General features: G+C 41.6%; 3 protein-coding genes and 3 long non-coding RNA genes across 16 annotated transcripts in view; 3 read left to right on the top strand and 3 right to left on the bottom strand.

Annotated features, from left to right (window-relative positions):
* The first annotated feature begins 16,620 nt into the window (after positions 1-16,620).
* Positions 16,621-37,046, top strand: NDUFAF6 (NADH:ubiquinone oxidoreductase complex assembly factor 6). 6 transcript variants are annotated; one of them, XM_064648417.1, is made up of 9 exons: positions 16,621-17,078; positions 20,540-20,639; positions 21,549-21,671; positions 25,990-26,046; positions 27,688-27,790; positions 30,342-30,475; positions 32,314-32,415; positions 36,336-36,392; positions 36,896-37,046. In XM_064648417.1, exons 1-9 carry the CDS (start codon positions 16,909-16,911, stop codon positions 37,022-37,024), a joined length of 975 nt encoding a protein of 324 aa, XP_064504487.1. In that variant the 5' UTR covers positions 16,621-16,908; the 3' UTR covers positions 37,025-37,046. The 6 variants fall into 6 exon arrangements, 5 of the variants coding, with proteins under 5 accessions (XP_064504487.1, XP_064504456.1, XP_064504463.1 ...); XR_010429006.1 differs by having other exon boundaries at positions 16,909-17,078; positions 32,617-36,392; XM_064648393.1 differs by having other exon boundaries at positions 16,927-17,078; positions 20,540-20,643.
* LOC135411164 (uncharacterized) lies at positions 36,865-46,013 on the bottom strand. The gene is made up of 5 exons (XR_010429017.1): positions 45,210-46,013; positions 44,153-44,377; positions 43,366-43,565; positions 41,038-41,137; positions 36,865-39,668 (listed from the first exon to the last, which is right to left on the bottom strand). It is a non-coding gene; the product is annotated as an uncharacterized LOC135411164 (long non-coding RNA).
* Positions 46,014-46,039: 26 nt separating this feature from the next.
* LOC135411138 (uncharacterized) lies at positions 46,040-50,573 on the bottom strand. The gene is made up of 3 exons (XR_010429002.1): positions 47,959-50,573; positions 47,360-47,464; positions 46,040-46,582 (listed from the first exon to the last, which is right to left on the bottom strand). It is a non-coding gene; the product is annotated as an uncharacterized LOC135411138 (long non-coding RNA).
* PLEKHF2 (pleckstrin homology and FYVE domain containing 2) lies at positions 50,550-70,336 on the top strand. Of its 4 annotated transcripts, none has more exons than XM_064648349.1 (2): positions 50,550-50,653; positions 66,975-70,336. In XM_064648349.1, exon 2 carries the CDS (start codon positions 66,989-66,991, stop codon positions 67,736-67,738), a length of 750 nt encoding a protein of 249 aa, XP_064504419.1. In that variant the 5' UTR covers positions 50,550-50,653; positions 66,975-66,988; the 3' UTR covers positions 67,739-70,336. The 4 variants fall into 4 exon arrangements, with proteins under 4 accessions (XP_064504419.1, XP_064504429.1, XP_064504427.1 ...); XM_064648359.1 differs by lacking the exon at positions 50,550-50,653 and adding an exon at positions 50,945-51,048; XM_064648357.1 differs by lacking the exon at positions 50,550-50,653 and adding an exon at positions 51,202-51,304.
* Positions 70,337-97,759: 27,423 nt separating this feature from the next.
* Positions 97,760-100,329, top strand: LOC135411116 (uncharacterized). Its single transcript, XR_010428992.1, has 2 exons — positions 97,760-97,855; positions 98,462-100,329. It is a non-coding gene; the product is annotated as an uncharacterized LOC135411116 (long non-coding RNA).
* The window catches only part of CFAP418 (cilia and flagella associated protein 418), a 9,310-nt gene continuing 521 nt past the window's right edge, over positions 98,705-107,493 (bottom strand). Inside the window, exons 1-6 of one of the 3 annotated variants that reach the window (XM_064648310.1) lie at positions 105,928-106,027; positions 104,340-104,541; positions 103,453-103,523; positions 102,878-102,943; positions 101,982-102,077; positions 98,705-100,033 (exon numbers count right to left, since the gene is read on the bottom strand). In XM_064648310.1, the coding sequence (XP_064504380.1) occupies positions 99,874-100,033; positions 101,982-102,077; positions 102,878-102,943; positions 103,453-103,523; positions 104,340-104,441 (495 nt within the window). In that variant the 5' untranslated portion in view covers positions 104,442-104,541; positions 105,928-106,027 and the 3' untranslated portion in view covers positions 98,705-99,873. Of the gene's footprint in view, positions 100,034-101,981; positions 102,078-102,877; positions 102,944-103,452; positions 103,524-104,339; positions 104,542-105,927; positions 106,028-107,493 lie in introns of those variants that run through there. The other 2 variants (XM_064648319.1, XM_064648329.1) reach the window with 2 other exon arrangements.

The following is a 107,493-nucleotide window of genomic DNA, read 5'->3' as shown; positions in this document are numbered from 1 at the left end:
GAATTTGACTCTTATATTTGTATTACAGAAAAATATTCTGAAAAGATCTCTGGAGCAAGGGAACCATTCATATTTCCAATAATACATGCCCTTGCATGATTCTGAATTTATTGGTAGGAGTTAGCGGAGTGTCCATTGTGCTGTGTGCTCAGTGGCAGCTTAATGGCACAGCCATTGCTGCTCTGTGTGTCCTGGGAACAGTAAACGACTGTGCAGCGGTACTCTCTTATTTGTATTGATTTTTCAAGATCCTACACATTAATGCAAGGCATGACCTATTGTCCAGGTTCCCACTGCGATGAAATACTACAGCAGTATTTAGCAGGCACAATATATGTCTAGCCGTGGAGTACAGAGTGACCTTCCTACCACAAGACTTGCGAGTTACAATGAGTGCATTGAGCTTATAACAAAGCACTGCCATGTGTTGTGCCTCTTGGAGAGGCCCCATTCTGCAGACATGCCTGTTTAAATGGTAGGTGAGAATACAGATCTATCTCTGTATTGGAAACACTGAGTAGCAGGAGGGAGAACCACACCAAATAGAACTTGCACAGATTGAAAAAATAAACTCCCTCTAGACTTTGGACAAGATATATCCTCCAGATAAAGATAAATAAAAATACTTTCCAAACAATATGTAACAAACAGCTTGGTATCACTCTGAGTGATTTGTGCAAACACATCCATCATGCCCACGTGGAAAGCACCTGGCATATTTGTACAGGAACCTCCACACCATTCACCTTTGCTGACATGTGTCATTGGTTTAAGGTCAGTGCAGCACAGCTACCAAAACCAAAGTTTCAGTTTATTGTTCAGTTAAAACCCGATGCCCTGAACCTAACCCTGATTAAGACAAAGTCTAAAGCCTTCGGCTCCATGGCTTCCATCTGGCTGTGGCAGAAAGCCCCGTGCTGTATAGGAAGAGATTCTGTGTGATTCTGAAAGGTCATCGCTGTCAGATAGAGTTTGGTCTGTCCTACTGAATACGTTATGAAGAAATATCTGGGGTTTATAATTTTAAAAATATCTCAAGCTTATGAATAACCACAATGAAATACTGTTGTGTTGGCTTGGTTTTTCTTTTCCTATGGAAAAGACACTAGCCGCTGTTCAAAAAAGCCCAAGCTTTTCTGTCCAAATTTAGGTACAAACACTTCAAACCTGCTGTTTAAAGCATGAATAGCCTGAAGAGATCCAAGCTTAAAAATGCACAGTCTAACATTTATGTCCTTGTACAAATGTCAATCCCATTTTTAAGTGGACTTCTAGATTTAAATATCAATCCCAACTAAAACAGGCACTTCCTTTACTGCTCTTCTTCCCCTGACTTAAGTTAGTGCAAAGATTTCTGCAACATTGGCTTCAAGATGACAGATTGATTGCTTCTGCTGTAAGTCACAAGTTTCTAATGCTATTTTCCCAAACAGCGAGTTACAATTTTGAGTAAGAGCAGGCCTTTCCAGACTTTTATGCAAAACAGGTGTTAGAGACCTGTTTCTTGTATTTCTAGAGCATGAATTCAGCGAATTCAAGAATCCAATTTTGACATGACTAGGAGCCTCATGATTTGGCTGAGCAAGATCCAAGGAGGCAGAAATTACTGGATATGATCCTCTAAACCAGACTGAAAAAGTTGAGGGATTTCATTTTCTGTGGAAGAACTATTACCTTAAAACATCCAACCTGTTGTCCTTTTCAGCAGAGTGCTGGTTAGAAAAAACCTCTTTTTCCTTTGAAACTGTCTAAACGCAAATCCTGCTTTTCGTATTGTTTGAGAGCAAAACCAGGTATAACTCTGTCTTCAAATTGCCATTGGCAGGAAGCCATTGTAAATCACAGCCAGACTGAAAAAATAATGGTAAGTTTTAGCCACACTTTGAGCTCTTTTCCTCCACTTTGTCAAAATAAAAATCCTCTCAGAAGTCAGTATAGATTCTGGTGGTCTGAATAGCTCTGCTTTTTTCTAGAGCAGTGGCAGCATGTGAATTGTTAGCTCGGGCTGGAGCATGCCAGGCATCTCAGCAGGTAGTGCCAGCCAGCAAGGAGCCAGGGACAGATGCCTTGTCTTGTGTCATTATGTGAATGATTTTTCTCCTGAGCCCAGAGGCATTCATCAAACATTTTCCAACAGGATTTTCTGTCCTCTCTCATATTTGTCTCTTGTACTAGGAGAAGTCCAGCATATTTTCACTATTCTAGCCTGAACCTGTCCTCTCCTTCAGTACTCAGTAAGAAAAGACTCTATTGTACCTCTGGGTACAGCCAGGAATCATGATCTTCACTGTTCTCTTCTTTGCCATGTGATTAGAGAGCCTTTCCACAAGCACACCTCCCTCCTACACAGCCAAGCATAGCGTTCTTAACATCTAAAAGGGAAATGACCCATGAGTTTTTTACTATGGCATTGAACGTGCATTTGTTACATTTATGAAATTCCCGCATGCTTCAGATGTTGACAGATTATTACCATGGTTATTAACCCTTCATCTTTTTTGTTCTTCGTTCCAATGGTGATGTTAGGATGATAGGCACCCCACAGCCAACATATAGGCAAGTCTGCTTGATAAGCTACTACAGGTTGAGTTTAGAAGGCACTTACCTTGATGATACAATTTATTTTCCTATGTTGGATTTATCTTTTTAATGATTGTCAGTTAATGTCCACTGAGAGCAATCTCTCTCTGTAGCATATCTATATTTTAAATCACATGGGAAGGACGGACAGTGTGCAAGAGTGCTTCCTCCTTAAATTGTTCGGCCCAAAACATGTTTTGTTCTGTGGCTTGCCAGGCTTAAAACCCTTCCTTGAATTTTTTCTGCAGAACCGCAGAGTCAGCAGACACGCCGTTCACATCTCTGAGGCATTTTTAGTCTCACCAGTGATCCATTTGTTTCCTTTCAGCTCTCCCACTGATTCATATGCTTCCTAAAATAGTGAGCACTATCTTTGTTCTGTTGTGATGAGTTACAAAAGAATTAGAAACATCAGTTTAGCACCAAGTAATATGAATCCCATCATATGCTTAGATGGGCTTGGATTTCAACTGTAAGACTCCATCTAATTGCAAATTACCACTATTTTTGAAAGCAGTCTTTTCAGGGTACAAAGCCACACAGCATACTTCTGCATTGTTATTCTTTTCAGCCACGGATGTTTCTTGCAAATACTGTGCCCAGTGTTTCTCAACATAGCTGACATCAGTCCCAATAGATTAAAAAAAAAAGGCCAAGTACTTCTGAGAGAAGATCAAATAATGTCTATTGCAATGAAGCTTGGGGTGATCATGGTGGATGAAAAAGATGTGACCTTTCCTGCTCCCAGGTCTCAAGTACTGCATTGGTAACAAAACCACTAAATACTTCACAATGTTCTTAGTTTCCATGTTCCAACCTCATTTTAGCATGTTATATATACAAATATATACCTGTGCCTCTGTGTATTTCATAATTTTTGCAGTGTATTAAAGTATATATGAATGTTTATGTAGCTCAGAAATATGAATGCCAGCACTTTGTGCCAGCTGAGCATGGCTGAATGAATAAATAGTGTGGGAGGTCTTGTCAGTGGGGTTAAGCATTTCATGGAAACCAGGTGCGAGCGTCATCATTGCATATGAAATTGCTGCAGCTCAGAATCTGGTATTACAGTCATCTGAGGAGCTCTTTTCAGATAGCATTTTAAAACTGGCTCTGCACAATAACAAATTAATGAGGTCTCAGTCTCAAGATCTGTGCTAATGAAGCCTCCAGGCAAGGGACAGATCGTACCACATGCCCTTCCAGTCTGGAAAAGTCAGTGTTCATAGAAAGGTTTAGCTTCCCTACACAACAATATAACTCCCCAGATGACATCAGGGATTGTAGTAAAACTTGCCAGCAAGGTCATCTTGTCCAGCCATTACAGCAAGAGCCCTGTAGTTCCAGATTTAGTTGTTAATCTGTTGCCTGGCTTTGGGCAGACTACAAAACTCAGCCTAAGTTCCTCATAGGTAGGATGTGGTCAGGTAGTTAGGCACTCCACTGGGATGATGCAAGAGAGTAGTTTGCACTTAACCCTTTTTACTCTAGGCTGTCTATGAACTTTTCAAATGGCAGTAAGGTGTTGTAAAGGTGCTTGGATAAGGTGAAGTAGAGATGCTCCCGGGGTATTCTTCCAGCTGATAGTTCAGCATGTGTGGTCCAAAACACAGAGAAAGTAAGTTAGTATGCTTCAATTCTTAAACATATACACCAAAACAGCACTTTCTTGGCTATGAGTGACAGTGTGACAGAATGTGACAACTTGACAGTGATGCTCTCAATCTCCAAGATCCTGGTATTCCCCAGGGCTCAACCCCAACAGCTGATGTGCTAAGAGCCATTTGCCTCACCTGTGCCAGTGCTTCGACACGTGCTACCTGATGTATTTTAAAGATACATCTTTCATCCTGCTGTGGTGAAAGTGCTCAAGTATTAGAAATGTTTTTTTATGAAAAATTCCTGGCAGAAGCAGGGCCTTACAGAGTCTTCCAGGGTTTTTGGAAAAACATCATGACTGGTTGTGACAGAGTGAGGAATATGCTGTGAGAAAACACACAGTTCAAGAGAACAGCTAAATAAAAGACACTGAAATTGAAAGAACCCTTTTTCTCTGTGCCTAAATTTTGGACATATTATCACTCAAATGTCAGTGTTTGAATTATTAAGGTGGTGTAATGAGATGTAATGGCCAGAGCTGCAAGGACAGTAAACATAACTGCATTATTATCAGGACAAGCTGAGCTTCCAATAGTGCAACAGGTCAAACAGCTATAATCATACCACTGTACCTTGAACAGGATAAGTGAAGGAGCCATGTCCAGGCTGCACATGAACAGACTGTACCTGGGCTCTGGGACTACAATTAGAGCAAAGCTGAAGGTTTATAGATCCCAGGCACAAATCAACGTGATAAAGCTAAAAAAATTTGAAACTAAGTTGGAAGAAATACAAGTATTCGACTCGGTATTCAACTGAGCAATTTCACATTAAACTACAGAGCTGGGATTGCTAGTGAAGAAAAATAGGGGGCTATTTAAGAATATGAAATCCAATATTTTATGTCTGGTTCAGAATAACTCACTGCAAAAAACACAGACTGAGGAGCAAATGAGTAGGGAGCAGCCCTGAAGAAATATTCTGGATGTTGCATACTCTTTCAAAAAAAGCAAACTACATACTGAGAGGCACAAATATAAATAGAGGCAATAAAATATATGAAGTGATTCTTCCACTTTCCTCAGTACTGGCAAAGATCAGCTGAAGCTCAGCAAGCCTGGCTTGGGCCACCATGCTTGAGTAAGATAAAACACTCATCAGGCTACAGAAGAGAGCAACGTGTATGATCAGAGCTCTAGAAAAGCACAATTTACATGAGAAGATTGGAGAAATGGGGTGCTGGCTCTAGTGAAGAGAACAGAAACATGACAGCAGTCTTCAAAAATACAGATACTGCAGATTAATAAGACATTCCATTGCAGCAGAAATAGACTTTGGTTAGACATTGGGAAAAACTTTCTAAAAATAAGGCTAATGATACATTAAGCTAGATTGCCTGGGGATTGTAAATCTTTTGAAAAGAGATCAGATAAAACTTAGTCAGTAATGACAGAGATTAAATTTATCCATCTGTAGAGAGTGGGATGGTATAGATGACTTCTTGAGATTCCTTTTCATCCCTATTTTCCATGATCATCCACAAGATGAGTGTTTGGTTTTTTTCTGACTTGCTTGTTTATTCATGCTATTCATCTGCTTCTTCAGCTTAGAAATGGAAATCCCATTATTCAGTCCCAGTCAGCACTGACTTCAGGTTTTTCTTGTACTCCATAGCAACACAGTGTGTTCAAGGTGAAAAGACATCAAGACAAAGTTTAAAACTGTGTTAAATTAATAACTTTGAAGCAACAATCATACCATACAAAATACTTATAGTTGGCGTCAAATCAAAAGAGTTCATGAAAACAAGTCCTAAGTCATGAGACTCAGGTAATTCATGGGGTCCTTTTGACACTTCAAAGAGACCAGGTTGCTTGGATGAGATGTATAAGTTTACTGGGGCAGGCAAGATGGAGTCAGGAACAAACACATTCGGATCCACTCTGCCAAGCAGCTATTCCCACTCTTGCGACAAGGGAAGCAGGAGATCTATCACCTTTTCACTATGCTTCCAGCACCATCGACACTTCTATACATATCCATATCCACTGCCAACAACAAGGAATCCCTCTAACACAAAGGAAGGGGCAGGTGGATTTAAAGCCTGCCCACAGTGCTCCCACTGGATGACTGGGGCCTTCAGTAGGATAAACGTGAGACAAGCTCAGCAACATAGGCCTCTTCCTGCTTCCATGATGCCTTTGATGTTTTTCTTCCTCCAGTGTTCCTACAGCAGTGGAATCAAAGCATTGAACAGCTAATCCTCCTGCCTGTATTCTGGAAGATTCAGGCAACATTTGACTATGTTTCTGTCTCCATGTAATTTTGGTTATTACTGAAAGAATTTCAGCTTGTTTTCAAACTATTTAACTCCATTACAGTGATCCTTGTTGTGGCACACTAAGGCACTTACATCTCGAGCAAGTGCTTTACAAGGATAAAGTGCTTTTACCTACTATGATTAATATTACTTCTCTAAACATGGAGGGCACTTTGGCTGCCCTCCCCCTAGGTTGCTAGAGCAACACACATCTGCAAGGACTCATTCTTCTAATCATGCCAATTAGGCTTATATAAAGGTATTTCAGTGAGCCAAATGCTGTGGAAAGCACAGTCTGAGGTCTGGCTGAAGACAAACCTCGTGCTCCAAATGCTAACAAAATTATTTTAAACTTCCTTCTGGTGTTACTGTGTTAGTCATGGCGAGCAGGAAGCAGTGCAGTGGCTCGCTGAGCTGGGCAGGTTTGTTTGCCTCTCTGATGGAAAGGAGCACAATGGGGAGCTTCTGAAATGCATTTCTGAAACAGAGAAGAAAGTGAGCTTGCATTTTGTTTGCAAACATTATCTTATGATCAAGCAAATTAAATTAGAATGCAAACCCAGCATGTAAAGGGGTGAGATTAATGATTAATACTTCACATCTAAGTGGTGCCAGATTAATGACTAATACTTTACAGCTATCCATTGCTTTTTGAATAAAGCCAGCCTGTGAAGAACATGTAGATGCACAAGTCATCAACAGTGAAAGTGCAGCAACTGTCTGATTGACACCTTTGACTGGAGCAATGTGAAAGCTGCAGGGCCCATATGGAAACTTTCCAGGCAACAGCAGTGTCTTTCTCATGCAAGAAAACTGCTCCTTTCCACACAATACAATTAAATTAAGAAGTTTGTACTAACTAGCTGTTTATTTTATTAGGTCTATCCTCCAGGGGTATTTTGCAACCAGACCATTATGTGGGAATAACAAACACTTTCTGAAAACTTGGACTACTTGAGACAGTTGTCATTAAAATATTAGCAGAAGACACTGACTTGCTGTTACATGACACTACACCATCACACTTGACATGTTTTGCCAATGGTGTGACTCATCATAGGAGTTCGCTCAAGACCGGCTATTGAAACACCGTCCAATTGCACTAATTGCTGGCTGAAACCTCCTGAAACAAAGAAGATGGTACCTTTAAAATGAGACAACTATGTCTAATTACAGCCTGTAATGGTCATAAAATAACAGTCCGAACATAACAGTATGATTGTTCAAATATGTAAGTCCATGCATCCAAAGAAATTAAAAAGTTTCAAAAATCAACATTCTGACTCCGATTCTAATCTTGTGTTGTGATGGACTTACTGGCCGGGCTGGAATATTATTTATTGTGTAGAATATGGAGTGACAGGTCTTTTCACACATTGTTTTCAGATTATAGAATTACAGATTCATAGAATGCCTTGGGTTGGAAGGGACCTCCCAGATCACCTAGTTACACCCCCCTACTGTGGACAGGGACACCTTTTTATAGGTAAGTATACAAAAATGGCACTTTGAATAAAAGTTCATGTTCCCTTTACTTTTAATGCAGTTACTGGGGGCCACAAATTAACTCACAGTTGTGTATGCACAGAAGATAGAACTTGAAATGTCTTTGTGTTAAAAGATGATAGTGGCTTATATAGGATAAAAGATGGCAAAAGGACCCCTTACACTCATAGATGCCAAATCCCAAATCCCATTTACAGACTTGCTAACTGTAGGCTAAAGTAAGAATTACCACATTGGAGCCATTTATTTTACCCTTGCATCAGGCTGTCTAGTGCTGCAGCCTTTGGTTAGGAATTAGATTGAGGAGCTGACTGTGAAATGACAACACCAAAATGCTTCCCTTTTTCAAAGAGGGCTGGGGTGGAGGCAACATAGCGTAAGAAGGCAACCAGAGAAGTTCCCCAGCTTAGTATTTGCAGTGCAAGAGCTGACCTACATAGACCTGCCTCCCAGAACTGAAGCTTTGCCATACTGGTGCTGAAAGGATTCCTTCCCTATGGTTTTTTGTCGTCAATCTTCCAACCTAATGCTCCTTTCTCCTCAAGGTTCTCAATAATTGTTCTGTTTCAGCAACCAGAGAATCACCATAAATCACCTTTCCACATTGGCACTTTATCCCCTTCTGTGCTCTTTAAGGTTTTGTCATTGATCTCGTCTGCCCTGCAACTCTTTTCACTATTTTACCTACATTTAATTAGCATGACCATTTATAATGCTCAGAACTGAACTCTGGACTGTTTGTGTATTTGAAAAGAGTTGGTTTATAAAAGGTGTTTTAGAAATGCTTTGAGATCGCACATCACCAGAAAAATGTGGGGAAATGAGAAGCAGGGAAGCAGCTAGGCATCACATTTTTTCCAGCAAATGCTACGTTCTTCTAGTTATTATGGTTGGCTGATAAGGAGCGCTTTTGGGGGTGATTGTTTCTACTTACGACTGCAGATTTCTGTAACAAAATTCCTATATATGTTTGTGCCCTGAAGCCCCGTGCAGAAGATCCTCCTGGCTCCTACCCAAGTGTGTCCCCTCTCCTAGGCCCCCTGGATCTGACAAATTGTTTTGTCCAAGCAGAGCTGGGAGGGATTCTCTTTGAGGAGTAAGAACACCATCTGTAAACAAAGAAGGATGCTAACTGCTGAAGGAGGTGTGAAGTTTCCCTATCTCCGATGGCTCTGCTTTTTAGGTTCTTCATGTGCTCAGGGTCAGGGGATGGGGGAAAAAAAATTGGCATTATTTCCTGGCTACATGGATATTTTACTATCTGTCCGCTTCCCTGAAGCACTTTGTAAGTTACTTCAGTGTGATGTCCACAACCAGAATGTCAGCTTCCCTGTTTCCTCTGCAGGTTTCTGCAGTTCTTTCTATTTCTACTACATTGTAAGTACTCTTCCCGAGGATACTCAAATGTTTTCTGTTCATCCAGTGAGGACTGATACTATCATTTACATTTTTCACAGGCACAGAATGACAGAATCAGTGGATTCTGTCAGTCTGGAATGTGCCTCAGGAGATCGTCTAGTTCAGCTCCGCTGCTGCTGCTGCTCAAAGCAGAGCCAACTAGAGCTGTTCTTGGGCTTCCTTTCATCATATAAGGGGAAATGTTCAAAAAGGAATGCTCACATGGACAGCTGAAAGAGCAGGATTCCACTGTGAGATGTAGCAGACCAATGTGACAGGGTGGGAAGCACTCTGTGTGACTTCTGAGGAACCAGGCTGAGTTTCAGAAGGGGACACAGTTGTCTGAGGTAAAGACTAGGCAGAAAGCAGTTTAACTGGACATTCAGGCCCAGTTTGTTGATCTGAAGAGCTGGAAGTACCCAAGTCTTTGTCAGGACAAATACTTAGACACCCAAGATCCTGCTTCTGCGTGTGCCTGGAGGTGCCATTATCTTAGTAGAGCTGGCTTCCACAGCATCTCTGGCACATCAGCATCCCTTACTCACCTCATGAACCAACCCAAGAAAACCTGAGTCCTCTTAACAACCATTTTAAAATAGGTACAAATAGAACAAGTGCAGAATCTCAGGAGCCTACGCAGGTGTCTCTACACTGCAGTATTCTGCAGTCCTGTCCCTACAATTGTTCCCTATGGTCTGCACTGTATAAAACTGACAAATCATTTAAGGGTATTTCAATTGAGTGAGCACCCCTGCACCCTTGCACAATGGGTTTCAAAAAGAAACTTTTTTCAAAAAGAACCTTTTTTCAAAAAGAGACTTGCAGGATTTGGGGAATTCTCCTGCTAAGCAGCTGACTCCACAGCCTGTTCTCACTGAGACTGCCTGGCACCTGCCATGAGGGTCTGGGATGAAGGAAAGAGAGAGCAGAAGAGGCTAGTTGCATACAATGCTAAGGGAAGAAGCCTGATACTGGGAGGCAGAGAGTAAAAGTCAAAGTGAAATGAATCTGTCTGTGTCCTTGCAGCTCTACAACTTTTGGACATGTTGCTGCCAGTCATTGGTTACAGGTGAGCTTCCCAAAGCATTGTCTCATCCCTGGCAACTGGCACACTGCCTGGCCTGCAACACCCTAGGAGTGTCTGTTCTGATGGAAAGTTTTCTCTGAGCCCTTTTACAAGCTGTTATAAGGGCCTTGGAGGCAGCAAAGGTTCCTGGGTTGCTGTAGCACTGCCAGCAAATCTGTAATGTTCTGCCCAGCTGCCTGGCAGCACACTTAACCCTGCAGGAGTTTGGAGTCTGGTTAAAGTACCTGGACAGGTTAGGGATTAGGCTGAATTGACCATAATAAAAAGGGATCCCCTCAGGCCACCAGTTTTTTAAAAAGGAGAAGACAGCAGAAGTTTCTAGCTTGTGTCTGGTGGAACATATTCGAGTGCCAAAAGATGCTGTCATCTTGGACTCTGCCAGGGTAACCAGCTTTTGAATTATCCTCACTGACTGACAAGGCTCGGGCAGATCAGGCGAGGGATCCTTCCTAGCTTCTGCAGATACAGACCTGTGTGGCAGGCAGCAAGAGGAATGCAGGTCCTTAGTCTGTCTCTTGTTGAAATGGTATTGGGTAAACTCCTCTGCAGGGCATTCATGATGCCAAGTTCTGCCCTCTAACACATAAGTTCTACCCTCTAACAAATTCTGCAGTCTAACACACAAAAGTAACAAGCACCAGCATGCCTGCACAGGGAGTGCAAGGCAGAGGATAAATGGCAGAAGAGGGAGATGTCTGTACTCAGCCACAGCGAGTGCTGCTGGTCTCATCCCTTCTGTCTCAGGTAGCAAAGCTGGAAACAGGCCTGTGGAACTTTCCCCAATGGGATAGGTCTCATACCACCCTGTGTCCCTGCTAATGTGCAATAGTGATGTGCCCTGCACACCCAAAAGGCCCTCAGATCTGAACACTAAAGATACGAGTCAGTTAAAACGACCTGGTTCATGAAGTGTAAGCTTCTCTCAGATGTGACTATTGCAGACAGTACACGTGTTGCCACAGGAACTCAGTGACAGGACTTCAGAAGACCAGCTGCCAACCTTGTGCTTTAATTACTCAATAACAGTCCCTCCTGTAAGTTTCTAAAAAAGAAAACATAGAGAAATGTGGAGATCTCAGTAGAACATGATAAGGTTCTGGAACAAATTGTTCTCTCTGCTGTTGCCTCCTTGCCCAAATGCCTGAGGCCTCTCTCACTCTTCTGTATCTGCTGTCACTTCTTTCCAGACTTGTCAGGGACAAGTCCTAGTGATGCAGTTTCTCGTTATTCACCTTTCCTCCTTCTGAGTGTTAGTCTGGTTTGCAGGGGTCCAAGCAAAGACATATAAACAAGAGCAGGGTTTACAACAGATACACCCACCTTCAATACAGCAGACACAACATTTAGCTCAATTTCCGCTCTGGGGAAAAAACATTCACTTGGTGAATTCCAGTAAAATCCTTGTTATATTTGCAGTTGACTTCATCCACATGCCCAAAACCAGTTTGCACACCCCCAGCTTCCTCTCTTTCTCTCTCTCTCTCATCCCCCTCTCAACAACTTCACAACAATTTCAAAGAAAAGATTGGCAAGTGGTTGAAAGAACACAAAGACCTTGTCCTTGTTAGCCAGAGAAAAAGTGCTGGCACCTGTATGTCAAGAACTTGTGGCTTTTCAGTTTGCGTGTTTCTTGCTAATACTGTTTATCCAGGTAGCACAGATGGGGCATGTCATTTGGCAAGCTCACCCCTAAGCTTTTTACAACAAAGATGATAACAGGTGCAAGATAAGGGATACAGATAAACCCAAGAATTCATTACAAAAAATTTGCATCCAAAGCAGCAGCAGGACTTGGTTTTACTTTATCTTAAAAGCACACACTTTGTGAATGCCATTCAAATACTAACTGTATTTGCATCTGATATTGTAAGTGTGTCACACTAGCCAACAACATGGAACTAAACTGTGTCTGTGTGGGCTTCAGCTCCTGTGCAAGGGCAGCCAAGCAAGTCACCTCTCTCATGGCAGCACGAAGGCTTTAGGACGGGTCTTGAAAAACTAGAGACAAAATTCTGAAGAGATTACATTGTCCCCACAGAGCGCAGGATTTTCAAAGGCACTCATTAGATTAATAGAAAAGGTCTCTTAATTCTAAAGGTGTTATTTTGATCTCAGAATGGAAGCTGAGCAGTTAGGATGCACTAAACACTTGAAAACTTGGCCCCAAGTTCTGCTTTTGCCTGCCTGTGTGATCAAAGAATGTGGCACAGCTGTGTAGAGGTTCCTGGTCAGAGATCATCCATAACATACAGCCAGGAGAGAGTTAGTTAGAGGTCAAGGTCAATTAGCATGATCTGAGTGCTGAAGTCTGTATTCTCAATTACTGTCTGTAGAAGTCCTATTTTAATCCACTGTTTAAAAAGAGATAAGAGACTATCCTAACAAAAGATAGGTATCGAAAAGTTGCATGACCTGAACATCCACTGTTTCACTCACAAGTCTGCAGTCTGAATCAGAAGTAATTGGGAGCTGGTAATACCTGGCCTTTACTTGATGGTGTATGTAATGTGTGTTGATAGATCCATTCATTTTATAAGAGTAAACCTCAATCCCAGGTAAAACTACAGGAGGCTTGAGAATGTCAGATGAGCAGCAATTCCTATTAGTGCAGTGGTGTATGCCCATGGTTGGCAAAGGTGCCAGTGGATAAGGAAAAATTGCAATTTCCTTTCACTCTGAAGGACAGTCTCTCCAGCTCAGACCTATAGCACAAAGCCAAGGAAGCATGCAGTGGTCCTCACACTCCATTAAATCCCCAAGACCTTTGTGTCCCTCTGCTTTTAGCATACCATCTTGTACAACCTCATTTGTGCTTGAAACCAGGGAGTGAAAGAGCACAACAGTAACAAGAAATAAACAAAAGTTTACCAGCAATTTATCTATAGACAAACATACAACAAATAAAAAATGCAGCTGCAAACAAAGATGAAACCCTTTTACTGCAACATCCTTTGGGAATTTTTCATCTAGTTTGTAATTAAAGACTGAGATGATTAAACCATGGAAGATGGGAAAAATGCATTTTAAAGTGGCCTAGTGCTTATTAGCACATGTATTAATGTATTATTCTGTGGCCATGACTGAAACAACTGCCATTAAACACATTTTCTTAGTGCACTCCTTTAAACAAAGATTTCTGGTTGAATAATTTTAGTAGTTCAGGTAAAATAACTGCATAGGCCCGTTCACTGTGGCATGGAACTAGGCAGGAAACACTATTGTTAGCCCACACAAATTTTTCCTTAACTCTGATAATCCTGAATCCAGGATTATTCAGATGAGGCAAATGAGAGGGAGAATATATCCTTGCCCATGTAAATGTAGAGAACAGATCTCCCAGATCATTGTGCATATTTCTGCTCTCTTTGCTAGAGATGAGGGATCCCAGTGACCATCCTACATCCCAGTGAACACCCCAGCCTCTGGTCACTGCATATTTTGAGGCAGGTCTCTCTCTCTCCCCCTCTGTTCTCCTCCGCATGAAGAGTTTTTTGGTACAAACACATGACTATATGTAGACTTCCTAAACTTCCACTTGTGTTTGACCATGAGGGTCTTTTTTTCTCATTTCTGTGTTGACAAATAATATCTGGATGTTCTTTTAACAAGAGTCAGCTATAACTGATCAGTGTTTCCATGTTTTCCTTGTCCAGAACTTGTTTGTTTGTTTTTTTTTCCCAGAAATGCCAGGTTAGAGTAATAACTGAATTATCTCTGCCTAAACCAGCTGTTGCTGTCACTAGCACTGCTGCCCAAGGATTTCAGAGTTTTGTCTGAGGAGTCAGAGGGACAAAATACTTCAGTAAGAAGTACAAATCAGAGAGGCAGTCGCTTTTCAGCTTCTGAGGGAAATATTGAAAAAGGTGATGAAATGTGCTCCTTAACACAAGGAGATAATTAAAAAAGGTTTGTGGTTGACTCTTACAATACTTCAATCTTTATATAGTGTTCAAAACTCACTAAAACATTAAGCCAAATCCTTACTTCCACTGAGCTGGCGGCACAAAAAGCTAACTTATTAGAATCTATACAGTCTTGAAGAAGCTTTTCAATAACTACACATGACACATGGAATATTTTCTTAAAGAAAAAAGTAATTTAGTAAGAACAGTAAAGGTACAGAACAATAAGAAACAAATGTCAGCACACTGAGAATGAGGTTGGGATTGTTTTTTATAAACAACTGGTTTATTCTTTTCTTATTACAGGTTTAAATCAGTTTAGCACCATTTCTGCTCATTCAGAGGCTAAAAAAAGTTAATATTTTAAAAGATTTATTTATAATACCCTTGAGGTTTAGAGTATGTTTATGTAACCCTTCTGCCAGGAATTGGCAGCAGCTGAAAGAGCTGGATTCGTTTATCTAGGGGTTCTCTCTGAAAACTTAAACAAGCAGTTTCAGCCTCCACCCAAAGCTAAATGACCTCCTTTGGGTGTCCTGACAAACAATAAATCCTGCTCAAGGCATAGCAAGGGTTTAAAACAAGGTTCAGAGTTTCAAGACAAAGAGAACTTTGGAGATGAGGGAAAGAGAAGAAGAAAGGCTCAGGGTAAACCCACAAGAGCCACTAATCAATAAAATAAATAATGCTTAAGTGATCCCTAACCTCCTGCTCCTCCTTGCCTCTGTGACACAAAATAAGGGCTTGCTCTCATTTCCAAACAGATGCCTTGTCCATTGAACATCACTGCCCACTCAAAACTCTCCCTGTATTTACTGTGTGGCTTCACTTTGCAGCTAAGCTAATGAACATATGTATCAGTGCGCACAAACCAGGAGACCCTACCCTCTCCACAGCCCCTTGCTCATGCTGACACTTAGCTGACCATGCAGTGAACTGATTCAAGGCACCAAACTGGCAGATAAAGAACTTGTGAAAAACAAAAGTGAGCAGTGGAGGGTTTCTGCTGGTTTAACTACCTGAATCAATTCACTGTAGTATAAAATGAAGGTCAAAGGTGGCACCAAGGAAGAGGATGGCATGGCTGGGGATAGAAAGAAGAGCCAGACTGCTGTTGTGTCTCTTCTAGTAGTAACAGCTAGGCTGGGTTAGCTACTAATAGGTTGGGCTGGTGTAGTTTCAAGATGAAACTGCTTTTAAGCATGGTGGCATTATTGTATGAATCTGCTGGCTTATTCCTATATAGGCCAAATTTTGAGGAAGCACAGCTGCTCTATCTGTGACTATGGGGCTAATTCTATCTCTAAATAAAAGTCCAGCCGACCTGTAAGGTGTGAGGATCCCCTCTGCCAGCCAAGAGGAAGAAATAGGGCTTTTGATGCAAACCTTAAAACACCACATTTTACTAAGGACAGAGCCCTAGGGCCAGCTTTGCTGCCCAGTGAGAATTGCTCTGCTCTACTCCCTCACACAGCAGATCAGCCCTGAGACTTTTCCAGGTCCCTCAGCTGCTCCTATGCCACACTGTCCACAGCAAGGAAGCTTTTAGAACTCAGCTTCCTCAAATTTTTGGGGCATCAGATTTAAAAAGCTAATCACAGAATTAATTAGGTTGGAAGAGACCTCCAAGCCCAACCTAAGCCTGATCACCACCATGTCAACTAGACCACGGCAATAAGTGCCGCATCCAGTCTTTCCTTAAATACTTCCAAGGAGGGTGACTCCACCACCTCCCCAGGCAGCCCATTCCAGTGTCTAATTACCCCTTCTGTGAAAAAATTCTTTCTAATGTCCAACCTAAACCTCCCCTGGTGCAGTTTAGGACTATGTCCTCTCATCCTGTCATCCTCTCATCCTGTCATCCTCTCATCCTGTTGCCTGGGAGAAGACACCAAACGCCATCTGGCTACAATCTCCTTTCAGGGAGTTGTAGAGAGTAATAAGGTCACTCCTGAGCCTTCTTTTCTCCAGGCTAAACAACCCCAGCTCTCTTAGCTGTTCCTCATAGGACTTGTGCTCCAGATCCTTCCTCAGCTCCATTGCCCTTCTCTGGACTTGCTCCAGCACCTCAATGTCCTTCCTGTAGGGAGCAGCCCAGAACTGGACATAGCACTCGAGGTGGGGCCTCAGCAGTGCTGAGTACAGGGGGACAATCATTGCCTTGGTCCTGCTGGCCACACTATTCCTGACACAGGCCAGGATGCCAAAAGTCTTCTTGGCCACCCGGGCACACTACTGGCTCATTTTCAGTCGGCTGTCAACCAGCATCTCCAGGTCCTTTTCCGCCGGTTCGCTTTCCAATTACTCCGCCCCCAGCAGCGTGCCCGATTTCCCAGGGAGCGGAGGAATTCTCCCAAGGAGCCTGTGGAAACCCAGGCGAGGGCGGCTCTTCGCCGGGCGCCATTTGCAGCACACAAAGGGCCGCGGGGCTCCCGCAGCGCCCCGGCCGCGGCTCCGCGGGTGCCACCTGCCGGCGGCCGCTGCGCTGCGCGGGGCGGAGCGGGGCCGGGGCCATGGCCATGGCGGGCAGCGTGGCGGGGGCAGCGCTGCGGCGCGGCCGGATCGGCCTCCGCCACCGCCTGGCGCGGCCGCCGGGGCTCGGCGGCGGGAGGGCGGCGGCGGACTGGAGCCGGAGCCGGGCGGCGGCCGGAGGAGCGGTGCAGTACTGCGCCGAGCTGGTGCGGTGAGTGCCCGCGGCCCGGGGGCTGCAGGCGCGGCGGGGCGCGCTCCGCAGGGGGAGGCGCCGAGTCTGTCCCAGGAGGGCTCGACAGCGCTTCCCTCCCGATGGGGAAGCTGGCGAGTTCCCCGAAAGGGTGACTGGGATTCCCCCAGGCCGCCCTTGGCCTCTCCTGGCCCCGAGAACGGTCCCTATGGCCGGCGCCGGCGGGCCGGCGGGACCGCGCCGTGTTGGGAGCGTGGAAAGCAGGCGGATATTTCACCTGCGTGGATGATTTACCCTGCACACAGGATCGCAGAACCGATAGGGTTGGAACGGACCTCTGGAAGGCGTTTCGTCCAGCCCCTTGCCAAGGCAGGGTCACCCAGGGCAGGTTACACAGGAACGCGTCCACGTGGGTTTTGAATGTCCCCGGAGAGACATTTGAATGTCTCCGGGAGATCCCCACGACCTTCCTGGGAAGCCTCCCACGGAAATCCGCACACGCCCCGCCCCTTCATTGCTGCATTTCTTCAGAAGTTTTGAATATTTCGGTTTCTTTGCCTCGGGATTTTGGGAAGAGAAATCACCGAAGTGGATGTTTAAAAATAATGGGTTTTGTCAGATTTTCTTGGCTGCTGGGAAACAGCCAAGCTTCCGGAGTGCTTCTTAGAAAAATGGGCAAAAGCAGACGACATCCGATAGCTGGACAGGCAGCTCAGTACCTTCTCTGTCCTGAATGCAGGAGGGAGGCTATGTTCTAGAAGCATGCATACATTTTTTTGTCAAATCCAAAGTGCTCCAAGAGGAGCAGGAGTACAGCTCAGGCACTTCCAGGCCAAGCCATGTTTCCTGCTGGGCTTCTGGGCTGTAAACAACGTGCAGAGCCCCTTGGCTGTTTTCTAATCCACAGAAGTTCAGTTCTTTTCAAAGTAAAACGTTTAACAAGTCTCTTTTTAAAGACCTAAATAATTTCTCTTTGGATACTGTTGTCCTAGATGGTTGACAAAAGCAGGGAGGCGGCTTCCAAGTGTGTATAGAAAGAGTGGAACAGGATCATCTTTTCCAAACTAATGCTTGTAAAAGACAGAAAGGTGTGTATAGTCAGCAGTAATGCCTGAGGTAGGAAAACTAATGGGAAGAAATGGGACAATCTTAAATGTTCACTGCAGCAAAAACCAGCAGATCTATACAGATGCAGCAGAGCGCACAGCCAGGTTGCAGTTTCCTTGACAAAGCTTCAGAATATAGCTTTCTTTTCCTAGTTACTCTACCCAGGATTTGTTCACCTGATACTCAAGAGCCCAGAGGTTTTTTTGTGCAGTTAATATACAGATAAAGGTAATGTATACAGGTAAAATGTTTTCAGTAACTAACAACTGTGAACAGAATAGTTAGGTTTGAAGGCACAGAAGCTGAGATGGTTGAATTAAAACGTTTTTAATATACATTTTTGTTAAATGATAAAAAGATTAGTTAGAAAAATACATGACCATTCAAAATAGCAAAATGAAAGGTGGTTATGCTTTTGGCTTCATTTAATTGAAGCTGCTGTTCCCAGTAGCTCATATATTGCATGGAAATAATAAACTATAAAAAAAAGAGAAAGGAGTTATTATTCAAACAGAAATAAAACACCTGTGGCTGTGCAAGCATCAGCAATTCCCTAGTCCTGAATTTGATTATCCCACACACTAGGAAGAACAACTGAGTTATGCTTTAAGGATATACATTTCTGCAAGTTTTTGCAATATGCAAGATGTCCTTTCTCTTGGGCTTTCCTTTTTATGTTAAGCAACTCTTTTAAAAGTTGCTTAAAGCTATTTAGTTAAAAATATGTATCCCTAGTAGGTATGTTTTCTGTCTCTTGCTGCTTATGATGTCTGCTCTGGAAGACAACCATGTGGCTTGATGGTATTATGAAGTTTCATAACATGGAGGAAATTCATCATACTGAAAGTCCAATAATGGTCATAGCCAGCTTTTCTTCTGTGTGTGTGTTCATACATAAAATATACTTATGTGAGAGGAAAACTACGAAAAACACTCAATACCTGACTTAAGGTCATTCCCTTCTTTCTTCATTCCTTACACTAATACATGAAGGACGTTGAGATAGAACATGATCTACAGCAATATCAGTTTTATTTTACACACTGTGGCTTAATAGATTTGCTACACTTCATTTTTAAGCTTGGAATAATTGAAAACCAACATGTCAACACCATTACTCTAGGGAAGACAAATTTCTCTATTGTACTGCTGTGTACTTTGTGTAACCTGTTTCTTTCTGAAAGTAGAGGTGTTGTGTGAACAACTCAGGCAAACTGGAACTGGGAAAATGTGGCTGTAAACCTTGCAGCTCTGCGTAGAGTGGGCAAAACTCGGTATTACTACAATCAGTCTTGAAAAAAATACTAGGTTTTGAGGTGATAATACTTTCAGAAACTGACTTAATTGAGGGAAATTTGATGCATCTGTTCTTTAATATGAATGTGACCCTTAAAGCCTGCTAAAATTCACAAATGTACATTTTTTTGTTTATGTTTGTGAATTTGCATCAAGCTCTAAAACAAGTTTCACAACCCTTGTGAAAACTCTGTTTGTTGTCAGCTGCTGTAGGGTTAAGAAACTGTTAAAGCTCACTTCCTTTTTGTTTGCTGCTAAAAGTAGCTACCCTAATAGCCCTTGGTTTTAGTTTGGCTTTGCTATTTTAAGCTCATATTCCAAAGAAATATGAGTACATGGAAGAACAGCAAACTTCATGAAAATGAGCAAATGTGTTTTCCTTGACACCTGTTTCTCCACTTTCCAGGTGAAACTTGGAGTTGTTGGACTTGTTCTAACAAAGAATCAGGTTTTAGGGTTATCAGAAAGTACACAAAAACATTGTTCAAAACGAGCAGTTTAGCTTTTCAGAAGTGGCCAGGTGATTTTATTAGCTGCAGTAATGTCTGATTTTGCAGTTTGTGATTCTGTGCACCGTGTTGTTTTTAATTTCGTGGCACACCCACGTGGCCAAACGATGGCATGTCACTCCAGGGTGACAGTGGGTTGCCTGCAGCGAAACTGCCAGCTCCCACAGTTTTTATGCTTTGAATATAATTGCCAATATAAACAAAAACTTAATGGTTAAGTGAGCACTCTTCTGCCAAGCTCCAAAGCACAATCTTTTAAAGAAATGTGGTTTCATGTTTGGAACAGAAATCTGGAGGTCGGACAAACTGGATTCTTTTTTGCAGTTCTGCCACAGCCTTTCTTCTGCCTTTAGTCAGATATCTGAGATCTGGATTTCAGAGATGCACTGAGAGTTCAGACAACCTCCCCTCTCTTGGAGTTTGTCTTATTTTAAGCTTAAAAGCCGCTACTTTTGCAAAGTTTTGAACTATAACTTATTGCTACTCTTTCAGGAGTTCAGTGCTAAGCAGTAACACACCCAATGTACATAGAGCTATAAGTAACAAATATATTTTTTCATCCTTTTATAGAAAGCGTGACTATGAAGGGTTTCTGTGTTCTCTGCTGTTGCCTGCGGAATCTCGAACCTCTGCTTTTGCCTTGAGAGCCTTCAATGTGGAACTGGCTCAGGCAGGTATTAAAATATATTTGTGAACTCTGGAAATGTAAAATAACAATTTTGATATTCTAAATTACACTAGTAGGTTGTGTTTTGCCAGGATTAACTTTTTATATTGTGAAGGGCAATGAATAACTAGTGCAATACAAACCTCTAGTTTTGAATGGCCCATGGAAAGTAGGCAGCCTCCCCCAATTATTTTGCTGATGTGTATAGATTTTCTGGCTTTCCTCTTTGTCATGCTTTTTAAAATTAAATTATAACAATTATAACAGGCAGTGGTCCTTGATACTGTTATGTGATTGCATCTACATCCTGGCTTCACATGCAGTGACCGAATCAGTCAAGTGCAGCTAAATCCTGTCTGTAGAAGGTCTGTCAAAAACATGGATAACCAGGACCAGGTCTTTGTTGGCAGAAGCAAGGTGAGGGAAAGGCTGCAAGGAGGGAAGTTTGCTGTCAGTGTAGTGGGAGAGGAGTGGCTGCAGTCTCTTCCTTATGCTAGGTGGCCAGAAACTGCCAGTGCAGCCAGGAAACTTGGCAAAGCTTGCCAGAAAGGAATGATCCAGGAAATGAGCTGACCAAGCTAAACCCCTGACCAGCTCCTGTAGGCTGTGCTTCTGGCAACCCATGATGTGCTGTCCTGCACTGCTGGCACCACTGCTTCCTTTCCTTCTGGGAAGAAAGCTAGGGTGATGGTCACCCGAGACTTAATCTCCATGGGTTTCAAAGTTCAGGTTGTGGGGAAGATTTCTTTTTTAGTTTATGTAGTGTTCACAGGCTGTATCAGGAATAAACATCAATTGAAAACTGAGCATTTTCCCTACTGAGTGTGGCTATGTCCTGTGTCTCTTTTCAGCGTAGATAGACCAAGTGTCTTAAAGACACTGTGAGTTTCACTCCAGATGTGTCCTTTCCAGATTAAAGACTCCATAACTCAGAAGACTACGGGTTTGATGCGGATGCAGTTCTGGAGGGAGGCTGTGGAAGACATATACTGCGATAACCCACCACATCAGCCAGTTGCTACAGAACTGTGGAGGGTAAAATATGCCTTTATTGTCCTAAAATTCACTTAACTTTAGTATTACAGTGGGAAATAATGTCAGTGTTTTGCGTGTGCTGTGTTACATAGTTAACAGCATTATTTTATATAAAACAGATAATGTAAATTGTGTTTGTGTTTCTGTGTGTAAGCTACCTACAAGCAAAGAGCTGAGTTGGAGAAGGAGAATATTTATGTGGGACCTGCTTGAAAGGTCAGACTTCTCTGTACCATCTGCTTTTTTCTCTTCTGTTTAGGTGAAGGGCTGAGTAAATTGTGGTAAGCCATAAGTTGATAGTTGAAGTGCAAAAGTGTACTTTTCTAAGTCGGTGCTAGTTACGTCTGAAGAGATTCAGCTGTAGAAAAAGACAGAAAGTTGAGCACAGAAGGTGAACTGGCAAATAGGTATGAGGAAAGGCCCAAGACTTTATGCAGTTACTGGATAATAGGGAAAATCTTAATACAGTCTTCTCCTCACATCAAGAGCTGCATGGTGGCTTCTGTTTATGTATTGCACAGATCTTTTTATGTGCATTGAGTAACAAGGATGTACTTGTGATCTTAGCACTTTATTTTTACCAAGATGCCCAAGTTCTGCAGGGACTAGAACATCACACATGAAGTATTCCTACATATCTATCCCTTTGCTGACCATGGCCAAAGAAACAGAGGCTTTCTTCCAAAATTTTCTGTTTCTACTTAGGACTGTCATTAATATGTTCAATGGGCGATTGAAGGTCTGAAGGCAGTGTAAATGGCAGTGTATATACCCTTGATGCTGATGTAAAACCACAATGATTTCATTGGTAGGTTGTCATCTAGTCCAGCTTGCCATTCAGAGATATCTAACATCAAAGTTAGATCAGGTTATCAGGGTCACACTGAGGTGAATTTTGAATTTTTTTGGGGATGGAAATTCCATATGTTGTTAACTTGGCATCTTAGGGCCACGGGCCACAGCAAGTGTTTGGAGCAGCAAGTCCACAAGTGCTCCAAGAGAACAGCTACTCTTACTCTATAAGATCAGACCTGGATTTAAACTAAAGATCTCTGAGTTCCTGGACAGGAAAAGCTGCAGTTTGTCTAAACCTCAGTAGCTGAATACAGTTGACATAGATCCATAGGTAGTTAGGTTTGTGGACCTGCTGAAAAACAGGCAGTGAAATGTGGAGTCTTTGTCCAAATATTCATCTGCATTGTTCCTGTTAAAATCTTGGGAAAAGCAGGACACTCACTGTAACTCTGGGTTAGAACAATGCAGTTTCTGCAGGATTAGAGCATTTCTCTTGTTGCAGTTTTGATTTCACTCAGCTTCATAAAACGGCCTGGGTTAGAAAGGACCTTGTAGATCATCTAGTCCCAGTGCCCCTCTCATGGACAGGGACACCTTCCACTAGACCAGGTTGCTCAAAGTCCCATCCAACCCGGCTTTAAAGACTTTCAGGGATGGATGCAACTCTGCTGCACCTCTGAGACCACAAAAATTAGTCCTTTACAAAGAACCTTGGCCTCTCCCTGACTCTTCCTCCTTCAAATGTGACATAAAGCATAAGTGAGCATTTGTTCCTGTCTGTCAACACTCGTGTTTAGATTAAAATTGAGATTTAAACTAAGATAGACTTTGTTTAACTAAGAGAAAACATAGGTAATGCCAGGAAATAAAATGTTACAGTCACTTCTGGGGAAGACCAGAGCTTTTCCTAGGTGTCTCCAGCTCAGATAAATCATGTGCCTTAGCTACAGCAAAGTGTTTGTACAGTTAGAATGAAGACTGGCAAATGTTGTGAGCCTTTTTATGGGTTTATGGGAGTTGAAGATGTACTTAGCATTGTACTTTAATGCAGATATTAAAGTGCAGAACCACTTGTTTACCATGTCAATCTGTTTGTGCTTTTGCTTTTTATTTCCTTCTCTCTGTCACTCTTCCAACAAATGGCAAACTTCCCAGGTACAAGATGGCTTTCTCCCAAAATGCTTTTTTCACCTTTCTAAGGAGCAACTTTAGTGTAACCTAAATTATTTTTGCTTCTGAAGATATCCTCTCATTTAGTTGTCTGATTGAGCGGGTCAGGTACGAGTTAGTTGTGGATACGACTGTATCTTTTCTTTCAACCGCTTTTATTTTCAGGCTGCTTATATGTGTGTCAGTGTGGGGTGTGTGCATCAAAGCCCAGCCAGCCTCTTAGCAGAGATGCCCTCTCCCTCCTGCCAACCTCCCCCCTTACTTTACTGCTGAGCTTGATGCCAAATGGTCTAGAATATGTCTTTGGTCAGCTGAGGTCAGCTGTCCTGGCTGTGTCCCCTCCCAACTCCTTGTGCACTCCCAGCCTCCTCCCTGGTGGGATGGTGTGAGCAGCAGAAAATGCCTTGACACTGTGTAATCACTGCTCAGCAGTAACTATAACAGCAGTTCTTAGCAACACCTTTTCCAGCACAAATCCAGAACACAGCCCCATAAAAGCCACTGTGAAGAAAATTAACTCTATCCCAGCCAAAACCAGTACAGCGTTCAGATATAAATCATTCAGATACTGGGATACCAACTGCAACCCTTCCCAGCAGCTAGGGCCCAGTCATGCTCCTTTCTCACAAAACAGAAAATTGATTTTGAAGTGGAAGAAAGGATTGCCTATCTCTCTAGTAAGATTTCACCTCATGTGTGATTTCTCTAAAGGAAGACCAATATAATACAATCCAAACAGAACTGGTTGCGAAATAAGATGTTGAAAAATAACTCAGAAGGTATTTCTAGGAGCTCTGAAAGCTCTGAGCACTGCAGAGCACTGGAATGAACTGACAATTCAACCTTACCTGGTGACCTTTTCAGTCAAGATGTGATTTTTATTTCTGTACTTTGGCAAATACCCCAAGAATGACCTATTTGAAGATCATGGCTTCACAAATGTCCAGGAATGTCATTGCAATTCTTAGAAAGAAGCATTTGGAAAGACACCTGAACTCACAAGTATTGCAGAACTGTTAATAGAATTAGCATGTCTTTGCACAACATAATCAATTTGTACTCTTTTTTTGCTGTTGAGTTTATATGAGGACAGTTTGATTTTCCAGAATAAATTCTAATTTATCATGCTAAATGTGTTCCTGAAGTTTTGTATATCCCAGAATACTCACATTTGGATTCCTAAAGTTTTATGCACTAGTAAAGTAGATAAATAGCCTTTAATAGTATTTCTTGAATTATTAATAGCTCATTTCTTGGTGACTTTAATATAAATTTATACAGTGGCTGTATAAATTGTTCCTACTTGTCTGTCCATTTTGAACACATGAAGAGTGAGGCCTAATTCTCCACTCGTTTCTGGTAGAAGAAGCCAGTTTTTGAAGCTTGAGAAGTGAGGACCTGTGTGTTTGAATGAAGGTAGCTTAAAATGGATGTAATGTTCAAATTGCATAATTTAGCAGAATTCATTTTGGAGCTTTAAGTCTTGACCTGTGACTGTTTTAAAGGATTTAGTTTACAAAATGATACTAGAGGTGAACAAATGAGAATCAAACCTGACATTTGTAGTTATAACTTAAAATTTGTCTTTTCACATACGGAGTACTGTCTCAAGCAGAATTTGTTGAATCAACAAGATCTGGTCTTGTCAAACCTTGAAAAAATATTTACTAATATGATGGATGTAAAGAAGAAATTGAAAATGAGCTATTAAGCTAAATGGTGAGAAATCTGCTCCACAAATCTTGTTTGTAAATGTTTATATGTGTGAATGTAGCCTTTCTGACAATGTGTTCTGGAAAATTCAATGTGTGTAATTAAGAGGATTGAAGGTAAGTTGATAGAATGAAGTGGTACAGGAAGGAAGTTAAGTACAAGCTAAAAGCCAAAAGAATGTATGAATATGAGATGCTGTGGGATACATTTTAAACAAATCCAGAATATTCAGTATAATAATTTGTTAGGTTGCTGTCTTTACAGTATGTATCAGTATGTTGTACTGATGTTTTCTTGAAAATGTATAGGGGAAATGGTTTTTATTGCTTGACTCTGGAGGAAACTGTGTTCTTTTTGGAAAGTGAACATGGTTATCTGCAAATATTTTGTGGGAACGTATGACTCCAAGAATAAATTACTTGCAAAAACATTTTTAAAGAAAAGCTTTTAGTTAGCTGGCTTGATGTCCAGTATTTCATTTTTGTGTGCAGCAACTTGCAGTAAGTGTCATTTAAAAATTTCTGTATTTGAATCTCTGTATTATTGTATTAAATATCTAAAATATATTTCAGCCTTCAGAATGCAGTATTACCATCACTTTGTATACATTAACATGGAGGTTTTATTTGATCATTTTCAGGCTGTCAAGAGGCATAATTTGACTAAAATGTGGTTCATGAAGATCATTGATGAAAGAGTAAGTATTTACCATTCAGAGTCTGATTCTAGTTTTAGTCATATTTGGCTTTTCTTTTCCTTATTTTTATGTGCTTATGTGTAGAACAAAAGCTTATATAATTCATCTTTTCCAGACAGCAGTATTTAATACTGCTGTATTTCTTTTTAATTCTCCCTTGATGCCACTCTTCATAGTTTCTGCTCTTTTCTGGCCAGAATGGCTAATAGAATCCTTTGTTTATTTTTGCTTTAAAATAGGTGTAGTTTGTGAGTCCACATAGATGTAGGATCTCAAAAATTAAATGACTTGTCTGAACCTTTCTGCCACACTTTTCCGCTTCTTATCATGGCTGTGGAGTTTTTCCTAAGCAATGTTGTAAACTGGAGCATTCAAATCACATGAAGTTTAAAATATCCACCCTTTTCTGGGAAAAAATGAGGAAGAATTTCACTGGTACAGTGATGCTGCTACCAGCTCTGACACAAGGGCAAGAATGAAAAGCGGGGGGCAGGAATTTCTTAATTTTTTTTTATTGCTAAAGTTAGTGTCTCATGAAGTTATACATTGAGAAAATTGATGGTCAGTTACTTGCAGAGTGTCATTGCTATGAAAAACTTCAGAGTTTATTAATCTTAAAACTGGTTCTTAATCCTATGGCTAGTATGTTTTAACCACAGAAACCGCTAGGACAGGAAGAATGCTGGAGGATGTTATATTTTTTGATGTATTTTATTAGATACTACATTATTTGGGTGTATTTTATTATTTTTGGCTGTATTATTTATTAGAGGCCCTAAGTTGATCTGGGGGCTGGAACACCTTGCCTATGCAGACAGGCTGAGAAATTTGAGGCTGTTGGTCCCTTAGAAGAGAAGGCTCTGGGGGATAGCACCTTATAGCAGCCTCCTGAAGGGGGCTACAAGAGGCTGCAGAGGGACTTTTCACAAGGGCATGATGTAGTGATAGGACAAGAGGGAATGGCCTTAAGCTGAAGAAAGGTAGGTTTAGATTAGATCTTAGGAAGAAATTCCTTACTATGAGGGTGGTGAGGCAATGGAACAGGTTGCCTAGAGAGTTTGTGGACTGTCCATGAAGTGTTCAAGGCCAGGTTGGACGGGACTCTCTGCAACCTGCTCTATTAGAAGGTGTCCCTGCCCATGGCAGGGGAGTTGGAGTTAGATGGTTCCTTTCAGCCCAAACCATTCCATGATTCTAAGAGGCAATGATTTGCTTATGACTTTGAAACTCGTGTGTATTTGATAGATTTTATGCATGTTTTAAACCATACATTCATATTTATCCAAATTTCTCTGTGCTTCAGTTGCAAAATAACTATTATAATTGAAAACCTCATGGTGTAAGAATACCATATGATGTTTTGTTTTGGCTGTATCTTTTTTTAATGAAGAATTCTGATTTCATATTACTGCAGAAAGTTATATTTGCTCAAGTAAGCAAACATGGCTGCAGTTGCATGTAGTTGATTATGTTAGACTTGCTATAAGCTTTAACGATTGCTTCTATCTGAGTTTATACTTTTCTGTCTCTCAGTTTTTGTCCTCTTTTTGTTTTGTTAGTGAATTAGGTTGACATGACCGTAGTAATAAACTTGTGTAAATAGCAGTTACGTTTTACTGAAGTTCTGTGTTTATATTACAGGAGAAGAATTTGGATGATAGGGCATACCGTAACATCCAGGAGCTCGAAACGTATGCTGAGAACACTCAGAGTGCTCTCTTGTACCTCACCTTGGAAATGCTGGGTAGGTGTTTTGCCCTTTTTATGTTTTGTTGTTGACTCATTAGTGCAGGTACAATATTTATTGATGTTTCAAAAAGCCCATTCTTTTCCCACTGGAGTTTACTTTCATAGAAGTTGCCTTAGGTAATACTTCATATATCTTTTGAATGTGGGATCGTACTACAGCTGTCCTAGACCTATGCTTTCCTTGGAAGCTGCTCAGTGCAGAGCTCATTGAAGTGCAGTTTCTTACTCCTCCATTCTTTGTTGCTTTGTTTTGTCTCTTCTTGCTCTTAAGTTTGGTAAATTCAACTCTTCACTATATTTAGATTGTCCTGCAGAACACAAGGTGCTGTAGATATTCTGCAGCTGTTGTTCTGTATTGCAGTGATGTACACTGATTATCTTGAAACAGCCAACTTCCCAACCTATAAACTTCCCTTGGTGATGTTTTAAATTTGGGTGTGAATCCTCTTAGAAGTAGGTTAACTATCAATAGTTGAATAGCTAGAAAAAATGCAACAAAGATGATCCTTGTGGTCAAGAGCTAGTTTCATGTCTAATATAAGAGTTACAGATTGGGAAAGAACTGTTCATCAATAGTGAAGAAAAGGGTCATTTTCTTTTAGGTGTCTGTTGCACTATGGAAGTATTCCCTGTATGAGCTCAGATGTAGAAAAAAGGTGGAAAAAACTGTTATTTAGTAGTATTTAGTATTGTAGTAGCAATATTTTCTTCTTGTCTATCAGAGTGATCTGATGGAAGGCCAATACTGAGGCTAAAAGACTTAATAAAAATGAAATTAAAAGAATTAAAAAGAGATATGGTGAGCACCTTATTCTTAGGAAGAAATGAGGAACTTATCTCTTAACATCTAATGTTTGCTTCCTCAGTAGAAAATCAGTGAAATGTTGCAAATGTCTTTCTGAACCTCTGATTGAAGAAATGTAGGAGTATGAGAAATGTCAAAATCTTTCATTCTGAGAAATGTTTTTGATCCTGAATAAGTTCAGTCATGCTTGGGTCACTCCTGGTACAAATAGATAAATCTGTTTTTGAAAATGGGTATGGAGGCTCTGGATATTCTAGGTGTTTTATTGTCATGTGTCACTTCTCTTAAATATATGAATGTAATAAAGTATCTAAGCAAAAGTCTCCCTCACTGCATATTAAACAGTTAACTTCTGTAATTTTTTCTCCATAAACAGGGAAACTAATCGAACCCTTTCTTGGTGTTCCCCATCAGCAATCTTTTCCAGACTAGGTGGACCTGGTTTCATTGCAGGTCACATTGGCTAAATTTCTTGTCCTTTTTAGATTCTTTATTCCTAACCAGTCTCCACTGTGTGTGTATCTCTCCCAGTACTAGTGCTGTTTTATTCTTACTGATTTCAGGTTATCTCTCATTTTGACTGGTAATTGTGTCAGCCAAAGTCCTCGTACCTCCTCTCAGCTCCTGTCATTTAAAAATATCAATGGTTGTGCTCTCTGATTAATTGCCTCAGTAATTAGGAGTTTGATACTACTGAATAATTCTGTTAAACCTTTTAAGAATGTCACTTTTGGGATATATTCCCAGGTTGAGCATGAGTCACTGCTAACTCTGAGCTTTTTTTTCCCCCCAAATTCCTAGTTATATGTAAATCCTGAGCTGCCCAGTCAGTATCAGTAAGTTATATCCATTGATTCCTCCAAGACATACTTTGCTTTCTCTGTAGTTAATTTGTAGCCACTGTTTTGCAGAGGCTTTTGAGACCCATTGAAGGCCCATACAGGCTTCTGCTGGGAATCTGGTATGCTTGGTACAATCTTCAGAAGTTAGTTAGGCTCATTGACTGTCATTCCTGTATCCTCATTTCTTTCTTCATGGAATGCTGCTTCTGCTAGAGTTCTAATTTCAATTTTCCTTTAAGTTTCATTTTATCCTGGGTCAGTCCTGTGAAAACATTACAGCTTTGTGATCCCTTTTTCAGTTCTCACAGTTGTGTGACTGTGCAGTAACTAAAGTTACTTTTTTGTTGTTTTGCTGATCTGGTTCAGTTTTCCTCATTGCCGGAAACAGCACAAGGGAGGGGGCAGAAATATGGGTTTGGGGGGTGAAGTGTAGGATCATTCTCTATGTCTTCACTACCATGATGAATCAGCTGCAGTTAATCATGAAACCACACTGTAAGGATTAATGCTTGTCAGGAATCTCACACTTGAATGACTTTTTTTGGCAGGAAAAATAGTTCTTGGGATACTGTTATCCTGGGAGAGGACATATCAATGAAAATGAGTTTGTGTACTGATGTGTTCTATCTGAATAGGTGCTGCTCTGCTAAGTATACCTTTTGCAGAGACTGCAACAAAATAATGGCATCTTACTCCTGAATGTGGAAATCAATGACTTTTCCTGCTGCTTTGCACCTCTGAGATGAGATCGCAAGGCAATTTATGCACAGAATGTTCTGTCATGGACCAATGCACTTAGCTTTCCTGAAGTACGACTGTGATACACAGGGGAGGGGAAGACCATACTCCTCAAAAGGTCTGACTGCATGTTTCTAAACATATTATTTCTGCAATTTTAGGTGTGAGGGACATCCATGCTGACCATGCAGCCAGTCACATTGGGAAAGCACAAGGCATAGTTACCTGTTTAAGAGCAACTCCGTATCATAGTACAAGACAAAAGGTCTTTCTTCCCATGGACATTTGTATGTTGGTGAGAGAAGCAATTTGTCTGGAATTGAACAGTATAATGTTTCTTCTAACTGTGTTTCTCAGTGCTAGATATGAGATCATGATTTATTCTGCCAGAAAGAAACAGGACTTTTTTTCTTTAATTTAACTTTCTGCTGTGGCCTAGTAATATGCCATTGTCATGGTTTTGTATCCTTTGGGAGGTGAGAGGAGTGACCTTCAGGAAACTCTAGGGTTTCTTTTTGGGTTTTTGTTTGTTTGGTTTTGGGTTTTGTGTGTTTGTTTTTTGGGGGAGGGTTGTTTGTTTTATTTGTTTGTTTTTATTAAATGTAATATTTTGATTTTCAGGAATTTTTCCATTAATGTATAAAAATGCAACTACGTAATGGGGCCTCAGTTTTGTGGTTTGGGGTTGGATGTGGGTTTTTTCTTTCTTTTTTTTGTTTTTTTTTTTAATTTTCCTATGACCATAAAGGAAGCACTGTGAGAAATTTTATTTCTGAACAATCTTCTTGCATTTCTCTTTGTTACCTTTTCATAAATGTGCTGGTGGTTTTGGGGCTTTTTTGTTCCATATTTGACAGCTATAGGCATACATTCCATACATTGCTGTAGGAGATGGTATAGTCCTCCAATTTAAACTATACACCTAATTTGCATTGGAATTTAACAGTAGGATGGGATTAAAGCTCAGAATTTTTCATTAATGTTCTGTGGCTCAATCTGCAGCATCTCAACTGTAATTCCTTCATTTCCAGTCTTTATTTCTAAATGTTAATGCTGTTCTTTTTCTATTTAACCAAAATTTTTGCAATTATAGTGATGACTAAGGCAATTGTGTTAGTATTTTCTGAATATAATCTCAATACAATTAAAAGTTTTGATTTGAAGTTTAGCAATGTAAGTAGTTGCAAAAAATGTAGATGCTAATATAGGTCAAGGTTATAAGACTGCAAAAAGGAGCTGCACCCTGCTTGCAGCCCTTCTGGGACTGCATGGTATGGGAGGCCTTCCAAATTTTCAGCTTTTCAAACATAGCCTGAAAATTCACAGTCATTCCTTGCCATGGAAGGTGTTTTGCAGTGAAACCAAAAAAAGCTTGCATCCCTTCCGTGAAGACTGAGCATCCTGTAAGCATTTCAGCTGCTGGCAAGTATTTCAGAGTTCTCCTGGAGCCTCTACCTCCTGTGAAGCCCACCAGCCTACATTTATACAGCTTTCACATGCCTCACTGTTGTTGAGAGGGACAGGCAGCTGGTGCAATTCTGAATATGCCATATTGTGTCTCACACTGGTATCTGTAGTAAAAGAATAAGGTTGGGGTTGGTTTCTTTTGAGGTTTGGAAGGGTGGTTTTCCAGTGGATCTGTTTTTTTGCTGTTTGGTTTTTGAGGATGGGTTTGTTGGGGGTTTTTTTGCAAGCCTGGTGGTGCACACCAATCCCAAGATTTCAAAAGCCAGCATGGCTTCTTGTGTTAGCTGTTACTGGCTTGCTTCTGCTTAATATCTATTCTTGGTTCATGGTTTTAAAAATTGGGTATCTAAACTGATCTAAATTCCCCAAACTTTAAAATCTAACTTGGTTGTCTTACTGACCACAAAGATTTAGGGAGCAAAATCATGCAGAAAGAATCTGTACTGACTGTTCTCTGTGATTTCTTGAATTTTTTTTTAAGTGATTGACCAAACAAAAAAAAAAGGAATTAAAAAAGGAGGGAGCAGTAGTAAATCATTTAGGCTGTTTTAGTATTTTGTCCTTAGTTTGGTTGCTGGAACATATTTTTGATAAGTTAAAATGGAAAATTGATATTTATGGTGGTTTTTTTCTCTTTTTGATTTTGTTTTTCCTTCCTATGTCTAGCATGGAGTTTCACAAGAGGATTTCATAAGGGGCAAGCAAGAGAAAAATGTGAGAGATGTAATTTATGACATTGCCAGCCAGGCCCATATTCATCTAGAACATGTAAGATTCCTTTCCTTTTATTTATTTAAATAAACATAACTGATGCTAGTCTTCTTACGCATTTGTTGCTAGATGACTTAAAACTGCATACTTAATTTCTAATATTTTGCCTTTAATTATTTTGGGAGTTTAAATTAAAAAAAACCCAACCTTTAAATATTACTACTTCTTTATGAATATTATACTTATCTTTATGTACAGGAGGCAGTTTACTCACAGCCAGGTCCAATTTGTTATATATAAATGCTGCCTAAGAGACTTATTACTGGAAGAGAAACTTCAAGCAGACTTTCCTAAATGCAGCTATGTGCCAGCATGGGATCAGCACCATAGAAAGCACCTCTGCATATGGTATTTCGCAGCACAGTGGAATGGCTGCCAGGAAAACAGAGCATGTTGCCTTTAACTGCTGGTTGGTGTGTGTGGGAGAGGGGATTCATTCCCTAGCATGACCAGCCATGCCCAGAATTAAGTTGGGAAAAGTGCTTTCTGTTTATATCTTTTCTGGCATACAGCCAAGTGAATTATGAAAGACTTTATTTGCTTGGAACAGTAAATTATGAGCCCTGAAGGACAGCAGAGTTCTACTCTATTTTTTCTTTCATGTTTTTATTTTAGCTACACTCTGAATTGCTTGTTGGTGCATAGTACAAAAGCAAAAGAATGTTTCATCAGCAATGCTTGGTCTGCCTCCATCTGGAAAACAAAACTTGAAAGAAGCACTGTAAAGAGCTGCTTATGTCTACGAGTACATGTCTGTGTATACTTTAAGTATTGCCCTCAGTGCTTCCAGTCAAGGTAGTCTGGAAAGATACCATTTCAGAGTAAAGAAATGCCAGATTTATCTCTGCATTTGCACCATTGATATAATCCTCAATTACAGCATTACCTGTGATCACAGGATTTTTTTGCAGTAGAAATAGGAGAGCCCTTTTCTGAAGGTAAAATGAGGGATCTCTGGTTTGTTCAGTCAGATGTTAATTGACTAATGTTTTTATTTTATGTTAATAGTATGTATATATTATAACAGCTCTCCAGTACCTACAGGGTCCTACAAGAGAGCCAGAGAGGGACTTTTTACAGGGGCATGTAGGACAAGGGGGAGTGGCTTTAAACTGAAAGAGGGCAGGTTTAGATTAGATACTAGGAAGAAATTCTTTAATGTGAGGGTGGTGAGGCACTGGCACAGGCTGTCCAGAGAAACTGTGGATGGCTCATCTCTGGAAGTGCTCAAGGCCGGTTTGGATGAGGATTTCAGCAACCTGGTCTATAGTGGGAGGTGTCCCTGCCCATGGCAGTGGGGGTTTGAACCAGATCATCCCTTCCAACTCAAACCATTCTATGATTCTATGTAGCCTTGAGCTTTATTTTTTATAGACTAATTCTAATTTGCATTAACGCATTCCTGTTCACACTGTTTCTTCTGATGTCTCAGTTTTTGTGGTCACATGCCCAGGAAAACTGTTTATTCCATTTAGAAGTAGGGAACAGAGACAAAGAAAATGCAGCATCAAAACTGTCCACTACCTTTGTTCAAGCTGAAATATTTTGATTTTTCTTCTTTTATTCTCCATCTGTCATCCCATAATGCACAGCATTTAAAACCCATTGACTTTGGTTGCAGTTGTGGCTTACAAAAATGCCAAGTGCCTGGTCTGAAATGCCTCATATCAGGGATGGGAGGAATGGAAATGAGTAATGTGTATTTCTGGTCTACATCTTTAAAATTTGGTTCCTGGTATTGTATGGATACTTTGGAAAGAGAATTCAGTTCTTCAGAACTTTTCACATAATTTGATAATTCATACTCCCTTGGTCCCCTCACTTCCAGAATGCCTACCAGCTTCTGAAGAGAACAGGCCTCCTTTCTTCCCACTGCATTCCTAGAGCCCTGCCCATGTTATACACTGGGAGGGTCCTGAGGAAAATATGCAATGTGATCATGTAATTGGAGACTATACAGAAAAGTATAAACAGGAGGAAACCAGATTAGGGCAGCATTAGCATTTCATTCAACTGAATGTTTGTCTTGGCACCCTCTCCCCTTTTTCTGTTAATGGATGGGTTATATCACCTTAATTAAAATTTAAAAATTCCTCTTTGAATACTTGCTCCATCATCATCAGTGAAGAATAGTTGACAGTGCAGGATCTCTGTAGAGTGTTCAAAGCACTTGAACTGGCTATAACTGGCAGCAGTAACAGGATATTGGCCTCCTTAATAATCAGATGATCTTTGTTAATGCAAGGACAAAGGTACTTTCTCCCCTAATGGCTGAAATGGGCTTTAGCTGGCAAGGTTTGCTGGGTATTTCAAGACTTAAGGTGAATGTAGTGGGCTGGTGCCTTTAAATGCATCTGTCCTCCTGTATAAAATCACCATCTTGTTTTGCCTGAGGGTCTTTTGAGCCACTTATGCTTTGTTTTAGTTGGAATTAGAGAGTAGGGTAAAGTTTAAACCTGAAGACAGGTTTCGACAATCTCAGCATTTGTTACACAAACCACATATTTTAGAGGATGAGGACAATGGTTACCAGCCCCATTTCACAGCCAGAAGACATATAATCCTAAAATGCAGAATTGAGTCTCAGCAATATTACAGGAAGCATATTGTAGTAATGTGGCCCTTAATCTTGGCAAAAAAATTTCTGGAGTGTGGTCAGGGACTGATGACCAGCAGAGGGCAAAATAAGATAATGAAGATTGTAGTTTTCCTTAGGAGTTCTGTGTTTTATTAGAATAAAAAGATATAATAAACATTCTGTCAGTCCCACATTCCCCTTTGAAAGCCTGTGAATACATTTACATGTTCTCCTCCTTCCTCTTAAGCACCCTTTGTTAAAAGAGAGTGTCCTTTTGGCTTTTTGCATTTATCTCAGTTATGCTACATCATTATGGGCTCAATTTACCGAGGAAGATAACATGCTTTCTGAATGACGTGCAACCCATTCTGGGTTAAGAAGGTCAAGCAAGACTACTTTTTTTTTCATCTCACAATTAATAATAGCAAGGCAAGATGTTAGATCAGGGAAGAATATTTTTCTTTTTTAGAGATAGACATACAAAAAGTTTTAAAATAATTTGCCTTCTAAAAGATTAAGTATTTTTTCCTTCCAAAGTTTCAGGCTGATTTTTCTCAGTTGCCTGGAAAAATTTGTGAAAAACTATCAGAAACTTATACACTCTTGTCAGTATTTGTAAAGAGTTGGTTTGTTTTAACCTGTAAGAAAAGGCAAAACAAGGAGGAATTTTGTGTTTATAAATAAACATTACAGGAAGACTTGCTTCAGCTCTGTTAGAGGAACCTGAGCTGAACACGAGTTTAAATTGTAGATTTGATTCAGCCTTGCTTTAGATGTGATATGTAAATACTGAGGAACTGAGATAATTTTGAAGTCCCAGAAATGCAATGGGAGCATTTACAACTGGGCTCCTGGGGCTGATGGCAACATTAGACCAAAAAGATGCACTGAGAGAAGTGCATTTCTGGTCTTCCATAATTTCTGTCTGTTGGCATGCAGAGAGTTATTTGGGTTGTGGGGTGGGGGAAAGGTTAAATTGTTTATTAAACCAGATGCAACTTGGGACTTTGTTGGAACAAGGGATGCTAATTTACATGATTTATAATATGCAATCTTTAAGTCTGTCAAACCACGTAAATATTTTAGCAGGCCTCTCCCAGTATTACATACTTACTGTGTAACTGCTTTTGTACACAGTGAGGGATGGTGCTGGCTTGCACGTAAGGAAAAGTTACACATTCAGGATGTCAAAATAAAAAGGGATGAAGCTCATAAAACAGTTTGTTGCCTCTAACCGTTCTACATAGTACTTGATGTTTAATCTGAAATGTTAAATTCTTCTGATAAGTACGTTTGTTTTTGTTTTGTTTCCCCCCCACCTTACCCCATTTACTTTTAGGCTAGATCTTTCAGTAAGAAAGTTCCCGCGAAGGCGTATCCTGCTTTTTTCTGTACGGTGGGTGTGATATCATGCACTCTTTAAGTGATGGACTCATTCCTCTGCTAATGTTTGTGAAGAGTATCAAATTAAGCATGGTTAACTCCTGCTTCGTGTGTCTGTTTTGGGAGGATGTAATACCTAAAACTCACAAAGATCAATCATAATGTGTGCCTGACTGTGGAACCTTACAGTTTTGATCAACACTTTTAATCCTTCTCCTTTAACTACATCATTTCACCCAAGATGTCTGTATATTCACAGACTGCCATTCTGATGCAAGAGCCCCAAATCTTGTCTATTTTTATAATTTGCTGTTTGGTCTAGTAAAAGGTAATGCTTCTCTTCACAAAACCTGATTTTCATATGCTTGGAATGTGATGGTTATGCTACCACTTAATAACACAAACTGTCAAGCCTTTTTGCAGTTTCTCATTTGGTTTCATGTATTGTTTTTTTAAACTTAATGCCCAATTATTTGTATGCACCATATGGATTAAGCTTTTTTTCTTCTTTTCTAGGTTGCTTTAGATGATTTTTTACATAACATGCAAAAAGTGGACTTCAATATATTTCATCCAAGCTTACAAAAGAAGAGTACATTATTACCGTTGCATTTGTATATTAGATCTTGGAGAAAAACATATTAAAGTTTGTTTTCTTTTTTTTTTTAATATGGGTTCAGAGTGCTGAGTTTTTTTCTTTAATGTCTCAACTTGATAGAATTGCAAAGTGTCTAACTTCACACTTCTGCAAAGTGCAGTTCTGGGAAACAGCAGATGCACATGAACTGTAGCTGTCAGCTTGCTGGCAGTAGTTAAGTTTGTTCTTGGAATTTGAGGCTGATATCTCTGTTTCACGTCTGCCAAGTCATATGTCCTTGTCTGAGATTACTTTTCTTGTCTTTCCTGTAATAACAGCAATATGACAGAATTTTTCTTGGACAAATTCTGTGCTAATGGATACTTCTGACAGTTGTCACTCTTCACTGAAAAAAGCAAAAAAAACCCCTCCAATAACCAAGCCAACAAACAAAAACTGCTTGCTTTATGCCCAGAAGCAGTTACAGTAAATGCCCTATAAATCAGCTAAGCAGTTCTATTCAGTACAAGGAGCAGGCTTCTTCCAAGTAGTGATGATGCTTCATACTTGGAAGAATGAGCATGTATATTTGAATGCAAGAAAACTGTCAGGAAAAGCTTTAGCTGTTTTAATTATGTAGTATTTATGTAGCATTTCAGAATGGTGAAATACAGCTGTAGTGCAGAGTTTAACTGTGTGTTGAGAATGAGCATTGATGTGACTGTAGGTAGTGGGAGGATAGCTTTACAACATAGGAAGAGAGCCCTATACAGTTTTTGTCTCTGGCTTTTTCTCTCTGCTCTGGGCTTGGCTGTGTCTTCCTCTTGGCCTTTAGTCTCTCTGTTGTTGCCCACACCTATCATTGCAACATGGGTTCAACATCCCCTTTGCTCGGTATTTACCATGTCTCTCAGGACACCCTCCTACGTGGCTTCCCCGAATTCCTTTACTTTGGTACTATGAAGAAACATATTCTTGAACGCTTCAGGTCATTTTACACTGCCCTGTCTGTAAGGATACTGCTCTGTTTTTTTGGTGGGAAACTGCTGGGAGCTTTGTACTCAGCATCTCTTAGGATCAAGGTAAATATTTCTATTTGATTTGTTTTATGGTAAAATAATGGTTCCTAACATCCAGCTTGATTCAATTGCACAAATCCGGTAGCTTGTTTTGCCGTCATCCTTGTTCTATTAAATAACTACTTTTCCCAGAGATTTTTTTTTAATCACGGTTAATCTCCCCAGATGCTTGGCTGCATAACAACATCCTGTATTTCAGTGTACAATGCTACATAATGAACTTCTGAGAACAAGATTTGTGGCTTTTTTAATCACAAACTTTCAGCATGGTAGAAATCTTTGGTGCTTTTGTTTTACGTGTTTGAAGTTGGTTTGTGATACAGATCTTGGTTAATTTTGCAGTTTCTTATTCCCAAGTAAGAAATTTCTTTTTGAATCTGTTCAGCTCAGGATCCTGGTTTCTATATTACTGGAAGTGCAGTAATCGAGGTGATATGAACCTAGAAGAATGTATGTCCTGGATTGGGAGTATAATGGCTATTTTCTTAACATGAAATCCTAACAGGCTCTGTCCTCTTTTCCAGTCAGCTGCTGTATCTTATTGGTGTTCTTGAATGTGGCAAAGAGATCTGGTGAAAAGAAAATGTTTCATTTTTATGCAGGCACTGCAGCTCTTCCTGCCAAACAACGAGCAAAGGCTTAGGCTCTGTAGCTGCCACCAGGCCAGCTGCGCACTCGCTCTGTTTATTTTGTGTTCTGGAGCAAGCATTACAAATGTCTCTTTCTGCAGTTGGTCCTTGTTTTGTTCCAAACGTGCTGAGTCAGGATAATTGAGGCAGCCCTGTCTGTCTTCTCAAAAGGAATCACTCTCCTGTAAAGTTAACTTTTGGCAGGAGTGCAGTACAGTAAAGAGGAAGAGAAGGGAAACCACGCAGTATCACCAGCACCTCAAGTTGCTACAGTGATATCTTCCTTCTAGGCCACAAGGCCAGTGCTTTGCTTTGGTGTTGAAGTAGAACAAATCTTGACAATGTGTTCACAAAGGCATCAATGGCTGAGCTGATTTGTTCTTGTGTAGAAAGAAGCCATGTGATGCAGTGATTTGTTAGCATGGTAAGGAGGACTTATTGGTGAATTAGTAAACAGGATATGGAATAAATAAATTCAGGTTATGACTTCAGTCACAAAGAGTTTTGAGTGACCTTAGAAAGTAAAGCAGCATTTCGAATTGCAAATGACAGGAGGCTGCTTAAATAGGCAATCTGTGTCTCCTTTATATCCTTCAGGGAACAGCTCTCCCTCAGATGGCCATGCCTGATTTTTCCTTTAGGGACAATGTTGTGAATGGAGGCATTAAATACTTGTCAAACAAGGTAGTCTGCTTTCATTAGTATTGTCTCTTTTTATTTCTTGATGGAAGTGGGTGCCATATAAGAAATGTCCTATTTCTCCTCTTTGTTGTAATCTGGCTTATAGTTGTTTTCACCAAGTGTTGCTGGCTCAGCGTTGCATTATGCCTGCTTTCAGTTGATGTACTGAAAGAAGTTTCTTTCTTCTGTTCTTTTTTTCTGTGGCTGCTACAATTACTGAGATATGTTAAACATAATTTATCTATGTGGGAGCTGTACATCATTCGTGTATGTCAAGTCAAGTATCACAGACAACTGTGGGCTGCAATTTCTTTCTTTATTGCCTGACAAAAAAAAAAAAAAAGACAAAACAGGAGTCAGCATGAATACAGCTTGAGAACCCTGTTTACTTCTTCATCAAAAGGATCAAGAATCTGTACATACATACAATTGTTAGTAATATTTAGGCAATATATGTTTAGGCTTATGCCATCGCAAGATCTTTCTAGATCACTAGTTTCAAATGTGTCCTTAAGCACCCAAAATAGAGAGTAGGCTACAGAGACTGCAGGAATCTATGTCAGAGGACTGTGGATCTCTATCGATGGTACTTTCAACAATGAGAAAGAAGACAGTTCCTGAAGAGCCACAATTGAAAGCTGGAACTGTTATTTTCTGCACTCTGAATAAGTACTTGTTAAAATCTCTGTCTTCATGCAGCTCCTGACTGGCTCACACAGTCACGCTGAATAGGAGATATTTTTTGGTTTAAGCTAAAGGTAGAATTAGAAAACCACAGAAATCAAGTCTAGTCACAAAAGCTCACAAGCACTGAGATAACAAACAAATCCCTTCTCATGCTAAAACACATCATTATTCTAGATGAGAAAATGGTGCATTTTCAGGAATGGCCTTCCTGAATCAAATAATCCTCACTGCTGCACAATCAGGACAGAGCATCCATTCTAGCTCTTTCTTGGATGTGGAAGAAGAGATCGAGATGAACAGGGCCAAAGAGAAGAGGCTTCCTCTATTTTTTTTTTTTTTTTAGGGCAGACTAGGAGACATAAAGAATTTTATCTATTCTCAGGACAAGCATCTGGAAAGACAAAACTTATTCAAAGATCTGAATATACAACCTATCCAAATCAACACAATATAGGGACTGACTCATTAGCATCAAACTGTCATAGGCAGAAAGCTCCTAACATGTCAAATTTAAGATGCTTGGGCCATGCTAGTTAAAAGGAGTCTGGTGAGACTAGAGGAAAATCTCAAATTCTTGTAATGTTTTCATACTTAATTTCTTTTCAAGAACGGAATGACTACTATACAGGTGTTACCATGTGTGACTGCCTGCAAGGGGAGAAAGATGAAGCAGCAGCCTGAGAAAAGTGCCCTCCTTTTGCAGCCCCCCACCCCTGAAAAGGTTCTGGAGAAGGACTAGTGACAGACTGCTTTGAGAGGCCTGTGTGGGTGGACTCACTGCCTTTTCCTGCTGGAACTGCCAACAATTATGCCAAATACAACAGTGGTTTTGCAATAGGGATAAATGTCTTCCAGACTGAAATGAAGAAGTCTTGTAACACAGGCAACTAAGCCAGTAAAGAGTAATGCTAAATAAGTGTGATGGTCACAGTGCACACATACATAGGCATAATGCACATGCATAACAGTGTGTGACAGAAAGTGCTATTAGACAAATCAATTTACCTTCACTAATTAGGTTTTGTCATCATCTTCCTGATGGCTAAGAACAGAATATAGTTTTGCCATGTGATGTGCTCAGTTACCACAGCGATAGAATGCAACACTTGCTGAAGAAAAAAAGGGAAATTACAGTTCAGAATAGTGCAAGATACACCCTAATTTCTTATATTGTTAGATAAAAGTGGCACTTCAGAGAACTTATCTCTCAGGATTTAACTGGAGAAAATGAGTTAATTTTTCATACTTAAGAAAAAAAGAAGGCTAAAATTTCTGATAATATTTTCCTGCTCATCAGTCTATGACATCGATAATCATAATTGCTGATCTACTGCTTCCAAAACAGCAGGGAATGACAGAATCCACTTTGTTATAGAGTAGCTGCCACAGCAAAGCCACGGTTGCATTTTGTTAGAAACACTATACAGGGCCCTGGAAAATGTGTCTTTGGAGGCCAAGGCTACAGGTCTTCCAGATACAGCTGTGCCAGGCAAAAATGGAAGCATCTTTAGGTGCTCACCTTTAGCCATTAGCTGAATGTGTACTGTGCCTACAGCACTGCTGGCAGAACACGCTGCTCAAGTCTGAAGTAGATCAGCAAGCAAAGTTACAGCAGTTAGCTCCTACCTTTCAACCCAAAAGTGAATAGCAGAGTGACTGTTACAAATTACCAGTCTCTCAGACAGTCCCTTCTGTTACCAAAGATGTGATAATCTCTGAAAAAGCACACTAACATGCAGTGACAGCACTGATGGAGCTGTTCAGTAGTTGCGTGTTATGTAAGGCTGTCAAGATGTAGCTTAAAAGAGCAGCCACACCAAATAAAAATATTACTGCCACTCAACTGCTTGCCATTAGCTCGGCCTCCCTCGGATCAGCTACCACGAGATTTGAACATTCCCCTCAACTTTGTTCTACACCACGTGCAGAGAAGACACAAAAACCTCATACGTGCTCTCAGCTGCTGCAGACACAAAAGGTCCGGCATGACAGAGGTGTGTGGCCAGCATCCCGTCTGAAACTGTTTCTAGTTGCTGCCACATAGGTGACTGCATGCTCTTCTATTTGTTCATCTAGTGCAGTGTCTGTTGCCAGGCAAATGAATGAACACACAAAAACCCCAACCCAACCAACTAACCAAAAAATCCCCATACAAAACCAAGCAACTCCTTTTTGGAGGTTCACTGAGCTTATTGACTGCAGTGAGTTCCAAAGAGGCTCTCTGGTACAAGCAGCAAGTTCCAGTGGCACCCACATCAAGGAAACAAGTTTTCCAAAAGATATGTTTCATGACTCAAGCTCTCTCCTTGCAGCTGAAACATCTATAAGCTGACACATCTATAAGTACCAGTGGGCAATAACTTTGGAATAGGTGCTGTTAGCACTCTGACTCTAAATAAACCTGTGTGGCTTCTCTTCCTTAGGAAGGCAGCCTTAGAATGTTAGTTTCACCTCTACAAATTGGGTCACAGCTTAAAAAAATGACAGAAATTGTGTTGACAAGCCCTTCACCAAAGGGGATTCACTTTGGTCACATTTTTCCCATACAGGGGAAACATCCAAGTAGATGGATTGCATCTCATCATTGCAGGTAAACAGCAGCCTCTTCTGCTTTGACAACCTCCAGCACTTCAACCTAGCAGTTTCCTGAATTTTCCTCATGGCAATATCCCCTGAAGGGCATGTCCTTCTTCTACCCTCTCCAATTCATGCAAAGGAATCTCTTTTACCTCCTGCAGCTGGGCCCATTTTTGATCCTTTCCCCAGTTCTAGCCTAGGAGAGTAACTTCTCTCCTACAGGAGACTGGAAAAACCTTGTAATGCTATAACTCTGTGAATGCAAAATTCTAACACTGGATTTTGAAAGAATTTGAGAAAATCAGGTATTAGTATTTTATCCAGGATGAGCTCTAGGTCACTAAACTTCAGGTTTAAAGTCATCACTGGTGAAAATCAAGGACCTTTTCTTGTTTCTAGTAAATGAGAACATGCAAACAGCAAACCAAAACAATCCTCTCCAAATCCATCATAAAAACTGCTAAGAAAATAATAACCAACGGTACTAGCAGATTGTCAGGGAGCTATTTTGAAATTTAACAAGCCCTTTTACATTGAAAACTAGGAAGGGAACCCAGTCTCCTAAAATTTACTTTGCCAAAAGCAAGAGCAGCAGTCTACATCAGCTGTGGAAATGTCATAGTCCATTACAGGTTGAATTGTTTCACAGCTTAAAAATACCTCCCATAAATTGTTTGAATTGGAATTGGTTAACAAGCAACTTAATTTACAGCTGTACAGATAGCAAGAAAACTATTAACAAAATTGAAATTAGACTTAATCTGAGCTCACAGTAATCCACAAATGCTCCCTGTGTGTGAATTTTCATTGCTCTCCCATCACATACTCGTAGTTGCTCATCCACCAGAGAACACTGTGCATGAGTCATGTGGTGTACCCATGAATCTGGAATGGCACAAATGTCTTAAGACGGGATTTCTCTATCTGGAATATGGTACCAGTGAAGCATTGTGTACCTGGAATAGGTACTTCTGCAATAACAACTGTTACCATTTTTTCACTTTTACTTTCTGGCAAAAGTCAGTGCTCCATAAAAACTAGAAACTGGGACACACAAAAAAGCACTAGAGAAAAAAGGCAGGGTAAAACAAAGCAAAAACCAGTCACATTGCCATTATAGCACTGCATGGTTAAACTCCAAATAATTTAGGTTAGGAAACACATCTTGCACCACAAACATTAGGACATAATTCTTCTATTCCATAGGTGACTCTGAGTCCATGCTGCTTGAAGTATGGTTTTTTAACTTACGCTGCTTATTACTGGGAAGATATACAAGAAAAGAAAGTCAGGGATTGTTTTTCCATTAGGTACCATTTGAAAAACAAACTGCAGAACCAGAAAACCAGCAGCTGCAGAAAAACATAAATTTGGCCAGCATACCTAGAGGGGCAGCACCATTATGCAAGAAACACTGTGTGCTGGTTTGAGAGACACCACAGAAGTAACACAATGGAATTCAAGAAGGCTAAAACCTCTTGAACAGTGTAACCCTCCTCAGGAAGAAAAATGAGCTAAATTACTTGTTTGACCTTCCACTTACAATTTGAACCTCCATCTTCAGAAGTTCCAGCTCTTTGGCAATCCAGCATTTCACTCTCCTCTCTTAGGTCAGAATGTTCAGGAGGCATGACACTCTTCTTTCCAGAAGGAGACTTAGCCACAAAGATCACTCTCTCATTTTCTGACCAATTTTTCTGTCATCCTTGAACTACATTTTTATGTTCTTCCACAGGAATATCCTGGGAGGATAAAAAACTGAACATTCCTAGGAAAAGAGGGAAGAACACAGTTATCTGAACTGGTTACTGAGATATTATTGCCCTATTGAGACATCAAAATTACCAGGTTAGGAAGCATCTGTCCTTCAAGAACTGTGTGCATATGGTACCCAGCAGACTTGGGGTCTGAATCCTCCTTGGGGTCCACATGCTTTTCTTTGCATGATGTGGAGCACTAGGTTATAAACCTGGTGAAGTTCCCCAGTCTCAAGTGGGAAATGTACAATGCAATGTGATACAACACTTGTGTACAATACTTCTAATTCAGCAATTCTGTTCCCCTTTCCTCTGTCCTCTTTCTTAATGTAGGCAGTTGGCAAAGCTGGTATCGGGCCCAAAAAAGGAAGACCATAAGGAAAGTAAGTAGTGATAATCCCTTAGGATTCTTTTTTAGCCTGGTTTTTGCTGAGAAGGATTACATTTGGTCACTGTCTAGTTAATTGGTCCCCAAACTTCTGAGCTCATCAGCCAAAGTCAGCTGAAGTTGTGAGGATAGCTCTTTGATAGTGAATTTCCTCTGAGTTTTATGAAAAGAGGTAGGTGCAGATAGGAGGGGATGCTATTGATTCCTTTCAGGGTTGGGAAGAATGCAGTTTGAATTCCTGCCTTCTCTTAGGCACTAGAGCATCTATTCCTTAGCTCATTTTTTTTTGTGACATGGATTTTCTGGAGTCTGCAAGACACAGATTAATTGTAAATCATTCTTTCAAGAAGGAGGAAATATTACAGTGTTATAAATAAGAGTTAAAAAGTAATTTGGTCACAAGATGCACAAAACCACTGGTGTGGGCAAGGTGTCCCTGAGGTTGAGCATTTTACCTTGGAACCAAATTGCTGTGCTGAGTACACACAAGCAGGCTTGGTGCTGTGAGGTCGCTTGCTGGCAGCAGGGAAAATCCATTAGCTCCAGGCAGCATATTGACAGCCACAGGCTGAATGTGGGAAGCGGTCCGAAATGCCCTTTGTGTGTAGTAACTCAAGTTCTGTTTGTGCAACGTAAGTTGTTATTTACTGAGCTCAAACTTAGTTTTATAGTTGGTGATAATCTGCTTTCCAACTTGAAAGTGCTCTTAAGTCTTTCCTGTCAGATGCATCTCAACTCATTTTGCAGAAATGCTTATTTGTGAAAGCCAGAGTTTTACTCTGGGTCTAGAAATGGTATAATATCTGAATTCTTTCTTCTCCTCATGTCCTATGTTGAAAGCAGGCAGAAACATGGTAATTTTTGTGTAGTTTAAGAACATAAAACCTGTGAGTGGTATGGTCATTCAAGTTCTGATGAAGATGATTATGCTTCAATAGGGTATTTTTTTTAAATATAAATGAATGGCTGTGGTTACAATTTCCTCCTTCCAAGTCAGTCTGGATAAAACAAACACTTCAGGAGCCTTTGTCTTGTCCACATACTGCAGCCAAAGACAGACACTCTATAGGCAGGAGCTCACTCCACTTCTGTAATGGTTTCTTTTGTCTTTCCCTGAACTTGGTAGAGCAAGTCTTCTGTGGAAGCCTGTAAGGAAAGCTGGAGTGGGTGGTCTGGGGCAGTGGTTACTTGGTGTTTCAGTTGTGCCCCTGTGTTGCATTCTTTCAGATAAAATCTCAGGTTTATGGAATCAGCAGATTTTCATCTGCTAGACTGCATCAGCAGATTTGCATTTCTGCTAGATCAGTGTCTGTTCCAGGCACAGATTGGCCAGAGAAGTTGGGTACCCCATCCCTGGAAGCGTTCAAGGCCAGGTTGGATGGGGCTTTGGGCGACTTGGTCTAGTGGAAGGTGTCCCTGCCCATGGCAGCAGGTTTGGAACTAGATGTTCTATATGGTCCCTTCCAACCCAAACCATTGTGTGATTCTTGAAAAACAGCTTCTCTGGAGATAATTCCATCCCCGCTTAGCAAAGCTGAGGCTGTTTCATGTAGTGTCAGCTGCATGAACTGTATTGACTGCTTAGGAGATGTATGGTACAAGGAAGCAGCTGCACTCGAGTGACTCTTCAGAGCGTATTGTTTATAACGATAAATGACTATCTAAAGTCATGACTATCTATAAAATGTTCTCTCTTTGAGATGTGCTATGTCTCTTCTGTAGCTGGAATTTGTCCTATTAAAATCTGTCATCTCTGCTACATTCATTAGCAAGTGCACAAGCAAGCGGTGTCTTTCCAGTCCCTGGTGGACCATAGAATAGACAACCTCTACAATTTAAAAAGGAAAAAAAAAAAAAGAAAAAAATTCACATAAGAAAACCCATAATGGAATAGTACCTATTAAAACCCCCATCCCTAAAACACACAACTCTGCTCTCCTAAATGGAACACTTCATGGATAAGACAGCAATAACAGCTAAAGTGTGAGAAAAGTCAATAGTGTTCCATTCAACTAGACACCAAACGAATCAAAAAGATAATTTGGATGTACAAAATCTTGAGAAAAGATAGTAGCATCCCAGAAGGACACTTCCAAAACTTCTGACAAACCAACAAGAGTGGTTACAACCCACTGGAGCCAAACAAGAACAAACTTCTAGTGCAGAATCTGCGACTGAGTTAATTTAGGAATCACCAGTTCATTTTTAAATGACACAATAAATATTCATTCTTTTTTTTCACAAAAGGCAATATTTGAGAGTAAAGCATTTAATTCCCCCTTAAAAAGCTTAAAGTTACTGGATTTGGCCTCCTTTTGTGGGTGACTAAGGAGTGGAAGTGTTCTAAAGCTGGGAAGGTATTCTGCATTTCTGCATCTGTCAGCTAGAAAAGCCAATACACTGCTGCTTCAAAAAGATTTTCAATGAATAAAGAAACAAAACACAGATTTTCTTTTTATTGTTTGTAATACTTTTTAAAGTTACTGAAAACAAAGAATTTAAAGTCCTATTTCAATATGCCATCACTGAGTTTTGCTGACCAAGAATATATAAAGCTAAGAATTAAATCTCTAATATTAGTTTTCTTTTGTAACACAGAACTCACTTATCTGTATAAGAAGCAGAGAGATTTTATTTTAGCCCAAGGACAACATATGCTGCAAGGTTCTAGTTGCAAGTCCCATCAATTGTAAAACTGATATTTGAGCACCTAAAAAAAAAAAAAAGAGAGTTGGTGGGAGAGAGAACTGACTTCCATGGAACAAACTACAGTTGACTACCACTAGATAATTCCTTCCCGCTTACAAACTAACCAAGTCCACTTGTACAGAAAACTTGAAAAAAATCACCAACTCCAGCTTTTAAAGCCAAGACACTTTTAAAGGATAGTCTTGCCACACAGTAAATCTCTGAAACTTCAGATATCCTGGCTTCTATCCATTTTTAAAAATTACTTTTTAGTGCTGCTAAAAAAAACCCGTCAACACTGCCGACAATATTTAAACATTTTTTTATGTTAAAGAAAGCTACAACTTCGGTAGGTTCCATCAGAAATTATATGCCAGCACAAAGGAAAAGTTCACAGCAATTTTCAAATTGCTTGAGAGAAACCTGTAAGCCAAGAGAGTTGTAGACAGCCCATTACTGAAAGCTTTCATAAATAATGCAAATGTCTCACTGACACAATGAAGTAAAAATACTTACTGAACCATCTATTTGCATTGGCTCAACACCAGACAGACTTGCTCCAATTTTCATGTGATCCTTGTGAAGATCTGAAGTGAAAATGCAAGCCCTGAAACAGCTCTTTGTAAAGAGTGGCCATTCAAAAATCCTAAGGCAGTTCAGAAAGCATAGTATAGGACATGTATTGCAGTATATCATTGCTATATCATGTCTTCTGAAGAATATATTTCCTCCACCCTTAAAGTGTAGCTGTGGCAAAACCATAACAGTAAGGTTATAATTAAACAGCAAAAATAAATGTTATTTTAGATGGCACTATGCTTCGAGAGAAGTTTTTTCAGCTAAATTAAAATGGCAATTAAATAATTCATGTGAAATACCCTACTTATACAAAATAGTAAAATAAATTAGTATATACTCTGTTTAGTGGGACATCCCACAGTCTCCCACCCTTTGCCTTCTATGTGTCTTCTGTGTAGAATCCATTTTTTTTGCAAGACTGCATCTGCAGTACTAAGATACAGAGTTAATATGTAAGAGCAAAGATAGATAAGTACAAAAAACTCCATTGAAACCAGCACACATGATCATTATGCCATTTCAGTACAGTGAGCACAAAGCAAGAGTCACTGACCCTTAGCCAAGTTTTTCAACACTACTTAAAAATTAGGTCAAATATTTACTTTTTTATAGAGAGATTTAAGAAAAAGTGTTTGAGGGTTGGCAAACATACACTGTTACAAGGTTTATCTTCCCCTCTTGCTGAACACAGCAAAAAAAATACTTCATTTAGGAGGAAAAAAAGAATTCTGAAGATTATAGGAAGACAATAGAAAGAAATTATGGCAGTCTTTCATAGCACTGAAGTTGCTCTGCATGATAGCATTAAGTCATTTTTAGTTCACAATCTTCTTCAGACAACAGGTTGCTCATTCTTCTATTAATTGGAGTTAAAGTCTTGTGCTGATATTCCATGACTATATGTGCTAGAAAAAGCATGTCACTGATGTAATGCTTTGCAAACCTTTCAGAAAACAATGTCAATTTGGACTTCACGAAGAGAATTAAGATGTGGACACACAGGCAGAAACACTAGGACTGTTTTACTCTGCCTGCATCCAACCTTCTGCTGTATCTTAACCTGACGTTATAAAATTATTTTGTAAGCATGAAAGAAAAGTTAATTAACCATGAAGCTGCTTCTGATGTCAAGAATAATTGATTTAGAGGGCAAATTAAATCTACCACAGGTCACAACATAAACTGATCATTTTGATTCACAAGAACCAGCCCAACCCATAAATAAAAGATGCTCCGGTGTGAAGATCTCTGTGCAGCTGGCAATCCCAACATGAAGGCACTGGTGGCCAATTTAAACATTGGGTGTGCCAAAATTCTTTACACATGAAGCACCTGACAGATACATCCTGCACACACTCTCAGACCTGGAATTCCTAAACTGCCACAAGCACCTGTTTCTAAAAACCTTGGGTTAAACAGCTTGGTCCACACCTTATATAAATTAGTACACTAAGAATAATCACAACTCAGGCTGAACACCAGGTGGATTTGGGGAGAAGCAGATGACCAGGCTGCCATGCTGTAGGGGGGGGTGGACACACTTGCCCAGCCCTCCATGTCGTGGTCCCTTCCCTGTGCCCATCTTCCATACCAGGAGAGACCCAGATCAGTGATATGGCTCATATCTATCTGTGTTCCTGTCTGAACAGGGACAGAAAATTCAGATGAAATTCAGAAAGTTCAGTGGGTTCATTATTACTCCACCACCAAACTATTTTTATTCCCCAAAAAAGCCAATCACATTATTGCTCAATAATGTGAAATTTGGGAAATGAAACTGGTATATTGCATGTAAGTGAAATTTTCTTTAAAAAGAAAGCCCCTTGGGCCATTTTCCGGAGCACAGATTTTGGCACCAGTGTGACACTACAAAGAGCATGGTGCTGTGCCCTCTTCTCCGCAGCTCCCCAGAACAGCCCAGCCACCTTTCCCCTCTGTACCATCCATCAGTGGCTGGAAATCTTAGAAGGATCAGGTTAGCTACCGAGTAGCTGGCTAGATTTGGAAAATATTGGTCTGGATTTTGCTCTCTTGATGTGTAGACATTAAAAATGCTAACACAAGATGGAAGGGGCTCCTCGTGTTGACAGCGTTTCTGGTGGGAGCCGTTCTGGCACACCTGCCACACTTTCTCCACGCTGACCAGGCAACTCTTCAGACTGAAAAATGTTGCTAATTCCCTTCCGTGCGCTGTATAAAACTTCTTAAAAACGTGCCCACACTGAATTACAGTTGGGAGACCGTACTTAAAGAGCCACGAGCACGAGCATAAACACGGGAGAGTGCACAAAGAATGGAAACGTGTTGGTTTTAAAAAAAAACAAAACACAACAGAATACCCATGAGGCAATAGTCTCGTGTCTGGAGTATCCCTGCTCCACGAGGTGCCACTCGAGGGGTAGGAACGGCCGAGCTCTGCTCCGCTCTGCCCTCCCCACGCAGGACGGCCCTCGGGGCCAGCCCGGTGCTGAGGGAATGGCGGGAGGGCGGTGCCGCCTCAGCCCTTCCCGCCCAAGATGGCGGTGGCCCCGCCCCGCCGGGCGGTGTCCTGCAGGCCGTCCCCCGGCGCGGGGTGTATGACCGCGGCCGTGCGGGGAGCGGGGCAGGCGGCGGCCGGAGCGGGGTGCACTGGGTGAGGAGCGCGGGCTGGCCGTGTTACGGGCGGCGGGGGGGGGGGGGGGCTCGGTCCGGCCGGGGGAGCGAGAGGGAAACTTTCTTCACGGAGCCCTTCTCCGCCGGGGCTCCGGCCGCTTTCCTGCGGCCATGTTGGGAGCTGGGGGCTGCCTGGCGGAGCTGGAGCTCCTCCGGCGAGAGGCGGCGTCGAGCTCCGCTGTCCCGCTGCGGGGCTGGGGCAGCGCCGCGTCCCGCCGGGAGGGAGGGAGGCAGCGGAGCGGGAAGGATCTGGGGAAGGAAGCGGCGGTGGCGGGCGCTGGCTTGTCCCAGGGCGTTGAGGGACTTGGGGGGCCTCGGAAGCGACTTTGACTTCGGGAAGGGGGAGAAACAGCGGCGGCGGCCCCGCGGCGTTACGTAAGTGCCCGAAACTCCCCGACTCGTGACTCCGCCGGGGCGCCGTGAGGCGGCGGGACGGGACGGGACGGGACGGGACGAGCGGGCGGGCGGGCGGGTGGAGGGCGCTTCCTGCCCCGGCGGGGCCGCCCTCCGCCTGAGCCTTCGCTCGCCCCGTGAAACTCCTCGTCGTTCTCGGAGCGAGTCGCCTGGGAAGTCTTGATGCTGTGGTAAAAAAACCAGCGGAACCGCGAGTGTTGGCGGCTGCGAGCATAAGGTGCTATTTTTTTTTTCCTGTGAAATTCGCATATTTTGTATTTTGGAGGAGAATGTGACTGGTCTGCCAGAGATACGTGTGGCACATAAGCTGTTGTCTGAAAGCAGCTCGGGAGAAGACAGCCGCATGTTTTTCCTCTCGCCTCGCTTGAAATACTTACGTGCATAGGCACCGGTATTTATAAAGGGCAAAACTGCTCATCACGGCAAGAAAGTGATGGGTGAGTCCGCTGAGCAGCGCGTCCTGGCATCGACTTTGTCCCTCCTAAGGGAAACAGCTGTAACTCGAGTTTTGACATGAAGCATCAGTACAATAGTTGTTGATAACCAAAACGACCTGTTGTATCCTTAACCAGAGATCAAGGACTGTCTTTTGGCTGAATTGATGCAAGTGGTTCCAAAAGCATCATTAAGTTCTAACTCAGGCTGTGCTAAGAGTTACTGTTAGTGTTAATGTGTATCTGAGAAACACTGAGGCTGCGATGTGCCTAACAGTTTAAGTTCAGATGAGGTTAGTACAATAAGCAAAGTTGAGTCTAAACTCAAACCCACAACACAGGAATCTGTTTCAGAACTGAGACTGCAAATTCCTCTTTCTCTTGAAATAAGAAGACTTTAAATACTCAGATCTCAAGTTACTTGTATATTGAACTATTTTAGAGATGGCTGTCTGAAAGAAGGGAAGTACTTAAAAACAGCAGTGCAATCAGTGCTGAGATCCTAGGGATTAATCGCTTTGTATGCAGCCATCAGCATGCAGAATGGAATTGATTCTTTAGCTCAGAAGGCAGTTTTTAACCTTGATAATCTAAATACTTTTAACTAATCTCGTGGGAGATAAGAGTTCCTGTGTTGTTAAATGTGTTGTATATCAGCTCAGTTTGTTAAATAATATTTTCCCAAGTGTTTTAGTGCCATGCCAAGTGTGTTGAAAACAATAGTGAAAGCGAAGTGTTGTGAGCCTGAGTCCCAAATTCTTGCTTCTGAATGCAGGTTGGCTCTGAGCCTTTTGGAGTGTCTTGAGTTTTACTCTGCATGGAAACCCATATAGAGGAAGTCCCTAAAACGATAAATAAAAGCCTGTGGATAGAAATTTGAAGCTGGAAAAGCTGGTTCAGTTTCCTCTGTTGTATTCTCTAGAAAGAGAGAGAGTAGCATCTTTTCACCTAGAAGCAAGTTTTCACTAGATGCAGTGTTGGCATCATTCTTCAGCAAGATCTCCATTCTATTTCCCTTAAATCATGGTCTGAGCCTTAACTGTAGTAATTAGACGTGTGTCTCTGGCCTAAAAGAAGATCTGTCCATAGTATCATAAAGCCCTTTAGTTTACAAAAATTATTATTGTCAAAATGATTGTTATACTTAAAAGGTAGGATGACTTTTAGGTTTCACTGTTGAGGTTGGTGGGTGCAGGAAGGCTTCAGAACAGTGAAGAGATGGAACTGCAATCTCAGGTGAGGTGTGATATGATATAGCTTGGCTCATCTTGTTTATCTTCCTAAAAGCCCTGTGAGATCAATAAAGGCAGGGTACAAACACTGGTTTCGTACCCTTGCAGCATTTTTGGGGGCTTGCCTTCACCAGAGAGGACCAGAGGTGTTAAAGGGAAAGCTTAGGGTTAAAGCATGGCACATAGCTGAGGTAGAGTTGAAGTGTTTAGCACTTGCAGATCTAATTTTCTGGAAAGGTATCTGTAAGAAAATGTTGGAATTGGTGTCCAAGCAAACAAATGGCATGCAAGTTTTTGTTCTTAAAGGTCATTTATTAGCAGGGGATGTCAAATAAGGACACCCCAGCGTTAACAGTGGATATGATTCTTAAGTGATGGTAGGTAAGGAAGTTAAATTCTTGATTTTTGAATTAAGAAATGAAACTTTATTCTGTACAACCTCAGATCCTAAAGGTACATTGGGACTTATTCCAAGCTCTGTTAATATTTAAGCTTACTTTTGCATTTAGTTTATGTAATTTTTAAAAAAGTTACAGACGTATATTTTAAACTTTGAAGAAGTCAGTAGTTGAATGAAGCTTGATAATCTGGGGATTGTTCCAAAAGAGAAAACAAAAGGGCAAATACAGGGTTTTGAAATAGAAACACGTATTTAAAACTTTCTCCCTTTGCAGCAAATGCCAAGTTTGCTGTTGTACAATAACTTTTGTCTCCATGGTTCAGCAGAGGACTTGTTCTTACAGTTTGGGGGGGGGTGTGAAAAACTGCTCTACAGATAGGTGGGGTAGAACCTGTTTACAATGCTGAAGATTATTGTTATCAAAGTTACAAAATGTGGTGATAACTGTGTTAGCAAGTAGTGTCCTGCAAATTCTGGGCCACATAATCAGTGCTGTTGAAATACATTGTCTGCTCACTTGAGAAGTGGCTTGACTGAGAGTTGTGGGACAAAGATTCTCCTTTTACGAAAATAAATGTTATAGTGCAGAAGTACTATTGAACAGAAGAATATTTCATGTTTTTCTACTTTCATGTTTTGCTACTTTAATACTACACAGTCAAAAACGAACTCATATGTTTAGTTGCATAAATAGATAAGAGTGCTGCTACCTTAGACATAATGATGTGGGGTTTCAGTGTTTCGGTTTTGTTGGCTTTTTGTTTTAGCCTCTTAGTAATTGTAAATAATTTAAGGATTTTAAAAATTAAGTGGAAGGGAGTGGCTCTCTATTTTTTTCTTCCTCTTTGCATCATTGTGCTTTACAATAAAACAATGTTAAGCATATTGTGTATGTAATTTAGCAGGATTTTGGCATTTTGTCTAAGTGTAAAAGAAGAAAAAACAGTTGAAAGTTAAGGATTTCAAATACAAGAATGTTCTCGTTACATCCTCCCCTCCCAATACCTGGAGGTAGTAAGATGCCATGCAAGCAGTTAGTTACTGTGTTGAGAGGCAATCTGTTGAGAAGTTTTACTGACTCAAACAGATACAGGGGGGTCGGTAGAGATTGATGTATATGATCTTTTTATCAGCAGCTTAAGCTTTCATTAAATGCTTCTTGTATCTCAAACATATCATCTAAAGGTAACCGTTTTGCTTTTAAGTACTTAGTATGCCTTCTGAAAAAGGAAAAGTTACAGCATGTTCTTTGACATTTGCATTTCTGAAGTGTACACATAATTTGTTAATGGAAATTAACAGTGGATTGTACACGCAGCCGTTCAGGTTGTCAGCATCTTTTTTGGAATGGGGAGCTGTGCAGGTTAACTTTAGTGCAAGCCTTTGTGTACTGGATAGTCTGTACTCCGAGTGCTTTCATCAAAAACATTTGACAAGCAGTAAAAGGGAAAAGGGCCAGTGAGTGCATTTCCCAAGAAGGCATCTACAGTAAGCTGCTGTGATTACTAGATTCTTTCAGGAAATGACTCCTTTACTTTTTTAACCTTCTGCTTTAAATTTCTCCTGACTTAGCTGTCAATACTTGGTAATGTAAATCTTCTGAGAATGATTTTTGGTGTACTTTTGTTCTGAAAGCTGTGTGTGACAGTGATTTCCCGCTCGCCCGCTCTGATCTAGGTTAACAGCGTGGAGGCAAGTGAACTGCCCTTTTAACACCCAGAGTATGGTTAAAAAACTGGGTACATTGAAGACTGACATTTTATTTATGGTATCATTGTTAAAGCTTTCCTTTTGGCTTTTGTTAATAGCTGTCAGATGTCAGTTTGCTAGGCCTTTACCACTCACCCATGTGTCACTAGGTAGCAGCATTTGATCTAAAAAAGGGATTATGTCCCTTGCTCAGAAAGAGAATTCAACACTTGGTTTATTGCCTTATGTGTTTTTAAATAATGCTGGATAAATAAATTTTAAATATTTCTGAGGGTTGACAGTGAGAGGTCCATGCTTGCAGCACTGCAGTAGTCTTGTCAAGCTTCCTGAAAATCACATGGCTGAATTTCAAGCCCCAAATTGTGTTTCAGCTGCCTGTGAGCCCCTGGTTCTGCTGGGATGGGGGTTTCATCCTGGTGCCAGTCCTGCTGTGCACATGGTTACTGGGGCATGAGCCATTTTTGGTACCAACTCGAGCAACTTCTTTCAGCAGGTTTAAATGGTAGGAAAAAGATTCCCTACAGCCAGCCATGTTTGCCCTTAGTCTATTATTACTCGTGAACTAATGGTAGAAATTATTTGGATTTTTTTTTTTTTTTATTAAGGAGTTAAGAATTTTTGAGGGGGTCAATATGTCTGTATATTTTCTTTTTCTTACTACAATATTGAAAATGTGCTGCAGCAGTGTTTTGTCTGACCCTGTTGGGTAGTGACCGGCTGCCTGGCCTCCTGAAAGTATTTCTACAGTATAAGATAGTATTAGGGTTGCCCCCTAAAGTGGAGATTTCTTAACTTATGTAGGCCAGGAGAAGGAGGTTGAGTGTTGTTACTTGGCTTGTATCTTGTTCAGTTTTGTAGAAATGCTTAGAATTACTGAACTGGTGAAAGAAACCTCTTTCTTGTGCAGCTTCTTTTCCTAGAACACAATATCTGAACTTAAAAGAGCACATGCACGAGAAAAAAAAATTATGTAATAATAATGAAATAGCAATGATGTGGTTATGGTGCTGTGCTTGTAAATTGTGAAACTGCATGTGAAAACTTTACTCTGTTTCAAACATGGCCACTAGAAGTGAAAGTCGTTTTGTGTTGCAGTTGTTTGTAGGGAGTTAATGGCTCTGACTTTTGCCTAGCTTTGACTATTTGGTAACTCTTTAGCTTGGTCATGCTATAATAGTTTACTTATAGTCCAGTCCTTGTTAGACTGTTAGTGAAGTGCAGTAACTTCTCTCATAATGGTAATAAAAGTGAACTAAAGAAAAACAGAAAACTTTTGTTTTTTGTTTTTGTTTGTTTGTTTGTTGGTTTTTTTTAACACTAGCTGGTTTAAGTACCTGTGCATAATAAAAAGGGATTAGCCAGTGAACAAGCAGTTGTGTCATAGGTTTGTGTTCATGAAAAAAGGGAAAATAAAATTCTGTTAACTTGAGGAAGCTCTTTTGAGCATGTAGCTGTTCTGAGCTCTCAAGTGCTAAAACAAACAGGTGCCCTGAAATGCAGGAGGTGCTGTTTTTAGTGTATCCTTGCATGTAAGAGATACACATCGAAAATCCTTTTGTAAATATCCTCCACTTGTAGTTAAGAAGCATTGTGTGTTGCAAGAAGCATGCTGAAAAATATTATTTATTTCAGTCACTGAAAACCAAATCCCTTTTTTCACACTGACTGAGAGACAGTCTAGCTAACCATTAGCAAGTTGCCTCCGTGTGTGCTGTAATAATCCATAACAACAACAAACCACACGGCCAGTCTGGTTTTGGAGAATTGCTTGCAAGATGGATTTGGCAATAGTTCTTATAGAACAGCTGCATCTGGATCTGTTTTTCTAAATTCTAATGATGCTGTGTGCCCTCCCCAAAACAATTTAAATAGATCTGCTTCATGATTTAAAACGTTGATGCTGTGGATTCTCTTCATTGTGCCGAGTTGGCAAAACTTAAACAGGATATAGCTTGCTCTGAAATTGGTCAGATCCTTTTGATCGATTTCTCACGTCCCTCACCCAATGTCCATTTATGTTTAGCAGGGTAGTATTTGTATCTGTCAAGTTATTTGCTAGCCCAGATGTCCAGATGTGTGCCCTGGTGCTGCCCAAGTGGGCTGTGACCAGTTAAGCTGTTCCTTGGCACGCAGCGTATCGGATGGGAAGGGCGCACCGGGCGCCTGTCCAGGCAGCCTGGAAGGGAGGGGTAAGCTGCTGTTGCCGCCAAACTGCAAAATAATGTTTGCTGAGAGAGACTCTTAAACAGCTAAACAGTGGAGTAGGGAAACACTAAATTGTAAACAGAAAAATGTATTCCAGTATTTGGTATTGCAACCTGGTCAAGTGATCGTTTAGGTACTGGCCTAGCACATGGAGTTCATGTCTGTCGGAGCTTCTTGCGGCAGAGCAGGATCCCAGTATTGCTGTTCTCTGCCCTTGACTCTTCATGCACATTTCTAAGGTGTTGATCTGTTGTCTGCTTTTCTTCTGATGGCTTTTAGCTACCCAGAACTATGGAGAACTTCAGAAGGAACTCGAGCTTTTTTGGGCTTAAGATCTGTGGAAACTGGTTTTGAAACCATATTCTGGTGTATGTTCCCAGTACTTTGATTAAGATGAAAGATGCAGTTTGCTAGCACCAGAGGTTAAACTAACCACTGCTAGTATTCCTAAATACATACAAGTGGCAACTCAAAATACTGGGGTGTTTCCCCATGACAGCGAAGATGTGGTCTGAATATTGGGCTTTTTTAGTCACTTGTTTGTTGATTAATTTTGAAGGGTACATGTGTTCTGTAGTTTATAAATAGATAGCTTTATATATACAAAACATCAGCCTTTTTACTTATCCCCATTTCAGTATGCTGTCAGCTGCAAGTATTTGATATGCCCACAGTTGCCTCTGCTTGCAGATGAGTTTGTCAGATTTGAAATGCTGTTCACGATAGATCAGGCCTGTCTTTTTACCTGTGCAGAACTCGAGTTTTCAGGGTTGTGTGGCTGTGTACTGTGGTTTGGGTTTTTTTGTTTGTTTTAATATTTCCTTTTAATATTTTCTTTAGTTCTAGCCACTTGGTTTGCACATGCATGTACTGGCTACCTCCTCTTTCACATCTTGAACAGTGTTGAGAATTTTCTCATCTAAATGGCAGCACTTCAGCTGGCAGTACCGTTTTTCACAAGTGCTGCTCAAAGCCATGTAAGCTGGTGTAGGTGCTTGGGAAATGCTCAGCTTATCTGCAGATGGGTAAGGACACAGAGAAAATTCAGTGTAGATAGCTGCTTTGTTTGCTCCAACCCTTGACTGCCAGGTGTGGAATGGAGAACTCCGTGTTTCTTCCCAGCAGCAGCACTGTCTCTGTCATGCCAGAAGACAAAAACAATATCAACTACCATGGTTTATTGTAAATAGAAGCCTGACAGTGGTAATAAGCAGCTGACTTCATTAAAAAGCTGGCCTTTTTACAAGAATGTTCCTCCTGGAGCTCTGCAGTGAGGTCTCTTCTCTCCTAAGAGACATTCAGGGACTTCTTCCAGTGCAGTTGAGGACAGAAGAGAAATACGGCCGACCCCTTCCAATTGGTCTAGGAGTGCCTTGAAGCCCTCCTGGTCATGTACTTCCCTGTGGTACAAACCCTTTAGTACTGACTATGTTTTCATCTTTTGTATTTTCTGTTACTACCAAGCAGGAAAAGGTAGTGGGAACAGCTCTGGACTCAGCAGTTCTGGATTTCTGTGTGTCTTTCATGGGTGCCACGTGTTCCTTGCTTGGAGCAGGGGTGCTGGCATTACTGCACGTGGCATTATGGCCAAGGTGGTTCCTCTCACCATCCGTGCAGGGCTGGTTTAAAACAAGTTAAAACAAGCCCATCAGTCTGGTGGGAAGCCCTCTTCCGCATGCCTTTGTTTTCTTTGTGCGTCCTCTATTATTATTTAGCATTACAACTTGTTGGGAATGTGGGAGGTAGTGTTTCTGTTTACAGGCTGGTTAAATTGGTGTTCTTTTTCCAGCTGAGAAGCTAAAGTGCAGAACTTGGATGGTTTTGCCTGCATACAACAGCTCAGGCAGTGTGTTAACTGTTCAGCAGAGTAGCCTGGATAGTAAAACAGCATTGCTCTGTTCTTGCTGTGTAATGCATATGCTGCTTGGCTAAACAGATAGACTGTTGCTAAAAATAGCTTTCTGTACCCAAACTAGCTTCTGAGTGGATTAGGCAATATAAGGTCATATATCTTCAAAGTTCTACATAGAAATGATTTCCATCCCCAAGATGGAACTGGCCTTTCTAGGCATTCCGAACTCAGTTGGATAATGGCTATTGCAAATTTGAAGAGCAATCCACTTGCCATGCAGGTTTGATAATAAAGGGGTTTTTTGTTGGTTTTGGTATGGATTTAGAATCATTTACATTCTATGAGAAATTCTTACACAACTGATCAATTAAAGTGAAACAGCAGTCCTTGCTTGTAAGTTGGAAATTAGAGTGTACAAAAATTTAACTGTAATGTATGAAAAGAATTACTAAACTGTAAGATGTCAAGGAGTTAAAACAGGAATTTCTACATTGTACTTTCAGGAAGAGCTTTAATAGGATTTGACTTGTGACATCATTTGCAGCAGTTAAAAAGCAAAACAGATCTGTCTGGTTTGTTATAGTAATTATAGGTTTATGATGACATCCAACTAGACAAATGCATGGATTCGCTTTCATGATATATTTGGATGTGAATAAATGGGCTGAGAAATAATCTAAATATTTCGAAAATATTGGCAGGGCGCAGAGTATTCACAGGTTGCACAGTATGAAGTAATGTGGTTGCTGTTAACGTATTCCCAGCATGGTTTCTGCAGGTCTGTGGTTGATGCCAGAACATTAGCTAACAGGCTGAGATGAATGAAGGGTTAAGCCTGCTGGTTGGTACTGGATGTACCAGTAAGGGAGTGAGCTGATCTGTGTCTCTCCACACTGCAGACATTGCTCCACAGGCTTGCACAATGCAGGAAGCTGTGTCTTCACAGTGGGGGAGAATAAAAAATTGCATTCAGGTAGAAAACACTACACTTAGAATCATAAAAATGAGACTTGGGAGAGATCCACAGTATCATTCCATTTCCCTGCTGGTGTCCTACTGATTGATGCTTACACTGTGTTTCTTTATAGTGTTAGGATGAAAATGTTGCAAGCATCTTTGCATCCACAGAGTAATCCAAAGCAGTCCTGGTATTGCCATCGTCTTTTCCAATGTTCTGTCTTGCAGCTTTTTTGACTTTATTCAATGCCAATTATTATTAAGGATGTGAAAAATGGTGCAAAGAGTCAACAGCTTACATTGCCTTAAGGAAAAGGTAAATTCTTTTGTGTCTGTAAATCAAGTCAAAATTTCTGTACCACTGTCAGTACCTTTCTGAATGCTGCAGCCAATAACCAAGTTAGTGAAAAATGATCATATGGATGAAGGCTATGCTGAAGTTCAGAGGAACCTTATGCCTCATTTCCTGCTACCTTGATATAATCTCTTTAATCTGTTGGCTTTTCTTCTTTCTTTTCAGGATTATGATGAAGCTTTTTGTCATTCTTTATACTTGCATCTACCAGATATTATCAGGGTTATCCTCTGTATCCTTACCAGCTGGTTCTGATAGTGATGCCAAGACAGTTCATTAAATATTACAGTTTTGGGAATATTTTTGTGAAGAGAAGCATTAGAGAATTGGTTATTAGAACGCTGTATTTCTCTATAAGTGACAGTGGTTGTCTTATGTTTTAAATAGCATCCAGGACAGCTAGCTCCAGCACAGGACAGGTGTTTAGTTGTTACTGTCGTGTCAGCTTTTAGCAGTGATAAGGACCCTTAGAAAACATTTGTCATGTTTGTATCTCCTCTCAATATTTTTGGGGGTGAAAATTTTTAATTTCACTTAACTTTATGCACAAATTCATCTTTTGACTATTTAATACAAAGCAACAAGGACCAAAAAGTGACTTGTGCATGAATGCTTGGATTCTGATTACAGCTAATCAGATCTAAGTGCATAGAAAGTGTAATAGAAAGGGTAATTTTGCCAACCAGGACAAGCAATGGTATCATCCTTCTCTGTATGTACTGAAGGAAAAACTGTAGGAGGTGTACCTAGTGAGGCCAAAGTAAGATTTAATCTTTATGCTAATTTCTCTTCTGACTTGTATCAAAAACTTAGAGTATCTGCTGTGCATGAGTTTAGTTCAGCAATTTTCCACACTAAAACTATTTTCAAAGCATTAGGTGTAGATAAGTTTAATCCTTAAACAGGTTGCACTTCTGAAATTTACTGTGTTTTACTTGGCAGTGGTGCAAAAAGTCAAGTGTTGCTCTTAAGAGCAATACATCTAATATTTATAGAGATTAACATAATGTGTTACAATACTGAGATACCTTCATAGCTGGAAGTTTGTCTACAAAAAGTAGTGATATTACCATTTCAGACAGAGCTGTAAATGAGGGATGTACATTGGTTCTGGGTAACTTGATTGTTTGTGTTTATGCAACTCTAACTGAAATTAGAGTGTCTTTCTTGCGTAGCAAAGTGTGAGATGAAAGCTGTATGAGTCTGTTGTGATAATGTAATTTATAACAATTATTTGAAACCTGTTACTGAAAAACTCCCACATAACTACCAGTGACTGATTCTGTCTGATGAACTCTTTTTAGGGAGAGTGTTATATTTTCCTCTGTAGATCCAAAAAATGAGTCATTACAACCCAGTCATTTAATGCACATTAGATACCTGGTCAGCAGATAGCCTTTGTCTTTGGTTTACAATTTACTTGGTTTTGTCTTGTAAAAGTTTGGGGTTTTTTGATCTTCTGTACCTTTCATATATGTTTCACTTGTGTGATTAAGTATAATAAAGCAAAATGCATTTCTGTTTGAAATTGGTTTTATTCAGAGCCCTCAATTTGTAGAGTCAAACATGATAAAACCTTTAACTTTTGCCTTCTATTAAGTGACTCTAACCACAAACTTTTATGAAGCATGTATGTTATCTTTAGGCAAGAAGGAAAATGGTTTAATTTGAATGTATGTGGTGTAACATAGGGACTGTCCACTAGACTGGCCCAAGCCAGAAGTAATGGAACACTGCTGGTTCTGCTCTATTGCTGAAAAAACTTGGGAATTTGAGTTGTGTCCCTCTGCTTCGTACCCTTTGTGGCTCTCCTGCAGCCTGAAGGGAATGCTGGTCGTCATGGTAGTATGCCCTGAGCTGGGGTGGGGAAATGGTTTTGTGCTGAGTTTGTATGCAATCTGCATCACTATGCTGTAATAGCTTTTTAAATCTCATTTCTCCCCTTCACCACCTGTGTTACTTATGGTTCTGCTATGTGGTGCTAATGCCAGCTGCTACAGTGCTAAAGTAGTAGTAGTAGAAGAAAAGTTTTCTGTCAGTATTGAGTTAGATGGAACTGTCAGGTTTGTGTTGTTTTTATAAAATAAAATAAACATTCTCCTATTTTAAATAAGACCTTTAAAAGCATTGAGTCCTGGGAGATCATCATCCCGGTGTCATCACCAGGATACAGTGGCAGAAAGAAACGATTATGTGGAACATGACTTGTCAGTGCACAGCAACTCTAACAGAATTGTTTTCCTGCTGCAGTAGTATAGACAGTTAATAACTGTAGTAAATATGTGATTTCCTCAACATGGATTCTGTTTTAGGTAAGTAGGTAACTTGTTAGTTCTTCTTAGAGGTTTCAGTGGCATCTGTTTGCTCACCTTGAAGGTGACCATTCTCACCAACAAGATACAAGTGTAAAACTGGTGTGAAATGGGAGCAAGATGATCTTGATATCTTGGTAACAGAACTATTGCTTCTGTAGAAGATTCTTTTGAATAAAAGTAGAAATAACTTAGTGTAAAACACAATTCTGTGTGTTGTAGAGGAGTTAGGACTTTCTGTGTCATGAAATAATTTGTCACCTTTAAATAGCATATTATGCTGTGGAGATGAAAGCCTTTGCCCAGCATTTTCATCATGAAATGTACTTACTGAGAGCGTGTGTGAGAAGGGCAAACTGAAGGTATTGCAGCATTTTGATAGTTGACATTTATTTTTCTAGAAAGGCTGTTAGACCCTGCTTATGATACAGCTCTATGTAGCTAATTTTTCTTACAAAGTGATTTTTTTTTTTTTTGCAATGTTATGTCTAGAAGCTAGTACTACACTGCAGTCTGGACACAAAAACTACTGAATCTGATGTCTGTGAAGACTATCAGTCCGTCACAAATGGAGTCACCCTTGCATAAGGGCCTGGGGACCTTTGGGAGTTCAAATGCCAGATGTGTGAAACTGGAGTCAAATGTGATAAAGGTCTGAACAATAGGTTTGAGGTTTTTGACTACGTAGCACCCGTAAACTGAGACTATGTGTAAGATGCTGTCCCTTAAGTGGAGTTGTCTAACCTTATTTCGAAGCTCATGGTTCTGGTTTATTCTTCACTGCTTAGGGCATGTTTTCAGCAATTTGCTGTCACTTAGGAATTGCTTTGTTTGATCAGGTCTTGAGATCCTGCATCTTGAAGACAGTAATCCAGTATTTGCTGCTTATGGTGGCCAACAGCTTCAGAAGAAAATCTTAGCTGGAAGAGAGGGGAGGGTATTGCTACCCAGTTCCAGGGTATGATCTGTTATCTCTTACAATATATCTTAAATATGCTTTAAGACAAGATTAATGTAGTCTTTAAATACTGGTAGTTGAAAACTTTGCTTCTGGACTGTGACATTTTGGGATTAAAAGTTCTTTGTGTGTCCAGGCAATTTTAATTTAGTATCTTTATGATCAGTGTGCTCTTGAGAGGAAGAGGTGTATTTCTCCTAACTTTAGCTTTTGTGGCTTAGGGATGGCTTCTCTTTTGGATTTCTGGTCTATTTTTTCCATGTTTCATTCTTACTTGTAATCATGATGCGTTTTGGGTGGTTTTGTATCCATTTCTGAACTAACTTTCTCAGAAAAAGCTAGTGAAGATGACTGAACCTTAGCGTGCATAGGATTTCAGATGGATTTTTAATTTTTGATTCTTTAAAGACTTATGTGAAAAAAGGCAGAGTGCTTATTTTAATCTTTTAGTGTGGGAAAATACAATTCATGCCCTGGAAAAGTGGAATCAGTATCCATCAGCAGTCTGTGGCATTTACTGCCTTAATTGAGGCTGGCTGCTGACAATGTTAAATATTATAGCAAAATGTTTCAGTTTGGAAGACATGTGATTATCTTGTCTTCCTTAATAGTCCTTAACTTGCCTCGGATTCTTGCTTTAAGTCCAGCAAGTGATTATTTTCACAACAAGCTCGAAGTACAGCCTTCAGCACAAATTCTGGAGTCATGCGTCTTGGTTTCAAGCCATGATGATTATTAAACGATCTTGGTTAGAGTTGTTTTCTCTTAGGTCCTCCTAGGGAACAGTTAATTAAAACCTTTAGCTTTTTCTCCCCTGTTTTCTTCTCCCAGTGGCTTGTATTTTGAAAGCTTTTGTGGTGACCTTGGACTGAGTTTGCAGATTATTGGCAGGGAGCGCAGAATGGCTGAGTTAGAGCTGTGGAGCAGCAACTGCTTCCTACAGGTTGCTCTAATTTCATACCAAGAGCTCTCTTCACTGAAACTCATCAGTATGGCTGTATTTGTGGTTTTCTTTTGGGAGGGGTGGGCCAGGGGTGGTGTTCCCTCTTGTGCACTACCAAAAGCATTTAACTTGCTGTAATTTGTAGATAACTTGTATAAAAGGGTATGTTTAGAAGTAGTGTATATTAATTTGTACCTGCAGAAAGTATATTCTTCTGGTGTGTCCTCTTTGCACTCTGACTGATGTCCTTCTGTACTTTACAGGGAACATGGGATTACTAAATAACTTTGGACTAACCTTGTGACTGAGTCTTTGCTTTCTAAGTTTGAAGGGCTGTTGGTTCAGCTTTGACACTTGCAAAGGCTGTTTATTGCTAGTATGTTGTTAGATGGGCATGTTTACCTGATAGTTAATGGCAATTAACTCTCATTTGAAGTCCTGGGCTTCAGCTGTCAGGCACCTGAATTTGATTTTGAAAACTAGGACTACTACAGCAAGTACACCTAAAAAGGCTGCTAGTTTATCTTTTGCCTTCTTATTACTTTCTGCTTGGCAGTTTTTGTTTTGTCTTCACTTTCTGCAGATCAAAATACTTTTGGAATTGGTAGCTTTGTAATTCCCCTAACCATAAAACTAGTTAACACAGTATTCACATATTGTAACTAAAGTTGTAAGGCATGTAAAGAAAGTTCAAAAATAGAGAAATGACTTTTAGAGATTCTTCTCTCTTCAGTGTCAGACTTTGATACAAGATGATGTTGTGTGCAGGGCTTAAAAAAAGTAGTTATATCTGTGCAAGCTCACTTGTCAAACTCTTCTAGTGTGAAAATAATTAAACTTTCAAAGCAGTAACTTACGATGACCATACTTAACATTGGGCATGTGGATTTGTGTAATCACAGTAACATACTTATTTAGATGAGGCCTAATGAGAGGTTTCATCCCTATTTTGTAAGGAAGTATCTGTGCTTTGATATATAGGAAGAAGGTTGATTGGATCAGGTTATGGCAGAGCAAGGGAGTTTGAGCAGCATCAGGTCTGAGCCTTGTTTCAGCCCAGTTTCCTCTCTGTTGTAGGCTGATGCTGTGTTAATGTCAGGCAATGTAGATCTAAAAGAAAAGGTAGGTAATGTAGAGGACTTCCCAAACGGGGATTGTGTTGTGATGTGCAGGAAGTAGAGACCTGCTGCTCAGGTCTCCTTCAGGCCTGTCCAAAGTGGTGCTTGTAGCAAAGGGTGTTGTGAGCATCAGCCCTGTGGAAGGCACTGGAGAGTGTCTTTTGCATGATGAGACAAACATCTGTCCATACTACTTGCTTCTGCCAGATGTCTTGCTGCTCTCCACCAAGCACACAGTTCAGGTTCCTGGCTATATCACAAGGAGTCTGGGGGGAGCAGATCTGGGTCAGACTGGCAAGAGTTTCCTTTGCAGACTTCTGCCTGGGAAACTCTAGGGTAAAAGATAGGCTAAAGAGTGATTTGCCAAGGTATGAATCATATAGTGACTTCTTATTTTTAGTTCGCTGTTGGATGCCTTAGATATCTCACCCTTACAAGAGAAAATCTTATTTGCTACTTGGGGAATGACAAGGTGGGGTTTTAGTCTGTAATTGGAACATATGTACTCTTCAATTCATTAGCACTTCGTGAAATATGAAGTTGTCTTTTCTAAACTTTCGGCTGGTGCAGGTCACCTAGTCTTTCTCAAGAGCAGATGTGAGCTGTGTGGCTTGTCCTCTGAGTAGGTCTGCCTGTGTACATTGCCTGAGTGTGACAGATGCAGATGTGGTTTGAGTAGGTGAGGAGGGAGGCACTGTGGGGCTCCTACAAAACAGGGCAGCAGCAAGCGGGTGGTGAGCCACCAGGCATGACTCACTCCCTGCTCCTGGCTCCAGAGTTTGCTGTGAAAGCAGGTGGGGGGGTGCAAGTTGTGGCCTGTACAAAATGTTTCTAGAAGGTAGACTCAGGAGTTTGGCCCATGATTTGAGGTTTACATACTGGAAAAAAAGAACAGTACTGAGCTTGGGGAGTGTGATTTCCGATGTGAACGTCAATTATGTAATTTGTTTGTTGTGTTAAAATTAACGCGGGTCTTCAGGCTGCTCAGTTAAGTTGATGTTTCTCCAGCATTAGAATTTGGAATGATGGATGATACTTCTTGTTGCCATCTGGAGAGTAGGTATAGGAGGATATGCAGAGAAATACGAGCATTAAACCAGGATGCAGTAGCCTTACTAGAGAGGAACTAGTTTGTTGCCAGAGGCTTTCAAAAGCAGTGCCGTAGGTGCTGTTTGTGTGATAAAGATAGCTGTCAGCTGCATGGAACATTTTTGCTTTTGGAAAAAAGACTAATTGGTTGCTAAAAATTCTTAGGTGTTAATACTTATTTAAATCTAGCCCAAGTCGATTCCTCTGAGCCAGCGGATGCTGTTAGATATTTTAAGAAATGCGGGGTTGGTACCTTCCTTGGGGAAGGCTGCTTGCTGTTGAATCAGTCCTGTTCTAATAACAAACTTTTTTCTAATTTTAGGATACTTGTGAAAGATGGTGGATCGCTTGGCAAACAGTGAGGCAAATACTAGAAGAATAAGTATAGTGGAAAACTGCTTTGGAGCAGCTGGTCAACCTCTGACTATTCCTGGTCGTGTTCTCATTGGAGAGGGAGTACTAACAAAGCTGTGTAGGAAGAAGCCCAAAGCAAGGCAGTTCTTTCTGTTCAATGACATCCTTGTTTATGGTAACATTGTCATCCAGAAGAAGAAATACAATAAGCAGCACATAATCCCACTGGAAAACGTCACTATTGATTCCATCCAGGATGAGGGAGACTTACGGAACGGGTGGCTCATCAAGACACCCACGAAATCTTTTGCGGTTTATGCTGCCACTGCTACAGAGAAATCTGAGTGGATGAATCACATAAATAAGTGTGTTTCTGATTTGCTTTCCAAAAGTGGGAAGACTCCTAGCAATGAACATGCAGCTGTCTGGGTACCGGACTCGGAAGCCACGGTGTGCATGCGCTGTCAGAAAGCAAAATTTACGCCCGTCAACCGTCGTCATCACTGTCGCAAGTGTGGCTTTGTTGTGTGTGGGCCCTGCTCTGAAAAGAGGTTTCTTCTCCCGAGCCAGTCTTCCAAGCCAGTGAGAATCTGCGACTTCTGCTACGATCTTCTTTCTACCGGGGAGATGACTGCATGTCAGTCGGCTAGATCAGACTCCTACAGCCAGTCACCTAAGTCATCTTTAAACGATGTATCTGATGATGATGATGATGAAGACAGTAGTGATTAAGGACAGAACGTTTTTTCCATGTGTTGCAAGTTGTTTCAAACCATATGGAGCTGCTTTTGGGGGAGTCTGTAGTGAGGTTCCTCAGAAAAATCCTGTTCTAGCCATAAAATATGCCTGAATATCTTCAATTGCAATGTGCCTCAATCTATGAATTCTCTAGACAATAGTTGTTTTTTTCTCTTCTGCAGGGATAGACTGGTGCAAATGTTATCAGAATATTTTCCAACCTCATATACTTGAGTTGTGTCTAGGTTAGGCTTTTGTGGAAGACCGGAGAATAAAATGTACTTTCTTAATTTAACAACCCATACTTTCTAATGTTTCATATTGATATGTTATGTGGAGGTTTTTTGGATATGGGAAGGAAAACTGTGAACATGCATGGGATGGTGATGTTTATTAATCCTGTAGACTGTGTTGTTTTTCTTGCCATGGTATATAATAAGTTGAAAGGTGATGTAATTTACAAACCTAAATGTCACAAAACTTGGATACTCTTGTTTTGCTCTTACTTATGACTTCCTATGCCAAGGAGTGCCTTGTATCAATTGTGCTGATTCAGGAAGAAACAAACCTATTTTGTGTCGCCTAGTGCTGGTATCTGAGAGATTGTTGGTGCTATTGAAAATAACTGCTGTGTTCAAAGTGGAGCTTTGATAAGGTCATAACTGTACCTCGTGGTGGGTGATGGAGACCCAAATCACATGTCCTCACCTGTGCAGGCAGACCCGAAGACTCTGCAGGTTCCCACAGGCTTCAGCAGGGTTCTCCTTGCAGAAGTTGTGTTGTGGGTCAGGATCTTGAGATGAGAAGCTTAGGGAGACTCTTTGTGGGGATTTACACGTTTTCTTTTCAGAACAGTTACTAAGTTTCAAATTTGGCAAATGCATACTGGAATTTTAGTCGGGTGATGCAGCATTTGGATGCGATAGCCTGTATATTTTTGGAAATAATTCCCAAAAATGACACTAGATTTTTTTCTTAAAACATTGGTGAGAAGATTGCGTTTTTTTCTCCCCAGGAATTCTATTGGCTCGTTTAAAAATAACCTCAAATTTTCAACAAAAAGTCTGCAAGTATCCTTATAAAACTGGCTTTCCTTTTTACACAGCTGACCTCAGGATAAATGTGAGATGCAAGTTATTTCATTCTAAATGTATACCCAGGACCAAGAAAGATGTATTTAAGGACTGTAATGGAATCATCAGTGCAGAAAATGTCTCTATCATAGTATTTGTTTTTATTTCTTGAGTACCGAAGCATCATGTTCCCATATAAATGTAAAAGTTAGACTTGTAAAGACACGTTAAACCCCCAAATATATGTTTCTGTATTTTTATACTGATAGCATCAATTTTGAAGCAGAAAGACCTCTTTGAAATAGTTGTATGAATATAGTAGCAACTGACTTTATACAAAAAAATGTTAAACTTTTGTATCTCTGAATGACAATTTCTGCACTGTTTGCCTTGGTTGGCAATAATTGGGTTAAGTATTTATTGAATAAACAATCAATGCTGCATGTTGCACTAGTCTCCCATTCTGTACGCTGAAAGTGTCAGTCATATTTTTTAATAAAAATTAGCAGAGCACTTCAAAGCTGTACCCCTCCATGAGATTTCTGGTGGCTAAAGATGCACTTAGCATCTTTAGAGAGGCACTCTACATTCATAGTTTGCAAGACATTGCTTCAGGTGAAAATTGCATTAATATTTCTATCTTAGACAATTTCTAAAAATAAGGCTTTTTATAAAAGCACTGAAGAGTATTTGTTCTACTTGGAAATAAATACACAAAAGGGAAAACACTTTCTGATGCAGACTTGGGACCAGGAAGATTCTGTAAAATTGCTAGATTGAAAGGCTGGCTGAAATATGCATACTTTTTTCTTGAAAGATGGGGGAATGGTGACCTGCAGCAGGGAAAAATGGGCTATTCTGAGAATGCACTTTGAGTTAATAGTGCTTACTTTTTGTACCTCTCAATATTTCTATTTCAGGAGTGGAGACTTGTCAGCTTCAGTTTTTCTAGAGAATCAAAGTACAAACCTCCCTTGTACAGACCTTCTAATGACTAACAATCATTTTCTTCGTGATGCAATTGTTTCCTCTTTCTTAAGCTGTCAAATATTAACTTGTCTTGTTAACGAGTCCATCTCCTTGTTTACTTTCCCCTTTGTTTCCATACCTTATGCTTATCTTCAGCACCTTTTAGGGGTGAGAAAAGGGTTGCTGAGAGTTAGATCACATCCTGTATTTTTTGAGAATGTATTTGTACCTACTTCAGATATCTTTTTATCTGTGAATGAAACTTGCACTGTGCTGCACTGATCCCTGAAGCTGTAACCAAACCGATGAGTGTGTGTGGAATTTTTCATCTGAAATTGATGTATATGGTTAGAGCTTTTTTAAAAAGCATTAAAAAAAAGGTGTTTTATGGTAATACTCCTATTCCTCAGTAATACTTGTTTAAAACTTTATAAGATGGACTTAACATTGACTTCTCTTGTAGTTAAGAATTCCTGAAAGGGCTCATTTTGTACTTTGTAATTTTGTTCTGTCAAATTATTTTATTTACAAATATATGGTGTAGCTTCAAGCCTATGTGTTTAATTTTCTTTAACTTGTGGGCCTTCGAAGGTGAGAGAAAAGAGGCAGCTGGTTTTTATATTGACAAGTAAGTTAGCAGCAGGTTTATTCACTGTCAGGAGGGATTAATAAGCTGGGAGCATGAGCACACGGGAGGAGTTTTAAGACTAATTTAGAACTTAATGTGGTTATGGACTTAGAAGCCACTTGCATGTTTAAGTAACGTTTTAAAACAAGGATGACCAAACGTGTTGCAAAGTTTGGCTTTTGTTGGACCAGTGATGGTTGAGCTACTGGAAGAGGCTGGAGGGCCAACCCTTCATGTCAGCAGGGTGCTGAGCAGCCCAGTTCCAGTGCTACAGGTCTTGACTGTCGGCCTTGTCAAACCACCACTGGGTCAAAACTTCTTGTGGTATCAAACTGGAGAGTAACTTGGTACTTTTCTCAGAGCTTCTGCACTCTTTGGATGCTAAAAGATTAAGTATGGACAGTCTCTGCGTATTTTGTGTACTTTTTGTTTGTGGTAGATTTAACCTGCTCTTCTTCTATAAGCTTTCCAAATTCAATGGAATAAAAGCAGCAGCCTGTATGTCTCTCATGTAAGGCTCTGCAGTCAGCTTCTGCTTTGTAGAAGATTCTGTATTGGAGAAATAAGTACATGTTTGCTTTAGCTGAATTCACAGTTTGCACAGTGTTTACCAGTACTTCATAGTTCACTTGCTGGAAATATTAAAGGAAAGGAAATATTCTTTGTTTTAAAGGTTTTAATTGAAGTCTACTAATTTTAGCCTCTGCACCTAAACTGCCATTAAGATAAATTAAGCTGTTTCCCTTTCAGATTTGATGCAGCTGAATTTGCTGTAGCCATAATCTGAGGGTCAAGCACTGCTACTCAGTTGAAGAAAAGTAATAAAATGGGTGGGTGGATTAATGAGTCGTGAGTTTGCAGCAGGGGTTTTAAGGTCTCATCTCTAATAGGCAGATTATGAAAATGACTTGCAGAAACATTGTATTTCTGTGGGGCTTTCCCCCTGGGGGAGGATAGGCTTTAGCTGATGGCTTAATGCAAATGAAACAGCGGCTGTCGTAGTTCCCGGTTAATGTTTGAGTGGAAGCAGATTATGGATTGTATTGTTGTGATTTTTGTATTTTCCTGTAATCCCTGAACTGATAGAAGAATGCCTGGTTCTGTTAGCAGATACAGTCAGAAAAGACTCAGATGTCCCCCCTCTCCCCTCTGATAGCAAATTATTGTAGTAAATATTAGAAAGTCTTTTGGCTCTTTACTGCCTTTCATTTGATGAAATCTGAGCTACTTGTTTGTGCTGCAGCTGCTCTCTTGCCAGTGCTGGCTCCTGTGACTCATTGGGTCTCTCCTGGCACTCTCGCTGTGAAGAATCTCTGCTCTGTTCCCGTGCCGGGATAGAGTCTGGAGCTGCTGGGAAGCACAGCACAGTGACCATTGGTCTGCTGTGCAGTGATAGACAGCTTTGCTGTACTGCTTGTACCTGCAGGTTTTTTTTATTCAGTCAGGAATAAGAAATCTGAACATCAGTCTTCAGAACAGAGATTCATTGCATTCTAAATTTTTAATTATCTGTGAAATACTACCATGTGCCCAGAGTAACAATCAAAATGCTTCAGCTGCACTCAGACACATTTAGGGTAAAAACTAACAAAGTAAATCGGTTGAGTTGACAGTGAAATAATATGCTAAGGAGCAGAAGGCATTTCAGGGTCACTTAGTGCATCTAACTTGTTTAGCTTGTGTAAGTGGGAGAATCTGTGCACTGGGATGAAGTTTTACCTTTATAAAACTTGCAGTTACTAGTATTTTCTGCAAACATAAAAGGCTACGACATAACAGCAGCAGCAGCAAAAGCCAAGGTGATGCCAAGAGACCTGATTCCACATTCAACCTCCCTGCTACCCCCAAGCCCTTTTCAGGGTCATTCTCAGTAACAGAGAGGGTAACTGGATTAAATGGTAAGAACTTCTCTAAAAGAAACCTCCTTTACAAATCCTTTTACACAAGATGATACCCCCAGCCTAAATAGTGTTCAGGCAGAAAGCAAGAGCTCAGTTTATTCAGATATTCTGAGGCATAATGCTAATGAGTTGAAGGGCTTAAATCTTTCAACAGTCAGACCTTCAAGAGCATCTATTGACCTTTCTTAGGTAGTTTTTTTTTTTCTCATGAAAAGTAGATGTGGTCAGCTCTTTTACAGGTGTGAGTGGCTCGCTATCAATGCATTTTAGCTTCTGACTAGACTTGCTATTTAAATTTTTCTCTCCAAAAGCTGTTGCCAGTATGCAAATTTAAACAGAGGCTGTGTTATAGTAAGAGTTAGGGCTTTGCTGGCTACTTTATTTATAGAGCTTGGTGCTGCTGTTGAGCACTTCTATCCTGTGAGCTTGTATCAGGTTTGCATAACATCAGCAGTCTCTGAGCAGGGTGTGTAGCAGTGAAGGAAGGGGATGTGCTTGGTCTGTTTGAAATAGTCAGTTCCTTCTGGCATCTGTTTGCCTCACTCCAGGTCTGTTCTGTCTCCAGAATGGCAACTCCAAAATGAGCTGGGTTATCCACTTCTGTCTCCATAAATATATAGGTATAGCAATTTCCTTCCTTCCCCACCTGGCTTGCTTCATATTTGCTTTATCAGGGCATTGCCCTCAAACATGAATAACTGAGGGCTAATCCTGCCTCTCCGGTGTGACACGGATGGTGTGAGTGCTGTTGTGATGTTACGGTGGGTTGTGGGATCCGTACACTCTCCTGGGAATAAGGAAGGCAACAGAGGTAACTGCTACGCTGAGAAAACAAACACACTGGTAAATTAACATTGTACGTGAGGAAAGACCTGACCTCTCAGCCTATTGTGAGCATGCAAAGTGCTGGCACATACTGCCAGATGCAGAAGGAAAGGCAACCAGCCTTAGAGGGCCTGTACTCTGGAAGCTAAAGATACTGTTTAAAAAAAAAGTCTGTAAAAATATTACTCATTGGGTGCATCTGACCTGACAGTTATGTGTAATAACTTGGCATTTTGAATAGATGGACTTAAAGATTGGAAGGATCAACCTGGCTTTTAAAGAGGAGTGTTGTTTAGTGCTTTTAACAGCATTGAAACAGTAGCATATGAGAGGAGGAGGGCATGAAAAAGTCTATTTTGAATACTACTCTCTTTGGCTTTTAGTGATGCATATAGTTTGTCTCACATGAGATCTCTGGAGGCAGAAGAAAGTTACCCTCTGTTGGGGTACTTGCTTCCTAGTGTTTATAATGCACATGATAAAAGGGTTTGTTACCTCCCTTAATGGAAGCTAAATGTGATAAGTCCAAAAAAAATGCATCGTTCTGTGAATTAAACCCATTTGATGTGTTGCAGGAGATACTTAGCATGATTCAAACATGCACAGGACAGTGTAGTTCTGCTCATACCTGAAACAAAGCAGTCCCACTGTGGTGTGTAGGGGAAGCTGGTGGCTTCAGGTTTACAGGTGATGACAGCAGGTCTTGAGCAGCACATGGGTACAGTGTGAACGTGGACCCTGTCACCCTTTTTCCAAGGGACAGGAACAATTTGGGAAGGAGAAACAGTTACTGCTGTTGCTGGTCAGCATGCAGAAACTAATGCTGAGAAGTGCAATGTGTGATCCTTAGTGGATGCAAACACTTGAGGCTCTTTAGGTGTACTTTTGGAAACAAGGAACTTCATGCTGTCCCAAAACTACACATGAGGAAGGAACCATGCCTCATCTGAAGCTCTGTGTGCCTGTTTTGCCCTGGAAGGGCCCAGCACTGTTGGCTGTTCTACAGCAGCTCTTGAAAATTGTGGGGAGCTCTTTCTTCCCAACTGTGCCTCTGCAGACCCCACCTGAGTGGGCTGGGTAGCTCAGAGGTGGTGAGGGAGTGTGGGGAGGATCACCTCAGGGTACAGAGGGGTTTGGGTGAAGTTTGCAGTTGGTTAGTAGAGCGAGTGCAGCAAGCATCAGCATGTCTCGTGTGTGTCACCTGGCTTGGTTGGGTAGGTGGGGCTCAGCAATAAATACCTGGCGCTGGAGCTGCTGCCTGAGAGGCTTTATCTGCAGTTTCTGTCCTGGATCTAGTGTTCCTTGGCGGTGCCTGTGTTAAGAGGCTGTTAAGGTTGTGTCACAAGAGCGTCAGGGGTGCAGGTAGTTGTCCTGCTTGTGCAAGTGTCAGTGCTGGTGTGCAGGTGACTAATGCCTGAGGCCAGTTTCTGGCCCTGCCAGGTTTGATGCTATTCATCACAGAATGCAGTGGCAACCTAGGTGGGATTAACAGGGAGCTTCTTGGTCCATAGGATGAATGTGGCAGGAGCAAGGGACTAACAGTGCCACACAAGGTCCCTTCTGCTCCTCTGTCCTGTATGCTGTCGGCCCAGGGATTGACCTGACTCCTTGGCTGTAGAAAAATCTGTGACCTGTTCTCCTGGTTTTGCTGTACTTGTGTAAACCATGAGGAAAAAGAAAATGGTGTCTGTCTGCTGCTTCCTGTGTGAAGTCATGGGATGGCTGAGGCTGGCAGGACCTCTGGAGGTCATCTGGTCCAATCCCCTGCTCAAGCAGGGCCACCTGGAGCTGGTTGCCCAGGAATATGTCCAGTTGGCTTTTTAATATCCCCAAGGATGGAGACTACATGGTCTTTCTGGGCAACCTATTCCAATGCTTGGTTGCCTCCACAGTGAGTGTTTCCTGATGTTGAGAGGGAACCTCCTGTGTTTCAGTGTGTGCCCATTGCCTCTGGTCCTGTCACTGGGCACCACTGGAAAGAGCCTGGCTCCCTTCTCTTTGCACCCTCCCTCAGGTATGTACACACAATGATGAGGTGCCCCGTGAGCCTACACTTCTCCAGGCTGGATGTTTCCAGTTCTCTCAGCCTTTATTTGTAGGAGAGATGCTCTAGACCCTTAATGATCCTTGTGGCCCTTCACTGGATTCTCTTCAGTATGTTCATGTCTCTTTTGTACTGGACTCAGTATTGGATCCAGTTGTGGCCTCACTTGTGCCAAGCAGAGGGCCTCACTCCTCTTGCTGGCAATTTTTTCCCTCATGCAGCTGAAGGTGGCTTGCTGCCTTTGCTGCAAGGGCATATTTCTCCTCATGTAAGTTGGATCATAAAGTGCGGGGCACATCTATACTTTTGGTAACTTGATTCTTTAGTTCAGTTTTGTTGGTCCACTCTGTGTCCCCCCTTCCTCCTCTCCTCCCCCCCCCAGTTAAATTTTCATGGGTTTTGAAAGAGGAAGGAAGGGATTTTAAAAGTTGCTGGTATTTTCTTTATTTGTACCCAGGTTTTTCATACAAGGATGTTTCCCTAGTGTTGTCATCCCTTTGCTCTGCCATGTATTCCCACCCATACCATGTTTCTAGGTGGGGGAACTATTATCCAACCTCTTAAATACTTCTCTAGCAGGAGTGCTGACACTGTTTTGATTTGGCCTTGCCAGCACAGTGTGATGATTTGATATGCTCCAGTGAGTTCACATGCCAGACATCTTGGTGTAGCCTGCTGCGTTTGGGATGGTTGTGTCCCAGATGATGTGTGGCCCCATGCGCATCTTGCCCCAGCTGTGGGTCCAGCTATGATTAAAATAGCACATCTCTGGGTGTTGGTCCCATGACAGCCTATGGAAGTGGGAAGAGGACTTCCCTCACCTCAGTGTGTTTGTCCTTACTGCCCAAAGCAACCTAGTGCAGACAGAGTTGCCATAGCTGCCACATTTTCAACCATCCAGAAGCTGGGGAGAGGATGTGGTGCTCAGAGCGTGAAACCACCAAGCAAACTGGGATGGACGTTTGCCTTGGCATTAAACACTCATCTCTGCCCTGGAGAAGAAGCATCTCCCAGTGCAGGCATCACCCAGCTTGTGGGCAGGGAGGCTGGGAGCAGGGAGTGTTGCTTCTCCTGTGGGGCTGTAATGCCTCTGCAAGGCAACATCCTGGCTGCTACAGAAATGGCCCTGCAACCTTGCTGAGATAAGGGTTTCCTTGTTGCTGTACTTTGTAAGAATGCCTAGACCTGCTTTCTCTTAACAAGTTTGGAATAAAAAAGGGCAGATAAAGGAGAAAAGTCAGATGAGTCACAGAGAAAGAACTGGTTCAGGGCAATGCAAGAGAAGCCCAGGGCAGAGTTTGGTGTGCTGTTTTCCTCCCGGCTCTCCTTCTCTGCCGTGTGCAGTTTCTTCATCTCTTGGTGATCAAGCCTGACCTCCGATTTCTCACAGAAGCAGCACCCTCAGCTATCTCAGGGGGAGGGAGGGCAGTGCTGGGGATCTGGGTGGAAATCCACCCCACCTGTATCATGCTTAGCACCGGAAGCAACCTCAACACTGCTGTGGTTCCAGGAAGGTTGCACCAGACTGCTCCTTGCCTCAATCCTCCACTGTACATAGTGCATGACCCATACAATGGTGCTATCTGGACGTTAAGAGCTGCATTTTGTGGTTATTTGGATGTGGGGAGAGGGTAGTGTGTGTAGAATTTAAAGGGAATGCCTGTTAGTGGCCAAGCAACCAGGGCTGTCTTTATGCATGGAGAAGTCAATGCAGAATTACAGGCATGTTTTGCATGTAATGGCATGGCAGGAGCTGAACCAAAGTTAAATAATGAAGTAATGCTGCAGATGGGATTTTCCTCTTGTAATTTGCGCGACTGCTTGTGCTGGGAGTTGCAGAGGCCTGGAGGGGGAAAGAGAGGGTTTCCCAGGCTGTGCCTGCCCTTGCTGCACTGGCTGCTAGTGGCTGCCAGGGCTTTTTTAGCAGGTGGATGTAAGGGTGCAGCTTATGCTCTGCAAAGCTCTAGATGTTCTAAATCCCCACTGCGTCAGAGCCCGCCTGTCCCCAGACGGCATCTGCCCAGCTCAGCCGCCTGCCCGGCAGTGGCCGTGTCGTGGGGTCGAGCACAGGCCATTCCCAGCAGAGTGGCTGGGATTCAGGGGAGCCTAGTTCACAGTCCATCGTGCGATGCAACCTTCAAGGGACCTATTCAGTGCCTTCAGAAAGCCTCTCCAAAATCTTTAAGTCCCTCGCTCTACTTGGATTCACTCATCTATCAAAGATGCCATTGATCTCCCTTTCCCTTTGCACGTGCTGTGATCCCCTGCGCCTTGGCTTGGCACTGTCAGTAACTGGAGCTGTGCTTAATAGATTTCCAGTGCAGCTTGTCTTAAGAGCATGGTGGGCTGCAGGAGCTGCTCTGGTCAGCCCCTGTAAGTGGGGAGCTCCCTGGTGGCTGAGCTAGGGCTGTTTTCTGCCCTCTCTTTGTGCCGAGGTGAGGGCTGTGCAATGCTGCTGCTTCGATGTGCTCCACTGATACCAAGGCATGAAACTCCTTGTAACTGTGAAGGAGGGCAGCTCTTCAGCCTGGGGAGCAACACAGGTAAGGGAACACTTGCATCTGGTGTGAAAATGGAGGCTCCTTCCCAAGGGGTTCATGGAGGAGCACCTGTGAAAGAACACTGGCTGCCCTTTCCCTTCTCCCTAGCATGCAGCAGTGGAAAGCAGGAAAGGTATAGAGTGGGACAGGAAAGGCAGCCAGTTTCTGCTGTTTGCCTGTAAACTGAAGGTAAAGAGGAAAACTTCAGGTTTTAGGTGCTGCCAGTTGATTTGCAACACAATTGTTACTGCAAGTAACAATGAAAAACCCTTTTAGAGAGCCCTTATCCATATGGGTCCAACAGTAAGGTAGCAGTGCAACTAGTGTGAATACAGATGCACAATTCACTTGAAAGCTTAGCAATCTTTTCCAACCTTAATGATTTTATGAAATTTTATGATATGAGCTCCCGCCTGATAAAACATTTGGGGTAAGTGATGGTCACTTGATACTTGTCCCATGGGGAAGTTTTTCAGTGACCTGGTGTTACCAGAGGAGACGCCAAGCTGCTGGTGAGACCCAGCTGTGGGCTGTGTTACTCCACTGGAGTACAGTCACCACGCTCACTCACACTCGCTGGGCAGCCAAACCTGCGCTTGAGCAGCATGTGGTTAATTTTTGTTTTTTTCTCTGTCTCTCAAGTTTGAACTCTTCACAGACGAGAAGCTTTAAGATTTTGTTCCTGTTTTGGATTTGCTACTTGTGACAAAGCACTGCTCCAAATAGAGCAGCGCTGCTTAGCACCAAACATCTGCCATTCGTGGATCTGGGTTGCTCACTCTTACAAATAGAAGTTTCTTCACCTGGGGAAAAGTAAAGTAACCTTACAGCAGTCCCAAAGCACTTTGCAGAGTGTGCTGGGTATCATTTTGCTCAGGGTGGGAACACCGATGAAGTTATGATTTCTTTGCTGTTCTGCATGCAGATGTTTTACACGAGGGACTGTGTCCCTCCTTAGGTGAAATGACTCCAGCAGTTGGGGAAGGAGAGTTTACCCCTTCTTACCAAAAGCCACTGCCTTGCCCAGCAGAAGGGGCTTCCAACAAACCCTGGTGGTTTGCAGAAACAGGTAGACATTGGCTTCTGGCTGGTCTTCCCAGGGACACAGGAGATGGAACCCACCTCCTCTCCTTGTCAGAGACAGCTTGGGCAGCCCATGCTGGCACACCAGTGCACCAATGTGGAGAATAGAGCATATGCAGAAGAGAAGCTAGACTTTAACAGGCATCTGGCTCTTTCCCATCACATTACCATGATATGCAGTGTAGCAGCTGCCTCTCCTAGTCTTTTTCCAGGTACAAACCTGGGAGCTGCTTATTTATCTGATGATGTGAGGGAAGTGCTAAGTGAGCAATCTTTTCTGCTGCAGGCTGCATGTGTGGATTTTTGCTTTTAAAAGGGAAAGAAGAAAGATTTAAAGATAATTTGATCTGCAATCTAGCTCAGAGTTGGTTGAATATTTACTTTGTTGTATATGCAGTTAGTTATTGAAAGCCTTATCATGGAAGGAAATCAGAGAGAAGGCTCATGATTCAAATACTCAGAGGGCACCTAGACATTGAGAACATCTTGGGGAGACCATACTGCATGCAGAGAAACCTGCTCATTGCCATAACCTCACTTACATTGTCCTTTCTGTAGCACAAAGGCCCTGTTTATCAACCTCTTCTGCCGTAAGGTTGATGGCAAGGTCTTTATTTGCTGTTTCTGTCTTCACAAGACTTCTGCAGGCTTCAAGGCTTTTACTTTACTTTTTTTTTCCTTATCAAATTATGTTAAAATATGGTGAGCAGATTCAGAAGCTGTTTAGGTACGTGCATGTGTGGTGTAAGAGAGAAGGGTTGCTTTGCTCAGAAGACCCGACTAGAGCCGTACTTCTGAATGTTGCAACACAAACTGGATGAGAAACCAAGAATGAGAAGAGCCCTTGGAGAAGGCAAGAGTTTGGCTGGAGACCATGCAGGGGGGGAGCCCCAGCAGTACCATGCATTTATTTCTGGGTACCAATAGAGTGCTGTTTTCCTGATGCAGAGCAAGGCTGGGTGCCTGTCTGCAGGCTGGCAGGATGATGCTGTATCATTACCCAGTGTGAGGCCAGTGTGCTACTTTAGTGACTCCTCCCAAAAAGCAGTTGGAAACAAGTGATGTTGCCTTCCCAACTAGATTCTGCCCCTCTCACATTTTGCTGTAATTTCTTTTGGGTTGGCAACATGACACAGCTTTCCCCTTCAGCAGAGAAGTCAGGAGGGTTAAGCTGATCCTGCAGCCCACAGCAGAGGAACCTGTTTGCTGGCTGTTAGCATGGCAGCCAGCTGCAGAGGGCCATGAAAACAGTACTGCTGGCTCTTGATGTATTAGGTGTTTTTCTAAAGCTCCACCTCCCTGGGGTAACATGAAGTACATCAAAATGTCAGGTTTCATTATGCAGTAAGTAGTTTGGGAGGAAAAGTGAAACAGAACCCTAAAGGCTCCCAATGTGAAGGAGAAATAAAAAGCCCAAGCGTATGATATGTAAATTCTTGCTTTTTAAGCATGGAATTCTGACCACTCAGATGTGACTCCTTACACCCTACATCACCCCAGTGGGAACTCCCTTGCCTAAGGTAAGACATGTATTTTAGCTCTTCGTCATGTATGATTTTGGAGTGTGTGCTGGTGTCTGGCCAGCCTTGGGCCAGGAGCTGCTGCTTGCAACCAGCCCTTTGCTGGTTGAGGTGATGGGGAGAGGAGGTAGCTGGGGATATGGCTGCTGTGGGCATGGAGTTACTGATTGGCACAGCCCAGCCCAAGGGGAAGGAAGGTGTTGGAGAAGGGAGCAAGCACTGCCTGCCCCTTGGAGAGGCACAGGATTGCCTTCCTACCCTCGCCTGTGGGATAAAGTGCTGATGAGTCATATGGCCAAGCAAGTTATCTGCTGTGATTACTTGGCTCACAGAAGAGGTTGCAGGGGGGAGGTGTCTCCAGAGTTAACAGCAGAAAATCAGGATAATGTGGTAGAAAATGCTTCAAGCTTTTGGTTTCTGTAGCCTTTCAGACTATAAAATGTCCCTTTCACCCCTCAGCATAGTGCCAGCCCTGGTCTTGTGTTGCCAACAGAGAAAACAGGGGTTTAGATGAGACCTGCATCTGGGAAACTGGGGAGATGCCCAAGTATAATGAATGTGAAATTAGCTGCATCTTAGAGAAAGAATCTGAGTCTGCATTAATATGTGATAAACCACCCCCACCCACTTTAAAACTACCAGTTGTTTGTGATTTGCTTTTGAGTTTTTTTAAAACATGAAGACATGGTTGCTGATGGTGTGGCAAAGCATATAGGGAATCAAAATGCAGTTTCTAACATCCAGGCCTGACTTAGCCTCCTTCTTAGGGGACTGATCACTGATGAAAGGCAAGCTGGTACATGGCTAAATGCCAAATAGCCTTGCATCACCCCTCAGTGTCTACAGCCTGCTTTGCACTGCTGCTTGCCCAGGTTGAGTAGGGAGATACCAAGCAAAATAACTGCTTAAGGCCATGGAGCAACTGTCCTTTTACGAGGCAAAGCTAGATGTGTGTTGTCATGCCCCAGCAATCCCTTACCTGGTTGGAATATTCCTAAAGGAGTATTAATTGAGTAAAATCAGCCCAGATCCAAAAATCACCTTCTTTCCTGACGCATCTTCTGAAATGCTGGAGAGCAAAGCACTGCTGCAAATATCAGCTCCTCAGGGACAATCCCCACATGCTCCCTGTGCGTGGTGGTGGCTCCTCATCAGGCTGCACATGGGGAGAGTTGGGCTCACTGCTGTGGCCATGCAGCTGTGAGGTGTTTTTTAACTTGGAGTCAACACCCACAAGATTTGCCATCACTACACAGGTGGTACATCATCATCAGCGAGCAAAAGCAGATGGACCAGGACTTGCTTCTCACTTAGACAGCCAGAAGCCCTTGACACTGATGAGACAGACTGTGCATGGAAGGAGAGCCAGAACTAACCTGAGGATCCTGTGATGCCTCCTGCTCCTGGCTGAACTGGTTTGCCCCCATCCTGGCAGCTTGATGTCACGAGATGAAGCACAGTTGGCTGCTGCAAGTGGAGGAGTAGGACAGGGATGCTCCAGCACCTAGCGGGGTAGGGGCAGTGCTGCCATGCAGTGACACTACTAGCAACTCCAGAATATTGCTGGTTTGGGGGCCACCATGGATCAGGTCTTGATATGGCCTTGACCAGGACACCCAAACCCAATTCTCTTTCCTTCCCTTTTAGCTGTGAGCTATTACTATGTGATGGGTTTAACAGAAGCTTAGCATCTTTAGCCATAAGGAGGCACTTGGCAAACCCTCCTGCATCTTCTAGGGGTATCTGCCCTCTGTCCTTGCCCTGACTGGGATAAACACTTTCAGTTTACAGGGGCTCATTGACAAATGAATTCCCTCCCTGTTCCTGTCACCAATTCCCACTTGGTCACTAGATGAGCGAAGTCCCTTACAGCATTTGGATGTGCTGGCAAGAGTGGGATGGAAATCTCAGCCCTGGCTTCCATTCCCAGCCTTGCTATTTCTCTGGCTAACAAGATGAGCCCCCTCATCTGACATTCCAGTGTGAGTCAGCAGAGCTCACACAGCCTTCAAAAGCCAGATTTTAACTTAATCCCTGACTTGCTGAGGTGGGGAAAGTGCAGAGCTCAACTGTCAGTGTTCCCTGACCCCAGGGATCCTGCTAACCTGTTGCAGCCCTTTTTCCTCAGCTTCCCATTTTGGAATCAGCTCCTGGGCGTGGGTTGGAGTCCACAGTGCTGCCGGGCCAGTCCCTGCTGCAAGTCCATCCTCACTGGGAACCCCAGGAGCATCAGGCACCTGCATAACTTGAAACAGCTGTAAGCATGATGCATAAGCAAGATCATGGTATAATTTGGTTTCCTTAGCCTCTACTGCATTTTAAGGCAAGGCCTATGAACTCATCCCTGGGCTCCAGGTGTGTGTAATGCACCTGAGCTGCGCGGCGTCCAGTAGATGTTTGCTCCATCCGGTTTCCCCTTGGTGAAACAAAAGGACTGTTTGTGGTTAGAGCTGAGTCATAATCAACCTGGCCTATTTGTAAAGTATCATGTCTCTAACCAGAAGCACGTGCCAAGAGAAGCAGATGCTCATGGCTGCTGTGCTGGGAAGGTGGGTGGAGCTCCAGGACACCTGGTAGGGCAGCAATAAACCACCATTTATTAGCTGCTAGGAAAACAGGTTCTGCCATCTGAATCCTGGCCAAATTACAAGCAGCATGATGAATTAGTACCAGTTAATATACTCATCATAACTACTTCAAGAAAAAGTATGCACTATTCATTTAAATATTATTGATTTATTTCAACTTGCTGCAAGTGGGCAGACGGGGAGGGATGCAGGGAGTAAACAGTGATCAGTACTAATTGGCACGGTGTGCACTTCATGGAGCTCACATTCAGATGGACCTACAAATGCAAGGGATGCTGCTGGATGTCAGGGAAGATCCTGTGGTGTCAGCATGAAGGAAGTGGTAATTTTAAATATCATGGCCGTCAAGCCAGGCATGTGTGACACGGGGACTGGCTGAGAGCTTGAGCTGTCCAGGCAGTTTTGTGGTGCCACAGGGCCAGCCCACATCACTCTTCTCTATGTACTTTGGGGTGAGGAGCTGCATGACACCAGTGCCAGCTCCCTGTCCCCATCCCATCCCCTCAGGGCAGAGAGATGGTGCTGAGCCCCAGGTGGGCACTGCCTGGATGCACTGCTGTGAACCATGGGCAGGAGAACCAGGCTAGGTGCATTTCGACCCCCCGAGCTTGAAATACCTATGCAGCTGTGCAGCAAGTGCATATCTCCCATCTTTAGTCTTTCAAAGCACTTACAGAAAAAAAGATTATTAAACTCATGGCATGGGGAGCAGTGTCTGGCTGCAGCCTCCTTGCCCTCACTGGCATCTCCTGCCCCCTCCCAAATGAGTTTTTCTAGTGAGGGAAAGAAGGTCCCCCATCTTGATCTGTATGGGTGCTTGGGCCTCTCTGGGCCAAACTCACTTTGGACATATGTCAGAGGCTCATCTGATTTTACAGTTGTCTCCAAACACACAGAATTTCCTCCCCAGTTGTGCTGATTTCAGCTGAGGTAGAGTTAATTTTCTTCCCAAGGGCTAGTATAGACCTGTCTTTTGGACGCCTGTGTTACCCCCTCCAAGTCATATTAGCACAAGAAAAATCAAGTCTGCAGATCTTTAAGGGCAGCCCACTCATGGCAGCTGTGTTCTACACATGCTTTGCAGAACTTCCTGGCAGGCCAGAGTGGCTCTTTTAATATTTACACTGGTGATGCCCCACACTAGTAAAGGCACAAGATTTAGCAAAGCTTTGAGGCAGGGCAGGGCATGGGTTGAGTGGCTCACTGATGGGGATGAAGGGAAGGTCCTGTAAGGTCAGAGGAATGTTCCTTGTTCACCATGTCTACTTACCCAAAAAAACGGAATCTAAATACAGCACCTCATGTTCTGCTTGCACAGACCAGTGAACATCACCCTGTGGTACCTGTGATGCATGCAAGCCACTGTGGAAGCTGGGACTGTAAGATACTTTAGAAGGGTTAGAGGCTGAAGCCACAGAAATTCTGCTTTTTAAAAGTCTTCCTGAGAAGGGAAGAAAACCAAAGAAATGCTATTTTTTTTCTTCTGCTACATCCACTTCCCTGATGAATAAAAGCAGTGCTTGTGTCTCTGTGCAGAGCAGTCAAAACATCAAAGACCAGCACAGTCAGGCTAAACCTGCTTCAAAACCACTCTAAAGCACGTAGATTTGGTTGAAGATTGGGTCCTTCTTCTGCAGCGTGCACAGGGGGAAACTGCCAAGCCGGAGGCATCTGCAGAGGCACAGGAGTGACATCTGGAAACCTGGGACATGCAAATAGGCTGGGAATGTGGGATGTTTGCTCAGGTGTTCTGTGCTAAACTTGCTGTTCTGAAAGAGGCACTGATGAGCATCTCTGGCAGAATTGGAGCCTAATCCAGCTCAGCAGGTGATTTTCCCCAATTTCACGGCACCTCATCTGGGGTTGATTTTGGTCTGGCAGGCAGGCAGTGTCCACCAGAGAAGGGCACTTCAGGCTCCACAGTGCCATTTTACACCCACCTGCCTGGTCATGAATACTCTGTGGGACTAGAGGGTGTGTTTCAGCAGGCTGATGTTTCAGAAAAGAGCTTAGGTTTCGAATAAATGAAAAAAAAAAAAAAGGAAAGAAAACAGTGTTGTACAGGCAAGTATTTGGCAGTGCTGTGGCATTCCTGGCAGAAGAAAAATGAGATGAAGGATAGTAAAAGGCTCAAAGCCTGCTCCTACAAATGGACAGTCCTGCCCAGGATGAGAGGAGGGAACTGTTGGCCGAGGGCTGAGGGACCTCAGTGTGGTGAGGAAGTACTGTGGAACAGCCAGCCCAAGCCCTCATAGAGTCCTTCAGCGTTTCACACCCCTTTCCCAAGATGCCACTGTGGGCATGAAGCACCTCCTCCTCTGGCCCATGCTGTTGGCATGGTGGTCCTCTCCAAGGGCATTAATGTCACCCTTTGCTGTGCTGCATCTGTCACTGTCCTTTGTGGTTTCCTTTGCACAAATATCTCTCCATCCCTCCCTGTGTTTCCTCTGAAAAGATGAATGGGTCCTGCACTTCCCAAACCCACTTCAGCTCCTCTGCTATGTGCTGCCTCCTCAAGCTTCTTCATCATTTATATTCAATCTCCTGTCACCTACACAGCTGCTAGTCATGCCCTGCCCTCCTCAGCGTCACCTTTCCTCATTGCAGCATCTCTTGTTTTCCCCCACCAAATCCCTGAGGTTGAAACGGGAGTGGCAGTGACAGCACAGTCCTGATAGATTATTTCTGTGTCAAATAAGCAATTTCTCACCTGCCTTAATGCCCATCTGCTCTGATAGCAAGAGAAAAGTTTGTGAGCTTCAGGCTCCTTCACTGACCAGGGGAAATATCTGCAGGTTGATATCTGCTATTGTATAAAGATGATCCTCTTCCATTTTAAGTGCATGATGCTTTAAATGAATGTAAAAGAACTGCAGGAATAGGTGAGCTCCTTGCTCTAGAGTCTATATTTTATGAAATATCTCAACACTGTTTAGAAAATATACATATACAAGCATCCCAAAGTTTCTCTAACTTGATAGATTTTTCTCTATATATTTCCCATATTCCTTAGCTACATTTAAGCGCATCAATTGGTTCAGCTACAACTGATGCATCTAGGAGTCATGGTTGTTAAACATGTTGTACTTGATTCTTTATGCTACTTTATTACTTCTGCAAAAACAGTTCCTAAAAAAAATGCCAAACTGAAAAAGTGGTGAGTGTACGGTGAGTGAATGGACATTTCAGTGGGCAGAAGTTATCGATAATTACAGAAGTTATCTACAAGTAATCTATTTATTTTTAAAGGTTAAAGACTTCAAGCCAAACAGCTCTGTTGGGAATGGTTCTGCCAGTCTGGAAAATGATCAGATACTGTGATTACTATAATTTGAAAATAGGATTTAAAGAATGAAAAGGGGTGAAACCTCCATGAGCCTTTCTCTGTCCCACCTTGTGTCACTACCCCAGAATTTTTCTCAGAGGGGATCTAAGTGTACACTTTCATACAGTAATAATTCTATAAAATAATCGATGCATTTTAGCATGGCTGCAGACTCAAAAACCTTCAGCCTCAATGTTTTGTATTTTAGCTGTGGCTGAATTGGAAACAACACAGGCAAAACCTCTCCTGAAGAGCCATCTCAGTTCAACTCACCACCTGCCAGCAAGGCTGAGGGCTCTCTGTAATGGCAAACCACTGCTGTGTGGGGACATCCCTGCACTCCTACATGTAAAACCACATCTGTTGACAGGGGACAGTGGGAAAGGCAGTGCCATGGAGTGCCTTGTGTGTACAGGGGGTTGGTGACCCAGGTTTGCAGCTGGACAGCGATACTCTGGAAATCACAGCAGACCTGAGCACTGGGCTTGGCAGAGGTGAGGTGATGAGAGGCTGTGATTTTTTTATTTTTGAAGTACCCAGCAGGGGGAAAATAAGTGACAGAGTGGGATTCCACTTTGCAGCTACACCACTGAGTACCCTGCTGTAGCATTCGTGCTCCATGCTGTAATATCTAGACAGACAGATCACTCCTGAGGCATCATTATCTGAGGAAGCAGTGGATTTCATCCCCAGGCTTTGGCCATATACACGTTTGGCTAACCAAAAAAGCCAATTTTTTTTTTATCTTTTAAAATTTGTCGTTTGCCCAGATACTTTCCAGTGCTTACCCAAGAGGAATTCAAACCTGCTGCCAAACTGCTTTTCTCAGCTGCTTTTTGTGACCTGTATGAAGGTGGAGGAAGCACACGCTGAAAACCACTGAAGCAAGCAATGGTGGGGGCAGGTGTGAAGACACCTGGTTAAAATGCAAGTGGGAGTATGTGCACAGTGTTTTGCAAAGGCTTCAGTTAGTTTGTTTCTGCTGAATTAATGCAATCCTACATTTAGATAAGCTCATGAGGTATGACTCTTAAACTAGTTTTCTCAAAGTCTAGCTGACTGTTCCTAGTTTTGGCTTTATAACTATAACAGACAGAGCTAAAAGGAATGATGCAAAATTATCCTAGCTGGTTTGATGTAACCACCAAGGTCGAAACCAAGCAAAGGCACTGTCACTTGTTCATCAGCACACGTTAAACCGGTCTTAGCAGGGAGCTGTTTTAGAGTCAGCTTGCCTTGCCTAGTGATAGCACGTTTTAGTGCTCAGGTGCTAAAGCTCAGTTTAGGGGAACACAACAGCCAAACATCTTCATGTTGGCAAGGAAGTGGCAAGGAAGACTTTTGCTGGTGTCATCATCATCATCATGGCTGGGCTTTGCGAACGAAGATTTGGGAAGGTCTCTACCCACATTTGTTACAGGCGCGCTGGTGGCTAAAAAGGCCAATACGAGATAGACATGACCAGTTGCAAAAGGCACAGCAGAAAGACTCCTTAGATGGTATATTCTGCAAAGCATGATTCTTTCTGCGTTGTCTTTTCTCCTCAAGAGTGATCCTGCGTGTGTTCTCAAAGGAAACAGCAGCGTTATAGATGGTGTGTCTCCAGACCTCCCGATTTGAGGCCAGAGTAGACCAGTTATGGTGATCAATATGGCCAAGGCTGAGATGTTGTTTCAGGGAGTCCTTGTATCTTCTCTTTGGGGCTCCTCTCTTGCAGCAGCCGGTGGCAAGTTCACCATAAAGCAAGATCTTAGGGAGGCAGTGGTCCTTCATCCTAGAGATGTGCCCTGCCCAGCGCAGCTGAGTCTCAGAGTCAGATTGCCTTGCCTAGTTACAGCATGTCAGTGCTCAGGTGCTAAAGCTCAGTTTAGGGGAACACAACAGCCAAACATCTTCATGTTGCCTTTAATCAGTGGCAAGGAAGACTTTTGCTGGTGTGCAATTATCTGTTAACACCATTTGACTCAGATCATATTCTGTTGCAATGCTGGGAGCTGGTTTTGAGAGAAGAAGCCCCCAGAAGTGAGCAGTGGTGATGGTTGAGGGGATATGTGTGTGCTCATCCCATCAAGATGTTTTAAGCATGAAAGTCACTGCAACAAAACCATGGAGCTGCTTTAACATCAGCAGTAGGGGAGAGCTGGCAGTGCAGTAAAGAAAAAGAGTGAGCTAACACTTGGGAGCCTCAAAAACCTCATCTAGTGGGCAAGACCTTTGACTGCCCTTCTTAACTCCAGATATGATGCACTTACATAGGGACCAGTTTTCCCTCTACTGAAGGCTAATACTAGCCCAATGGGCTTCCCCTGCAGTAAACGTATCTAGTGTGTTATCATGGAGATGAAAGGTTTAAGATTGTCCTGTGTGCCACATATAAGGTAGGTCTGCAAGGGCACAGCGTGTTACAGGCCCTACGCAGGCAACAGCATCTTAAAACCCATTCCAAAGTTGCAATGCACATGGAGAGGTTTGTTCCTTCAAGGTATCTTGCAAACTGGAGCAAAGCTGGTGGATTTAACTCAAGCAAATGGCATTTATCTATGTGCTGTTGCTTAAACTCAGATTTTAGATTCCCAAGAATATTCTGGAATAATTCAATTGAAGGGCTCAGGATTTAAAGCAGAGCCTCCTGTTGGTGTGTGTGGCCTTGCCTCTGCTCTCACAGGAAGGAATGCCTCCAGCGGGACGGACCAGCTGTGGCAGGCATTGCCCTGGTTTACACGGCCTGACCCCAGCTGAAGATCAGGCTCTATGTGACTTTGGAGCACATCACGTTTTTTCCATGGCACGGCAGCAGCTGCTGTATGCTGTACTCTGAAGAGCGAGCTGAGAGGATTACTGACGAGCAGCACTGTGATGCAGAGGGATTTAGGTTTGTAACTACCTACGCAGCTGCATAATAGACACAATAAACTGGTTTTGCATCAGTCCCTAATACTTCATCCATCTGCCTTCTGTGTTTTGTGTTCTGTGGAGAGTCATTGCAACCTGTGGGGTGAGCAGGGCCAGACTGGAGCTGTGCCCTCCAAGCACTGGGTGCAGATGTGATGGAGTGTGGATGCTGGACCCCTCCTCGAATCCCTTCCTCCCCAGCTGCAGTTGCCTGAGAGCCAGTCTTGTCCTGCAGAGACCAGAAATCCCTTTTAAGAAAACTGTTGTACTCCTCAGTGGGAGTTTCCATATTTAAATGACCATCGTAGTTTTTCTAATCCTTCTATCAAGGCTTCAGCAGTGACCAGGAGTGTCGCTTGATCCCTGCCCAGTCCTTTCATCCTTTAATTCAGCTTAATGCTCCAAAGAAGTACTGTACTTATCCCTATTACACAACCACAGTTAGAAGGCATTTTGGGGCTGGCATACCTTATTTTAGCATCAACTCCTCAGAACTATTAAGTTCCTGGTGCTGTTTGCATCACGTTGATTTATTTTATGAATCAAAGGAAGATAATTTCTCAAGGCTGTAAGATGTAAAAATCTCTAGGTCAGGACCACATTTTATTTACACTGATTTAAGGCTTTGGTTGTAGCTTATTCTAACTCTTACATCCTTTATTTTTTTTTTTTTGCTTTTCTCATTAAGAGATGTGATTTTTAATTTTCTTTTTTTAACAGCTAGCAGTTTATGGAGACATTTTAAAAGGCAAGCAATGCCTGTGAATACTCACTGTCTGAACTCCACAAACTTCTGAAAAAGGGAAGCCTGCCTCCTCTCTTTCATCTTCCCCTGTTCTCTGGCTGCTGACATCTGCCTTCCTGAGGCACAGCACACTTGTGCCTTGACAGACTCCTTTTTCTTACATGGTAGAGCCCCAAAACCTGCTACCAGTGTGGGATTTAGAGGAGGAGGAGGTGTGGAAGGGCCTTCATCTCACAGGCAGCATCCTCCATCTCCTTCCCCCGTCAAACCCACTGCTACTCTTTTGGCAGCAACCACTGGAGCTCCTGTTGGGAGTCCCTTTCTTTGCATTTAAGGTGCTTGAAAGAAAAATGAAGTTCCATAGTTGCAGGATGGGTTAGTGCCATATGATAAAATTTCCTAGAGTATAATTAGCAGAGTGAGGGCAGCAACTCACGTGAGGATGTTTGTACACAAGTATGTTAGTGGTCTATAGTTTACATACTGGTGCTGAATCAGAATATATCAGAGTGAAAAGGTTTTCCTGAAAGCATCTTTGCATTTCAGGAAGAATTTGCCTCTGTATTTTGAAAAACACAGCTTCTGCTGCCCCACTTGTGGCCTTTATCTCGGACTTTTCTTTCAATCTGCAAACTTGCACTTTTTTTTCTCCCAGCAGTACAGTCTCCAGCACAGAAAATTTAAGGCTGCTGACAACAGAATTGCTCTTCTTAGTTACCCTTCTTAGGCCTCTTAGATGTGGCCTGTGACCTCCTGGGGCCCAAGGCTACATTAAGACCCACACCACTAGACTGCACACCCCAGAGAAGAGCTCTTTCTCCATCAAAAGTATGGAAGGTTGGTTGTCAAAAACAATAGTTGAATTGGCTAGACTCTGAGAAACTAAATTTGCTTCCTCAAAGTTTGCATTGCAAGCGTGCCCTGAGCTTTTCCCAGGCCACCCAGACAGAGATAAGATTTTTTCTGAAGGATGAATAAGCATAGTTTGAAGTCTGTAAAGAAAACAACAGCCAACAGGAAAGAAAAGAAGTGTGGGAAGCAATGTTTTATTTTTAAATGGTTGAAGTGTGAATGTGCTTAGTTGAAGTACAACTGTCAAAAATACCACCAAGTGCCTAAACCTCACTGTTGTTAGCTTATTGCAATTCTCCTGTGTTCTCTCACGTAATTCTGTTCTTGGCTAAAATACAGCCATTAACCCATCAGGCTGCAGGGAGAGAGAGGTGTTCCTTCTGCTCCCCCTGGGACACACTGGACAGCTGGCACGGAAACATGTGGTCTCTCTTTCTTTGATGTGTACTCTATCCAGCTCCCCTACAGACTGAAGGGAGATTTCTGGTGGCAACCTACACCTGGTTTTAGCCTAAGCTTCTCATAGGGGTAGTCCTGTCTCAGGGCAGAAGGCACTACCTGTTACTCAAAGATGCCTTCCAGCCCTGTGTTAGTGTCACTCATTTGAGCTTGGCTGTAGAAAGACAGGAAAATATTTCATTTCAGACAAGTTAATGAACTCCCATTTTCAGCCCTTAGTCCTTTAAATAGCAGAACAGGAAATATGAGTAACTTGCAACATCTGACAGAAAAGGAAAGTAGCTGCTTCATTCTTTTATGGCCTGTTACCCTATTGAACAATGACGTGAGAATGTACTGGGACAAACCTGATGAGGTGCTCTCTGCCACGAGGTGCCTATTAGGCTGTTTGTTTTCCTCCTATTTAAAGGTGTCATTTTCCCTACTATGGATCCTGAAAATACCCAAGGTAACCACATGCCCAGCACTGGCTGAGAACCCAGAGTAGCGAATTGTTATTGCAAGGTCTGCCAAACAATTTCACATCTGGAAATTATCCACTTTACAAACATATTCTTTATAAAGAAGTAACGTCCTCCAGGTTTTAGGAGGGATTTCCAATACACAATGGGGGAAAAACTCTTTTGCAAAAACAGAGCGATTAAGAATTTTAGCTTACCCCAGCAACCCTGGAGTGGAGCACCTGGCTGGATACTCTGGGTGCCAAGAGTGCAGACAGCTGTGTCACTGTGTCCTCCTGTTCTCAGGAGATTGGTGATGTGCAGTACCCACATTCAGCTGGCACAACAGATGGGCCCCAATATCTTTTTGGCTTGAATTGTTTTAGCAATTCATACCCACAATGTTCCTTGTGACCCAGGACAGGTATGTTTTATTCCTATTCAGGACATGGGTGGACCCTTTTATACCACTCTCCTTTTTCATAGTTCAATTGTTTCCAGCCTTCCTCACTGGAATTGAACTAAATATAAAAGGGAAAGGGAAAGGAAAAGGGAAAAGGAAAGGGAAAGAGAAATGGAAAAGAAAAGGGAAAGGGAAAGGGAAGGGAAGGTTTGGGAAGGGAAGGTAAGGAAAAAGGAAAGGGAAAGGAAAAAAGGAAAGGGAAAGGGAAAGGAAAAAGGGAAAGGAAAAAGGGAAAGGGAAAGGGAAAGGGAAAGGGAAAGGGAAAGGGAAAGGGAAAGGGAAAGGGAAAGGGAAAGGGAAAGGGAAAGGGAAAGGGAAAGGGAAAGGGAAAGGGAAAGGGAAAGGGAAAGGGAAAGGGAAAGGGAAAGGGAAAGGGAAAGGGAAAGGGAAAGGGAAAGGGAAAGGGAAAGGGAAAGGGGAAAGGGAAAGGGAAAGGGAAAGGGGAAAGGGAAAGGGAAAGGGAAAGGGAAAGGGAAAGGGAAAGGGAAAGGGAAAAGGGAAGGGAAGGGAAGGAAAGGAAAGGAAAGGAAAGGAAAGGAAAGGAAAGGAAAGGAAAGGAAAGGAAAGGAAAGGAAAGGAAAGGAAAGGAAAGGAAAGGAAAGGAAAGGAAAGGAAAGGAAAGGAAAGGAAAGGAAAGGAAAGGAAAGGAAAGGAAAGGAAAGGAAAGGAAAGGAAAGGAAAGGAAAGGAGGATGTGTTTCAGACATATGTGGGAAGATGGAAGTAAAAGACTGCTTTAAAGTGCTTCCAGGTCTCAATCTTAGCTTGAATAAAGTTTTGATAAAATCTAAAATAATTTCTCAGTATTCTTTGGGCAAGCTATGAGAAATAAGAGTCATCATTCATAGAAAAATCAATGTGGAGGATGCAACAATTGTGTGTCAACTCTTCACTTCAGCCACTGAGGAGCATGTATTGATGAAATGGTGCCTTGCTGTGCTGTAGGCTCAGGGCAGATGGATTTCCCAAGATATACACAGAAATCAAAAGAAAACTTGGCATCATATGTTAATGAGCAACCAATTACACTGCAAATAATGTGTTGAAGCCACTTATCTGCCACTTGTAAACATGACAGCTCACTGATCCAAAGCACATAAAACAATGCTGCAGCAGCTTTTATCTCTAAAGAGCTGGAACCAGAGCCATGCCGGCAGTGATATAAAACCTGTAATCTAAAATTTAAACCAGATATTGCTGTGCATATTAGGATTCAGGAAAGGCTTATATTTCTTTATGGATAGTAAGACTAATAATAACTCTTACTATGACAGAGTTTTTATTTTTGAAAGACACACCCTCTCCTACTTCAGCATGCAGATTAGTCTCTTCCTGCAAGTGACAATAATCCAGACTGAATGAGACCATAATACACAATGTTAAGCATTATTTTGGATAACTGGCCCTGGGATATAATCTCTTCCTAAACCAATGTGCATGTGTAAGATTGTCCTCTGATTACACTGATGAGAATGGTCTTCCCAGGACAGGCCAGGCAGCTATCACAGGCTGCTGTAGCAGTTTATGCAGTTTTTCTTATCAGCATCCTGAGCAGCCCGTTCTGCCTAGATAAGGAGTTTGATGCTAAATTCAACCTTCCTGTCTCTGGTAGCTGCTTCCCCCTTCCTGTGAATGCTGTTTACATTGGGGCAGTCAGGACATGGCTTCTGAGCACACTCAGATTGCTGACTATTCCAAAGCTCCTGGCTGAAGGATTTATGCTCACTATCGCATCTACTGCAGTGTCTTAGAGTAAGGCCATATTGCTTGCCTTCAAATAGGGATTGAAAAATCCTATGGATACTTTACAAATATCCTATCACCATTCAAGAGTGAACATTTTTTTCCCCTCTGTAGACAATCACATTTTTTAAATAGAGGAATTTAAGGCATTAAGGAGCTAGAATATTATGTGCTGGTTTGACCGGTATGAAAATGTCTCCCTTCTCTCTGCCTCCCAGTTCTTTATCAAAAAGCTCTGAGGCTGCAAGGGTTTCAGTTTCACTCAACTCTCATAAAAAAACTTCAAGATCTTTTGCTTATATTTGAATAATAGTTATAAACCACTGTCTAAGAGAGCTTTACAAGCCCTGAGTATATTATATCTTATATCTAAATATAATATCTGTATTAGCTCTTGTCTCTAATACCTATTTCCAGGAAACAGGTTTCAAAATACTGCAGGAAACCCTTAAGCAGGGGATGGGAGGATGGATTCACACCTGACTTCTGGGCCAGTCTAGGAATCTTAATAGATTCCTAGAAAGGACACCTGCCATGTGAATTTTTGTCCTTGTTTTTGGCAAATGGTGGGCATTTGAACTTCTCCCTGCAGCATGCTATTTTTTCACTAAGGTGTATCTTTACTTTGAAGCAAACAAAAAGCAATGGCTTATTTCTTGCCTGAAAACATGTTTTCACAAAACTTTCCTATATGAAACCTTTCACAGGTGTGCTACTCAGCCTTACTTGATCCTATATGCTCGAGTAAGCTTTTAGTGCAATTGTTTCTCCTATTAAAAGAAAGTAAGTAAGTAAAGAATGAAGATCACTCACCTATGGTGTAACTAGGCAAAATTTAGATGATATTCCCTATTTTACCAGTAAAATAAGCAAACTCTAGTTTCATGGTTTAGATATGTCTGTGCTTCTAGTTAAAAGCACCTCATCACTTCTGCAGAAACAGACACAACTTCACCGGTTAGTGGAAATAACATTTACTTCCATCCATTATAAATCTGCTTTGTACATAAAAACCTTCTGGATTCCCAAAGAACCAGAAAAGAGTTTAGAGAGTGAAACTTCACCCAAACCTCAGCTGTGGCTCATGGCCAATGAACTGCAGTATGCAGGTGTTAGGACAATTCTCACGCCATGTCACAGATTGCTCTGCACCATCTCTGGTCTACATCACTTTCCTATATAGACAGGATTTTCTTTTTTTGTATTTCTAAATCTTAGACTTTTACCGCTTCCTTTTTAAGAGTTAATCATCTTGGGTGATGTGCTAATAAATTTTGTATTCAACATCAGAAGATCCTAACATACACAACCTCTTCTTGCCAAAATTATTGAACATTTTCAGGGAAAATTACACACAACACAGAGTTTTTTATGCTTCTTTAGCTGACAGCTAAAGAAGTTAATCCACTCCAGTATTGGTCAGGGACCACTTGAGGACCATTTGGATGATGTCGTACAAAACTCAAGTGGAGTTGCTACAGATCTGGCTACCCCACTTATAATCACACTAGTAGGAGGCAAACGCAAGAAGCCTCGGTTCGTTGAATGTAAACCTTCATCAGTCTAGAAAAACACTCGGCGGTGTTGCTCTGCCCTCTGCAGACTGGACTGTATAATCACATATTACCCTCGACTAGGTACTTAAAAAGCACGTCTCACTCAACAGAAAAAAGTTGCCAGTGTGAATGAAACATTCATAAGTACTACCTTCTACTTGTGCACTGTGCCAATGCAAGCTGTAAATAAGTCAGGCATACTCCTGAAGCAGTGGGTGCTTTCTGTATGTGCTCATGCAGTCCACACTGCTCATTAAGTCAGGGAAGTAATTATTGCCTGAATAGCACCAATGCCTTGAGTCCAAATTCAGGATGAGGTACAGGAAATATTTATGTCTGTCACTAATAACTGCCAGGCAAACATGTATACATGCATTTCTTGATGGTGGAGAAACAAGTTCCAACTCCCACACGCAGAGCAACTCCTCCCAGGTACTAAGAACGGTTTTCTACAGCAAGATCCAGGGCACAGCAAATGCTGCGATTCCTTGACTGATCTCCCTCTTTCCTGTGAGCAGTATGATGCTAGTGATAACCCACTCTGACTGACACACCAAGGTACCAGCACCCCACTCTGCAAGATATGCCACCTTCGACAGCAGCTGGCTCCACCTTTTATCCTAGGTAAACATCTGAGAAATGTGGCAAATGCATCCATCTTTATGACCTCTCTATAATTTAATGTACTCTCCTCATTATCTCCAGATAATGAGGATATTATGGCCAGTTATCTGGTAAAGAATGTTAAAGCTTATTCAATTCTCTGCTATTTGCTGCATCCCCACTGATGTGAGAAAACACACACAACAGGACTTTACTGTTTCTTATGAGCTGGACAATGGTTTTGTACTAAGGGCATATCATAACCCTTCTGACAGAAAATATGGTCCTACATAATTTTGATAAGGCTTCTCTTGGATAAGAACAACACACAATTCAGATTTGTTCCAACTTTTCATTTTATTAAGTGCTGACATTTGAAAAGTAGTTCTCTCAAAGCACAGATGTCAAACCCCAGGCATTGGATGTGGCCCTCATAAATGAGCAGCACCTGATGTTCCTTTACTCCGCCTCCCACCTGTCTGTGGTTATCGGGTGTCACACAACAGACAAAACTGGTCAGGTCTTGTGCAAAAAGAGCCTGGCAGGAAGAAAAATTTGCCTACACAGTTCCCAACATAGTCCCTCTCCTATTGTGTGACTACCACATGTGCTGGTTACATGACCCAAAGACTCACATGTCAGGAAACAAGAGAAGTGGTAATCTTTCAGCATTTGCAGAATACCTTCAGTACAAAACTGAAATAGGTGTTTGGAAAAAAAAATCTTTATTCAACACAATACAGTGCAGAGCTTGCAAAATGTAATGCTATTATGCTTCTGTAAGTTAAATATAATGGCAGGTCAAGACCCTCAATAATGACTCTTCTGAGCTATATTCAGCATCTGGCTTGGACACCCTCCATGTTTTGCAGGTAAGACAAGTGAAATGTAGTCAGAACAGCACATTAAAATTTGATGAAGAAAAGCAATAAAATGTACTATGTATATCTGAACAGCATTCCTATTCAGAAATACTGCAGGAACACAGATTTAGAAAAGTTGGTATGAGATTAAACCACTGACTACATTTCCATGTGAATGCTTTTGTATGGATTATCATTTTGTCATCCTTCATGGCTTCTGTTTTGTTGAGATGGAGGGATCTGCTGCAGACTAATGCTGCAGGCTAGAAAATTTTCAAACATATCACCTAAGCAAAATAAAAGCTTCAAATTTTCACCTTGTCCATTTCAGAAATGGAAATGTTATTTTTAATTCCAAAGCAAAAAACTGGAGGAAAACAATGGTCACATTTATACTTAGCAAAACTGTGCTCTGGTACTTCCGTTTGACAACAGCTGAATGGCATTCTTAAACAGAATTCTTTCCATATTCTGAAACAGAATTCTCTGCATAATCCCTGTTATCTCAGATAACTGACATGGAAATATCACTTAGGGTCTGGGCTACATCTTGAAAACCTTGTGCAATCTGACAGTACCTTCATCAAACGAACAAAAGCTCTAATTTTACCTTTTTCCTCTCACTTTCTTTTCATTTGAGGACTTTGAAGTGGTTTGTAACTGAGGAAAACAAAGGAAGGGAAATCAAATCTTAATACTGCTCCTCTTTCCAACACAATAATTACATTGAATGACATAGTAACTATTCTCAAATCTAAAAATATGGTAAATTCTGTAATGAAAACCAATACACTATGCACTATTTCTGCACCTGTTTACAACTTCCCTTGGTCAAAGAGATGTCATATCCCACCATTCTACCAAGGCCAGAAACAAGTAACTATACTTGAGTAAACCTGATTATTCTGGGTACAGGAGACACGCTCCTTTTTCAAGTCACGTAAGACTTGGTCTCATGACTGAGATGGGTATTAGGATTTTCCCTGTTTCTTACTCACAGGTTGCAAGTCCAACTTGATCCTACACTGTGGCACAAGTTCCAGAGCAAATCCAACTGAAAGAGTACCCTGTGGGACTACTTGGTCACGAGTTTCCAATAGCCTCAGAACACACAAGCCAAGGCAACTCAGCACTTTTTGAAATGCATTCTTCAAGAATAATGGAGAGAAGGTTTCTTCTTCCCCAGAGCTTGTTAACTACTGCTGGGTTCTTCCCTTATGCTTAGCACTGATGTTTTCTGGGCATGGAAATTGCTCAGGCCCACCTGAAGAAAACCCAGGAACACTCACTGCCTTCAGTCCACACCAGGGTGAACTCTTCCCAAAGGACAGAAAGCCAAGCAGGCATCTGACTGAGCACTAATCAATTGGTTTCTGGGTCCCTTGGTCTCCTGAACCTGCAGTTTTAGATTCTAGCAGTTGAAACTTCAGCCTGAAATACCAATATCATTGAAAACAATACACGACCTTAAATATGTCTATACCAGTATGCCAAGTAGTACCTCTCAAAAGCCAGCTCACCTCTGACTTTACTGGCAAGCCTGCACGTGGCACTGGAAGATGCAGTCTAGACACTGAAGAAGCACTGCCAGGGCTCCCAGGCACAGTGCTGGTCCTCTGTAGCTTCTAAAACAAGCACTCAAGGAAGGGGAAGGGAAGCAGGATGCAGAGTACATCGTGCCTCTGGTCACTGCCAAGATCTGCTCTTTCAGAGGGCAACAGATTCAAGAGATCACCTCCATAAGAAAGACCATGCGATTGTTTTGGAAAAGCTCAGAAACAGAACAAATGTACAGTTACAACCATGAGCAGAACTTTGTAGAAAAGGAAATTGCTCTGTATAGCTAGAATTGCTCAAAGTAAATAATCTCAAATTTATTTGTATAGATACACATGTTGCATAGCAAAAATATTGACAGACTTCCCATTTTGAGACACCTTTAAATGTAGTAAATGACAGGACTGGTAGTCCTTTCCTTCCTATCTCCTTGCATAAAACTCAAGTCTACCTCCTGTGTTATTTATACATAAAGAAAAGAAAGAGCTCATAAACTATAGTGACAGTGACTGTAAGCAAGACAATTCACCAAGTGACAATGTTACCGGCGGAAGGAAGTGTGTTGAAACAGGACAGTTACACTTTCTCAATACACAGTATTTTAAGGAGAAGTTGAAGGAAAAGCTATGTGAAACTGAAATAAAATCTAAATTCCAATATTAGTGGGGATATATATTTTCTCACTCTTAAAAGCCTGAGCCTTTTTCCCTTGAAAATGTTGACAGAATACTCTTCAGAATATCTTTAAAATTGCACAAAATTTAATAATTACATAATAACTTGTTCACCTCTTGCAGTGCAGGCTGAGGAAAGTGCTCTGAAGAAAGCAGTAGGAACTGGAAGAAAATTTTCAGCACCGGCAGTTTTTGGTTACTGGTGGGTAAAAGAAAGTTCTGGGGGTTGCGGAAACCTTTGAGGTGAGAGCTGATCCCACAGTAATTTTTTAAGAGAGCAACCAACCACTTGCTCATTACCAGCAATGAGCAAAGCAGAAGAGTGGGATTAATTTCTGTGTTGAAATTCATATGCTTGTGTGTCATGGCTGTGTCCCAGCCCACCATTTTGAATCCAAGATTCTGCAGACATGGGAAATAAGGCTCTCTGCTAGATATGAGGGACAGTATCAACAGTATCCTGTTTTGCCCATGTCCAGGTCTGTTATTTCCTCTTCTCCTTTAACACTACTCAGTATGAGCTTTAACCTCATTTAGCTTCCAGAAAGCCTCATGTCATGTCATGTCAAACCACCACACCTCAAAATTGTTTCTTGTAATAATTCAACTCTCCACATTGCTTGCAAGACAGTTAAATTGAAAAAACAGGTTTTCAGGTTGAATTCTGGGTATTATAATCTATTTCTAGGTATAAGTATTCAGGTTTCCACCTGTTCTCAGAAAACTGGGAAACAAACTGAGTTTATGACCTGTGTCCACACAAGTAGGTATCACACACAAGAAGACTTCATTCTCCATGTTTACCACAAACCCACCGAAGCTGCTGCTCTGTCTGGAGGTCAGTTAATTCATCAATGGATCTCCAGCTGCACTGACAAGCATATGCTCGTGCTCCTTTCTTCTTTATCATCTTTGCTCTTAGTTTACTGAGCTCAGGCATGTTATTCCTGCCAAACAAGTGAATTCAGCTTAGGATCACGCTTTTTTTTTTTTTTTTATTTTTCAGAAAAAAGATTCATGAGGCTATCTCAAATCAGAAGAGCTTTTAAGGGCACTTCTGAGTACCACAGTCATGAATAAATTTAGGGATATATTTAAATTCTGTTTTGAACACAATCCTTTCCCGAGATCATTCTCGGTCCATAGTTGCTGTGTTCTCAGATCAACTAGAGATTGATGTTTTTGTAAGCAATGTTCTCTGTTGGGTTTAGAGACCTTGTGTCAGCCTCCAGAGAAAGAGCTGGGAAGAAAACCAGGTAGAATTAATTCTCATGTGAGGAAATTATCCAAAAATTTATTTATTTTATCAAACTTACTGTAAAAATCACTATGGAGAATGGGAACAACTATAAACTTTTCATCAGGAACTGTTACTCAGGATGATTGTTAAAGTGACTGAAATGAAATGGCCATAAGAGGGAAGAATGTACATGAAACCACAAGTAATTCCAGTGCAAGCATCAACAACAACAAATGAAAAATCAGCATGGCTATGACAAAAACAAGTTGTTTCCAAAAAAACAAGTCAAAATGTAACATTTTAGCTAGCTCTACCCTCAAGACCTCCTCCTCAATTACTGGACACTGAATTGCTCAAAACCAACGTGAAATAGCCCAGCTAAATAAAGAAAACCCAAAACAAGTCGGAAAAGGGAAGAATTTTTAGAAAAAGAGTCCAGACAACTATTGATGGAAGGTAAATATTTAATCTTAAAGTTTGCTTCCTAAAATTCATGTTTGTCAAAAAAAATAGCTACAGATCTTGCTAAAGATTACAGACGATGTTACATGTATTTGACATTAATGCCTCCTTTTTTCTGTTGTTTTTGTTTGATTTAATAATTTCAAGATCAGAGGAGCAGAATAATTTAGACTTTGGGAAAATAAAAGAATCGTACTTTTGTTTATCCTTTCCTGCTACCAAACTCATCTTAGGAGATTAGTGCAGCACTATCTTTTTAATGCTGCTTAAGTAATGGGAAAAATATGGGCATTCAAAGAGAAATACAAATTTTGAGACTGGGTGGAAAATACAGGAATAACCAAAGATGTCATACTGGGAAAATAATGGAAAAGGAGCTGATATCTCCATTATTGTTCTACTCCATCTGTCACACCCCTCGCTGTCTAAGCACATACTCTGAACACACTCACCTGTTCCATCAGTTAACAGGCACATGCAGAGACTGTACTAAAATAAATAGGAATCCAAATTTTATGCCTGTATTAGGAGCATGCCGACTACACTACCCTTCACAAAGTGTTGGCATTAGATGTAGTTTTAGACAAACTGAAAATAAGAACTCCTTAATTTTAAGTCTTCAAAAGAATTCTTTAAAGAATTAAAATCAAAGACATCACAATGTCAGAAGAAAACAAAAATACCACCCCTCCATTTAATCAAACCTTGCTTCAAGAAAGAAATCTGTTGAGAAATAAAGCTATTTGATTTTCACCAAACATGACAGCATAATACTTGATACTGGAAAAAAGAAAATATGACTTGAAACAATCACAGTCTGTATGACTGAAGGTGTAGTGAGAAGCACATGCTGAACAGTCTACATTTATTTTGTAGGCACCCTGCAATGGCATAGCAGAGGGCAACCCATCACCATGGATTATCTGCTTATTTCAGCAATAAAGTTGCCTTTGATCCATGAAACTTAAATTCTTTTTAAAAGCAGAGAGGGAGTGATGGAAGAAGAAATGGAAATGGATAAAAACAGATTATTGCTTCCCTCTCCCCACAGACTTTTCCACCTGATCTCAAACAGGTCACACACATGTTCCTTTTTAGGTAACACAGCAGGACTCAGGACTTTTCATCCTTCCTGTTCTTATTATGCCCCAAAGCACAGTAACACAATGCTACCAAACCCATCTCAGACATACCTGAAAAAAAGATAATCACAGGACTGATCCCAGATGTAGTCATTGAAAAGTGATACACGGAAGTCACAAGCAGTACAACGTAGTTGATCACATGTTCTGGTCAGAAAAGAACAAAAAGGTCCAAGAGGTTATTACAATCAGAGAAGTACCAAGATCACAATTGTTTTAAAGTACAGCGCTCAGTGAGAAATACTAGAAGCAACGTTACCTAATCTTAAATGTTTGTACATCTCTGGCATGTTCATTGTGGTATGTGATTTAACTGTACAATCAGGTATTATTTGTACAGGTTCCTAACCTCGCTGAACACAAAAAATAAACTCATATTCTCTTGATATATTCTTTGGTCTTCCTCACTGGTAGAGCACTGGACCAGCATCCAAATATGCATCAAGTACATAATTACTTACTACAAAAAATCCCACAAGGAAATGCAATAATGTTCTATAGGATGTTGTGGATAAATCTTCTCCTACTAAATTCAGCTGCAGTTGCAAAGCACTCTGGCTATTTTCAGTTCAGGCTCTGGGATGATTTAAACCAGCCCACTGATTTAAGTCACATACTTGGCATCACCAGAAAGATGAAGAGAGGCAGGGAAAAATAACAATGCAGCAGCAACTTCCTTAACTACTTGTTACTGATTTGGGGAGTTTCGTATCTCATTTGCACACATTTTTCAACACTTCAAACAAACAAAAGACCTAGTGATCGACAACAGAGGACTGGAAGGGACCAGCTGACTTCAACTGCAGCTACAGGCAGCCCCTTCTTTAGATGACTATAAGGCCATCCTGTCCAGTTCAAATGCAGAACTCTGTACAACCATAGAAACACAGCCATGAATAAAAACAACGATAAAGGAAGTAGCACTTTTTTTTTTTCAGGTTTCCTACCTCTTTGAAATATTTGTTCCTATGCCAGATGGTGAAGCGCTTCCACCCAGGTACACTGGACAGCATCTACATGGATTCATTAAAAAATACTAACTTATGGCAAAACAGGTTAGAGAAGGTAGTACAATGCTTCTCCTAGCTTAAAAGCATGGTATTTATACAATAATATTTATTAAATACAGGTAAAGCATCCCAATGCTTGCAAACTACAGAATTTTAAAATTTCCATTACCAAGGTGTTCAAAGAAAAACTCTGCCAAATCACTATACCAAATATATATGGGTCTATATATTGCAGCGTTTGATAAATGTGTATGTCCATAAGGCAAAGGGAGAAGTTGTTAAAAAACTTAAATAATTAATAAATTTATGATAAATAATTTTGATCACATGAAAACATATGAGCAATGCTTCAAAATTATCTCTTTATCTTTGTTTTTCTTTAAAAAGAATGTTTCTGTACTCAATGTCTTTCTTAGTTAATGTCAACACAGATTAAACAGCAGCAATATTATTAAACTGACAAGAAGTTATAATCAAGCTATGTCCAACAAGCTAAAACATTTTTCACTTACTTTTTCCCACGTGCCTGTATAACAGCACTATTTCTTTCAGGTGTGAGACTTGTGAAGTTAGACTTCAACTTCTGTTTAAAAAGGAATCAAAGAATAAAATGTGGCACTAGAACAAGGTAACAATATTCTGTTTTATTTAATAAGCAGGAGCCAGAAAATCTCAGCCATAGAAGAAGGAGATTAAGGATTTGGGAATTTTCTTGGTCAGAGTTGTAAGGCCCTTTGAGACAAAAGATGCTGAAGTAACAGATAAGTGAGAACAAGGCTTCTCTTCCTATATTGAATTTTCAGCTCTACCTGAAGGAATTCAATGCCACATGATCACTTTGACTTTACAATCGAGACTTAGTATTTCATGTCCTCCTTTTAATAATTTTGCTTTTAAAAACAGTTTTAATTTAGGAGCCCTCTCCCTCAGTGTTTTTCAGCTTTTGTTTCATTAAAACACATCAAGAACTTATATTATTCAAAAAGATAAAGTGTCTTTGAAAAGTTTCTTATTTGCTGCACACAAAACAGTTTATTTGAATTGCAGAATATTAGAATTCTAGATCCGAAATGGGAATTCTAGGGATATAAAATGATAAAATTACACAAATTTACTGACATAATTCTCTCTCCCTCAGATATATGTATTGTGGTATACAAGTGGTTTTTGTTGGCTCAGATTTAGCCACTCTGTAAAAAATCAAGTAAAACCAAAACAAAAACAATAGCCCTAATGAAAGTATGAGAATCTGCACAAGGGGTTATGAAGTATAAATACTGCTGATACTGAAATGAATATCTGTTTTCTATGTCTTCTATCATTCTGAGTATCTTAACAATGTAAATTTGTGGCTTCATCTCCATCTCCTGCTGTGAAACAAGTCATTTGCAAAGGATACAAAATGGGGAGCAGTCGTTGCTGTGTCAGATGACTGTGCTGCCATTATGACGGACCTCAAATGACTGCAGAAATGGGCTGAGAGGAATCTCTTCAAGTTCATCTAAGGGGAAATGCAAACTACTGCCCCTGGGGAGGAATAACCCTTATGCATCAGAACACAGTGAGGGCCGAGCAGCCAGAAAGCAGCTTTGCAGAGAAGGCTGTGGGAAATTCAGTTGATAACAGGTCGACCGTGAGCCAGCAGTGCGCCCTTGCAGCACAGAAGGCCAACAGCACCCTGGGCTACATTAGGAGGGATGTTGCTAATACATCCAGGGAGATGACCCTTCCTCTCTACTCAGCACTGGTGAGACAAAAGCACAGAATCATTTCAGTTGGAAGGGACCTTCCTCTGCTCCAAGGAGGGTCAGCTTCAGCAGCTTGCCAAGGACTGTGTCCAGCTGCGTTTTGAAGATCTCCACAGACTGAGACTCCATAACCTCTCTGTGAAGACTGTCCCCCATGTTTGACCACACTAGCAGTAAAAAAAGTGTTTTCTTGTGCACAGGTGGAATTTCATGTGTTTCAGTGTGTGCCCATTGCCTGTTGTCCTGTCACTGGGCACTACAGAGAAGAGTCTGTCCCCTACTTTACTACACCTATCAGGTATTTACAGACACTGATAAGATTGCCCTGGAGCCCTCTCTTCTCCAGACTGAACAGTCCCAGCTTTCTCAGCCTCTCCTCATGTGAGAGATACTCCACGGGCCTTTGCTGGAGGTTCTCCAGTAGCTCCATCTTTCTCTTGCATTTGAGAGACCAGAACTGGACACAGTACTCCGGATACGACCTCATAAACATGTATGGAGCACCATGTCGACTACAAAGGAGATGCGAACATAATGGAGTGGGCCCAGGAAAGGACCATGAAGGTGATTAAGGATCTAGACTATCTGACATATAGGTAGAGGATAAGAGAGCTCGAATTGTTTAGCCTGGAGAAGATAATGGTCAAGAGAACCTTATCGAGGTATAAAAATACATGCCAGGGAAAAATAAGGAAGACGCAGCCAAACTCTTCTCAGTGGGGCTCACTGACAGGAGAGGCAATGGGTGCAAATTGAAGTACAAGAATTTACAGTTAAACACATGAAAAAACTTCTTGTGAGGGTGGTCAAACACTGGAAACAGGTTACTTAGAGAGGCTGCAGTCTCTATCCTTGGAGATATTCGAAAGCCATTTGGACGCAGACCTGGGCAAGTGGCTCTAAGCAGCTCTGCTTAAGCAGGTGGTTGGACCAGATGTTCTCCACAGGTCCCTCTTCCAACTGCAAACCTTCTGTGATTCTGTGATATTTGACATTATGCTCTATCTTGAACTAGCATTTCCTTTAATTGCCTATTACTGCCTAGGTAAGAATATCTCTTTATATCCCTCCTGTTCCTCACTAAAGGATTGTTGCGTTTTCCTTTCTGCTTTATTTTCCAAATTTATTCTACAGTTTGTTTTAGTTAATTTTTTGCTTAAAAATTTTAGCTTACGGTGCTTTCCTTTCCTTTCCGTTGTTGTACCTGATCCATTCTGCATGTCTCCAACCTCTACTCACCAGAGGTGTTTTGGTAAAGCTGCTGTCCTTACAGATTTCATCAATAATGTCATCTAGATCTTCTTTGCTGCTGCCAGCACTCATTACCAATTTAGCTGATCTGAAAAACAAACAAATCAACCTTCATTTTTGTAGCAAAATGAACTACAGCAGTTCTAAGAATTATAAGTTAAAAACAGTTACAGCCTTTTTCCTGTAATATTTTTGTAGCATCTAAGGTAGGCCATCCAAGTCATGACTGAACAGATGTAAAATGCAGAGTGACACCTTTCAGTCCGTGTTGAATTGTCCCATCCCAGGTTTTATTTTTGCTTCTTCTTTTAATTCCAACCACTTTCAACCCTGAATAAAACTATGATAATATAACCCATGCTGCACTTATTGGGCAATATATTGGACAGCTCTGATTTTTCACGTTAACCTTCAGCAGTAGTAACATGAAAATGTCAGAGGGAGTTGTCTCCTCATGCTACACAACTGGAATTCCTGCCAAACTGGATGCATTTAGAAAGGTCACCTGCACTTTGCTTTCACTCAAGTGACACTCAGGTCTGCTGTTTTCTAGCTCTTTGTCAAAGAAAGAGAGGCCTGCATCAACAAATCAAGAAAAAATTAGTCCTGAGAAAGAAGAAAACTGTCCAATTTTTTAAAAAATTGTAATTAGATTGACTAAAATTGAGTGCTCATCTAATCATTATGCAAATAACAGTGAAGTCCAGTAATGTGGCTAAATGTAGTGGGCTTTCTGCACTTGCATTAGTCATTGGGCTCTTCAAGATCCTGGCCTGGGTCTCTGAAATGTCTGTTGGGCAAGTGCTCAGCAGCCCACCTGTGGAGAAATCTGGGCAAGCCCCTCTGGTCCACAGACCTTCCAAAGGGAGTCTGAGATGTCTGTGAGGGTGGGGATGTAAACCTGAGTGTCAGGATGGAAACCCAAGGGTGGGTAAAGATGCCTGTGAGGGCCCGGACAGAAACCTGAGGGCAAGTAAAGACAGCTGTGAGGGCCTGGATGGAAGCCTGAGGGCAGGCAGTGGCAGGAGTGTGGCAGACTGAATGCTTGGCCATACTGTCAGCAATGACCTTGTCAGGACCAAACCTGATGGTATTTGTAACATCACGTTGAAAATTGTGGAATTTGAGGCAGACACCTGAAAGTGTAGAGTCTAAGTTAAGTGCTTATTGTAGCAGATACAGTTAATAAATATGAACAGAAAACAGAGACACGAGGGAATGGTCTGAAGCTGTGTCAGGGGAGGTTTAGGTTGGATATTAGGAAAAAGTTCTTCACCCAGAGGGTGGTTGGGAACTGGAACTGGCTCCCAAGGGAGGCAGTCACAGCACCAATCCTGCCAGAGCTCAAGAAGTGCTTGAACAATGCTCTAAGGCACATGGTGTAATTCCTAGGGTGTCCTGCACAGGGCCAGGAGTCGGGCTCTGGTGATCCTCGTGGGCCCCTTCCAACTCAGAATATTTTGAGATTCTGTGAAATGACTGAAGTATCAAGAGAATAAAATTTTTAATAATACTATTACTAAAGCTCTTCCTGTGCTAAACTGCGAGATTTAT

This window comes from Pseudopipra pipra, chromosome 1 (genome assembly GCF_036250125.1).
Source record: "Pseudopipra pipra isolate bDixPip1 chromosome 1, bDixPip1.hap1, whole genome shotgun sequence".
NCBI lineage: Eukaryota > Metazoa > Chordata > Aves > Passeriformes > Pipridae > Pseudopipra > Pseudopipra pipra.
Note: the sequence above shows the minus strand (reverse complement) of the source record. Positions and strands in the feature narration are given on the sequence as shown.

What these genes read in the sequence shown, in the direction of transcription:
- NDUFAF6 (XM_064648417.1), top strand. Translation starts at nt 16,909, where the DNA reads ATGGCCATGGCGGGCAGCGTGGCGGGGGCAGCGCTGCGGCGCGGCCGG. An exon ending in TACTGCGCCGAGCTGGTGCG is followed by an intron (nt 17,079 to 20,539) that starts GTGAGTGCCCGC and finishes ATCCTTTTATAG; the next exon opens with AAAGCGTGACTATGAAGGGT. An exon ending in CCTCACCTTGGAAATGCTGG is followed by an intron (nt 27,791 to 30,341) that starts GTAGGTGTTTTG and finishes CTGCAATTTTAG; the next exon opens with GTGTGAGGGACATCCATGCT.
- PLEKHF2 (XM_064648349.1), top strand. Translation starts at nt 66,989, where the DNA reads ATGGTGGATCGCTTGGCAAACAGTGAGGCAAATACTAGAAGAATAAGT.